Raw genomic sequence first — 121,896 nt, forward strand, 5'->3', positions numbered from 1 at the left:
CATGGTTCGAACTTAAGACCTCTGTCTTCAAAGCACGTTACAATCTGCCACGTGTGTCTTTTCATCTCCAGTCACCATTAATTTCAAGAGGTAGAAAACGACGTTACTCAAACAAGTTGTATAAATAATTTCCATGACCATAAACATTTGTTGCACTTGTTGAGAGAAATCCATACCCTCGTAATGTTATAAGTCAACGTCGACCTAGTTGATGTCCCAGGAACCCTTCTTTGCACGAAAATCACACAGTGTCCACAGGATTTACGACTGAACGCTTACTAAAGTAATAGAAATGTGCATTCCCATTTCCATTAATCGTTCACTCTTCGTATATTTTGAGGTCAGCTAATTCGAACGTACAACCCTAAGACAGCTACACACTGCCAAAAAAACTGCAGTGTCAACAATGTAATTACTGTATATTTATATATTTTATTTTTGGTAATGGAATATTTTTCCCTTCAGCTTCTTATATATGTTTGATTTGGTTTATTTTACTTCGCTTTTCTGCCACATTTGGCTAAACGCGACGATGAGGATGAGCGCTGAAATGATGAAATTGATGAAGGGACAGTCACAATGAACACCGAATGAACACAGTGTCAAGGCGGTGTTTAAGCAAGCTGTTTTAAGCACTCTACCACGGAGGCCGGAATCCTTTTTAGTTAGGAGAAATCGTTCCTTGACAGCGAACTAAGAACAGTTAATATGCGTCACGTCAGAGTCTTAACCATTTTTTTGCCTACATAAAACTTCCACACAGTTAAGATCGTTTACACTAAGGGCAACAGGGTTAAAGTCTATGCTTTAAGGAATGATTAAGCACACTATGATGACGGAAAATAATAATTCACATGACTATATTGATGCATTAAATCGGCGAAACATTAATTTTCGTTCAGGAAGAAATATTGAAAAATGCAGGGACACAATGACCAATTTATTTATTTATTTTACTTCACTTTTCTTCCACTTTTGAGTAATCACATAGATAAGAATGAAAGGTGTGTTAAGACGAAATTTGTGAAAGGCAATCACAAACGTAGGACACAGCCCAAACTTCACAGACCATTATACTGGCCTTGTGTCTAGACGCCAGATCCTCGTTAGTCTGCAAAATATACTCCATTGTCACAATGACGTAAGCATTCGTACAATAAATTTGTATATCATTCTCCCCCCCCCCCCTTCCCCCCAAGAAACGTGAGCTAAACTAGTGCGCATTCTGTGATATGTTCATTACTTCTCAGGAAACACTCGTGGCCTTCAACTAGTTTATCCTGAAAAAACTGCGGGTTAGGATGTTAACAGATATTTCAGGGACAATATCCAAACAATACTGTCTCAAACGCAGAATGCAAAACATTTCTATTTTCTCATTTCTACTACAACCCTGGCGAAAAAAAAGGCGGTTGGAGCGTGGTGCTGATCGTATCACCTCCAAAATGGCCGAGCTCGAGAATATGCGGTGCCCTACTACCACATCCCTTAAATGTGCCTTCATGGCACGTTGCTATACGCACGAGGAACTTTACCTAATCTTTACTACTACTAACTACTCATGCCAGGAATTTTGGTATTTTTTATACTTTTTTATTTGCCTATTGCAGCCATAACAGCCATAACAGCAATTAGTCGATGCAATAAACATACGCCAAACTTACAAAGAAACAGGTGTTGGCGTGCGCGCGCACGCACGCACACACACACACACACAGAGAGAGAGAGAGAGAGAGAGAGAGAGAGAGAGAGAGAGATTGAGGGGGGGGGGGTAGGAACACAAATATCTTCCACAAACTGCCCAGATCATGTCTGACAAGACTCCAACAGAAACCTTTCCGGAAACAAGCTTACAGTGCGCATAAGGTAGTGATGGCCTTGTCTGCAACTGCCTTCCCCCACTTTCTTATCCAATAAAGGAGTAATGAAGTGTTTCCAACTACCTTGCAATCTAACTAAGAGGAGGGAGATCTTTTTTAAAAGTTCGCCAGTGTACCCTCAATCATAAATAGCTTAAGTCGCCTACCTGAGTCATTTGTGCGGCTCACAAAAGCGAACTGAATTGAATTTCCGATCACAAATCGCGGTTCTAGCTTCAAGCAATAGGCGAGAAATATTGATCAGAAGAAATTATCTTCAGACGTGTTGTACAGTTGGGGCGGAAGCTTTTAACACAAAAAGCATGTTTACTTGATCGCATGCACGCAATAACATGCGTACAATAGAATAAGATAAGAAACGCTGTTGAAAAGGCAAATGAAATAATGGAAATAGCAAGAACAATGCAAATGTAGAAATGATTTGTGTTTGTGAGAGTGGGTACTGTTGTTACCAAATACACAAAAGAGATTTAAACGTGCGTTTTTAACAGGCGCGGCCATGACCCACACTTTATTGGCCCCCACACCCCAGCGGCTCCAGGGTAGCGGGGTAAGATTGAACGGCCGTACCCCATGTTGTATCAAGGGCGCCGGGGCGATATGAAGGCAGAACGTAGCCGGATCTTATTTACTGAATCCATCCTTTGGGGTAAACGTGTTCTTGTTCTTGCGCATATTTGTTGCTATGCAACTTCCACGTTGTAAAGTTCCGACTGAAACACTTTGGAGAAGTGTAAGAGGAAATATATATATATATTTAAAGTTTAATAATTAAATGTTAATTGTTTCGTTAGAAGCATATAGGAATGCCTGTATAATATGGGATCCTTTTTACTGGTGCTGTATGTTCCAAAAAGTTCTTACGTTAATTATACTGTATTATTAAACTTACAAAAAAATCGTCATACAGATAACTAACTAACTAACTCCCTAGCCTTCTTAAACCCGAAGGTTCATGGCTGCAGCAACACAGGCCTTCCATCTTTCCCTATCTTGAGCAAGTTCTATATACTCTTTTCCATCCCTACCGATTTCCCTTAGGTCCCTCCATCTTCGTCTTGGCCTTCCTACAGGTCTCTTACCATCAGGTTTCCCAACAAGAATCCTGTAAACTCCTCTTTCCTCTCCCATTCGTGCCACATGGCCTGCCCACCTAAGTCTTCTTGGTTTAATTATTCTAATATTCATACAGATACTACATATAAAATTGTTAGAAATAAATTAGTATAATACATTCTATTAGAAGAGAAATCCACGAGCAAATTTTATTGTACAAAATTATCAATGGATCAACTAAAAAGCAGGAAATTTTAAATTCATTGAAATTCAATGTGAACAAGAATATGTTACGCACTTACGCAAGAATAGGTTTGTATTTGCACTTGCTTCGCTTTTGCAGTAAATTGTACATTAGTCACGTCAACTGGTAAAGGTATTGTAATATATATAAGACGGTGTGAAACTGTGTAATCAATTTTCATTCTGTATAAGTACAGGGGGCGCTGTTTAGCTTATCGTACCCCTTGTTCACCAGAATGTCTGACGACGCAACCGAAGGCTTGGTTGGATCTTCGGCCCACGCCAGGGCATCTATCCTTTCGAAGAACCGCTATGATATTCCAAAAGTTGAATAATTACATGTGCTTAGAATTCCTTCAAGAGTATTCACGTGAATCTTCGTGTAGCTTGCTTTCGTTGTTGCCTATCTACGTAAGTATAACTAAACTACAGCGAATGAAAATCACACAAAGATCCACCCGAACCTTAATTTGAATTTGAGTTTTTGTTTTGAGTCAATTTTTTACACAGATAGGCTAACTGGGACTGGACCTACAGCTTCAGTCAATAGCCGGAACGCCAACCACAAATGAAAAGGCACTGCTACCCCCCCCCCACCACCTGTAGTATAAAATTAATAATAAATCCATATTAAAATAACAAAGAAGTTTATTATTATTATTATTATTAATCAGTGTTTTTTTTAGAAGAAATGTTTCGGTACTCACCAAGTTGGTTTGTTGTTATTTTTATTTGTATGTCCCAGAGCTGGTTTAGGACATACAACTTAGCTTAGCAACTGTGGCCTCCCTCTAGTTAGGAAATACGTACAAATAGCAACTTAAAAATTCAATATGCTGACCAAGGCAGTAATTTAATTTTATTATAAAACATAAACTAAACATAAAGTTTCAACCTTATAGCAAGGTCTTCTTCAGACTCTGCACCAAGTACAAATGTAACAAGGTACAAAAACAGGACGATTTATATACACAAACATTACTCAACTTTCTAATAGTATGGAGGGGAGTAATGTTTGTGTGTATATATCGTCCTGTTTTTGTATCTTGTTACATTTGTACTTGGTGCAGAGTCTGAAAAAGATCTTGCTATAAGGTTGAAACGTTACGTTTAGTTTGTTTTATAATAAAATTAAATTACTGCCTTGGTCAGCATATTGAATTTTTATATCATGGAAACAAAGCTTAATGGTGTTATAGCAACTTAAATATAATGCAATGTAGTATTGCAAGGGTGGTTATGGGACCGGATTTGGAGCAAATTGCACGTCCATCGAAGGTTCGATTCCAACCATCACCGCAAGAACAAATTTGTTTAGTTGAAACCGGACAAAGGGACAGACAATGGACAAAATTCAATTACTATTGCATGCTAATGAAGCAGAGGAAGAATTCGGCTCCAGTATCAATACTTTAGGCATTTTTTTTTTTTTAAAAAAAATGCTTAGTTACACATTTAGTTACAGTTACTTCTCCCAGAAAGTAACTCAGTTACATTTACTAATTTTAGATAGTAACTCACCTACCTCTGTGATGAAGTAAACGTAACGTGCCGCAAAGATGGAGGTTACAGTTTCGATTCCTCATGCATGTATATGTAGGCTATAATAACTGAAATAGAAAGAAATAATCAAATTGAAAATTGATTGAAGCCTCCGCTACAATTCAAAAGCTTTTGCAGGGGCAATCTTTTCTCTGAGATTTCAATACTAGTATGAACATATGATACACTAACATGCTCATACAGTCAGCAATCAATATAACCTGATGGCACTTTAATAGTGCACGGGACATATTGATATAGCCTACTCTTCTGGCAATTTGAAAAGGATTTATTGATTGTTACTCTCTATTAAGCACATCGTAAATTGCTTTGTGATTCTGTAATTGCACATATCAATCTATTTGTATTGGTTGTCCATTCGTGCCTGTAGCACAAACGCAAGAGAAACGGCATAATTCGGCAACAGATGGCAGCAGGAGACAGAACCAGTTTCGAAGAAGAAGAAACTTGCGAAGTTTCCCACGAAATTTGGAGCATCCTCGAGGCAATAACTTCACCTGGGGCGAGTTTAAAAATGTATCTATCGTCTGGGATCGTAATCTTTTATTTTCTTTTTGTTTTAAAAACGATTGCGTGTCGCAGTTCACACGAAGTCAAGCTTGTGTCAGCCTTTTGCACCAACTGAACGTTGCAGCTTGGCGTGAGAAATTGTCCTCATCTTGCGATCTCGTTTGAAAATCTTTTGACTAGAGTTGTTCTCAGGCACCGTTTAAATTCAATTAAATAGTTTCTTATAATAGACATTTCGTCCATTACAAAATTGTGATGCTTGCATTAAAAATGTTTTATATTAAGAAAACTATCAATCGGTGTGGCATTCGATCTTGTTTTGTGTTTAAACATTTTACTTCCTATGAGCTTCAACATTTAAATAAATTATATGCAGGTTTTTGGACGGGGTGTTGCTCTAGTGATAGAAGGGGCTGCTTAAGGGCCAGGCGATCGGCCGACCGCCCACGGCATCACCTTCGGGGCCGCCAAAAGGAAGCAGCCCCCTTGATTAGTGGCAAAACCTTATTTCTCATTACATAAGTGTGACTGTGTGTTTTATTTTATAAAGTACACTTTATGCACAGAAAGTCTAATCGGGACAGGACCTACAGTTACTACTGCATAACTATTGCTAAATTTGTTGCAATTTAAACCAAGAACTTATCGATATTTTGATGTAATTACATAAGCATTAAATAAACACATACCAACAATAAGCCTATTCTTTAACAGGAACATTTAAAGTATTTTAAAAATAAAGCTATTATTTTTCATAATTAAAACGGTAAATATATAACATGATCATGTTTCTTTATTGGAGAAAGATGGAAAATACGAGGACCAGGGTAGAAAGTTGGGGGGGGGGGGGGTGAAAAGTAGAGGGACGCCAAAAATCCACATCGCCCGGGAGAAAAAAAAATATTTTGAGCCTCCCCTGAGGGATAAGTTGAACAATTCTTGAAACTAGAAACAATCCATCAATTAAAAATAACTGCTATGAATTTTCCGTCGGTTCGACTTGTAACAAAATATGTTCACATTGACTATAATATATTTTTGTGTAAGAAAACAAGCAGAACAGCGTGGATAATGCTCATGAAAACCCACCATTACGTTAAAAATAAATTTATTTGAAAAAAAAATGACTGTACGAATATTATGTTGTAGTAGATTTATGACCTAAAATATCCAAAAATATGCCATAACACCAAGATACATTTTTATGAATTAATTTGTTTTCCTCTTGCGGCAAACTAGTTATGCAATAGTGAAAAACAAAAGAACAAGTGAAAATTACGAAATCTATGTAGTTTTTAGAGCTTTCAATTTAATTCAAAGCATATTTTCCAACGTATAGGATAGCTATACCGCGTTTGGTAGAACCTGTCCCGTTTCCCGCGCTAGGGAGCGCTCTACAGTTTCGGTGCCAATGAGAAACGAGGAAAAAATCGTCTGCTGGGCAGCGAGGAGCGAATGGAAGCCAGAAGAGAGGCGCTTACGTAGACGCTGTTGTGACGTTGCGTATTTTAATTGGCTGCCTGGCTTTGACTTTCCCCAGCACGGAGAAAAGGGAGCGACCAGCTAGCGCGGGAACCGGGACAGGTTGTAACAAACGCGGTATAGTGTCAGTCAACATTGTCTTCTACGCAGAAAATATTCCTTGAACTTTTATACTAAGGAGCAAATTTAATACACTTCGGAAAGACCTACCTGTATACAAAAAAGAAGTGAAAATATGCTGAATATGACCAAAAAGTGATTAAGTATGAATCCATAAGCACCCCAGTTTAATAAGTTTTTCATAACACGAACAGACACACATATATTTATATATAATTTTTTTGAGTTAGTTCAAAGTTCACTTTACATACAAATAGACTATAAATATAAAACCGATAATGATTTACATGCAAAGTTTTCCTCAAAAAATAATGTTGAGTTTTTTAAGCTCTAAAGTAAAATTTCCTCTAAGTCACGGACATTTTTAAGTGGCCTACGAGAAAGTTTCGGGAGGCCAGCGCCCCCTTGGGTCAGTCACCCTTAACGACGTTCCTGTAGAAATAGTTCTCAAGGCCAACCACCAACAGAATATTCTTGATTTTAGTTTTTCTTTGAAGTCACTTTATACACAGCTAAGCTAATCGGGACTGTGCCTACAGCTTTAATTGGAATTCGAACCACTCTGCCATGTGCTTCCAACTGGTATCGAACTCGGAACCCATGATTACAAGGCGGCGACGTTACCACTACGCCATCTACGCAGCTTCCCCATCGCACTTCATTCACTCATATCACATTTTTCTCTGAATTCTCTGTACCATTTATTTCAAGACGGACAACACAAATATCCCAGTCCGAGCCGGGATTCGAACCCGGGAACTCTGGCATTGCAGCGCGCTGTGATAACCACTCCGCCAAACAGGCGACTGTACAAATAACACACGACCAAAACTTCTAGTCAGTAATTCACTGGAAGTGATGCAGCAACAACAGCTTTTATGCCATTCAATTCGAAAGCTGCAAGCATGAACGCACGAAGCCCTTTTTTCCCCTATTTTCCCTTGCACTTGAGATTGAAACAAGACACTACTCTTGAACTAGTGCGGAAAAAGGCAGGGAAAAGGGCGTTTTTCTTCACACAGCTTCAAATTGGCCTCTCATTCACTCTTTCCAAACAACTTCTTTCTTCTTCTTCTTCGTTTTCAAATACACGAAAGTGCACTGACCTGTTCTCGAGAGGTGGAAGAAAGCGAATTAACCTTACAAACTTCGATAAAAAATTATGTTTCCTTAAACTTGTACTGTAAACATCTTGTTGTACCGTTATTCTCAGAGAGACAGTCTTTTTCTTTCTTTCATGGTTTATATGAAACTCTGGAGATAAGGAGTCTACAGTTAACGATCTCCACTACGTGACTTGACAGCTGAAACAGGCTTGCACAAGCTTGTTCATTTCCATGCATATAGTCAGTTCCGTCTGTACGCTTTTTACTACTATTCGTATGTCCGAGGGGGTTTATAAAATTTGGTCCTCTAGGCCAGTGTTCCGCAACCGGTGTGCCGCGGCACACTAGTGTGCCGTCACAAGGTGAAAGGTGTGACGCGAACTTTTACCTACTATTGTAATATTGTAAGAAATTAATTTTCGATTTTAAGTAAGAAGGTGCTTGTTTATTCTTGCCGATAACTGTTATATTTTCAAAGAAATTAAATGTAATTTATTTACTCAATATTGTTATAGTTTGCTCATCTTATATGTATTCTCGCCTGTAATATTGGGCCAGTTTGATGGGTTATAGGCGTCAAGCTTTGTGTTCACCGCAAAGAAAGCCGCGTAAGACTTTTAGCAAGCTTTTTAGCGGCCCGCTATTCAAGCGAGTTCTTTGTTTGTAACACTGCATCTTTCGTGTACGGCTGGCTGTTTTGTGCCTGTTTGTCGGCGCTTCTTAAACTTTATTGCTCTTTTCCTTCACCGAAGGACCCACATATTGTCAGACAACAATTACAGTATTTCAGTTCAGTTCTATCACAGTTGTGCTCTGTAGTGCGAATATTGAATTGCTACACCAGTCTTACTATTTTCTTTTTTCGATATGGATAAGTTCCTTGTACGGAGTGGTCCGTCCTCGAGTGCAAGTAGTGAAACCATCAAGCCCGAAAAAAAGAAACAGAAAGTAGTTCACCGGCAATATAGTGATAACTATTTATCTTACGGATTTTTTTGGTGTGGTGACAAAACGTGCCCAATCCCCGAGTGTGTTGTGTGTGGTGAAAAACTCAGTAATGCTGCTATGGTTCCCAGTAAATTGAAGCGTTTAGTATTCTTGCAGCAGAACAACATTGAAATTAAAATTTTTCGAAGTGGCTTTGGATACATTTTGGTTGTCAATAAGCAGTGACTCCGAGATGGCAGTTAATGTGTTATTACCATTTTCAACTACTTATTTGTGTGAACTGGGCTTCTCGACGTTGACTGCAATTAAAACATCAAAGAGAGAGAGAGACTCAAATCCATCGATGAAGAAATGAGGCTTGCTTTGTCAACTATTCCGCCACGAATCAGCCGTCTGTGTGCAGCTAAGCAGGCTCAAGTATCACATTGAAGGTATGAGTAGAGTTATTTACTTTAAAATTCGTATTAGAAATGTGTATTTTCTACAGTGAATTAAAGTTAATAAATTTTTAATAAATGCATAAGTCTATTCATGTTTTATAATAATAATAACAACAACAATGATAATAATAATAATTGATTACATAACGACGTAATATTTCGTAATTATATTAAGATTCATATGATTTTGAGGGGACAGACATTTTGTTGTGCCGTGTTGAGTCTAGGCCCATCTGGGGTGTGCCGTGAGTAAAAAAAGGTTGCGGAACACTGCTCTAGGCTACGCTTTGTTTGGGCCATGCCGACATAATTAGGGTGACCAGACATACTCTTTTTAAGAGTATTATAGAGGTTCATATACTCTATACTCTTTTCAATTTGCAAAAGTCCCCAAATATACTCTTTTCCTTGCTATTTAATTTCATTCATTATTTTACGCGTAAAAATGCCTTAAAATCCACAGAACGGAAAACTTCAACAAACTGAAGTATTTACTCCTTGACTCAAGAATTTCCTATGAACAATTTCAAGTGTCATTTTCATATTCCATGAACAAGCAAAACATATTTCAAATTCATTGGAATTTAATGATAATGATTAGGGCTGAGACGATACCACTTTGAACCGATACTCTTACCGATTCCCACCGATACCGATACTTGAAAATTGCAATAATTAAAATTTGTTCAAAATATTGATCAATATTGGTGTGTAAATATTCTCCTCCAATTATATGCATCAACATACCAAGAAATTTGCTTTAGAATATTCAAGTATTGCATCAGAATATTAAAATAGATATTATGTAGGCACAAAATATAGTTTTTTGTACAAAATTAGTGTAAAATAAAAAGCGAGCGAAGCGAGCAAGAACATTTTACGAAATGTATTTTTATTTGCATAAAATTTGAAATCTCTGTGCCCCCCTGCAGGTGCCCTTGGCCGTCAACGTTTGCCTCCTTGGCCCCCGTGGAATTAATTCCCGTCGAAGGGTGGGGGGAAGGGGACAATACCCCCCCTGTGGTTGCGCCACATCATAACCCTGTTTTCAGAGGTCACGTAACAGTGCTCGAATATACACAATTGTTTCTCCAAGAAAGGAATGTAAACATTTTGAATTACAAGTGTTAATAATACAGAGCATGCAATTAGTGGAAGTGAAGTAACGAAACTGTTAATAATAATAATAATGTTTACAGGGCACAAAAGAAAGGATGCCTAGGGGCCCAAATTTTATAAATCTCCACTGCAGTAAATTCTTGTGATGAGAGAAGCTAAAAAAAGCTACAGCAAAAGCTCAGCGCTGAATCCTTAAGAAAAATAAAATACCGGTACCCTTTATTTAACTTATCAATACATTGTTATAACCTATAATAACTCTATATGAGTTATACCATTGTTACGAATGCGAAGTATGTTAACAATGAGGAAGGTCAGAGATAAAAGAACAGTTAAGAATGTCAAGATGCTCCTTGCAAGACAAGAAATACAAGACTTGCTTACTTCGTCCAAGAACAAACACCACACAAACATTCATCGAGGCAAAATATCTCGTAGGCTGTTGAGAGCATTTGCTGAAATAACAAAGGAACTACTTTTGCAGCCTCCTACACGGAAGTGCTCGTTTTTGAGATCAAAGCAGTGACCTTCTTTTCCAGAAATCCCGAAGTTCTCTGAATGACTTGCTTTCTAATGTCTTTTTAAAATGACAGACTCTTTCTGAAATGCCTTTCAACTGTCCTCTATGACATAAACTAATAATTTTTGCAAGCTAGGTCGGGTCATTCACATAAAATTATTTACGTACTTGATTAGACAGCGTGTCCCATAATGGGTTTCAAGTACTTGGTATATTGCAACAGACGAAGGTGATAAGATAAGAACGGCTGTGGGAGTTTGCTACACTGAGCGCTTATCATTTGTTTCCCATCAGTCAGAGCGGCGTAGGTTTATTACAAGATGGCGACTCCCGTGCAGAATTCCTTGTGTGCCATTGAATTTGCAAGGTGTGGTTCTTTGTTCTTCTTGTGGGGCTATGTGCACCGCTATATGTCCTAGACTTGAGAAACAGGATTGTTGCAGCTGTTCAATCTCTACCAGGGTCGGCAGAAAAGGTGGGGGGGGGGGGGGCGAACCATGCCACCGCCCAGAGCGGTAAATTTTCAGGGCAGCAAAATTTGAAGAGAGGAAAAAAATAAGCCTATTGAAAACTTGAAAGATATAACTTGGAAGTCAATATATGCCAACCCACCGTCTTGAAGGAACATATATGTTCAATGAAAGATCTAGCCTATTTTCAAAGTGTCAGTATTCAAAATTACAGATTTAAAGTTGTATTATTTTTCCTTACGTCATTCTGGTTAATATTTATTTCAAAATTTAATGGATTTTTCTTTTATTGATGATAAAGAGTGCCAAGCTTTATCGTCGGACCAGAAATATAGGAACACAAAATAATGTTCTCTATTTATTTCAGAGTATGTAGAAATGGTAAAACTATTCAGATCCAATTTTGAAATGCATGTGTATGTGTTGATAATCATAAATGAATTACTCAATTATATTTTAATATTAATATCAATTAATTCTATTTCAGATTTTTTTGTCTTAAACAACAGCAATGATAGCCCAATAAATAATTTCTATTTGATTTATTAAGAATCTCCTTTTCTACCTCTTGGCTTAATGGGGACGATGAATTATGAACTGATCAAATGTGATAAACACAGCGACATACCCCATTCAAGATTAGAACCTAGAATTGATAGAGTTGTAACACGCAAGGTTAACCATTTAACCAGGATACTGCCAATGATTTATTTTGGGTAGATCCATTATACGAGGCACGAGACACATTATTGTAACAAGTTTATCGATGCAACTAAAAACAAGATTTATGGCAATGTCTACACAGTAATCACTACCTACTACTTAAGGTTGGCATTCCCCTCCCCCCACTCACAATAAAAACAGCCAATTACTCACGATGCCCATTGTTGCAATGTAAAAGTAAATAATGTTTCGCGTTATAAGCATTCCTGTGTGACTCAAAGAACAAAACACTTCATATCAATGACAGGTTCACAATTACAGTACATTACACGGCATGGTAACACTATCCTGACCTTGCCAGCGTTTCCTTTTATATTAACCTATTCACAGCTGAGATTATTTATGGTGTATATTTTCACTTCCAATTGCCACTCAAGAAATAAAGGAAGAAAAAAAAATAAGGAAGTGTTTCCTTTAGGACAGAGGACAAAAGCGAAACCTTTTACTGTAGGTAATTTCCACTCTTACTGCGGCCGGTCCTAGTTCTGCCAAGGGAAGTGGGGAGCGGGTATTACGCAGCAGAGCAACCAGGCAGTGGCGCCGAGAGAAACGACGCGGCGGGAAAAAGAACTATGTGAACCTCGATCTACTGGCTGCTACGTTTCTCATCGTTCTGGATTGGTCGCTTCCCACTTCCCTAGCAAGCATTAGGATCGGCCGCCGTAACAGTAGAAATGACCTTTAGCTTGTAATAAACAACTGCACTAGTCAAACGAGTGTTTTTATTTCTACAAAGCACATCTGAATTCGATGGCTTCAAATACGCCGATAACCAGGTATACAAGAAAAAAATTCGAAGTATCTTTTTATGTATTTCTCGTGCAGAAATTAGGAAAAACGTAGCCCATGATTTACTCAATAAGTATAGTTTTGTTCAAAAAAGATTTTTAAACTTTTGTAGGCGCATGCAGTAGCATGCTGTGCGTTGCCACGGTAACGGCATGACGAAACCATGTGACGTCACGCTCCCGGCGATACTAGCGCTGCATCGACAGGCGGAAGAAGCACGCTAGGAGACGACAAATGATTTCCACAGGATGTATAGGAACATTCCCATCTGTAAAACCTATATCTAATCTGTGATGGGAACATTATCGATTGGAGAAGGGCAGTGACGTGCACTGAGGAGTAGCTAGTCTAGCAGAGATAGATCAATCAATAACAAATCTCTAATTATTTTCAAATCACAATATTTATTGTTTTGTTGAAGCCACAGTTCATATGCAACACTTTTTCACGCGCTTCTCGTCCCTCGGTGTGTTCAGCGGCCTAGCTCGCTCTTTCTCCGCCTCACAGTTCCAGGTAGAAACGGGTTTTCGAAGGGAAAGGGAAGATTTCTGCCTCTACCTCCCTTGCCCCCTTGCCCCCGCTCCAATGGTTGAAAGCCCGTGCTTTCAGGTCCTCCAGTCTATCTCCTATAGGACAGATAGGGGATTGGATTCCCTTCGCTTCCTTTGTAAATCCTCTAAAGAACTAAGGGGACATTTTTCTGCAGTACTTCTGTTCTCTGTATTTAAACCAATTCTTACACGTTGTACAATATGTATGTATAATATGGGATATACTTTTATTATTTATGCAATTGGAACGTCTTATGTGCAGGTAAAAATGTTATGCTTTTTTTAAAATATGGAATATATAATGATTAAATAACAAATATTTGCTCACGCTCTCTCTTTCTCTCGTTTTAGTAGTGTTTTATTTAAATATACTCATCTCTTGTCCTCCAATAAAAAAAATGGATAAGCTAAACAATCAAAAATACGGATGTATTTATTTGGGCAAGTGAACGCGCGTTCTAATTCTTGTTGTTGGTTTGGTTTATTTTATTTTACTTCGCTTTTCTGCCACATTTGGTTATCGCGAAAATGAGGATGAGTGATGATATGATGAACGGACCTCAAAATCACAAAGAATAATTCAGGCCGGAATTCGTGACGAGCCAGCATTCTTGTCCTTATGTGTTGTACTCTGCCTGCAGTGGATAATGAAAAAATTAGAAATGAAAAATGTATCCCAGAACTCAAAAAGCCAAATGAATATCATTAAAGAAAGTAGAAAAAAGGTTTGTTTAAAGGTGTGTTTTGTTACCCATTGCTTTTTCTAGCTGTATAGATTTAATCGGAATAAGTAGCTAAGAGCTTGGAAAGTCGTGAGGGACAATCATAAACAGAGAATTCTAGGCTCCTGATTTCACAGTGCCCTGCAGATGCACTGGGAGGAAATTATTTGTATTTTGTTCTCTCTTCCATCGCTTTACCTAATTTCTACCAGAACAATGAACATTGAATAAATTAAATGGGTGAAGAGTGGTTGCAAAGAAACACTCATGCAAAGGCCAGGGCTCGAGTCCGGATCCTTCAGTAACGACATCGTGAGATAGGGAAATTAGGGAAATCAAGCAATGCAAAATTTTTGAAAAAACGTTAATCATATATAAAGATGATATTTAAAAAATTCAATTGAAAATTACTACTCAGGAAAAATGCAGTTTGCTTTACCGATACCCACGTATCCGAATGGTTAGCGCCTTTCTCACATGCTTGTTGTCGGCTGACCTCCGTGGGGGAGTGCAAGTGGTCCCGGATTTGTACCCGATGGAGGTATATAGTGGTTCGGATCCCACATTAAACTATAGGTCTAGTTCCGATTAGCCTTTCTGTGTATAAAATGGACTTAAAACGTCAAATCAACCAACCGTGGGGGAGTGGTTACCGCAGCGCGCTACAACACCAGGAGTTCCGGGTTGGAACCCCTACCTGGACATGGGTGTTCTTTGTGTTTGTCCCTTCATTAATTTTGTCGTATCATCTTCGCGATTAACCAAATGTATCAAAAAAGCGAATAAAATCAAATCATTCATTGCTTGATTGTTTGATTTGGTTTATTTTACTTCGCTTTCCACCATATTTGGCTAATCACGAAGACGATACGATAAAATTGATGAAGGGGCACACACACAAAGATCACCCATTGCCAAGCCGAGATTCAAACCCGGCATCTCTGGCTCAGTAGTCAAATCAAATGGTTTTTTAATTTCTAAAGTGGATGGAAGTTATGTGTACAATTTTTTGTAGTCATTCCTAACCTTTCAATTTTTCCTGTATTTGACGTTCTTCTTTTAGGAATACTGGGCCCTAAAAGGGGGAGGGGGGTTATGACCCGTTGGGCACGCCACTCATTGCTACCCCAAGTGTCGACGTCACCGCACGTCACTGGAGAAGGGGCACAGGTGGTTCAACATAAATATTTTCCCTCGGGCGAGATGGTTTTTGGTGCTCCCCAACTGCCCCTCATGCCACTCCCCCAACTTTCTACTCTTAACTACTCCAATAAAAAACTTGACTATGTTATTTATTTACAGTTATACTGACGAGAAATAATAGCCTTATTTTTAAAATGCTTTTAATGCTAAAAAAACATGCTTATTGTAGGTATGTGTTATTAAATATCTACATAATATTAACATAACATTAATATCTTAGCTTAAATGGCTACATGATGTTGAAATATACTTATTACGTTGTGCAGTAGTAACTTCATTTAATTCTTGTAAACAATAATCCAACTCTTTTTAGAACAAAGCACCCGGTGGAGGCACATAGTGGTTCGGTTTCCACTTTAAACTGTAGTCCCAGTCCCGATTAGCAATTCTGTGCATAAAGTGGACTTAAAATAAATTCAAACAAAAGTCACGCTTATGTAATCTTGGAGCTAACCATGGAGGGAACAAAGTTCAACCTTCATGTAAATAAGAAGAAAGGTCCAACAAATGATATAAATTTAAATCACGTACAGAAAATAGGACACACAATCTATCTTCTATATATATAAAAATGGATGTATGTGGGTATATGTGTGTGTTTGTTCCGGCATAACTCTCGAACGCCTGGAGTGATTTCAACCAAACTTGGTACACATATCACTTGCAATCTCGAAAGAAATACTGTGGGGGTAAGACACCCCTGGCACCGCTAAGGGTGGGTGTTGGGAGGGGGTGACATGTAAAACGACTGACATTAGTGGGGAATCCATAGCTGCTGAGATGAATAGTGACACTCCCAATGCCGTTCAACTCCAAGTTCATTTTACACTATAATTGGAATTCATTATTTTCCTGTCTAATAGAAGATTGGGATAACTAAATACCCTCGCAACGCCGGGCAATCAGCTAGTAAATGCTAAAGGAGAGCACTTTACATGTCACTGAATGTCAAATTGATATACATCATTCTTATACATTAACATGATAATGTTGCGGCCGACGAAGGGTTAAAGCCTCAAATGCAACGTTTCATTAACATTTGACGCTTCTCCTAGAATAAATTTACAATGTAGAATACAATGACATTAACTTGTAAAATAAATTCGTGTGGCTTTAAAGTTTTTTTATTTGCTTATAGGTCACAACAACCATTAATGTTAAAGGAGGAATATTTATAAATGTGGTAACTGATAATCTACATCAGGTTCAAAATTTTATACTGTCATTAGCGATGTTTCATCCAAAGAAGTGATTTCAAAGTTTTAGGAAAGAGTAAATATCATAATTAGAAATATATTTTAAGTTTCCTTGTGTAACTTTCTAAACATTCATATAGTTTGTAGTTATTTTTTTATTAACAACATTATGAAATAGTCATTTTCAAATAATACAATTGTAAATAAACACAACGTTGCGCGTTTGGCTTTTTAGATAGGATATGTTTTATAAAACTTAAAATCTACACTTGTTGAGTGAGAGGGAGATAGAGAGAACGAGACAATAAGGAATGAACGGAAGAGAGAAAGGAGAAAAAAGAGAGAAAAAGAGAGAGAGAAGGGGAAAAAGAGAGAGAAAGGGAAATAGAGAAAGAGACAAAGAGAGAAGAGAGAGGGAGAAAGAAAGAAAGAAAGCGAAATAGAGAGAGAAGGAGAGAGATAGACAGAGAGAGATAGAACGAGATATATTATATATAGAGAGAGATGGAGAGGGAAAGGGAAAGAGAGAGAAAGAGAAAGAGAGAGAAATAGAGAAAGAGAGAGAAATAGAGAAAGGGAAAGAGAGAAACAGGGAAAGAAAGAGAGAGAGAGAGAGGGAGATATAGAAAGAGAGATATATATATATAGAGAGAGAGAGAGAGAAAGAGAGAGGGAGAGGCAAAGGGAAAGAGAGAGAAAGAAAGAAAAAGAGAGAGAGAGAGAGAGAGAGATGAAAGGAACAAGCGAATGAATGAGAAAGAGGGGACGTGATAGAGAGAAATAAATCAAGGAAGAAGAAAGAGAAGGAAGGGAAGATAAGAGCGAAAACAGTAAATGTGAAAAAGTAGGATGTACGCAAGAAAGAATAAATTTTGAGACATGAATAAAGAAATAAAGAAAGAGCGAGGAACAAATAATATGGAGAGAGAACTGAAGAATTTCCAAGGGCTAGTTCAAGTGATCCCCTTGACTTTCTTTTCGGGAGAGAAAGCCTAACATATCTATAACGCGCAGAATAAATCTATTATAATTTTAAATATGCTAATAATTTCTCAAATGTGGATAAAAGTGTACTGAAGGATCCTTGTAAATCAAATTGCAAAGTTGTGAAAGCATCCAACCTACTGATCACTATAGTAACTTCTTTGAGGCTTAGAAAACTTAAAATTACGTTGTTGGAATACTATAAAAAAGAGTTTATGTTTTAAAGTACAGTGATTATTTGGATAAATGTAAAAAGTATTTTATCCAGTATGACATTGGTTGTAACATATCGTAATAATTTAGTATTTGAATCGAATTTCATTATACAAAAGTTTATATTTATTTTTCCGTAGTTTTCTACGAACACACACCACAATAAATGTAAGAAGGATTTTATCCAGTTTGACATTGGTTGTAACTTATCGTAATAATTTAGTATTTGAATCGAATTTCATTATACAAAAGTTTATATTTATTTTTCCGTAGTTTCCTACGAACACACACCACAATCGAATTTAACGTTAACATATGAGAGGTTATCAAAAAGTTCGAGGAATGAACTTTAAAAGAACACACACACACTACAAGGAAGTAGTTATTTGTGGTGAGAAAATGACGAGAAGAAGTTCTTTTTTACATGTTCAGACAAGGGTAACATTCAGGGGTGTCAACTTAAGATACATTTTGGGGAGGCAATGTAAATTTGAGGGGGGGGGGAGAAAGTGCCTTGTCCTCCCAAAGTCGGTAGCGACCAACGAAAATATCAGAAAAGAAGTTCGAATAGTTGTCGATTTGTGTGTGAATAGCAATTATGAATATGAATATAAGGAAGCTTTGGCCAGTGGTGGTGGTGCAGGGTGGAGGGAAGATTTTATTTGCTCCAAGGTCCATAAAATCATATTATTGGAGTAAATACCTTTCCCCCACATCACTTTATTAACGTACAACTTTCCAGGTAACAAACATCTCGTTTTATATTCTTTACGTAATAAGATTTAAGTAAGGGTCAGAAATTCCCCAGAGTCTGTTTGAACTGTTCCTGATTTCCCATGCCATGCTGTCCTTACCTTCGGCAATTTAAAACAAAACATTTTACTCAGGGTGCGAAATCATTTAAAACTGGTGGGGGAGAAAGATCTTAATCTACAACCCCCCTTCCCCACAAACATACATATAAATTATACGATATACATATTTATAATGTTATTAAAAGTTTAAAAAAAATACTAAATTAGTAATTAAAATAGTATTATTATTAATTACACACAAAGAAATACATTTGTTACTTTTATGTATATTAGATATTATAAAGTAGCAAACTAAGTCCTTTACTAACCGGTTAAAGATGTTATTAAATTATGAAATAGTTGAAGTGGTTTTATTATGTGTAAGTTTTTATTTAGTTCTTGCTTTATGTTAATATAAATCAATTAGATTTCATAGTAATTATTGTTTTGCATTCGTGTTTTACTTTTATTGTGCGTATTGATGTAGATTTGTTAATAATCTCTTGAGAGAAAAAAAGCATTGAACACTCACAACTACACTAATTTGTGTATGTTTTCGATATTATTCTCAGTACAGTATTGAAATTAAAAGTAATTGCTTATCTTTTGTTTCTTCTAACAAACACTCTACCTCCCCGGAAATTTTTGGTGGGGGGATATTTGAGGCCAAGATTGTTGGTGGGGGGAAATCCCCCCTGTCCCCTCAGGATTTCGAACCCTGATTTTACTAGCTTTTGTCCTACATATCCTAAATTAAAAAAAGGTGCATCTTCCTTCTCTATAACTGAAATTTCATTTTGAGTAGAAGTATTTTATTTTTTCTAATTTACGTGGCAGTTTCCTCATAGCTCTGTTATGTCTCAAATTAAAATTCATACTTTGTCTCTAATTTTTTGTTCCCTTATCCTAATCTATCTGCTTTTAACATGCGCATTACGATCATCCCACAACATGGTCCATATTGTAAAGTAAAGAGTATGACGCTTTTTGGACTGTGCTAGCAAATGTGTATTACACACCAACTCTATAGTATTTTTCTTGAGAATTGATCCTAGAATTATTTTTAAAATTAAGCTCATTACAACTGCTTGATAAAAACAGTGGTTGAAACCAACAAAAGTAAAAAAAAAAACAAAAAAAAAACTAACTCTTTGGCATTTACAAACCGTTACCGTAGCAACGCGTGCTTTCATCTGTCCCTGTGGATGGCAACACTAATCCATTCCTTCACTTCCAAGGTTGTCTTTACCTCACATTAAAATGTAAAGAGTTATCTCTAAAAAAACGCATCAAATTTTAAATTCTCTGTAATTATATTTGATATTTGCCGTGATGGTATTAATTTAAAGCAGTACTTATAGATACAAAAAACACATACTTAGTATATTTCTTCTTTTTACTCAATTGAATTCTCAATACACATATTGATAAATCTGTAACTAGAACAATATGAATTGCGGTTGCCCTCACATCACCCCATATACAGGGTTATTACAAATGATCTTCCCGATTTCAGACGCATGTAAATCACGTATAATTAAACTCAATATACAAAAAGGTTATAGCAATGTAAATAGTAACTCATAAAGTTTTATTTCATATCATTTCTGATACGTTTGGTAGAGACCGCGTGCATTCGGAACATCTCCAGCTGACTGCGCGAGTCTAGCCAGCGAGCCTACGAGCAGTGTACAGCGTGAGCAATAGAGTTAGCTATAGGCGCAGAGTAGAGATGACGTCAGCGGTTCACTTCTTGATTGGAGGCGTCGGGAGTTATGACTCGCTCCCAAGGCGCAAGCGCAGAACGGCCAGAGCTGTTACGGAAATAATCTCACTCTAGCACTGCTGCATAATAACTACGAGAGAAAATGGCTGCCGGCGAAGACAGGAAAACGTTTTGTGTGTTAGGTTTGCAAGTACACCAGTCTGATATTGGTGTGCAGCGAATTTGCCACCCATCAGTAAACGAGGAAACAGTGGAACGGGTCCATGCACGTTTATCAAAGGTGCTTACATTGAACACTTGTGAGGTCATGAGTTACTTTTTAAATTGATATAATATTTTTGCACCGGAGTTTCATTAAACGTGATTTACATGTGTCTGAAATCGGGAAGATCATTTGTAATAACCCTGTACTGTCTTCAACTTCAAAATCATTCCGCTTCATGTTTTCACTACTGAGAGCATTGTCCTACGATTTCTAACTTTAAGAGATCAGAAAGAAATGCTTGTAAAATATATTTTTTACTTTCTCCGAGTTCAGTAATTAATATTTGGAGTATTTAGTAGCAAGTTTGGTGACTTATGATTGTCCAGTACCTTAGTATCAAATGATCAGTTGTCATTTGTTGATCAATTCCGATCTGCTGGTGCCCACACCGCTACAATTTTGGAGCACATCGTATTTTCGTAATATTGCGATCTTACTAAAGTAGGAAATTTATACTTGTACATTGTAGTGGCCTCTTGACCGAATGGAAGTTTAATAATGGAAAATATTATGCAAGAAAACTTCTACAGGAAGGGCGGCTGAGATCCGTTTTGGTGCCTTCAGCCCCATTGTAGTATGTTGTACCTGTATTTAGCGTCGCTATTCTGCAACTCTTGGTTAATCGCGACGACGAGAATGAGTGATGCAATTGATGAAGGGGTACTCATATGCCCAGGCCGGGATTCTGACCCAGGACCCTAAGGTGTCGTAGCGCAGTGCATGGAGGTTGGAATTCACCGTTACGACTAACGTAATGATAGAAATGACGTTTATTAAATCGATCAGCCAATCAAGAACTTGGTCTTACGTTGCTAGTAAGGTTTAGATGGCAAGTAGTGGTTTTGCATTTACATGATGCTAACCAACGCAACTTTAACCTCATAAATTACATGGTTAGGGACGGAAATCATGTGAATAATTGGCAAAACTGTAGTTTCCCAGTACATATTTTCCCAGAATTCACAAAAGCCTGATTCTGCTTGATGCGGAAGATGAAATTACACGCGATAAACATTGTAATGTCGCTTCCACGATGACACACTAATGATGAGAATTGGAAAGTGCTATCCGAGTGCACCTCTGCGATTAACAACCATTCTTGCCAGTTTCCTTGCACACAATGCACTTCCTGCAGATTTCCTACACACACACGTGCTACAGATGCTACTGGGTGTCCCAGTTATAAGTAGCCGGGCTCAAAGGCATTTGTCTATGAGGCAAACGACGGCTACATTGCACCTGTAAATTGGAATGGTCCATTGTAACGTGAACAGTGGTGGGTACTCAAGGTTATTAGTATACACACTTCTTCTTTTCTTGATCCTTGGCATGTAATTGTTAGGAGCCGAGCTACTTTTAACTGGGACACCCTGTGTATATATATTTCTTCCATAGTAGGCCACTATGGGATGTAAGGAGTGACCTTCCCAGAAGACACCCAAAATTCCATCTTACTTCGCGTAGGTCTGTAATTGCAATGTTGCAGGTCAACTAGGCTCTGGACCTACAGTCTGTGCAATCTTCTGTACGGCTTAGATATACAGTAGGTATGTACTGAGTGCCTGCCAGCTCAGCTTTTAACCTATACTCCGTCCCAGCTAACTCTGGAGCAGGCAAACGAAAGCAAGTCTCTGCGCAAGTAGTGACCAATGAACACGCTCTGGCCAATAGGTTTCCCTCGCTTCTCTGACGCTTCTCGGCCTTGCTCCAGTTAGTTGGGACAGGGTATAGGTAGATTCTAGTCCTCAGGGACACGTATTGATTTTGGTTTGGCTGGGACCCGTATAATGTGACGGGTGCAAAAAGTCTGCAAAAAGTCTAAGTGCTGAAGTACCCAAAATTTTAATTTAATTTAATTTTATTTTATTTCATACTATGTTTCAGTCCATGTCCTGGCAACGAAAATTATCTACAAGCTTAAATGCTAAAGAAATGTCAAATGCAGAATGAAAATTATCCAATTGTGCAAGTAGTGATTTGCAGACATATCAATATAAGAGAGCTTCCTCCGTCACAGGCAAAAAATTACACTTCCTGTGAAAGAAGTGGAGGGATTTTCAAGTTAAGGCCGTACTAAAGGTGATTTTGCGGTAATTTTTCGATAACAGATGGCAGTACCGTTTGTCATGGCTTCCAAGTGCCATGTTGCCAGATCTACGCGCATAGCAAGATAAGTACATACAGGTTTGTCGATCAGGGTATTTACTGATGGAAGATGACGTCAGATTGATTAGTGGAAGTTAGACAAAATTCTTAGGTGTGCAGCAATGTTATTGTTTTTTATGAGATCAGTTAGATACTCTTAGCAGTAAAAGTTCAAAATATTCCAAAATATTAACAAAAATTAAAAACAATCGTCTGGTTAGTTCATGCTCAAAACAGAGCAAGTAAGATTAATACAATTACTTTTGCAGCAACTGCTGCGTTGACTTCGAGATAATAAGTGTTTTTCACCTATATTTTTTTACTTGTTCAATTTACTAAATTTTTCGTTGCAATAGAGTGAAGTCATCGGTTTACATAATACTTCAGCTTCATTTGTGGACAGATTTGTAGATTGAGGCCCCCCAACCATCCCCCCTAAATTAAATTCAAACGTGGTCTCCAACGTTCCAGCTCTCTCTCCTTAGGTGTGGTGGTGCTGGGTTCGATCCCCGGTGAGTGTTCCAAAATTTCACCTCCTACGTAACTCAATGAACAGTCCACTTGTCCCTTGACCATCAAAGGGCTGTTATGTTACAGAGGTCAGTTCAGTGTTGCCACATGAAGGAAAATTTCCCTCGGTACAGAGAAGTTCAGGTAATTTTTTAAGTAAAAAAGGAAAAAGATAAATTTTATGAAAAATGTAAAAAAATCTATGGAACTTTGAGGACACTTGTTCCACATGGTATATTCAAGCACTTAGAAGTTAGAAATACTTAAATACGTTTATTCTTTCTTTCGTTGAGTACGTTACCCCTTCTAACAAACCATAGCCTAATTAAAAAAAAATGATTTGGCTTGGATACGTATAATCAATACCCCTTCCATTAGCTAGTATAAACCTTATGTTAATTATTGGTGAAAAAATTCGTATTTTTATTTTCGCACAATGTACAATTCGATACCAATAATCTTCATTTTTGTTACTAATTCATTTTTATTCATATTTAATATTCAACCAAACCCAATATTTCCGTGATGTTTTCTGTGCGCCTAAAATAATAATTATTATAAGTTATAACAATGGGTTGATGTTGTAGCCTTGTGATTGCGAATTTCAATTTTCTAAGATGAATGGAAAAATTGAAATGGTCTCCCTTATCGCACAACGCTAGGACAACTTTGTGTTCTGACGTCACCGGGAAAAGCTTTTATTGTTATGCTAAATGCCTAAGTTGTTAGGTTGGGTTAGTTAGGTTTAGTTCTCTTTGCATAAATAATACAATTGTAGTGTATTTAAGAGAACCAAAATAACAGACCTAACCTAACAAACGTAAGCGTTCCTCGTCTGACGTCAGAACACAAGGTTGTTATAGCGTTGTGCGATAAGGGAGACCCAAAAATTGGACCAAATAGGGTAATTTTGCACCTGGGAAAGGGGAAATGATGTTCTCAGTTCATGTCGACACTGGTTAGCTCAGTTGAGCATGGTTTGCGATAGAATTTGAATCTTGGCGAAAGGTTGGATTTCTTGATTCAGATAAGAATCCCTATCGTCCTACTGTTTACAATTCATACACAGACTTCCTGTCTCTTATTCCTATAATACAAACCTTAACAACATTGCTTATTGGAGCTTCGATAAGATCGCAATCTTTCTACATCACTTCCCACATTTTGCCTGTTTTTCTTCTTCCCGTAGCCCTTGCACGCGAGCGTGAGAAACCGATGCTTTCATTGTTCCACAGTTGCGGACTTCAAGAGGAAGACATTTGATCCTACGTGTTGATGTAAACGACCTCTTGTACCTGCGATTAGGTGAGTGAGCAACCTAGACGCTTCCTCCGAACAAAAGAACATCGGCTGAGAATGGTGTTATACTAGGAAGCTTTGTCGCTGCCATGAGCTTCACATGACCCGGGGCAGTAGGCTAGTGGAGCGGGATATAAGAAGGCGCGGGACTTGCACTCGGTTCAGTCGCCATGTTAGTAGTGTTGCTCACGGTCGCTGTTACCGTAACGGGAGTTCACGCAACTAATGGTAAGTAACGAACAGTTACGTAATTTCACACTAGGTAACCTTCCTGTTGTCTGAAATTTCATAAGAGGTTATGTTATTACGACTTCTTGTTCTAGTAGCAGAACATATATTTTATTATTAAGCCCCTACCACACGGAACTGGATTTCTAGTAGCAATGCCCTAGTTGGCGCTGAACTGACTTTCTAGGTAGAAATCATGGCCGCCTGGCTGACTGCTTGACTGGTTTGGAGGAATAGGACATGTTCTAATTGCTACTAACTTTCCTCGACTGGATTCTGTGGAACAGAATACATACAGCACGAAAGGCACGTCGAGTTACACCGTCTATGGCAAGTGCACGGTGTTTACAATTGAAAAAGCTAAAATATTCTTCCATACGTGTACAGTAAACGTTGTAAAGTATGTATTTTATAAGCGCCATTTTTTCTACCTAAAACCATTTAAAACGAAGCAATATTCCTCTCGGTTGAATAGTTATCGTAAGAAAAGTGTGAAGTGATACGTTGTTTACATCTCACGCGACCGCCATTATGGGAACAAAAGACTATCGACAAGTACGGTGTAACAAGTGTCGTGTGAGGCGAAAACAAGCACATGGGTAGTCAGTCCAGCGTCAACTATAACATTCCTACTTGATATCCAGTTCTGTGTGATTCAGGCTTTATTTAAGAAAGTTTGTCAAAATTCGTTTTAAATGGATTAATTGAGACTGGACCTACAGGTAAAAGTGTAATGTGTCTCCACTGGTATCGAAACTAGAACCCCTTGATTACAAAATGAAACCGGTGGCTTAGTGGTAACGCCGTCGCCTTGTAATCAGTGGGTCCCGGGTTCGATACCCGGTGGAGGCACGTTGTTCGGATCCCACTTTAAACTGTAGGTCTAGTATAATCTGTGCATAAAAGTGTACTGAAAACGAAACGCATACCAAGCCATCGGGAGAGTTCAAGTTAGTGTTTAACCCCTATAACATTATCTGGGTAGGCCAATGTTGGGTTTCCGTATATTGTTTGTTCACTGTGTCCAGTGTCACTATTGGATACTATTCGCAAGCGATATTGACGAAACATTGTTGTACAATTGAGAGGAATGTTTATGCCAATCACATACGTTGTCGTACTTAGTGGTTCGGATCCCACTTTAAACTGTAGGTTCAGTCCCGATTAGCCTATATGTGCATAAAATGGACTTAAAGCAACAATTCAATCTTACATTGTGTGATAATCATTCGCCTGATTTTTCCCCTTCTTTTTCTGGATAGAGATCAGTCAATCCCAATACTGTGGTTAGGAGTCTGGTTTCCCGACAGAAGTACACCTCCGAATGCTGCGTTACTCATGTGTTTGGTTTCCTAGGTGGACTGTTATTTTGTGTGTTATAGGCAATGGCGGATACAAGCTGATTCACTATTGATATTCGATCGTGACTTTTGGCATGGGCGTAACTTCGGACCTAATTTTGGGGGGGCAGAATCGAACAGCCTAATTTTGAGGGGGAGAATTAAACTTTGGCCTAATTTTGAGGGGGTAGAGTCAAACGGCCTAATGTTGAGGGGCAGAATTTAACTGGACCTAATTTTGAGGGGGCAGAATCAAACTGGGCCTAATTTTCAGGGGGCAGAATCAAACTGGGCCTAATTTTGAGGGGCAGAATTAAACCTGGGCTTAAGTTTGGGGAAGAGATTCGAAAAGTTTTCGATCCAATAAAAACAGCGTCCAAGATTATTTGCTAAATAATGTGATATTTGCGAAATTACAAATATTACTCTTTATTACTTTGCTCTCAGGTACCCTAACTTGTAAATTTTATTAAACCTGAAAATTGTAGGGGGCAGCGCCCCCTTGCTCCCGCCAAGTTACGCCTATGAATTTTGGTGTACCCTGTACAGTGCTGTACTCAGTGATTCTTCATTTTCCACTTCTGTGTGGAAACCTGTGCTGTGCAAGTGTGCTGTGTAAAGACACTGACTACAGGATCTCCCAACTCATCTGGCTATATTTTCGAATGAAATGTTGATCTTTGGCAAACTGCAAATTGCTCAGCAGCGGAATTCCAACGTTTAACAAGAAATGATAGTGAGTAAAAAAAAACAACAATTTTATATAGCCTAAATAATTCGTATGGTGACACGTGTCTGTCGCACACTCCTAATGTCGGCTCATGGTGTAACCATATCATTAATTCATTTGATTTGTCTTACTTCGCTTCTCTGCCATTTCTGGTTAATTGCGAAGATGAGATTGAATAAATTGTTGAATATTGAAATTGATGAAGGGACACTCACAAAGTGATTGGCGCCTGGCCTGGATTCGTACCCCGGACCCGTCACGGAGGTTGGCGTGTAACTATATGCTTATAATAATAATTTAATTATTATTATTATTTCAATTTTTTGCATATTAATGATTCGTTCTTATATTTTACTTATCGTTAGGACCGTTAGACCTAGCAAATAGTAGTTAAAGGCAAAATAAATTAAATCCACTTGTTTAACAATGAGAGACAACAATCATTCTAAAGCGTTTTTCCGATTTTTCGGAAACTAATAAATATTGAGATCTAAAAGTTTCTGAAGTCATAAATCCTGTAATTATAAGTTCTACGCGACATATCTTCTTTTACCTTCCTGTCTGCCAGTCTATTAAAAATATAAATTGCGTCCTAAATTTTTTATCACCCCAAGAAATTGACATAAAGACATTGTTCTCGCCATGTATTTTCAAATGTGAGAGGTTTCTATACTATAGACGAGACGGATTTTTTAAAAAAATTGAGACCGGAACGAGATGGTGCACACATCGAGCTCTGACTTGATAATTTATAATTTATTGGACTTGAAACACCGTATCAATCAATTAACAATACATGAAAGAAAAGGAAGGAAGAAGGTACTGATCATGTCCTAAAATATATATCTCAAATGATCGATGTAAAAACAGGAGATACTAGACAGCATCAGCTTCCGACTTCAGTAGGAATACCACTTTTCTTCGGAGAGTGGGATCCTTCTTGTGCTAACCCCTTCAATTCAATTATAATTTTGTTGCGAAAAAAATCCCTGCACTTTTTCAAAAGTTCGCTTACTATGGTAAATGATAATTGTGCAATGTTAATCATAAGAGGTCTAAAATATACTGTGCGTTCGTACATATATATTTACAGCATATTTCTATCGGGGAGTATCGTTATCAATAATCAACTTGCTACTTTTCAACTATTGAAGAAAGGTGCCGTATTCTATCTCTCCCTTCCCCGTGTAAAACTAAGTAATTTTTCACTTTGAAAAGAAAGTTTTAAATTTTGATAGTGAACGAAAAATTAGAAATAAAAAACCATGTCAGGAGTGGGATTCGAACCCACGCCCGGAAGACCGGACTGCGACCTGAACGCAGCGCCTTAGACCGCTCGGCCATCCTGACATACGACGTACGTATCACATACTTCCTTAATATAGTACGTATCTAAAAATAAATTGCTTGCCTATGCCAGCGCCTTCCTCGGATTTTCCGTAAACTAACTGCATTCAACCTAGAATGACGACACAGCTGCGTCATCACAAGTTTGTTGTTCAGGAGGGGAATACGGTATCAAGGTTATGCGTATTGCACTTGAACTGAATTCAAAGCTACTTGGTACGAGGGCTGCTATATTTATTTCACCGGAAAATATTAATTTTTATTAGAATTATGCAAGTAACTATTTTTGGCTATAAGGTCTGAATCTGAAATATGTCGCCTTGCAATTCAAGGATGAAACTAGTAACCTAATCAGAAACAAATCACCTATGTTCCAAACTTGCCAGGGTGGTATTTCTACTTAAAAAGCTTAGAACATGCATTAGTAAGGATTTGTTGCTGCAATCATATTATGCATATTTTCATAGCCTTCTGATTTATGAAATTTTCTTGTGGGGAAACTCATCTGGTGCTGGGGATGTATTTATCTGGCAGAAAAAAGCTTTACGAAGCATGGCAGGAGTCTTTGATCAGTCTGTTTCCTGTAAAAATCTCTTTAAAGAACTAAAGATAATGACTGTGCCAAGCTCATATATATTTACCTGTCTAGTGTATACAAAAGAAAATGTACATAATTATAACGCAAGACACACTGTGCACAGACACAATACAAGATTCTGTTACAAGCTCGACACACCATCAATCAGATTAAGTAAAACACAAAATAGTTACAAGTATTTAGGAATTAAGTTATACAACATGTTACCAGAAGCTGCTCACAGTGTCTCTCTTAAAAAATTTAAAAGTGTCCTTCAACCCTGGTTAAAAGAAAAGGTCTTCTACAATCTAGAAGAATTCGAAATCCATCCCAAAAATGATTTAATATTCTAGAATGTATTGCATTGTTTATTTCCTGTTTTATGAATTATTGTTATGTATATTGCACTGCCATACTTATATTATTTCATCGTCACTAATATTATAATTGTCTTATGTCTATGTACTCTTACTTTATATATGCATATACTCTCATATTAGTATCTATAACATATTGTAGTTCCATGTAATCCCTCTCTCTATATATAATTATATATTTACATATATACAATAACAAATATGTAACCAATAACTGACGACATCTATTGCATTGTACAATGTCTAACGATGAATAAATATATTGTATTGTATTGTAAAAAAAGATTAAAAATTTAAAACCAACATATCTTTTCTTTGGTAAAGGATATAGCCGTCTGGAGTCCAGGAATGGTACAGTTTAATAGTTAAAAAATTAATTGTTACTATTTATTATTATAACAAATAAAAATTTTAATCCGAATAGTTTGGATATAAATATTAGCTTGATTATAGGCATGCATTACATTAACCATAATAATATTGTTTTTACATTTAACTTTATTACAGTTTTTAAAAACCTACTTTTGTGTGTGTGTTTGTGACATTAATATAACTTTTAAAATCTTTTCAACCAACGATGTGAGATTTGTTTATTTGATTACACAATTAGTGTAAAATGTTTACTAAACCAATGGGAGGGGTTTGGACCCGTTAAAAGTTATATTATGGTGGAAAATGTGCTGCCCCTTCCCCTCGGTAGAAATTGTCACCAGCTTCTTTGCGTTTTGTTTGCGTAAAACAGAGGAAATAAACATGGCGATGGACAATTTGCTTTGAAATACTAATGCATCCCACTCTACAGCTACTTGCAATATATCCATAGGCAAAAACCACACCAGAACTAACACTTAGGAAAGGAACTTTTTCTCAGAAGTCACGTGGTTGTCTTTACATTAGCTTCATTCTTTGAGTGGATCGAGAATATTCACTGCCTCGCTTATAAGCATAAGCATGCTTATAGCCTAAGTAAATACATATTCCAGCAGAATGCGTTGACGTGTTAAATAAGGTATAATCACATTAAAATAAAAGGTATAAAAATTGATTCTGTACGAATGCAGTCATTACCGTACATATAACCCTGGTACAGTGGGATCCATGAGTATTACCGTGCAAATTGTCCATGACTATTTTCATTAATTTTTATCTTATATCCTATGTGTTTTTAAGCCATGGATTTTTATGTTTGTTGGTGCAGAAGTTGTCAACTGCTTGTTTTGAGTTTCCTTTTAATTATTGAAGCTCTTATTGGATCAAATAAAGTGTTCGAACATGGTGATGGACAATTTGCACGACCACAGGCAGTTGCCTCCCTAATACTCTCACTTAGAAATTTATTGTAGAGGAATCATATCTACGATATTAAACAATATTATGCTCTTGAAGAAAATTTAAGTATTTTCAAGCCGACAAAAGTTTCAAGCAACTACGGAGGGAGAGGGAGTCAGGGAGTGCATTATCTCCTACATAATTGAACAATCCTACTTCGTTCTTTAGTAGATTTCTTGTTATTAACACTCCCATGTACTTTATTTGTTAGTTGTGTGTTTGCAGAATAAATTGCTCAGACATTGGAAGTGAATAAATTTTGTGTAGTTCTTTTCATGAATTGATTGATTTGGTGTTTTAAGTCCACTTTAAGCACAGTAAGGCTAATCGGGACTGGACCTACAGTTTAAAGTAGTATCCGAACCACTATGTCCCTCCACCGGTATCGAATCCGGAAGGCAAATTCTTGATTTACTTGTACACATACAGGGTGTCAAAAGGGGGGCTGTATTCCTTGTTAAAGTAAGTAGAATGTTCAATAAAAGCAATGAGATCTGATTTTTCCCCCTGTGAAAAATACAGAACACATTCTTACCTGGAATTCTCACTAATCTCTAAAATTATATCATGTGTTACTCTAGCAACATAACAAAGACACTTATTGATTTTGTGATTTATTAGGGTGTATGGGATTCCGTATAATCTCGTATCACGATTGGGAGGAAAAATTCCAGTCCAGATTCAGACTTCGGGAAATGATTTTGTAATTTTCAGTATCTAGAATAGTTGTGACAGTTTGAGTAGTCTTGTATTAAAGGTGCTTAAGGTGTTTGGATGTTTTTCTTGGATCTGTTGCAATGAACTTGAACTACTTAAATTTTTGTTTCCCAAGTCTACCTTTTGATAATAGTGATTCATGTTGCAGAAAGAGGGAGTAGATATTTGATTTTTGTTACTTACCGGTGCTTTTCTGCCACTTCTATCTAATCGCAACAATGAGTGAGGACGTGAAATTGATGAAGAGACACTCATAAGCAGTGCCGCAACCACAGGGGACACGGGGCATTGCCCCCCATCCCCCGACCTTGGACGGAAGTCCATTCTAGGGGAAGCAAACATTGAAGTAAAAAAAAGAAGACTAGGAGAATCTAAGAATAGCAGGACAATTGGGTAATCAGGATGGAATTAGTTTCTATCTGTTCCTTGCATTTTTCTTCCAGACGGCCAAGGCCACTCGCAAGGGGTAATTGCCCCTCCTCGATTTCAAATTTTATACAAATAAAAATACATTTCGTAAAATTTTCTTGCTCGCTTCGCTCGCAATCTCTCCTATTCTTACAGTCCAAGTTCAGAGGCATAGCTATGGGGTACCGGTGCTCCATCATGCAAGTACCACATACTCTGACGTGGATCAAGGCGAACATCCTCAAGCAATCCTGGAAGATCATGCCACAAAAACAGAAGGTACCTCGGTCCATTGAGTCTTCTTGGAAGAATGTGTGGACCAATGAGACGATCACCTAGTACCCCTAACCACACATTCAATGAGAAACGTTGCTGATGTGGTGCCTCATGAACAGCATGTGGGTTTAGTACACTCCAAACATGAGAATTAGGAAAATTAAAAATACCATCGCTTCGTCTGTAAATAAAATGTTACTTGCAAAACGAGGGTTGAGTACAACCTGTTGTTGCATCCACTGATAAGACATCACTCTAGGAACACAATCTGTATCACTGGGACACTGAACTCGTTGGAGGTGGTAAGGTTAGAGTGAATTGCGATGTAAAATTCTCCATACACTACTGCGGCTTACTGGCACTTGTGCGGCAATTCTCCTCGTTGAGGTTCCTGGAGAGTGTTCTACTGCTTCCAACTCCATGTCCTCAACTTTAGGCGTAATGCGTGCAGGTCTACCTGCTCTCCTACCATGTTCGAAGCTCCCATGTTCTTTGAGGCGCTGATGTACTCTAGTAAATGTGCGACTCTCGGGGTGCCTTCGGACAGGGTATTTTCCTTGGTACAAGCGTGCAGCCTCCCGTGCATTGCCTTTAGCCAAACCATACACAAAATGCATATCCGCATACTCTTCGTTGCTGTAAGGTTCCATTTTCACTACGCAGTCCAGCACAAGTGACGTGACTCCCACAGTACGATTAGACTGTGTACTGATTGTATCCATACGACGTCACCTCTCGGAAATGTTCTGTTTGATTGCAACGCCACCTCTCGTAAATGTCCTGTTTTGTAAACAAAGAGCAAACCTCGGAGTAAAGCACTAGGTGTTTACAAAATGCAATCAATAACGGCTTGTAACCACACATTCGCACACATTATTAGCATTTTACCAACTAGGACGACGTTTACAAACAATGAAGTCAGTGGCTGCTTGTAATAACACATTCGCGGTTATCTCGAAAACGGCTCGTTTGCAGACCCATGTTTACTGAGACTTTTTTGCTTCTGTTATCGTGTAATTTCACCTGTGTCAGTTTGCGCTATTACTTATAAGACACTCTGTATACCTAATTAGAAAGAAAGTGTGTGTAGAGAGCCATTAGTTTCTTACTGGCTAGTGTTGCAATACTGTGCGACTAAAAGCAAATACAAGAAAGTCATAAAACAGAATAAACTTAACCGATGTTAATTTAAACAAACTTTTAACCTGTGTGAATGACACTGGTAAATGCGTCGATTTTTCGGATAACTTATTACGTTACCGTGATCAGTGATGTGGAAAATGCTCTCACAAATTTTCTTATGAATATAATTATCGGTGAGAACGGTGTGCATAAAAGTAGGCCAGTTTCGTTTGATAAACATTCGTGAATCGACTGTTGATTCAGAAAAGTGACGCTTCGCTTTCAGGTTTAACTGCTTTGGCCAGGATGAAACGCCTAAAATTGAACGGTTCATGGGGACTTCCTTGATGAGTGCGGTAACCTTTTGCCTCGTTTAAAACCGTTGATAACCTCTATCGAAGCTTAAAAGAACGTGATTCTAAAACGGCTTTTCTACATATTAAAAGATTTCATTGGCTCGTTTGTAAGCGAAGAACGAAAGTTGTTTCGCATACAGAATAAGCTCATTTGCTTCAGGAACCTTTCGAAGACACAGGACTACAGTCTTATGTTGGTCAAACAACCCCTTTTTTGCGATAGTTAGTTTTCTCAATGACGAGTTGCTACGGGACGCTTAGCCTTTCAATTTCTTTTGTGCTAGTGTACAAATTAAACTTGTTGCTCTTGGGAAGGGGGGAGGAGGAGTATGCCCACTCAGTGCCGTACTTATGATTTCATTTCCCCGGGGGGGGGGGGTTAGGTAAGCAAATTTGTAAATGTTGCCAGTTAGTTCTGAGTACCTAGGACATACAATTTTGTGATAACATTTAGACGTAGTTTAGAAGCAGTATATTTACATTCTAACCACCACCTTTGTTTCTGAGGACTTGCTGTGTTTCATTCACATAAAAATGTGCGTACAGTAAAACCTTGTTAATCCGGACTTCGCTTAATCCGGACTGGCAAAAAGGCAAAAAAAAAGCAGAATGCAAGGTTTTAAATGTGGCTAGAAGTCAACAAGAGAACTTCCCAAAGAAAAGGCAGTCAACCACTGATGAAATTCTGTTTCCCGCAGACTTTGTACTGTACTGTATAGTGTCTTTAGGCCTATGTCCTTTAAATACACCATAATAAACGTGTTTTGTTGCTATAAACGGAGTTTTAATGCACTTTCTAGTGTTCTTTTAGGTTATTTCAGTTAATCCGGACTTTCTTAAACCGGTCAACTTATCCCCCCATTAGTCCGGATTAACGAGGTTTTACTGTATTCAGTTCTCAGCACGATCTTTGGTATCTTGTTACCCCGTTCGCTGTCTAAGAACACAAAGTACGTAGGTCTTTAAACACTCGATGAAGTGTGTTATATCAATGACCGTGGTTGTTAAGTTCTCGAGAAGACTTTTCGTACTTGTCAATATTTCTGTACGAATACATTTGGAAAGTTTTTCGCTGCATTAATTGCTTATTCTGGGTTTGTGGATCGTATGGGTGCCCCAAGGGTAACCGATGTAGGTCGCAAGGTTACTGTGCTCAGCCAAGACATATTTAATGGCTTCTTCCATCTCTCTGCACGGGCAGAAGACGAAACCACAACAGAGTGAAAGCAACAGCTGATCTGTAGTCACGCGAGATGCGGGAATTTACAGAATTCAGCTCTGAGTGCAATGACCTTCGTTGGACCTAATTATACTAAGATAGAACCATGTTGAAGTCTTAGGCTCTTGATAGCGTTCATTATCAGCGTTGCCATGGCATGAGAGATCTTTCGATTGCAATAGAAAGGGTTGAATTATTGAGAGAGATACAGACAGGGTGTTATTGGTTACTCCACTGCGCTCTGGTTGTTAATTTTTGGTGTTAGGGATGAAACTAAAAGGATGTCCCAAAAGAAACGCAGGATTTAATTTAAGAAAGAAAACAACAACAACATATATTTATTAGTTGGCAAAGTTATTACATTATTTCAAATAGTAAGTATTGCCATTAACTAACAAATGTTCTCCACGACGCATTTGACACACTCGAATTCTCTGGACAAAATTTCGCATAAATGCGACTCAACACCGTCGATAGCTCTTTCAATTTCTGTTTTCAATTCAGGAATCCTTCTTATTTTCCCAGCATAAACTTTGGACTATACCCTGTGCCAGTTAACTGTGGAGCAGGGTCGCACATAGGAGGAGGAGGGAAATCGAGTGGCGAAAGCGCAGTGTTGCCAACCGCACGGTCCTGACCATACATGTACGGACGTACGGTCCAGACCTTATTCCGTACGCTGAATGTACGGCATATTCTTTACAACGCAAAAAACCTTCCATTTCCAACTCTTTCTTCGTCGGCTAATCCATAGTTAGCGTTACTAGGTCTACAGATAGCTGGTACGTACAAGGTTTAAATGAATCCCCAGAGGAAAGAAATCGCATGGTGTGAGGTCGCACAGTTGTTTCATTGGGGCTCTTCTCCTACCGAAAATGTCAGGTAATTTGCCCACAGTCTCTGTACTTATATTGAATTTTAAGGAACTTGAATTCTGGTAATTTCTATCACCGCCGTAGAGTTAGGCAACACACACAACGCTGTGTCTTGTATTTAATGATCTTTTATTGCCGCTGACTGTACATATACATTGTTTTGTCAAGCTACGTCAAACAACGTACGTCACATTGAAGTCCGCGCTTCTACCATTGTTACCGACTTGCCATTGTCGTAAGTAATTCAAATAACGATGGCGCCCACAGCGTGACATCCACTTCGGCGCGGAAGAACATCTTCTGCATGAATAAAGAGGCCAAGAACACGTCGCCGTGTGCGACATCAATGCGCGACCTTTTGAAATGTCGCCCGGAGGTTCTGGAGAACATCTTCGGCAAGTTCAGCCTGCAGGAGGTGGTGCAGATGCGACTGGTTTGCAAAACCTTCCTCGCGATGACCAACAGAGTCCTCAACTCGATCTTCTTCAACCTGCAGAACCAGATCGAGGTGGAAATGCTGGACATCCAGAGAGAGTTCGACTTGTCCGTAGACAAACTGGACAAGAAGCATCGCCTGATCATGGCTCAGAACATCATGGAGAACTTGGCTTCCGAATGGAAGATGCTGAAGGCCATCGTTTGGCGTCATCTGATCTCCAACACCTGCGGGTTCTTCGCGTGGCAAATCTTGGAAGAGTTTCAACATATCATGCAGGCTGTTAAGAACCAGTGGAACATCTTCTGCATTCTGAGCGGAAGTAGCGTGGACAAACTGTTTCAGCTGGACATGCAGTTCACGGATTTCTTCGAAAACAATGTCGAGCCATTTTATCAGGAAATGACCGTGTATGGAGCGGAGATTGTCGACGTTCTGAACTGCATACTGGACGTAAATTATCATCTCACCGTCATCTACGATCTAGTTAGTTGTCATATGTCGGGGTCTTACTGCCTGCCAAACTGTCACATGATGCGCAACCCTCCTTTGATTAAGAATCCGAACCAGCCAACCCCGGAGGAGCTGAAGTCTTTTCGGAGGTACCTAAGACACGTGGTGAGGTGGAACAACAGGTATCTTTTAAGAAGCAGGATGTTCACCAAGATTTCTGAAATCCGAAGAGAAGGACAGTGCTTACTGAAGCATGCGAACTATCCCAATCTGAATGAGTGGGTGGAGAGGGGGAGTTTCCACGGGCGTGCCAAGAGGGAGGTGTTCTTCAGGCGACGAGACAGTGACGGGATTCAGGTGAATCAGGGACTGGAGTACACGGTAGAGCTACGCTGCCCGAGGTGCCATGCCCCATTAGACATGGAGGTGGCTGTGGATGACAAACTCAAGTCGGGGAGTCTCGTTATCTCCTACACAAATGTGAAGGAGCAATATTCCTCCTTGGACATCTCAGGCTCCGCGTACTTCTTCCAAATGACAACTCGTGTGAACTTTCCGACAACGGCAGCGGCTGAGTTGACTTTCACCCACCGAGTCCATGTGAAGCACGAGGACCTACCTCACATCCCCTCCTTGTGACGACACAAAAGCCACCGAAAGCAGTAGGACCATTATTAGCCCTTTCTGTAATTCGCATCCCAACATATCTGTAGATTATATCAATAAATCGGAGTTGTAACTGTACATTACACTGAAATTTAAAATATGATATTCAAGCCCTTAGAGTTCAATTGGGTTTTCCATGATATGATACAAATTCCGCTGATGTTCCCAGAAGGAAATTTTCCCAGGAAAGGGGAATTTTGGAGCCGAAAATTACAGGATACGGAAAAGGGAAGAAACATTAAAAAAATGTGCAAGAAACAGGGAAATTAGACGTCATGCTTTAATGCACTACACAGTTGCCTACATTTGTTTCAGGGTTTGCTTCTGTCTTTCCTCTTCTAGTCGAGTATAAGGACCTGAAATGAAATATCGTCTTTCATTTCAATCTGAACTCAGCTGATTTAAATGAAAAGTGAAAGAACTTCCAAGTTATCAGTGACGCTACCCCATAAAATTATTCGCACATCGCCTAAGTTGTTACTAAATTTGCTTTACATCCTCTAAAATCGTTTAATGATAACACCATTAAGCCTTGTTTCCATGATAACCAAAAATCCAATATGCTGACCAAGGCAGGATTTATTTTATTATAAAACATAAACTAAACGTTACGTTTAGAGTCTTAAGAGAGAGATAAATGTGATATTTAAACACACGAGAGAAACAGGACATGACATAGAGTGGGATGAGGCTAAGCAGATAGGAAGGGAGAAGAGAATACTAGTGGAAAAATGGAAGGAGGCCAAGGAAATAGAGAAGAAAGGGGAAGAAGACACAATGAACTGGAACTGGAATAAAAATTAAAAAATATTATTATATTAATATGTAATAACGTTCGTACAACAAAAGGGAGTGATTTTCATTCGCGAAACAATACCAAATGGATGAATATTCATGAAGTGAACATTGTTTGATTCTGCCTATCATTCTTCGTCTGTACAAATAAAATAAGCTCACTGAAATAGCATTACTGTAGCACCAAGATATCTGTGCCCTAGGAAATATATAAGAACTGCGTGCTTCCAAGTGATTTAAACACGCGACACTAGCGCCACTGCAGCCAGGACAGAGGTATACATATGGCGGTAGATCAGTAACAGAATTGCTTTCGACGTGTTTCAAATCACTTTGTTACGTGAAGTTCTGCTGTGCAGACAGTGGCGGATTAGCGATTTTCTCCAGGGGGCGAATTAACGCTGGTGACATCATATCGCCATTGTTTTATGCAACACACACAACGCCTTGCAGGGAGAGAGTATTTCAGAATTCCATTTTTATCGCCGGTGAGTGTACATTAATTAATCACCTAACCATCTAATAACTTTAGGCGCTGGAAAAAGATGCATACTTGCTTTAGTGAAGTATTTACTGTATTTTTATTTATTCCAGGAACAATTGGGGGCTCGTCCCTCCGGTCCACCCGAGCCCTGAGGCCCTTCGTCCCGTGCATTGAAGATGGGAGGTTCTACAGAAACCCTGAGAGACTGAAGGAAAAAATCTGGAGCAACAGCGAATGCTCCAAATACTATCTGTGTCTCGGTAAGTAACTGAATACTCTAGAAACAAAATATTCTTTATTTCTTTCCTCATTGCATCTTGGCTTAAGCTTCCATGATATGGGATAAATTAAGTTAAATTTGTCTCTATTCCAATCTTGTGTTGGGCGTTTCACAGAACTAGACGCATTGACGTCACAGTGCAAGTGGCTGGACGAAAGGGGAGCCAAGGGGAAATACAGAGTCTTTCAAATGAAACGCTCTAACAGAAATTCTTAATTATTTTTTTTTTCATCCCACGGGCAAAACAACTACAGTTATCGAAAGAGCATACTTCAATAATTTATAACAAGATTTTTTTGGTCCATTTTTCGATTTGACGCCATCAGGAAAAGACGTTGTAATGGCGGATCATAAGTTGTCTGTTGAACAGAGAAAAAATGTCATCACCTGGTTTATTGAATCCAAGTCAGCAATCACAGTTCAACGAAAGTTCCAACATGGAACTTGTGCATGGGTAACAGATCCAAAATCAATTAGGTGATATGTGAATCAGTTTAACGAGACAGGCACTGTGCAGGGTCACCCTAAACCAAGGTTGTTAAAGGTCCAGGGATCCATAAATTGTAATGGGTTCTATTGGGTTCCGTTGCAGGACCGGAACCATTTTCCTCGCACAATTTAAATTCGGTACAAGTTGCGTATTGTTACATTTAAAAAAAGGTCCCTGGGGCCGTATTTAAATTGATCCAGGAAAAAGGTTCTTGGACCGAATTGAAATACTTTGCAGATAAAAAGGTTCTTTACGGTCCAGAACCCATTTACGCTTGCTGATTTTCTTCCTGGACCGGAATTGAATATATTTAACATCCTTGGACCTTTAACAACCCTGCCCTAAACATCGTGTGCAACCAACTGTCAGAACACCTGCTCGTTGCAGAAGTGCGTCAAGCTGTCGTCAACAGGCCAAGAAAGAAATCTTTGTAGGGATAATCAGTTGAGACTGGCATATCTTTGACAGCAGTGTGGCCAATTCTTTGACAAGATTTACACGTTTCCCTACAAAATCCAGGTACGCCAGGCATTGACAAATTTTCCAACTTCTTCGAACAGCAACCCGATGTGCTGGACAACCTTTGGTGTAGTGCCGAAGCTTATTTTACTTGACACTTTTTAAAGCAAGAAGCCTTCGAACAAGCACCAAGGATACTAGACAAACTGAGACTGAAGATGGAACAATGTGCTGCAACAATCAACCGTGGAACTCTGAATCCAGTTTTTGATAATGTGATTCCAACACGGGAAGTGTTGAACAGACATGGTGGATACTTGGAAGTTGTTATGTGAATAGGGTTGCCAGACAAATGGTTGTCCCGAGAACATTTTCCGGGATACCGGGACATTTCTTTAAAAAAGGGGACAATCAATTTTGTACCACGCTCTTTCGGCAACTGTAGTTGTTTTGCGTGAGGGAATGAATTATTTATAATTTTCTGTTATCAGAATGTACCATTCGAAAGACTACGTGTTAAAAAATCAGCTTAAGGTGTCAGCACGGCATGAATTCTCTATATAAACTGGTTTAAGAATTGAACAATTTGTAGCCGAACTTGACAGCAACTTAATGTTGGCAATGGGAAAGTAATTCTGTAAAATGAAAATATACTAAAATGGCAAAAATATTTTCTATTAGCTTTCATTTTTACTGTGGCATCGACTGACTAATAACCATCATTACGCAGCCAAGATGATTTTACCCGTTTGAATGAAGGAAAATACATATACATACATATAATTGCACAATAAAAGTGGATAGTAACCCTATAGAGCTACAACCCAATATTGGGCCAAGGCTTACCTACCGACTGCTGGCCTCCCTCCCACGCGGACCGTAAAAGTGGATACTGCTGAGATAATACCAGTGAATATTCATTACACACAGTAAATGTATCATATTGACACTGGAAAACCACAAAAGGAAGCGCCATAGAGTTTCGAGAATGCATTGCGTTCCAGAATAGTTGACAGATCTTCAAAATGAGTAACGTATAACTTCCTGGTGGGATCCAGTTTGACCAAAATACAGGATGATTCAAAAGTCCCTTAACACCCCCTATAAAATGTAAATGACTTAGGCTATATACAAATGGTTATAGTAGAAACAGATTATTTCTAGAGGGAACAATATTGGTGTTCCCAAATTAATAAATCTACTGGTTTTGGATAGCCTGGATCCGATATCCGAATCCTGGGTTCGATATTCGAATCCTGGGTTATATGCCCGAATCCAGGGTTCCGGAATATCCAGGATCCTATATCCAAATCGTATCAGAACCTCCTGGGTCCGATATCCGAATCTTGGGTTCGATGTCCAAATCCTGAGTTTGGTATCCGCACCATGGATACTGGATGTGGATCAGATATCCAAATTCCGACTCTTCAAAGATACTAACATTGGAATCCGCAAACAATGGGAAATGAAGCGATTTGAATCTTATTGCTACGAAATGGCTGGAGTGGTGCGTTTTGATGTAGAAGTAACCACTTTGTTATGGTCAGTGATGAAAAAATAGGGGGAAAGCCTTTTCTATCCGCATAATGTGCGGCTGAGGTTCCCACGATTTCACCTGGTCGCGTGGATGTCGCAATGGCTGTGGCAATGTAAACAATTGGAGCTATGGGAACGCGGAATTAGTATCTCCTAAGACGAGTTTAACGAAATTTTCGAGATAGCATGCTACATAAAGCCTCGAGATGAAGTGTCCGCCTCGCTGTGTTGCACAAACACGAACATTGTAGCAAGTCCACTCAACTTACGACGACGCCCTTACTTATTGCCAACCTACAGTTTTATTGACATGGTGTTTCCTTGCGTGAAACAGGAACAATTCAGGCAAAATTCCTAGTGTCATTTCAACAGCCTGGCGTACTGTGATTTTCAGTGTTGACTTCTGCAGAACTGATTAAGGGACTCTTATGTATATCGAGTTGCACAACCTTTCTCCGTAGTTTACAGTATGCAAAGGTTTCTGACGTAAAAATAAGCTAACGAGATTTCAACGTCCAGAACGTCAATATGCAAGGAAAATGAAATAAATGAAAAAAGTATGATTATTTGTTATCTACACCGTGATGAATAATATAGAAATAACAGAGTAGAATTTTTTTGTAGAAATGTAGTACATAGTACAATCTCCTGTGAGTGCCAAGTCTTAATGTATATTTTTTTGTATTTTTGCTAAAATATTGCTTTTGGACTCTTCCTCGAACCCTACCTGGCGTACGCAGAGGGGGGAACCTGAAGGGGCTGCAGCCCCCTCCGAAATGTTTAGAATATCAACATTTTCAAATGAAAGCAGTGATAACTCGGGGAAAAACCAGAGTGGCAAACCTCCTTAAAATATCCCCGTTGCCATGTTAAGAGAGGAAAATTCTAAAAATATGAAATATCGTATTGTGTATGCAACCCCCTCCCAGAAAGCATCCCCAGCATTACAATTCCAGCCCCTCCCGAAGAAAAATCCTGCGTTACCCAGTGTGTAGAAGTGAATGATTGATTTGTTGTTTTAAGTCCACTTTATGCACAATAAGGCTAATTGGGACTGGACCTACAGTTTAACGTGGGATCCGAACCACTATGTGCCTCAACCGGGTACCGAACCCATGCTGTAGAAGGAAGGTTCTTCAACCACCATATATTGTACTGGTTAGGTATATTATTTTGCAAAATACTGTATGTATTGTAAGAATGTGTGAATTTTTTGTAGGTCAAAACCTTTGTTTGATACTCGACAAACAAATAGGGAACTTTTAATTAATGAAATATGTATTCAATCACAAGTTTGTTTCAGGCAATTTTTGTATGGAAAATGTCATTGCATATTTCAACTTCATCGTTTGAAAAATGCATATCTTTGTAATAATTCAAATTTTACAATGGTTAACGTTGTCGTCTTGTAATCAAGGGATCCCGGTTTCGATACCTGGTGGAGACACATGGCACAGTGGTTCCGATCCTACTTTAAACTGTAGGTCCAGTCCCAATTAGCCTTCCTATTTATAAAGTGGACTTAAAACAACAAATCAATCAACAATGGTTAACACTAAGGTTCCTTAATGACTGTGGTAGGAAAGCACCCATTTGAGATATCCCTGTATCTGGTAACCCACGCAGTGCGAGGTCTATAGAAGCATTATTGTCCCCCACTGGTGTTTAGGCATGTTTTAGTAGAATATACCACCCTGCAAAGCAGCCTCTTAACTGCAAATTCCAATAGGCGTACCTGGAATATTTTCTGCCTTGAGAATTATATGCCATTATCATACCTCTAAAGAAAAAAACAATTTTGAATCCTTGATTTCTATTGGTTTCATATTTTGCTGTTTTGTGCACTCTTATTTGAAGAGTAATATTGGTAAACGCTGTAAGTGCCACAATAATTCAAATACAGTTTTCCACGTTAAACTGTAAAATGTGCCATGCTTTATAATGTGGTAAACGTGAAGTGTGGCTGGTAGCCATCTAAGTAGTTCAAAGGGCGTGTAAAGAGGTCACTAGTGTGCACGTTCTTACGGGCTGATGTGCGGAACGATGCGACTTCCCAACACTTTTGCTTTTGGCACTTACAACGTTTACCACTTTTAGTCCTCATTTATAAAGTCTCTATTAGTTAATAAAACATAATTTATTCATTCAAGCAACATTTTAGTTACCAGTGGCGGCGATTGGGTTCCAAAAGACGGGGACAAAGTGCAAAACGTGGGAGGGGGAGACAAGAACAGTTTACTTTCCCTTGGTACACCCAACGGCGAAAGAAACAGTAGGCGAATTGTCCCCAACCATTTTCATTCGGTCTGTATTACACAATGTACTGACAATAAATTGAAATAATGGCGTCAGTAAGCAGAGAAGAATGCATGCTTCAAACCAACATGGTTTCATTCCTTAAAACAACACAGGATGTAGAATAAAAAGTAATTAAAATAGCGGTGGGCAATTTGCTTACCATTGTCTTTGCCGTTTACTGTACATAAGGCGCAAGTATGATGCACACGACACGCAATTACATCTCCGCATTTCGATACTGCCCAACACGGTTTTCGTCCAGGTAGCTCTTGCTTGACTAATCTTTAAGTTCTCCTTTCACATGGCACTAAGGCTATTTCCAAAAAAAATATCTTGGACATCTCAAAAGCCTTTCGCAAAATAAACCATGCTCTTCTTATTCACAATTTACGAACCAGATTTAACATACGTGGCAAATTTCTCTCCTTAATCCAGGATTACCCACACTCAGAGACACAGTGTGTCATCCTTTCAGGCGCCTCTTCTGATTTTCTTCCTGTCTTGTCTGGGGTGCTACAACCCTCAAAGACTTTCCTCACTTCCTCTCAATATACTCATGTTTGCTGACGACTGTAAACTTTTCAAACAAATCTCAACCACACAAGGTGCTACGATACTCCAGAATGCACTTTCAGAACTAGTTATGTGGTATAATCAGTTGAATCTACCACTTAAATCACAGAAATGTTTCTCCCTCACAGTCTCTTTAAAACGGAAGAAAATACACTCACATTATGTTCTTAAAAACATTCATATTACTGCAGTTGCGATCCAAAAAGATCTAGGTGTTATCGTAGATGAAAAACTGAACTCTAATGAACACATCACAGCTACAACTAAAAGTGCAATGCGCCTTTACAGATTCATTCATCCATCTTCCCTTAGCCTATTTTTCAAATCATTCATTTCTCCGATTCTTGAATACTGCTTTCCAGTCTAGGCCATGGCTTCCAATACTAATCTTTCTAACAGTTCGTCATAGAATTACTTCTCTGCGGCATCTTCAGAAACCTGACATCCTGACAACTTTGAACATTCAGTTAGTGCAGACCCGACATGAAAATTTTCTACAAAATCGTCAATGGAAAATTAAGATCCGAATTTTTACTTACAGAATCAATTTCAGAGTGCCCTCTCGATCGACCCGAAACGCTCAACTGTTCCACAACTCTACCACTAGGCTTTCTCTTATATAACGCTCTATGTTCTACAGGCTGCCCAGTTCTATATAATAAGCTACCCACAAACATTGACATTTTCTCCCAGAAAGTACACTCCGATCGTCACTAAGAATGTATCTGTAGATCTTTTGTTTGTTTCCCTGTTTATGTCTTGTCATGTTTATATTTACCTTTCTTGTTTTTAACTATAACCATCTTGACTTGTTTGTGTTAATTTATTACAGTTTTTAGTGTAAAATGCCCATTACAAGTGCTGTAACTGAAATTTGAAATAAATAAATAAAATAAAACTGGAATATACATAGCCTATATATAACAAAAAGTTGAAACTAAACACAATGGCAAAACAATCCTCTGAGGCAGTGGCGGCGATTACGGGGGGCACTTTTCCCCCGCACTATACTAAACTTTATATACAACGGGAAATATACTGCCTTTGCCCCCCTGGTTTTGGAACCCAATCTCCGCCACTGCTCTAATGACATGCTTAGCTGTTTTCTCTCTGGGTGACACGTTGTCAGTGCATATAGAGTCCCATCGCTGCTGCTTTCTGACTTTCGAAACCGGAGTCATATACATCTTATATTCAAGTAGCTCCCCAATTGTACTCACGATGCTGGGTCAACATTTTGGTGCCTCCCACCGAGAATGGTAACCATTTTTTTAAAGAAAGAAAACTCTTAAGCGACAGTTTCCACTGTCATTCTCTTTCACATGTTGATTTGACTTAATTCTCTACTTCATTCAGAACGAATACAAACATCCATGTCTCACTACCCAGGAATCGAATCCAGGATCCCAAGCGTCGTATCGCACTAACCTGCCACACATAAATTGACTTCTGGCTACGAAGGTACACACATAGCGTTTGTTTTTTCTGGCAGTACGTAACGGTACGCCGTACCGGCATCTTTTTTATTAGTGAAAATTAAAACTAATAACGTTTTATTTTAACGAAACAAATGTGTGTGAGTTTGTGTGTGTGTATGTAACTACATGAACGTAGAATCATTTATGAACAAAGCACAATATTTTGAGTATTTCTTTCATGGGCTCTCCGCAGAAAAAATTGTATAAGGGGTGTCAAATTCTAAACGCTGCATCCTTTAAGTTATCCGTACCAGCTAACTGTAGACCAGGCGAAGGAGAACAAGTCTCTGCGCAAGTAGTGACGCGAGACGGCTCCACCAATGAACAGTGAGAGAAACGGGATTGTGTAATGGGCGACGGGAGTTTTCCCGATTTCGTCCTTCGTTATGCAGCGTTGCAAACTTTTGAAAAGGATGGCAAACAGACAGTATTTTTGTCTCCAGGTCCGTACGATTGGTTTAAGAATTTCTTAGGAAAATATTGGCGATAAAACTTCAAGAGCAAATTTTGACAAGCCGTGCATTTAGCGTACGGACTAAGGTCTGGTCCGTACATGTACGGTCAGGACCGTACGGTTGGCAACGCTGCGCTTTCACCACTCGATTTTCCCCCTTATCCTCTGCCGATATGTGCGGCCCTGCTCTACAGTTAGCTGGGACAGGGTATTAGCATCGTGTATACATGGCATCATAACATGTTTCAAGGGAGATATATAAAAAAAGAAAGATGAAAGAAGCTGTAGAGAATGAGAGAAGGGAAAATAATAATAAACAGGGAGATAGGGGAGAAAGAGAGAGAGAGAGAGAGAGAGAGAGAGAGATTAGATACAGAGGTGCCAAGGAAAGAGATAGAGATGCGAGAGAGAAAGAATATAGAAGAGAGAGAGCGAGAGAGAGAGAGAGAGAGAGAGAGAGAAGGAAATAGAGAGGTGACGAAAATAAGAAAGAAATATAGAAGCGAGAGAAACAAGAAAAGTAAAGCGAAGTGTGTGTGAGAGAGAGAAAGAAAAAAACATAAAGGAAGATATAAAGAATTTTCTTTTAAGGAAAATTAACCAGAAATAGAGAGGAAGCTCTTGATACTCCCTGCGAATCCATGAGTTCTTATGAAATCTCCAGAAATCCAGGGCGCTGATGCAAAATGACAATGCCCCGCCACTTCTGACGTTATAACATTTTACATATTTTTCCACAACGTAACCAATCAGATCTACGTCATAAAAGAATACCAATGCTCAAGCCAGGATTAGAATCAAGAACCACAGGCGATTAGGTTGTTAGTGGAGAACTCAGTACGGAAGTCCAATGAGGATGATCGCGAATATTAGTGAATGTTAATGAATCAATGTGCACTAAAACATTAAAATGTTTATTTTGTAGGTTTAATTTAACAAATACAACCATGTTCTAAGTCTCTTTGTTCTGTTCTTGTTGCAGATGATGAAGTTTTTGAGTTCAAATGTTCCACTGGATTGCTGTTCGATGTCAATAGGCAGATCTGTGACTTCAAGCTAAAAGTAGACAATTGTGATGTTGATTTGGGTAAGTTTGCTTTTTTAAATTATTAAACTTTGATTTCAACTGTTAGAAGCTTTAATCGTCCTGTTCTCTTACCTCAAGATTTCTTCCTCTTGCCTACTTTACATAAATGTAAAAAGAAAATGTTCCAGCGGAAGTAAATTTGTAGATTTTAACTTCAGCCAAAAGACAGTGAGTATAGTCCAGATCAGAGAACATTGTTGGCAAGCTGCGTACAAACAAAATGTCATATGGACTGTCAGTAAACATTAAAGAAAACAGTCCTTCGGTATATGTAAAGGATTTTTTGGGGGAAAAACGTTTCTATGCAAATGCAAGAAGTTTGATTTCATGAGTCTTTCTAAAACAAATTGAGGAGATAGAATAGGGTGTATAAATAATACGAAGCAAATTGTCCAACGTCATGTTCAGTCACTTTTTTTGACGTACGTAATGCAAGGTTCAAATTCGAAGGAATTTATAACATCTGCACTACAATCAATACAAATCCATTCCTTAAAATCGCGTAACATGCAACAGAAATTGAATAAAGTAACGATGGGCAATTCCCTGGTAATATTTATGTCCTCTACTGTACAATGCGCTCGTTATTTACTTCAGATTCACTGCTATTTTGTCTATTCTTAACTGCCTAACGCACAACACAGTACTGGAATGCTGGACGTTGAAGGAAGAAATCTGTAAGATCCAGCAAAACGCTTAATTTCATTTTGATAGACTTACAAAACAACAACGCGTGGACGATTAAGAAATTTCCTTCAGCACAAAGGCTTTGTTCCTCGTTATCTGATAGAAGTCGCTGGGACCGCATTTAAGCAAGCAGCTGTTGCAAAGTGAAGTTTCGTTCTTTGAAACAAGTTCCAATTTTCCATCATGAGACAGTCCCTTTTGAATGAATGACGGGAATGTCGCACAGATATGCATTATCTGTACAGAAGGAAAAGGAAGCAGTTTGTTTCCTCGTTGGAATAGAAAAAAGGAGATTTTTTTTGCAAAGAAAGAAGAAAACATTATGGTTGAACCTGAACCAGAGTGAAAGTCGGAACGCTGTCTTCTTTAATAGCTTAAATTACAACATAATTTCAGGAAGATCTTCAGCCTCATTCTCAGCGCGTTTACTCTCCATTGAACAGTTAAAATGAAATGGATGCACAACTATTTTACTGACTTTTTGTATTATGGCCGCGTCGATGGCTTTTTCTTTGTACGTTGCAGCACACAGTTAAGCATGCTATTTTTTTTAGACAGGGTCGTGGCGTGTATTTAAGTAAGGCCTGCTTTAGACGAAAGCATTTTCCTTAGCATTTTTCTTTATATTTATGGCATGACCAAAATGCTACCGTATAAAGTGAAAAATTTTATGGCATTTCAGATGCCATGGCATATTTCATGGCATTTTTCAAGAATAGGAACGATCCTATTTCCGTAGCATTTTTCGTAGCATAACCAATCAGAAGCGACCTCTAGGTCACGAGTGCAGCTGTAATGGCGGCCGCGTGAGATGTAAACAATGCATCACTTCACATTTTTAAAAGCCGATAACTATTCAACCGAGAGGAATAACGTTTCCTATAAAACGGTATTAGGTACAAATCAATGGCGCTGCTTAAATATATGCTTTATAACGTATACAATACACGTATGGAACAAAATTTTAGTTGTTTCAATTATGATCACTGTGGACTTACCATAGATGGTGTAACTCGACGTAACTTTTGTGCTGTATATACATTGTAATCGCAAAAGCTAACCGAATGTTACACGAAATGCTTCCGTACTATCTGCTAAAAGATTTTTGGAAGCATTTACATAGCATTTATGCTAGCAAAAATGTTAATGGAAATGCTACGGTCAAAAGCGGGCATAATGCTCACAAATAAAAAGTACGTATAATATATCCCGTGCGTAATCCTACAGGACGATAATTAACGTATGCAAATCCTTGTAGTAATCAGCGTGCCTAGTATTCAATAATGCCAGCAGATGCCGTGGTAAGATACATGTGAGAAACGCACTTGCCGCTCCGGCCAGATACGACAGCGGCCATTGCTCCATACTAACTAGCGCAACGTCGCAATATGTGGCAGTAACTACAACTAGCAATGTAAGCAAACGAGCGGCCAGGGACAGCATAAGCAACTTGGAAATACATGCTAACAGTGCCAAACCTGACCTACCTAACCTATCCACGTATGCATACAATAGCTTAAATAAGCAAAATACAACTTACCAAACCTATTTACATGCTTATTTATGCTATTATGTGCCTCACGTGGATAGGTTAGGCAGGCTAGGTTTGGTGCTGTTAGCATGTATTTCCTAAGGTGCTAATGCTGTCCCTAGCCTCTCGTGTAAGCATCTGAAAGAATGATTGCGATCTGAGTGTGTTCAATATTTCGGCCATGACTTCATCCACGAGAATGTCATTAACAACTGTAAATGATTGTAATTGCGTGATTAAGACTTGTTGATGGTAAAATCGTTTAGTGCACGAAATGTTCGAGAAGTTTAAGCACATTTCTGTTTAAAATTTGATGATAGGAGTGTAAAGTTATTTATGAAAGTGACTGTATTAAAGAACCCGGTAAATCACCACTAAACTGGGAAATTGTGTATAGTGTATCACTTGCCATTCTGCTCATGTGACTCGAAGTCACATGCTACATGCTACGGCTTTGCAATCTATTATTCTATTTTGAGGTAAATATGGTTAATGATCTGTACTATTGGACTATTTTTTAATTCATATTTTTTAAACTGGTTACGGTAGTTGAAGTTCTTGATCAGTAGTGGTTATGTTATGCTATTACTAGGATTGCTTACGGTATAGTTTCGAGAAGGTCACGTCACGCCACTGCACTATTATGTTTGTTTTTTTCTATCACACATTTCCAGTGTTTGGGAGGTACTTTTAAAATTAACTGAGTTACAGATTTAGTCATAAAAGGTAAAAAGGTAAAGTGTTCCCCTGTGCATAGCACCACGCCATGAAGGCGTATAGGGGGTGTGGGGGTAACGCCCCACACTTTCTTGATCCGGTCGTGAGTGGGGGTGATGTGATCAGCATCACGCCCCTGACCGCCTTTACCCCCCAGGGTTTTCCCCAGGTACCCATGTTATTCGACGCTGGGTGGGCGCCGAGGCCGCTTCCATCGTTAGAAAAGTTCCCGGATTTGAACCGGCCGGGGATCGAACCCGGGACTTAGTCATATCAACCGTAAAGTAACTCAGTTACAGTTACAGATTGTCTTGGAGTTTATTTTGTTATAAAAAATCGGATACAAATTGGATCACTTAAATTTTTTAAGTGATATAGAGAAATAAAAGTACCTCGACAAAATTGGGAAGTTCCCAGATCTTTTGGATACAGATATAAGGGACAATACTAATATTTTCGAAGGCAATGTTGATCTTCATGGTTTCGTTTTTTGAAAAAACTTCCGCAGATTGAAATGAAGCTTACATTAATTATAAACATTGAAATAATTCGATTACAACAGTAAAAGAAATAATAATTCCTAAGGTTATAATTTTTATTATACACTAATAACATAACCTAATTAAATACATTTTATTCGAAATGTATTATTTTCATACTATTCGATCGACAAGCCGAGTGAATATCCAACACAACTATTTTCCATTAATTCTTTTACATTTCATAGATACTACTGAAATGTACAGTTATAGGTTATAGTATTTTGTTACTAACTTTTGCAAGTGGCGTTCAAGAAAGGACTTTAGAAGTTAGAAAAAATTACACACAAAGTTTATATTGTGTGACCTCGTCTAAAATTATAATTTTTCGAATTCTGAAAACTGTGGAACCGTTTATTATTTGGATTAAATGGTAGAATATGAAAATATAACCTGGTTTCTGTATTTTTCACTATTTTTTCGATTTAATGTGTATTTTGCATTGATTACTCTGTTCGAATACTAACCAAGTGAACTTTATTTCTGTTATTAACAATAAAACAACAAACTTTCTGCTTTTTTGCAACTTCAAATGAACAATGTCAATTTCCGGGGGGGGGGGGGGCAACTGACTCGTTCGGCACCCTCTCCCGATGATCATGGAGAGAGAGCTTATCAACAACCAAAAGGCAAATGCGTTATAATATGATTATAAATAGTTCCAACTTTTAAATTTAGTCAACACATGTGCTTTAGACAATTATAATTTTCGAAACACGTAAAATATTTTCATTTGATTTGATGAAGTTCCGGCTGCAGAGCCTACTCCCTCATGTTTGTGTCCAATATTTTCGCTTTACTGCCTGAATTCACTGATTTTTTCGTATGGGGTCTGTCTGAAAACGATGCATAGACACCCGAGAACAATTATTTGTTCCCTATCTCATGTTGAAACCAAAATTCACACAAATATTGTCGCTTTTTACGAAGACACTGCCTTTACACCATTGAATTCAATGTTATTATTTTCAAAACCGAAAGTGCAGTCCCCGCCAGCGCCAAGGAAGCACAGAAATGTAAACATCCGGTGAATAGCGCCCATATAATTAGCTGTACAGCTACAAATAAAAAGCTTATGAATAACACATAGCACCTGAACTACCAAATAGGGAAGGAACTATTTCTAAATATACACGTGGTTTTGTTTACATTAACTTCGTTCTTACAGTGGATGGAGAATAGTTTGAGAGACTCGAAAAAAACAAAACTCTTGCCTCCAATCAGTTTTAGTAATTAAAAACGATTTCTTTCGTTCTATATTTTATATATGTAATGGAAATTTGAGCTATGCTATGTATAGAAATTATTTATTTTTAAATCTCTTTATTTCAGAGGTGAGGGCCCCGCGCCCCCTCCTAGAGAACGCTGACTGCGACAACCCGGGACACTTGGGCTGTGCCGACGGCTCCTGCATCCCTCGGGAGTTCTTCTGCGATGGGAGCGTTGACTGCCCTGATGAGTCCGATGAAGGATGGTGCGGTAAGTGGCGAGAAATGAACTTAGAAAAGGAAACGAATAGAGAAAAAGGACAATCTCTATTTGGCAAAATTATCTGGCAAACCAGTTGTGAATCAAATATTTCCAGTTCAGCATTTGAGTAGGAAATTTAGTTTCAGATCGGATATGTTTCTGATAGAACATAGCGAATGAAGATGTTCTACGAAGTTCTGCTGGTATGCAGATACTAAACGCACGGTCATGAAATTTGGCAGGTGGCAGAAGTTCGCGCTGTTGCCACGTCTGAACACAACCCCGTGTGTTCGGAGGTTTAAGAGAATGAAAGATCTCGTTGTAGAGTTGGTCTTTGTAATCCATGCGATACAAGTTGAAAGTATTTGCTCGAAAGGTCAGGGATGACACAAAAGTTCCCCGAAGCGATGTGGGTCTGACGCTCTAACTAGGCAACGCAGGCTGGTTGACGTTGCCACACAGTGCGTGGGAACCAGCGACTTTTGTCCCACTCTCGCATTGCTTTTCCCACATGTGGCACCAGCGCAAAATCCTGCCCAGCCGCCTGTTTTCATGGTCGTGCGTTTGGTAATGTTATCGAATATTAACTAGAACTTAAGGCCATACTAAATCCAATTTTGCGGGAACATTTCCATAACAGATGGCAGCACCGGTGGCAACCGAGGGCAATGTTGCCAGATCTCCGCGTAAATATAACCAAGATATATACGTAACAGGTTGGTCGATTAGGGTACTCGATGTGAGATGACGCCATATTGGTTAAAGATGAGTTAGTGGATTTTTTTAAAAAAATAGTAGTAAATCATGAGATTTTAGTTATATGTTCGTATTAGCAATATATCATCAGTGGAGGGTAGTAATAGTCGAAATCTAATCTATTTAATATATAAAAATGGATGTATGTGTGTTTGTTCCGGCATAACTCTCGAACGCCTGCAGCGATTTCAACCAAACTTGGGTAATCAACGCCGGGTAATCAGCTAGTATTAATAAAAAATCCGTTGTTTTATATTAAGTATTTACTTTAAAATTTAGATCTCAGAGAAGAAAATACAATTATAAGTGTAGTTAATTCAAACACGAAAACGGGCCAAGTGAGGACAGTAATTGAAATAATTGAAAACATTTTGTGAATTCGTTGACTGTACACTTCATTTTGTATGACAGTACTTTCTACCTTTAATCGGAGATTTTAGATTCTGTCCCGACTATCTCCGCTGCAGCTAGGCTGCACATATCGGTAGGGAATCGAACGGGCAGAGCGAAGCAGTATACGATGCTGCGAAGACTGGTAACTGCAATCGCTCTCCCCTCCACGCAATCCCTTCCCCTCTCACGTGTTCATTGGTGGAGCTGTCTCGCGTCACTACTTGCGCAGAGACTTGTTTTCGCTCGCTTGCTGCAGCGAAGTTCTTTTCTTCTGTATGGAGCAACAGTTCAAAATATTCTTGGGTAAAACGCAACGCACCGTGCTTTCATTGTTGAAACGCCATTTTCAAAATATTATTTTCCGCACGCTGTATTAGTAAAATGAAGTTAAAGATTAAACGGATTTTCATTTTTTTAAAATTAGAAATATTGTGCTTAAAATTGAAGACTAAAATTGGTAAACGCTGTAAGTGCCACAATAATTCACACAGAGTTTTCCATGTTAAACTGTGAAATGTGCCACGCTTTATAATGTGGTAAACGTGAAATGTGGCTGGTAGCCCTTTAAGTAGTTCAACGGGCATTTAAAGGGGTCACTAGTGTGCACGTTCTTACGGGCTGATGTGCTTAACGATGCGATTTCCCAACACTTTCGCTTTTGGCACTTACAACGTTTACCACTTTTAGTCCTCAATTAGTAATGTTAATTTTTCCACAAGGCCGTAAATTTCAGTTTCTTAATGTATTTTCTTGCAGAATTCCAATTTATACAAAAAAGTGTTAAATTTTCTCAGGATGACGATAAAACCAAATAATCTTTTAGTTTATAATATTTTAGGGTATATTAAGAATTTCATAAGTTCTTATTCGCAATATTGGAAGAGAACTAGAGATGGAAATTAAAGCTCAAATTACTATACTTACTATCACATTTTCGTGTTTAACGTTTAAAGATATCCATATAGATAAAGTTAATATAATACAAGCTTCATGTCTCTATCGCTTTTTGTACAAAAATTAAGAACGTTCAAAATCTCGGTTCCGTGACTTTTCTGACACCCTATATATCTCGGAAATGTGATGTGAGATACAAAATATTGAGTCTTTCTCTGAATTCCTCGCATAGAAATTACTAAAGATTACGTTATTTCATCCAGGATTCAGAAAAGAAGTTGAAATTTTTCCCTAGTGTTATCTTCACTAGGCCAAACTTTGCTCTGATTGGCTGTTCCACAGAATCCAGTCAAGGTCTCCCTGATGGAGCAGTGGTAGTAGCGTCGTTGCCTTGTAATCAAGGGGTCTCGGGTTCGATGCCCGGAGGAGGCACATGGTGGTTCGGAGCCCACGGATAAACTGTAGGTCCAGTCCCGATTAGCCTTACTGTGCGTAAAGTGGATTTAAAACACCAAATCAATCAATCACAGAATCCAGTCGAGGAAAGCCAGTTGCAATTAGAACAAGACCTATTCCTCAAAACTAGTCAAACAGCCAGCGAGGCATCCATCACTTCCAGTTCCGTGAGATTCGGCTTTTATTTCCTAACGAGACAGAGAAAGCAAATGGTTCAATTCTCCAGCGAGTGAACGGGTGAGCGAGGTAATACGTGAAAACAACACAACTGAGCTGTAAAAGTGACGAGAAGGAAACATAATAATTGCTATATCAGCGTATAAGTTATCGGGTTAGCAACAATATAGAAACGATCAAGCTCATTGTTTCACTGAATATAACAGTTAAAAGGAATTAGAGCTGCGTACACAAGTTTTAGTGATAGACGTGTGAAAAACACTGAGAATAGAAAAAGTGACAAAAAAATGGAAAACGTCAAGGATCTTGCGTCGCAACTCTTTAGAATTCTCATCTCGGTCAAGACGAGGCTGCAAATTCTTAGTCGGGAATTCCCCATTCGAAGGAATCATCTTTCAACACTTTTCTTTAAGGTAATGAGAAATATAAATAAGGTAGAAACTTGCTTATCAAAATTTTTACGTGACGATGACTACTCATATGGCGTATGTCAGATACAAACAAAACCATTCTTAACGGTCTGGACGTTCAAGGACTCTGCATACAGCTCTCCATTCCTCTTTCGACTTGTGTCTTATCACTGTTAAGATGCTTCGCTTTCATTCACGCTGACAGCCAAACAAGAGTTTTCTTTTCCGTCAGGACAAGAAAAAGTTATAGAGACAGGCAGACGACACGCTGCAGGTTTTAGCTTTCGATGTATTGCTGCACGGGTTTCACAAAATAGAGCCCATTGCCGAAAGTTCAGTGACGACAAGTCGTTCAGTTGACAGCAAAAAGGAGTTTAATGACAAGGAAGAAATATCGATTACAACAGGTAGAAATTTCCTCAATAAAGACTCATTCTATCTGTGACGCTATACTAGGGTCGGTTGAAGTTGCCAACAATATTTAAGCTGGAAGCGGCGACTGGCAGCTGAAACTCGAAGTAAATAAAGAACCCGTTCTAGAAATCACAAATTATTTATTTTCGTCGTACTTCTCTCGTAATATTGCGGGAGTTTACGAGCAAAAATCAGAGAAAAATCACGAGGCAAAGGCCCTATAAATAATCACATGCATATATCAAGTTAAATTTAACGTTTTCCCTCTTGTGCAGTACTGCTGCAGTATCTAACAACAACATTAAAATTAAGGTTCATGCTCACTCTGTATACTTAAAACCCTAAAGATTCATTATACACATTTATACTGTTTGGATCACCATTCATATATTGAGGCGTCGCGATTAATCCAATCGGTCATCAACGTGATGTTTAGTTCGTCACCTTTAAAGGATCCACAATTACACGCTATTCACTACTTAGTATGTGTTTCTTAAAGTTTACATGTGGTTGAGAAAGGCAAGGATTGCAACAGATGCTACACCGAATATCAATTTTAACAACCAACGTGCAATTTATTACATATAATCATCAACAGAAAACTTTCGTAACATTTGCAAAGATTAACAATCAAGCCAGATTTTGGCAGAATGCGATAAACGCTTTATTCGTAATCGTAAGACAATAATTACTCATTAGTCACACACGTCCTGCGTGTATTCTTTCACAAACCTTCATAAGTTAATTATATCAAATCTCAGACTAGAAAAAAACATATAACAATGATAATTACTGTACTTGCGCTTGCACTTCGCGCGTATATATGATTTTCTTCAATACTACAACTTTCACTAGCAACTGATTGTGAACTTGGATACCATTACTACACTATGTGGAAGAAAGTCATTGGACACCCCGGTTTCAACTCTGAAATGAACTCCTCATCGAAAAGAGAGTACAGACGGGTATATATATACGGCAGCAGGAGGCTTATGAGATCATTCGCTGATAAAATGATGGAAAGGAAATAGCTCAGCATGTTTGAAAGAGGGATCATAGTAGGCCGCTCCATAGGAGGCATGAGTATACGTAGCATAGCTGATGCCCGACAGGTCCCTAAATCAAGTGTAGCCTTTGTCATCAAGAAGTGGAAGGAAAAGAGACACTGCAGCAATGCACCACAAAGTGGAAAACCCACGAAATTGGACGACCGGGACAGGAGAGTGCTGAAGAGGGAGATTCGGATAAACGGGACCCGTCCGATGCATTCGATTGCAGAAGAGTTTCAAAGTGCGACCAATTTGACTGTTTCGACCAAGACACTTCGCAAGGAGGCCCATGCACTCGGTTATCATGGTCGAGCCGCTGCCCACAAACACCTGATAACAAAAGCAAGAAACGGCAGAGAGTACGCTGGTGTAAAGAGCGGAGAAACTGGACGGTGGAGCAATGGCAGAAGGTCCTATGGAGAGATGAATCACGCTTCAGACTGTTTCGATCAGATGGGAGAGTGTGGGTATGGCGATTACCCGGAGAACGTCTGTTACCCGAGTGTGTAGTGCCCACAGTGAAATATGGTGGTGGCGGCATCACGTTCTGGGGTTGTTTCAGCTGGCATAGCGTGGGTTCACTGGTACCGGTGTATGGCCACTTGACGTCTGCGTCCTACCGAGATATTCTTGACAACTCCATGCTCCCCACGTTGCGGCGTTTCTATGGAAACGAAGAATGTGTGTTCCAGGACGACAATGCGACTTGTCATGTTTCCAGGGCTACCATGGAGTGGTATGGCAGAAAATAATGTCACCCGACTAGATTGGCCTGCTCAGAGCCCTGACCTCAACCCTATCGAACATCTATGGGACGAACTGGAGCTCCAACTGAGGTCGAGATCGCCTCGCCCTTCTACACTTCCAGGGTTGGTGACTGCACTGCAGGAGGAACGGTGGAATATCCCACTCGGTGTACTACACGACCTTGTGGCCAGTTTACCATGACGTGTAGTTGCTGTCATCGCTGCCAAAGGCGGACCGACCTCCTGTTGATTGCAAGAAAACTGATGGTATCCGCTGACCTGTGGTGTCCAATGACTTTCTTCCACATAGTGTACTACCAAATCGTTAATCATTCTATACTCTCCCTAACAGAGCATGTCTACATTATACCTAGTTTTAACAAGAACCATCAAATAGAACAATTTATCCTTTCATACCGATTTAAGCGTTGGTAATGCTATTGTATGGAAAATAAGGGCGGAGACATTCTACGAAATTTAAGTCAAACAGGTTTAGGGGAAACGTGTTCCGTTATTTTCATTCTTTTTCTATTAATCGTAGTTTTCTCTTTTGCGATAACAAGGTTCAATTATCGCACAATATCAATACTGGGTAAAAATTTACTATAGTTCAGATACCTATAATTTCTTCGTTTCGTCATTTTTTGACAGTCGTACTTACCTATCTGCTTCGCGGAACATTCCTTAAGATGTATTGACGTTTTTTTGATCAAAGTAATTGCAATTTTTCACATTACGAGTACTTCTTTACCGTAGTCTTTTCGCTTGCCTCACACACAATATGGCGCGTACACCTTCCTACATAATCGCGCGTCGTGCTTGTGTTTTGTCGATTTTCATTCGTTATGCAGTGTTTCAACCTTCGGAACCCAAGAAATACCTGTGAACAAAGCTCATCTGAAGTATTTTTTTAAAAAAAACTTTTTAGAATTTTTTTACGAAGGAAATTGTAATGTTTCGTGGCGCTATCCGTGAATGCTTTTTGAGGCTATCCGTTCCGGAATCGGTGGGAAATTTAAAGTAAAAAATTATTTTAGTTTCAAATTTTTGAGTCCAAATTTCCCACCCATTTTGGGCTCCGCCCCTGGGGTAATTGACCTACCGCCCCCAACCGCTACCGCGGCCCCGCCTCCGCGGCCCCGCCTCCGCTCCGCTCCGGCTACCCGGCTTTCTCTATAGAGTCCCTGTTAAAGGCATGTTCGAAATTGGCCGGAGTCACCTGCCCCCAAAATTTACCTGAATTTCACCACGCATCCACGACACGTCATATTAGGCAAAGATAGTTACAATATAATCATGGACATTTCAGCAGGTTAGATTAAGTAAATATACTTAAAAATACCTCAGCAATAGATAACATATATTCTCTTTTTTTCCTTTGCGTTATACATATTTTCATCAAAACTTCTCTTCGAATCTGCAAGAGTTCTGCACTTAAATGTACTCCATTTTACCGGCTTCTAAAAAAAAATCATGGACTCTTCTTTCCATTTGAAAATTTCTCTTGAACAGGTACTCCGATAAGTAGATTGTGAAATGATACTTCTTCCGTCCAAAAATTGGAATGCTATGCCGAACATCACACCACACTCTCTCTCTATGTTTTGAGAGTGAACTGGAATTTCCTCGCTCATCATTCGTCGTAAATTCTCCTGACGAACAGACCGTAAAACCACAAACAATCAAAAGTCCTTAGTCCGAAGCAATACAACTCAGCCAGCTCAAGCAGCAGAAGGAAGGACAGAAAGAGCCCAACATATACTCTCAGGAAAAACTCACATGGGAGTCAAGGGCCAGACTCGATACTCCACATCATTGAAACGCCAACAAAACTTCGGACTTCGGAAGGTGTCAGTCGTCATGTAGACGCCACAACAGAAGGTGTTTTGAATTTTAGCACTTGCAGAATTGAAATCTGTACATGGACATGTTACAGGAATACACTGTACATCAACTTCCAGAAGGAACAATCTTCCTGCAAGATGGAGCCCCAAGCCATTTTTCCAGGCAAGTCCGATGTTTATTCGATGACCACTTCAGTGAAAGATGGATTGGGAGAGGATCTCGGTTCATGACATGGCCACAACGGTCACCGGACCTTACTGTCCTCGACTTTTTCGTGTGGGGTTTTGCTAAGAACAAAGTATATGTTACAAAGATTTGAGGTCTGCCAGACTTACGCGACGCACTCAATCGACAATGTGACGCCACAAATACTAGGGAACTTATAGGTTGAGGTAGAATTTCATTTAGACATTTGCCGCGCCACACGGTGCACATGTTGAAGTCCACTAGATATGTAACAAAACTTTCTGAGTTTATGTACGTATGTAAGAAATTTTAGAAATAAATCATGGTAAATAAAGTATTTTATTATAGTCCTAAGCGGAACATCCGGTATGATAATTATGCACATCCGGGATGTTCAATTATAGTAGGCCTACACTTCACTGGCAGTTAACGTATCGTAAGAACTGCATTTTGAAAACTCTCCATAATGCAGAGACTCTGTAAATGATGTTCCAGTAGTCATTAAGCTCCGAGAAAGAACAGCGTCTGGATCTAGTAACAAAGTCAATAAGATGGCTACTGTAGAATCGCCTGAAGCAGCAGAGACATTGAACCTGGCAATCTTGCAGTCTGGATCATCGTAAACTTGACATTTTCTAGGTCAACGAACACGGGAGAGAAAAAATCATCTGTGGAACGTTCTGTATCATTTAGTCTTTCCTTTCATTTTCACTTCTGCTGTTTATGCGTCCTCTTTTTACAATGAACTTGTTCTAAAGTAAAGAAAAAGTAGTTTCGCAAGGGTGATGCATTTAGAAGGTTGAAGAGAAAGGGAGATTTTTGCATGCAAGAAACGTGGTAGAATTCATTTTGAAGCATTTCTTCTCACATTAACCCTCCCAGTTGCGACGTGAGAATGAATGATGAATTGATTAAACTAAACAAATGAAAAAATACGCACTACAAACCTTCTTGCCTAACCTAGGAACCCTAGCTTCTTGGCGTCCTGCACTAAACAATTCTGCCAGGGTAGGTATAGAGTTTGACTTTCAGGCATGGCCGTATTTAGAGGATTTTTTTAGGGTTCACCCCCCCCCCCCCCGAAACTTCTGTCATGTTGAATTAATTGAAGTTCAGAAACCAAATTTGTAACACATTTTCAAAAATGTATTCGCAGTTTTACAAACATACAATCCTGGAATGATCAAACATTTTGAATTCTGAAATTTGAGCGAAATTGATTTAATTCTCAGAATCGCAGCCCACCCGCGACCCCTTCATTTTCACTTCTGCTGTCCTATTTCCAGTGCTGTTCCTGGATCAAATTCCTTGTGATTGTCCTAAAATTCCCGTCCCAACTTTTAAATTCCCCCTTTATAAGAGTTCAAACCTAGGATATTCAGCTTCGTAGCGCGTTACATTCACTACCCTTCACCCAGCGGATCGATATGGTAGATACATTTAACCCATATGCTGTCCTATAAAACACATACTTGTATAGTGCATAGTGGTTGTATATACGTAATGCTGTTTGGTAAGCATAGTAACAATATGAGCATCGGAAAGTGGGATCGAACTGGTTCATAGAAACCCCCTCCTCCCCGAATTGACATCGTTTATTTCAAGTTACAAAAAGCATAAAGTTTGTTAGTTTTATTGTTAATAACGGAAATAAAGTCCAGTTAGTTACTATTCCAACAGAATAACAGAAAAACGGCGTTAGATCGAAAAATTGAGGTTACAATACAGGCACCATGTTATGTTTTACCATTTAATCCAAAGAATAACTGGCTCCACAGTTTTCAAAATTCCAAAAATTACGTTTTATGTGAATGGTAAAACAACATAAACTTTATGACTAAATTTTCTCCCTAAGTTCTAAAGCTTTTTCTTGAGGTATCTAAAACTTAATAAGGAAATATAATAACTGCACATTTCAGAATACACTGCATGAAACGTAAACTAACTAAATAAAAACAGTTGTGCTGCATATTAACTCTTCTGATGGTTAGAGTAGAAATAAATGTCTCCTCAAGGATATAAGGACAGTAATAATAATAATAGTACGTTTGGAATTAATTCGTTTATGAAATTTAAATTATTATTATTTCTATTATTCAAATTTCTTGTAACGCCAATGGGAACAATTATGAGTGATCCCCCCCCCCCCGAATTTTTTTCTGCCTACGGCCATGCTTTCAGGGGATAGATTTGTTTCGAGGTTCTACATTGACCTGATTCAAATGATATGTTACAATTGCAACACTATACCCCATAAGTCTCTAGCCATGCCTACAAAACGTCACAAGTTTGTTCGACTCTCCTTGGGGTTGGGGGAGAACGATACTTAAAATTTCAGCACTCTTTTTCTCTTTAAAGAACACATCTTATTTCCATCTATACTCTGTCACAGCTATCTCTGTAGCAAGGTCGCGCATAGCGGCAGAGGAGGGGGATCGAGTGGGCAGAGCGAAGCAGTACACGCAACGGACTCCTACCTAGAAGAGGCCGGGAGGCGAACAAGTGTTATACATGGGACGAGTGCCTTCACATCGAAACAAAGTCTGGCACCTTCATACAGCCGTATCTGGACGAGGATGGAGGTATTTTCCGTCGCTTTCTCGCCGGTTGGACTTCCGTGACAACTTCATAGCATTTTATTGACTTGATGGATAGTTTTTATATACACTTCGAGCCGCGACACTGACAAGCGAGTGGGTTGGCTCGGAATAGCCTCAGGACGGAATGTGCGTCACGATTCTACTGAAAAATGCAAATCTTAGTGTTCTTAACACGGCATATCACCTATAATGGTGTGCTGAACCCGAAACAACACATCTCATCCAGAAGTTACAGTTGGAAGTGAGGATTCAGTTGGGTACCAACCTCGCTGAGAATTAATTCTAGGCTGCTTGGAAAAAAGCACGGAAGTCAGTGTGATGAGAATAAATAGTTAATTTTTATTCTGTATGGGAATGCCCTGCCGGGGGACCCCTGGTGGACGGAGCCTTGGGAGTGCCCGAGTTGTCAGGATGGATGAGAACAAGCCTCTTAAATAATACATTTTTTGAGCTTTTCCTTTTCTGTTGCAGAGGGAAACTTTTATCTTTGATCATTTGAACTATTCTGATATCGTTAATACGTTGTATATTCATTGAAATATGTTTACAATATTACAACCGCCTGTCTCATAATGCAATTGCCTGCTCTTTTACAGATCCAGACCATGATCCAAATGCTGCTGCTCCATGTGATCCTGCAACGTGCAAACTTCCAGATTGCTTCTGCTCTCGAGACGGAACTTTGACTCCTGCAAACCTGGAACCAAATCAGGCAAGTATATAGGGTGTTCAACTTGCTATGAAGCAATTGACACTAATAAAATATCTTTCTTATTGTGCTGGTTTTAGCTTGTTGTAATATTAAAGCAAAGCATTCACTATGTAACAATAATCCAGAACAACGAGTTCAACAATATATTCATATTTTGTGTCCAATATTGTAATTCAACACGGGAAAAAATGTAATCTTAAAATTCTAATACAAATTTTGTAAATTGAAAAACGCAATTTGGATTTATATATGTGCTTGTTTATTCTCCATCCTAGATTCCACAAATGATAGTTTTGACATTTGACGATGCTATCAACCCAGAGAACTGGGACCTATATACAAAAAAACTTTTTACCCCAGAGAGGAAGAATTCAAATGGCTGTCCAATTCGTGCAACATTCTTTGTATCACACGAGTACACAAATTATCAGCATGTGCAGAAGTTATGGAATGATGGCCATGAGATAGCTGTACACTCCATTACGTAAGTACATATTTGTATATGTTTCTTTAAAATGAACATTTAAGAAAAAATCAAAATAATAGATGACATATTTACAAAAAATCACTAGTGCAAGAGCTTGTCACCGATGAAAGTGATTCAAATAAACACATTTCACACTTTAATTGACAATAGTGGCAGATTTGAATTCTGAAAGTTGCTGAAGAATTGAGTAGTGAACAAGTACTTCACAATTACTATGTTTCTGTTTTTGTAATAGATTTGCGAACTTTGTTTTAGCACACCTGCTGTATTAAAACATAGTGCTTCTGTTACATAGCATTTGCTTAGGGGAAATCTGCTTGTAAGAGCCACTCTTCAAGATCTCTCTCTCTCACACACACACACACACACACACTCTCTCTCTCTCTCTCTCTCTCTCTCTCTCTCTCTCTCTCTCTCTCTCTCACACACACACACACAAATTAAAGCTGAGAGAAACAAATTGTATATAAAGTGAAAAACTGAAGTATATGTATATTTTTATTATTTTAAGACCAATCATTTGGGGCAAATATTATTTATATATGTGTGGAAAATTTGGAGGTGGGTACGTGTTCTCTAGCTTTTGCTTGATTGATTGATTGATTTAGTTTATTTTACTTCGCTTTTGTGCCACTTTTGGCTAATTGCGAAGATGGGAATGAGTTATGATATGATGCAATTGATGAATGGACACTCACAAACACCCATGCCCAGGCCTGGGTTCAAAACTGGAACCCCTGGTGCCATATCGTGATTTGATAACCACTCCGCCATGGGAGTCGACCCTCTAGCTTCTGCTACCCCTCTCTGAAATGTAGTGTCACACTTAATATACCCTTAAAATCTGTACAAAGGCTACATATTTCAGCTGGAAGAGCATTTATTTTTCTATCTTTTATTGTTTGCTGAGGCTGCAAGGTTTGGACACTGAACAAGGAAGGTTTACATCCCTTTTTCTCTGGTGCCATCACCATATGTGCCAAATGTTTAATTGATTTAGTGCAACTATTCCATGCATGCTCTGGGCCTCCCCGATGGTGCAGTGGTAGCATCGCCGGCTTGTAATCAAGGGGTCCCGGGTTCAATACCTGGTGGAAGGACATAGTGGTTCGGATTCCACTTTAAACTGTAGGTCCAGTTCCGATTAGCCTTACTGTGCACAAAGTGGACTTAAAACACCAACTCAAACAAAATCCATACATGCCCAAAGCTGTTGGAACAATTACTACAGGGAGGGACATGAAAATGTGAGCCTTGCAGTCAAAGGTGCCTGCAGGGAAGGGGGGCATTAAAGAGATCTGGGGTAAAGCACCACTCCAAGTTTTCCCCACTTGAAACACTACTAACCCCCCGAGAAAAAATCCTGTGGGCTGCCTTGCTCATGGTTATACGTAGCCAGGGTGCTGTAACCATGTTGGACTAACACTCTCTCTCTCTCTCTTTCGAAGGTCAATAGTTTTTTGCTTTTACACAAAAAATAATAATGTAAAAGTATAAAATATTATACGTTATACATGATACTTTTCATAATTTATTTTATACTTTTATACTACAAAATTTGGAACACGGATTTTCTTGAACCCTGAAAGTTTATTTCTTTCTGATAAATTAAGTCTCACCTTTTAAGCAGTTGGATATTCTCCATGATCATAAACAGTACAAGAAGCAGACTTACACACTACTTTCTTATCAGACTCATCTAATCCGGTTCACTCTTTGGTAGTGTTTCCGTGGCGTATGTATGTGGGTTTCATTTCCTATCTGTGGCCCTTTTAATACTGTGATTAGTTGTTTCTGCCCACGCCACATGTGTCTCCAGTCAGCTTTTGAACTTGTGTGAAATCAGTAATATTTGCCATTTCTGAACATCTGACAACATTTAAAGAAAGCTGTACACATGTGCAATAATATTCTTACTTTATTTATTAAGGTCGTGCTTGCTGAATAATTTCTCTCGCTTATTTGGCATATGAAGAATTTGTTCATTCACTGTCATCAGCACTGTTAGTGTCACTCATGCTAATAGTAACAGTCAACTTTACAGAACCACTGACATTAAAAAACTGAACATGTTCTTGTCAAGACAGTGCTGCCAAGCGAGGGGCAAAGAGGGGAGCCGGGAGAGAGTTGACCTTGAAGCTCCCAATTTCATGTCCCACAGTATAAACAAAGTAGTCAAGGGTAGTTTAAGGTCTTGTTTTACAAAATGTAATAAATATACTCAATTCCAACAACAATATCATTTCATGCTAGATCAAGTACAATGATTGCAAAGTAAATTTCCGGAGACAAAATTATGATAATTGTGATAATATCTTGTCTGTAGAAAAATACAGTAATCAGTTTTTTTCTCTTGTCTTCCTTTTCCAGGCACCGGGGACCTGAAGACTGGTGGAGTAAAAATGCAACTATTGAGGATTGGTTTGATGAAATGGTTGGACAGGCTAACATAGTCAATCGTTTTGGTGGAGTACGGATGGAAGATATTAGAGGTATGTTAAAAAGCAATAACATAATTTTATCTACTGAATTCTCATATTATGATAATCTGTTAAACGAACAGATGCAAGTGAAAGTCGGTTAATATTATTATCGGTTAGTATGCTTCTATAGTTTGATGACTAACACATCATTTTTATGAACTGGATGGCACACATGAACATATTAAGCAGAGGCTGAATGCTGCGCATGCGTCAATTGTGGGAAAAAGGACAGCTTGCTCTGCAACGACATTAATGAGCATTTCTACATTCTAATTTCTTCATATAGGAGAAGTATTTATTTTACACGAGAGCGCTCAACTAAGCTTATATTATATTTCTTGGATCTGAAGTGATGCATGTGTTAATTGTGGGAAAATAATTATTACTTTCTTTCACTTCAGATCCAAGAAATGTAATATAAGCTTAGTTGAGCGCTCTCGTGTAAAATAAATATTTCTCCTATATGAAGAAATTAGAATGTAGAAATGCTCATAAATGTCATCGCAGAGCAAGCTGTTCTTTTTCTCACAATTGATGCATGCGCAGCATGTACTGCATGCGTTCACGAGACGCCTCTGATATTAAGGCAATTAAAATAAACAATTACTGTAATCAAGGATGTTCATTCCTCTTCTTGCCATGGATTTTACAAACGCAATATAATTATCCTCTATTTAATGTAATAGAATTTACAAACATGTCAATAATGCAAAATAAATCTTAGTTTATCATAGTAGGCACATTTTTTCAGATAAAAAAATGTAAAACCAAAATTTTAAAATAAAATTCCTCCTTTAAATATTAAATTTGAAAATTGCTATGTTGTCATTTGTTCCAACTCCTTTTGTGTTGCCACATGGACAAACAGGTGTGTTATATGTACGTAAGAAGCATTCTGACACTTTTGGCTCATTTCGATGAGGGTGAAAGGTGATTAGACATGAGCATTGCGAGCATGGCTGAACCCATTGGTCGACCCCCTCTCCCTGGAAATTGGTATTATTATTATTATTTGAATATACTTACCATTCAGCAGAATATCACAAATAAAAAAGGAGTAAGCTCAAAGAATTGATCGCAAGTCATACCTGGATCAATTTTGATTTTTTGAATTTTCTTAAAGGTTTGAGAGTTCCTTTCTTAAGAGTTGGTTGGAACAGGCAGTTTCTTATGATGAGAGAATTTGGATTCGTGTATGATTCATCAATGGCAGCACCATATTCAGACCCTCCACTATGGCCGTACACTTTGGACCACAAGATTCCTCACACTTGCACTGGAAACAACCAAAGATGCCCATCAAGATCCTATCCTGGAATCTGGGAAATGGTCATGAACCAGCTATCAGTAGAGGTGAGTTTGCAGAATATGTACTATGCATCATTGGTAGAGAGGCAATTTTCAAAACCTCGCTCCCAGTATTTACTCTCAGTTATGTATTGTGACAAGTGAGTATGTTTCAATAATTTCTTGCTTCTTGCTACGCTGATGTGTATGTATAAATATAATATCTCTTTAGAATTGGATTGATTTGGTGTTTTAAGTCCACTTTAAGCACACTAAGGCTAATTGGGACTGGACCTGCAGTTTAAAGTGGGATCCAAACCACTATGCGCCTCCACCGGGAATTGAACCCGGAACCCCTTCATTACAAGGTGACAACGCTACCACTGCACCATCAGGGAGGCCAATATCTTTTTAGAATATTATACTCGTATAATGTTTAAAGCACCTTACTCAGGGTTTCCAATCATTTCCAAAACCAACTGGCTTTTCCAAGTCTCCAGAATTTCCAAATCAGTGGAAACCTTCTTCCTGTATCCACTTACACTACAATTCTTCTTCTCATTCCAGTTTCGACCTCTTGGACACTTCCCTCTCACTGTGTTCTGAATAGTTCCTCTCCAATGTCAATCGTGACCCTGTCAAATCATTTGATATCTGTACCACTAGTATGTAATTGGTTGTACATTGAATAATTAATTACATAATGAATGATAAGAATAATAGTGTTCATAATACACATTGTGACTCAGTTGTTAGCATATGCAGATGATGTAGATTTATTAGGGGATGATATAAATACAATTAAGAATAATGCTAAAATATTTTTCAAAACTGCTAAAGAGATCGGTTTGGAAGTTAACAGAGAGAAAACTAAATATATGCTTACAGGCCGAAACCAAGTGTTAGGTAATAATCAAAATCTAATTATCGATAACATCTCGTTTGAACCAATTTCCAAATTCAAATACTTAGGAGTAATATTAAGAAGTGAAAATGATATTAAAGAGGAAATAAAAAGTAGGCTAAATTCAGGAAATGCATGTTACTTCTCTCTTCATAAACTTTTGTCTTATCCTTTAATATCTAAGAAACTAAAATTTAAAATATACAAAACAGTAATTTTGCCTGTAGTATTATATGGGTGTGAAACCTGGTCCCTTACATTGAAAGAGGAACATAAATTGAGAATATTTGAAAATAAGATCCTTAGGAAAATATTTGGACCTAAAAGGGATGAGGAGACAGGTGAGTGGAGAAGGTTACATAATTTAGAACTGCATAATTTGTATTCATGTCCAGATATTATTAGAATAATTAAATCAAGAAGACTTAGGTGGACAGGCCATGTGGCACGAATGGGAGAGGAAAGAGGAGTTTACAGGATTCTTGTTGGGAAACCTTATGGTAAGAGACCTGTAGGAAGGCCAAGGCGAAGATGGAGGGACAACGTTGAGATAGACCTAAAGGAAATCGGTAGGGATGGAAAAGAGTATATAGATCTTGCTCAAGATAGGGACAGATGGAAGGCCTGTGTTGCTGCAGCCATGAACCTTCGGGTTTAAGAAAGCTAGAGAGTTTGTTAGTTATAATACACATTGTATATTTGTATGAAGTAAGGGCATACTGAGATGGGAGTTTTGCACATCTTTTCCTTCTTAGTAAAATACTTTGAAAAATAATGTTAATATTCAAGCATGAAAATTTGTGTTTCTTCGTCCACAACTTTTATACCTCTCTTTCAGCATATGCACGTGTGTATGTACCCCCCCCCCCCTCCACACACACACACCTATTGGGAGCACCAATAGGGTAGGAGTTTCGAATCGGGACTTGACCTACATTTTAAAGTGGGATCCGAACCACTATGTGCCTTCACCGCTTGGCTGGATTGGCAAGGAATTATAGGCAGGGCTGGATTAAGGTGGGTACTATTGATGCTGCAGCATTAGGCCCATTCCTGAAATAGGGCCCAGATGAAAACAGACGAGAATTTTCCGAAAGCTGAACAGTTTTCTTTTGCTATACTAACCTGAAAATAAATCTTAGAATGAAATTTGGATCCCCAGTTTCGGATGCCTAGACACAGCATTACTTATTATACAGTTAGTATTATTCTTTGTGCTGTGACGTAATTATAACGTCATTGTGTTTATTTATCACCGAAGATTTCAAGCATCAGGCCCAATTTCATCTTAATCCTGCCCTGTTTATAGGCTACACTGGAGTAAACTAACAGACATAGAAATAAAGGTACTCGTTCTCTTGATATTCCTATGGTTCGTATGTTAATTCCATTGGAGAGTTCCTTTTTGATGTTAAGGCTAGGCTGGACCTTTGAACAATGACAGATAGTCACTTTAAAATTTAAAATTTTCCTCTCCTTTCCAAAAACTGCTTTGATATTCCAAAATCTGCAAAATTACATATACTTAGAATTTCTTCTAGAGCATTCACGTGAATCTTCATGTGGATTGGTCTCACTGTTCCCTAGATATTTGCAATATGGCTATGTAAAGCTATTAAACAATTGTCAGTATCTGGACAACAGTGAAAGCAAACCACACAAAGATTCTAGAAGGAATTCTAAGCACATGTAATTTTGCAGATTTTGGAATATCATAACGATTACTCGAAAGGAGAGGAAATTTTGAAAACAGCTGTCCTGGTGTCACCCAAAGGACCAGCCAAAACTTGAATCAAGCTAGCTCAGGTACCCTTTGAAATACTGTTAGCCTCTCCTATTTGTCATTTAATGAATTTGCCAATGAACTGGCTTTCTAGACAGATTTCTCTCTCAGGATTTTTCTCATGAATTTGTGAAGAAGTTTATTTACGCTAGTTGAATTTGAATTGTAAATTATTAATATTAATATTCCATGAAATTAACACATATATTTAGCTGATTTTTGTAAACACTAAACCTCATGGCACAACCACCCTTCAAGGTCCAAGGCGTATCAACCAGCCTTTTCATTGAATGGCATTGAGTTTCATCACAACTGCTTCTGGTTGTAATAATAATAATGACTAGGGCCCGGGACTTTATGCCCTATAAAACTGTAAAATATGTATGTAATTATGTTATATAAATTGGAAAATATGTCATGAAAAATCACAAATATGTCAGAAAAATGCAGAAATATTCCCAGTAAAGCCAAAAATATGCACAACAGTACTCTCGAATTTCTCCCATACCCTCGATAGAGTAGAGTAAGGGCTGTAATGTACCTAATGTTATTTTTACTTTTGACTGATTTTTGTGAAATGCGAAAAAGACAAAGAAATGAGAACGAAACTTCTTTACTTCCCGTGCAACAATGAGAGAGAATATTTTGCCTCAATAATGTTTGGATGGCTATCAACTGTCGGCGGGATAAAAAAATGGGGTATTATATAGTTCTGCACTAAGAAAAGACGGCACCTTTCTTCCTCCGTAATTTTCATATCCTGCCATCGACAATATGAACTATCCGTTGTGATAAAGCTACGAAGGAAAAAAAATATGAAATAACTGATTATGTGCAAGAGAATTACGAAATTATACAGAAATATGTCTTATTACAACAAAATTGAAGAAATATGTTGTAAAAATGCGAAATTGGTGAAATATGTCAAAATATGCTTTGTCAAGTTTGTCTATTTAGGCTGATTTTCATCAGATATGTAAAGATCTTACCCCAATAATACTGTAGATCCGAAGCCAATTGAAAAATATGTTATAACATAAAGTCCCGGGCCCTAATAATGACCCATGATGCAACAGCTCATGAGGTCCAGGGCCTATCTACCGACTGCTGGCTTCACTCCCACCAGAGGTGGAGATGATCCAACCAGTGAAGTGTGGTCAGCATGACGAACCCCAGTCGCTGTTGTAGGCTTTTGTGACTGGGTTACACTACTTATTCATAGCTCCCTAATTCCCTCATTTCAAGTAGTTCTCCAATTGTCCTCAAGATGCTCGTTAAACACCAAATTTTAGGAATTAAATCTGGGACTGCTTGCACCAAAGGTGGAAGTGATAAGCATTAGGCTATGCAGGAGCCCCAATGATACAAGATGCAAATTTCATTGAAACAAAGGAGAGATTAATTGAAGGAGGACAAGCTTAACATTCAGGCATGTTAACTAGTGTTTTCCAATTATATGTACATCTTTTCAACACTATATATATATATATATATATAGAGAGAGAGAGAGAGAGAGAGAGAGAGAGAGAGAGAGAGAGTGAGAGAGTGAGAGTGTGTGCCATAGTCAGACTGTGTAGCTGAGTCTTGCCTGCTTGTCCAATCCTGCTCTGTATGTAAATATGTAACTGCTATCACTGTGTGTGTTGTTCTTATGTTTTATTTAATTAATAAACATTATTATTGTTCAGGGCTACACGTGTGCTATGGTCGACAGTTGCCCGCCACACTTGTCTGGCGATGAGATCTACAAGATGCTAATCCATAACTTCAAGAGACACTACAACAGCAATCGAGCACCTTTAGGTCTATATTTCCACACTACCTGGTTTAAAAGATTAGAAAATGTCAATGCTTTTGTAGTAAGTACCACCACCTTAAAATCATTATAAATATATGTATGTTGTGTATTTTTGATACTTTACTTTGCTTTTATGAAAGCATTGGTTAATTTGTGCAATGAAGATGAGTGGTGATTTGATGAAATTGATTAAGGAACACTCAGGTTGTGTACATTTGTACAATACCCCCATGCCAAACCTTTAATTTCAAATAATGATATACTTGATTAAGATAATATTTCTTTAAAATTGTTGTTACATTATTATTATTATTGAATGATGCAGTCATCTCTTAATTGTGAATATTATTGTTGTAATACAGTAGACTTGCGATTAGCCGAGCCCCGATTAACCGAGGCTCCGGGTTAACCGAGGGAGTGGTTGGAAAACATCGCGCTTCATAACGCACCCCCTGTTTGTTTACTAGTAAGTTGGAGTCAAGTCACCGTCCGCGATGCACGTGTTCGTTACATTGTCGGTGTATCCGATTGTTACGGTGGTGTTTAAATCTGTGTACAGGCCTATTCTAAGCCAGTAACATAGTATGAGTGGCAAACGGAAAAGGTGTGTCCAAAAAAACTATGAAAGACTTTTTGAAAAAGTAATCTTCTCATTTATGTTGTAAAAAAAAAAAAGTGAAGTGCTCCCCTGTGCTTAGCACCACGCCATGAAGGCGTATAGGGGGTGTGGGGGTAACGCTCCACACTTTCTTGATCCGGTCATGAGTGGGGATGATGTGATCATCATCTCATTTATGTTGCACTAGTAATAAATAATTACTATACAGTTTTAAGTGTTGTTTCATCATTTATGACCTATTAGCACATTATCTCCATTTTATCCGAGTTTTTCCGTATCCGAGGTAGTCTCAGTCCCAAATAGCTCGGATAATCGCAAGTCTACTGTAATTGAAACATTTCAGTAGAGTGTTATTCCAGCACTTCATTTTACTTGATTCTGTTTCCACAATATGCTGTGATATGACATCCATTGGTGTGGTAGATAGATAGTTTTCCCTAGGCAAAACAATCATTCTTACACATGAATTTCTACATGCTTAGATACGAGGGGAGACTGAAAAGTTTTGAGCCTCATGTGGAAGGAGTGATGCTAAGTAGTTAACATTTTGGAGGATGTATGGTTTGAGTTTTAGGACACTGGGTGAACTTCTATGAAATTCACATGTTTTCTTCTATGTTTTTGTCAGGTTGAAAATGAATAAGTGTCAGAGATGGAGTGACTGCACAGGCTGCTTTGGTCTAGTGTGGCTTCACCGCACTTCCCTATCCACCTTATTGCTCCAACCTGCTCCCGTCAGATTTTCATCTTTTCCCTGCTCTGAAAAATTGATGACTAAAACTGGTAAACGTTGTAAGTGCCAAAAGCGAAAGTGTTGGGAAATCGCATCGTTCCGCACATCAGCCCGTAAGAATGTGCACACTAGTGACCTCTTTACATGCCCTTTGAACTACTTGGAGGGCTAGAAGCCACATTTCACGTTTACCACATTATAAAGCATGGCACATTGCACAGTTTAACGTGGAAAATGGTGTTTGAATTATTGTGGCACTTACAGCGTTTACCAATTTTAGTCTTCAATTCACTTCGAGGACATCACTTCCAAACGGACGAAGGCGGTCATTCAGTAGTGTGAGACTCAGGACAAATCATTCTAACAGATGACTGTAAACAAATTGCAGCACAGAATGCATAAGTGCATTGATCTGGGGGGGGGGGGGGATTGTAGAGATTATGAGTTTATGTAGATAAATCATAATGAGAAACTGTAGCTCAAACACCCCTTCCCTGTGAGGCTCAAAACTTTTCACTCTCCCCTCGTAGATACATATACAAAGGCTGTCGCAGAGAAGGTGAGACAGATTTTTTCCTGGCTTGCCAACACTGCCTATGGTTTCAGCACTAGTCGCGTCGTGTAGGATGACTCATTCTGTTTCAGTAGCAAGTTGTCACATGTTGCGAAACCACATTAGTGAGCAGCTGTGTTGATTTACGTGGAACGTGTTTCATTTACCTCTCCAAGTTTTTGTGTATAACATTGCTTTTTACTATGAGTATTCAAGATGAACAGCGACATGCCATAAAATTTTGTTGGCGTTTAAGGAAAAGTGCTGCGGAAACATATGCAATGTTTCAACAGGCAAATGCTGATCAAGGCATACTGAGTAGAGCCACAGTGTACCGATGGCACAAGTTGTTCGAAGATGGGCGCGAATCAGGCACTTTGCTTCCGCATCCTGGACAAAGACCGTCCGTGATTAACGAGATGCTAGTGAATACTGTTGCAGCAATTATTCATGATGATAGGCATATGTCTGTGCGAGCGCTAAGTGCACATTTGGGCATATTGAAGGACACCGTCCACCGAATTTTGCGTGATCATTTGAAAATGAAGAAGGTTTGCTCCGCATGGGTAATGCATTTTGCACCATGATAACACATGCCCCCATACAGCGTGGGCATTTCAGGATTACGCGACGAAGAGAAAAATAGAAATTTTCCTGCATCTAGCATACAGCCCGGACCTTGCACCCTGCGACTTTTGGCTATTTCCACTTTTAAAGGCCGCTTTACGTGGTCGTCATTTCATGACGAACAAAGAAGTGATCACCGCAGTGCAAGTTTTCTTCAGTTCGCTACCTGACGACGAATTTTCAAAGACATTCACAAAGTGGCAGGAACGTATGGACGCTTGCTTAGCTGTCAATGGTGCCTATTTTGAAAAAGATGTACGTCTGCTCGATATGGCTGATTCCGAATAAAGATTTTGTGGTTTGTAATTTTTTTGTTTCATTTTAATGATTCTTGGATGGGTCCATGTAAATGCTTGTCTTTTAACTGCTACGCAGTCATGACTATTTGACCTATTGCACTCATTTTGGTCTCAATCGGCAGCTAATGAACCAAATTTTCACCCTAGTACAGCCAATGGAGGTCGCTGTTTTCCTATACAGGAATTAGTCTCACCTTCTCTGCAACAGCCTTTGTATATATTGAAATACAACGATGCTTTCTTTGATATTAAAATTGATGTACATGGTCTAAGAAAATGCTTTCATATTATTTCAGAAATTCCTGGATGAAATGGTTAAGATGCCTGATGTATGGTTTGTAACCAATTGGCAGGCAATACAATGGATGAAAGAACCTGTTACAACTAATCAACTTAATTCATTTGAACCTTGGAACTGCAAAGCACAGGTAAGTTCCATCTATCTCTATATTGTACAGGTTCCAGCAGGGAAACATTACTTTTTAAAAGTGGCTGTAGTGGAGCAGTAATATGCTCATTGTAGTTGAACACATGATGTCATTTTAGCCGCTATGGAGAAGTGGAACATGCAACACCAGTGGCAACTCATGTTTTTTTTGGGGTGTAGGAAGAAATTATGGTAAACCGAGGAAGGTTTGAAAAATTGTGTATGATGGCTCAACAAAGGAAATGGATTCAGCAAGAAACTTGAAACAGTTTTAGAGAATTCTTTGCTTACCCCCAACATTCTACCGATTTCCTGCCATAAAATTTCCTCATGAACAAAATCTGGCAGGATATAGAAAAGATAGGGGATGGATCATGGTATGGTTGTAAAAAGCTTGTCGCTGTGTAAGCATACTCCCTTTTATTTGAACATTTCCGCTGGTGAAGTAAAAATAAGATTTGGACGTAATTGTACTTTTATTTTCTGAAAACATATTCCTTTGAATTAGATTTCCCTCTCCCGGAGACTCACGTTTGCATATTATGCTAGATTTTACCATTGTACCAAAAGCAGGGTGCTAGGTGCCAACAAAGATCAAACTGTGCTAGGTTTAGTACCATTTTGCTTTGGTTTGCACCACTCATTGAGGAAACCCTCGATGCTTCCTTGCTGGATCTTCCGCGTGCCCCTTTTCCACTTCTCACCAATCTGCTTGTAGTGATATCAGCGAGGTTTCTCAGACAGGGCAGCAAGGCCTGTGTGTTCATTGTCTTTTGGCTGCACCTGGAGTGAGCGACAGCAGTCAACGCTTGACAGTAGCTAAGTTCGTCAATTGTACATACATTGAGGTCATAATTTTATAACATGCATTATTATTAAACTCCTAAAAAGTAGAGAACTGGAAGCAAGTATAAATGAACTGTATGAAGTTCCTCACTTCCTACATGGAGGAATCGCCCCTGAGCAACACCACACTTTCATATTTGGGACTTTTTTTTTTAAAGTTTTGACTTGGGTTACTTAAATGCTGCAAGAGTTCTGTGTGCATTTTAATGAGGGTTCTTGTGGAAAAGTGCCTAGTAAGAATACGATATTGATATGAATAGAAAATTTCATGTCAACCAGTAATAATAATAATAACCTCTGGTGCAACAGCCTGTGAGGGCCAGGGCATGCATGGTCTGTTAGGAAAGTAATGAGACTGATTTTCTGTAAACGATGAATTTATTATTTTTACAAATCAAGGTTATCCCCTTCAAAATAGTTCCCTTGGGCAGCTACACAGCGATGGAGGTGTTGTTTCCACTGTTCGTAGCAGTGCTGGAAGGCTTCTGCTGGAATATATTTTAGCTCGTCGGTTACGCTCTTCTGGATATTATCCAAAGTATCAAAATGGCGTCCTTTCAAGTGGTTTTTGAGCAAGGGGAATAAAAAAATCACAGGGACTGAGATCCGGCGAATAAAAGGGCTGAGGAACCACAGGAATGCTTTTTTTTGCCAAATTCATTGATGGAGACTGCCGTGTGACATGCTGCATTGTCGTTATGCAGCATCCAAGTGCGTGCAATGTCTGGTCACCCTTTCCTGGGTCTTGCAAGGACTTCATTCGGTACACACGTTCAAATTTAACTCACTACTGATCATTCTCACCGTCAATCAACGATCTGACCTCACAAGAGACCTCACTCTTTCCACATTGTCATCCGTTTTTGAGGTTGAAGGTCTTCCCACCCAAGGTTCGTCTTCCACTTGTTCTCGGCCTTCTAAAAAGGACTTCTGCCATCTGAACACTTGTGCCCTAGATAGTGCATGTTCTCCATAAGCCCTTTGTAACTTTTCATAAGTCACAGTGGCGGATTCGCCAAGCTTAACACAAAATTTGATGGCACAACGTTGTTGAAACTTTTGCCAGTCCATTTTCGTAACGCACCTCACAAACACAACTTCACGTCAGACGCTCTCAACAATCGTGTAGCAACTGTAGCAAGTTGAAACTTGTACTGAGTCAACGGCAAACATTCACCTACCTGCCGTGTGAAGGTGGGGGCAGCAGCGTTGCCGGTTCGTGCACAGTGTTGCCAGTCTCATTACTTTCCTAACAGACCACATACTTACAGACTGCCACCCTCATCTGCCGAGGTGGGAGATCATCTAACCAGTGGGTCAGCACGACAAACCCCCAGTCATCGTTAAGTGGTTAAGTGGTAGAGCAGCCACAGGCTGAACTTCACCCATGAATAAGGAATTTCTAATTCTAACTCTAATTGTTGTAGGTTTCCATCATGACCAAATTACGCTAGTCATTCGTAACTCCCCAATTTCCACACGATGGTGGGTAGACACTGGTCCCATACACAGGCAGAAATCTCAAGAGAAAAGTTGTTATGCTTCTCCCTGTATGACACTGAAAAACAAACCACTAGGTTGTGTGTAAATTATGAGAACACAAGAGAATATTGAGAATTTTAGGCAGGCACTGGAGAACAGTCCTTGTCTTTGTACATCAAAGCATGGTGCTGCAATAGGAATTTTGGGAGTAATTTAGTATCAGGCATGTAGCCAGGAGGAGGGTTCCGGGGGATGAAACCCTACTCGAAATCCTACAAATATATAATTGAAGTAGTGTATAGTGGTAATTAATGTTACTTCCATTAAACATGTTGCACAATAACTTGTAATATACTGAGAAATTCAGAAATTCATCTTAAGGGTTTCTACCCCCCCACTTTTTTGCTCCACTAACAAAACACGTTCTAGCATTTTTCCAATGCCTTTCCTGGCCAGACGCCGGGCAGGTTCAGCGTAAAGGACTCTATATTCCTTGCTGTCTATCTGGAGGGAAAGCTTGGATCTCTACAGCACGCGCGCAAATGCTCTCTCGTACGCCAGTGTACGGAGCAGAGGGCTACGGTGATTGATTCATGTGACCCTTCCTGCCTTCTGAAGCAGACGACAGCTGTAGAATTCCTACCTGGTTCTTCGCTCTCATGGCACAATACGCAATATTGACTGACGTAACTTTACCAAACTCAAATATACCACTTCATTGGCCACTGCATTGTATAATTTATCGCACGAACAGCGATGTGCATTAAAAACTAAAATATCAACACAGTTTTTGTCAAATAAGTTGGTGAAGTCCTTGTGGTAGAAGTTCAGCCTGTGGCTGCTCTATCACTTAACCCACAAAACTATTATTTTTTATTATTTTTTCGTTAGTATCTGTCAATGGAAATGTTTAGCATTCATTTGAAAACTCTTAACATCGAATGCTCTCTGGATAAAATTATTTTAAAATGTTTATCAACATTCTCAAGATGTAATAAACAGTGGTCTGAATTACTAATCGGCACTGTTAAGTCAGTTGAGTGTACTATAGTTGAATCATCTACCCACCTCTGTGTCAGAGTGTTTTGCACAGCGTGCCAAGATGATAGAGGCCCCTGATTTGAATCCCGGGATGAGCACGGGTGTTCTTTGTGAGTGTCTCTTCATCAAGTTCATCAATATCATCACTCATATTCATATTCGTGATTAACCAAAAGTGGTACAAAAGCGAAGTAAAATAAACCAAATCAATCAGTAGTTGGATCATCCACAACAATGACGTTTGTGATTCAGGTAGGTTTTTAAATGACTTGCGTCATGCAGAAAGGCATAACAAAAAGGTATAAAACACCAGAGTTGAAAACATTTGTGGCTTAGTGAGGCATCTAATTTTCTAGCTAAAACATGCATGGATGATGTTTTATTGAAAACCCAGCTGACTTCAGGCAAATAAACCTGTGGCGAATAATACCATAAGTAAATTATTAAGCAAGAAAGGGCTGACCCTTCCTTCGGACTTGGCGTTCCCACCCAAAATGCCCATGCTACACCACTGCTGATTAATATCTACATAATGAACTATGTTTACAAACTGTTATCAGAGCCTGATATGAAGCATTACAAATTACCATTTATAATTTATTGTTGTGTTGAAAAGCATTGATAAATTGTTGAGTTCCACAGCTAAACAGACCAATGGTTCAACTATGAACCAATATTTAGTATGGCAGTTCATATATTGTTCCTTGACAGAAATCTTCTTACAGCCTACAGCTTGTGGTGTTCATTGTATTTGATCAGTATTGCAGTCCATGATATTGATTGTGAATTGAAACTTAGTAGAAAAAATATGCGAAAATTGTGTCTCAACCAGGTGTCTTTGTTGGTCTGTATAGCTAGTTCAGGGGAAGTCCCAAGTAACCACAACTGTTGGTCCAACTGCAGTTTTTACATGGGAAAGGTTGGTCTTACGTTGGGCCAACGGTTGTTGCCAGGGGCGGCACCAGGGGGGTGTGAAGGGGTGCTTGAACACCCCTTCATTTTCTCCCGCACCCGCTTCAACACCCCCTATTCAAAACCTATGTTGAAAACATTAACTCTTACAGTGTAGTCACATTGAGCGCCTGAGTGTTAGGTACTGTAGTGAAACCGCTGTTATTGTATACAACAGCTAAGCACTGAAAGGGAAGCGGCACATATATTCCTGTACTGTCGGCAGTCTCTTTAAAGATCAGATGCCGTTGTATTTTCTTTCGTCAGTATTGTTGTTAACAATTGTTTCTTCTTTTGTTTTAAGTGGCCTGTTTGTATTTATCGATATATGCCTACAGCTCAGTGAGTTCTTTTTGTTATTTGCAAAAAATCTAAATTAAAATGTTATAAAAGAGAGAATGCGGTGCCCTATTAAATTAATATTGTTTTCAGTTTGGAATAATTTGGATCTAAAGATTTTCTTGCGAGCGAAGCGAGCAATATCATTCTTCTCTGTAATGCATTGTAAATTACCAGAGAGAGAAGTACGACCAACTATGCACTTCAGACTGTTACTGCTAAGCAGTTTGGTCTTAAATGAATGAACAATTGTTAGAATGAAAAGGAGCATGCACATTTGATAGATTATTATCATTTTTGCTATTGGTTTGTTAGAAAGCGGAAGAATTGATTATGTAATGCATGTAAATAATATGTTATATATGTATATGCATTAAAGAAACTTTGAATTCGTGTACGATTTAGTGTTAACATGTTGCATATGAATTTTCTTATTTCTTACGTCGGTCCATGTTGCATATGTGTAAAACATATGTTGTACATGAAAGTTATACATGTCATATGTATAAAATGAATTATATTCATCATGCATTTTCTTTCTTTCAAAAATACAGTTTGTGTGCTTGTTTTCAATTATTAGCTAATATGAAATTGAACGTGTTGAAAAAATATTTTAAATCGTTTTGCAACACAAATGCTTTAGCACTGACTTCTCCTTTTTGTGTGATATACAATGATGATAACGTTTTTGATACTGCTACTACTAATAATAATAATGATGTAATTATTATTATTATTATTATTACGTTTATCCTGGTACTTGCCCCCCGACATAAATTTTGGTTACACCTGTGGTAAAACATGCATGCATATTTCATGCTTTCTTTATTTTCAACATCACACTCCCAAAATTTAATTCCGCACCCCTTCATGATTAATCCTCGTGCCACCACTGGTTGTTGCCAACGCTTGCCCAACCATGCAAGAGTCAAAATCAATTTTAAAAACTACTCTCTCCTGTTAAGACAACTTTCAATAGTATGCTGTAAATTCTAGAGTGTAAAAACAAGTGACATGTAATAGTGTTTCTTTTTCAATATTTCTGTCACAGCACATACTGGACACATATATTTTGTTAATGAAAGTAAAAGCTACTCATAACTTGCAGACACTCACGAGTCCTTTGTCAGCTGCCATGGCTGATAATGATGTCATTTTCATTATTATTATTATCATTATTATTATTATTATTGGCATATCTCTGTGCTGGGAATTGCTTATTGTTTGCCTCTTTGGCTATAGCAGAACAAAAACATTCTTATAGTGGTTCAAGATCTATATAATTAAAATTGACAGTTTTATGTGCAGACTAAGTTCCATGAAAAGTGGAAAACTAAGTGAACTCTAGAAAGTTTTTGTGCTACCACTTGAAGGTATCTTGAAAACAATGATACCATATGGCTTTCATTACATTGGCCCAACGTAAAAACCACATGTTGGGGAAACATTGTAAACTCGGCTAAAATTATCATTGTCCCAATAGTATGTTCTTACAACATTTGGTTACTTGCGTAGTTCCCTCCATTGCAGGGAGATGGCATTAGTGATCACATACCCAAGGGTGTCCAACAGATGGAATGGACACAGAGAGTACTCACACAGTGATCTAAGTTGTGTACATTGTGGGGAGATCAGAGATTACTTTGGTAGTTTAGTGTAGAGCATTGGGCAATATCTCAGGTTTTGATCCCTGGTTGAGACAATATTCATATAACTTTTCAGTAAGTAATAATATATTCTCCGTGTGATATATGCTAATTCATGTATGTGAAGTGGTCCAATTTTGAATTTATTCATGTATTTATTTTCAGTTTGAACCCCAAGAGAAAGCTTGCAACATTCCCAAGGCATGTAAATTACACAGCAGAGTTCTGCGAAATGATCGTTACCTCTACACATGTTATGAATGTCCACAGCAGTATCCTTGGATAAGAAATGAATTTGGTCTTGACATTTAAGTCAATTATTATTTTTTGAACATTCTAAGCCAGTGTATAAAGCTCACCAAGACAGAAGCTTGTACAGTCATGGACCCTTCTGGGTTGTAACGGTCCCATTGAGTCAATGGGTTTATTACAACACAGAAGTGTCTGTGACTGTACATAGACATCAACTGTTAGAGCAAACATTCCAGTATTAAATTTTATCTCTTGATGATAATTTCTATTTCAAGTATAAAATTTTGTAGAATAAGTACCTTCCAAATTTTTGAAAGAATATACAGACCACACACATTATGTATATAGCTGTTATAATATGAGAATTATAATGTATTGTTAATCATTGTATGACTATTATTTTAATATACGATAATAGTGACATTCTGTGATATTTTTTTCTGCAGATTATTTAATCACTGGAATTATAGAATATAGGAAAGTAATTATTATGTCAGAGAACTTTGTATCTATCTTCTTTTCTTTTCTATTTGTTACAAAAGTGATGATTTTGTAAAACTATAAACTTACTCAAAATGTGAATTAAGAAAACAGTTCATGTGTGCTGCACTTCCTCTATCAATGATCTTTTAAACATAACTAGAGATGCATAGGGACTAAGGCTGAGCTGATACCACTTTGAACCAATACTGATACCAATACTCTCACCTTTCCCACTGATACCGATACTTAAAAGTTGTAATAATCAAAAATTGTTGAAAATATTGATTAATAATTTGTGTGCAAATTTTCCATTCTAATTACATGCATTAAAATATTCAAGAATTACATCAGGTTATTAAATTACATGTCATGATATTACAAAATTCAGTTCTTTTCACACAAAACTGGTGCAGAATAAAAAGAAACTTCGAATTTTGCATAATTTTCAGGATAATTAAGACTTCGCGAAAGTGTCACACGGCATTTTTGCGGAGTCCTACTATAATACCAAAATGCCGGAAAAGTAGCGGCCGGTATCGATAAATAAATCTCAACTAATACTTTCTAATACCAATACATCAGCATACATATCGGCTCACCCCTAATATAGACATCAATCAAAATTAATAATTCAGAAAATATTTCTTTTCATTTCATATGGAATTTTGTGTGTTTAATTGTAACAACTCTTTTCATGACTTTCAAGCATTTTAACATTGCTTATGTTAGCAATAATGCAATTATTTAACTTGAAGCAAGTAGCTTCTCTTTGTGTCAATGCTTCTTTGCATTGTAAATGAATATGTAATAACTTTTTGAATAGTACTACACTGAGAAATATTTACTCAACAATAGTTTCCTGAAACTAAACTAATTACAATATACATATTATGATTATGATAGCAATTTGATTTATTAGTTTTCCCCAGCATGAAATTTTAATTGATTTTTCCACACATAGACATGAGAAGCTACAATGATCATAAAGGTTTATTAACATATACACATATTAGTGTAACAATGCCATTTATTGGCATGAAATAAAAACGATATAAAATATTCCAAAGAATATTCGAAATGAATATATTAAAACTATTGTATTAAAGCAGTACAAACATAAATGTCTCTTATTTGTTTGTGTATGTATGTGCGTAAGACTTAAATAAATACTTTGCACTCACTACTGCAGCACTATTTGTGTAAACGAACTTCATTGCTTTAGAACAAATTAACATAGCTAATGTTTAAGTACAAAACCGTAAATTCATATATGTATTTACTTAATTGAATTTCTTCAGATATACTTTACTATATATAATGATGTCATGGATTTAATTTTTCTTTTGCTCTTTATTTTTAGTAACAATGACATTTTGACATCAATATGTGAAGCAAGTGATTGTATAAATGCATTAGTATACAAATTTTATACACGAAATTAAAAATAAGTAATGGCACATTTGAAATTTTTAAATAAATCAACTATAGTTATGTCTCACTTCCAGAGTTATGTAATATTTATTTCTGAAGGAGAATATTATATGACATATAGGGTCAAAGGCAGATAAGCCATCAATATAGAGTTATTATATTAGTGCCTGGAATAGTAGTACTTCTCTGTATAATTAAGAATTATGTTTGTTATTATAATTTATTAATAATAATAAGTTGTTCCTTCTACTAAGGTTTACTAAACTTGAAAATTAAGAAAGTTTGGATTCTGATTTTTAAGTAATCAGCAAACGGTAAACCATTCAGTGTATTTCTATTGCTTTAATGGTATTTTGGTATGTGATTGAAAATTAGCTGAACATTTGACATAAAATAAGTGAATATATTTTGATCTCTGTATGGATTGAATCTGTAATGTTTTAAATAAAAGAAAATATTGTGGTCAGAATGGTGCTTCATTTTTCCCCTTTGTGCAGTATTTATTGAATTTTATCCTAATTAAGCAGTCACTCATATAAAACACTTACTTGTTTGGCTAGTAACCTTATATTTTCAACAACTCTTGATTTACCACACTTACTGTTGCATTCGTGTTAGACAGGATTCCACTCGATTTACCAACTGAGGAAAACTAGGGTCCAAGATGCAAGATTTGATAGCATCTTCAAGAGGAAAATCAGGAGGGAGAGCCTCTGAAACAGAATATAAACAATAATTTAAACATTTTTTTTATTTGTGGCAATCAGTTGCATGCTTTGTTACTTTCATTGCAAATTTGACAAAAGCTCATCTCTCTTTCAGTGCCAAGTATTTGTCATCATCAGGGAAAAGAATTATATATAAATACATATTTTCATGATACTAAAATCAATGTTGTTTGCGAATTGTGGTAAGCTTCAAAAATCTTATTTTTATTTTCCATATAAACCCCTTCTCTGGTTATTTATCATGAAGGGGAAAAATACACACAGCTAAAGCATAGACTTCATATCAAATGTTACTGATTTTTTTGTACAATCAAGCAATGGAATAAACATTCTATAAAACAAACTACAAAGCTTACAGCGACTGCATTAATAGCTACGGATATGGCGGAAGGGAAAGAAAAATTCAGAAGTATAAAGCAGGGCAGTGTGTGGACCAAACCTGCAGCTAGAGGGGGGGCAGTTGTCCCCCTGAAAGGCTACTTTGCCCCCCCTGTGAAAAATACAGAACACTAATCTTTACATTTATACCATGCGTTACTCTAGCAACACAACAAAGACACTTATTGATTTTGTGATTTATTAGGGCGTATGGGATTCTGTATAATGTCCTATTAGGATTGGGGGGAAGGGAATTCCCTTCCAGATTCAGAGTTCAGAAAATGATTTCGCAATTTTCAGTATCTAGAACAATTGTGACGTTTTGAGTAGTCTTGTATTAAAGGTGCCTAATGTGTTCGGATGTGTTGCTATGAACTTGTAACTGCTTAATTTTTTGTTTCCCAAGTATACCTTTTGTTAATAGTGATTCATGTGGTAGAGAGAGGGAGTGGATATTTGTTTTTTTGTTGCAACAATGAGTGATGACGTGAAATTGATGAAGAGACACTCATAAGCAGTGCTGTCAGGTGTCAAAACATGTATTTCAACTAGTATAATATAATACAATTCAAACAATATTTTGCAAAACGGTTAACGTAACCAGTAGGCAAACATTGTCTGTAGTCACAAGAGTCTCCCCTTTGAAGGAAATAGAGTCTGTGGTGGACTAAGGAACCCATGTTTCAATGTTTTAGCAAGTACAAGAAGATGTATTACAAATTTTTACACAATTCATCAAAGTGTAGATAATTTGTAACCATTATTATTTAATTAATTCGATTTTTCTTGCATAGCACAACACAATGGTGTTGGATTCTCATTAGATTCCTTTGTGCATAAAAATCTTACATACTGGAAACTAGAGGGAATCATTATGAAGCATGATTTATAAAAGGCTCCCTTAATTAGTTCTGCAGAGAGGCCCAAAGTTGTTGGTACATATTAATTGTCTATTAACATTATCGACCTGTAAATATCAAGTAGATACAGTCCCTATTAGCCTATTTATGTTAAACTTTATATTCTCTGGCAATGTGGTTATTATCGAAATATTGCTATTTGATGTTGCTAGAAGTTTTTTTTTTTGTTCATTGTAGTTTCAAGCTATAATCCCTTTTCTGTTACGTATCTCTTTTGGGGCAGGGGGCAAGTGCCTCTGTGCACCCTGCTATAGCTGCCAATGCGACACAATATATTAAAAATTTGCCCCTCTAAGATTGACTTGGCCCCCCTACAAAGAATTCCTGGCTACGGGCCTGGTGTGGACTGAGTGAGAACTGTTATTATTATTATTTTACATTTATTATTATCTTAATTTCACTTGATTTTGTTGCTTTGGTCAGTTGGTTATGAAAAATAAACAACTGTTAGATCTGTATGTGATAATCAGATCAGCTCCTTTGATTGGTGTATTCAAATGTTATTATCCCAGTTGTTCACTATTAAAAGAGGAGAGAGAGAGAGAGGGGAGGGGGGAGTTTATACTAACTATTTTGCAAATCTACAAAAATGTTCATATAATATATTGGTATTTCTATCTTGTGAGTGATTTTGTTAGGCAATCAAATGAAATCCAATAACATCTTGTCATCAACGGAAATTTCACCAAGGTATACCAAATTTGTAAAAATTCATATTTTATTTTATTTTTCACGAAATACTAGTCTCATTATCATTGAGCTACCAATATGTTCAGCATCGTTAAGTAAGCAAGAATCGGTGAGAAATATAGCACAGGGTGCGAAATCCTGGGGTGGGGGGGGGGACGGGGAGGATTTCTGACCCACCAAAACTAAGCAATTACTTTTAATTTCAAATATACTGTACTAAGAATAACATCGAAAACATACACAAATTAGTGTAGTTGTGAGTGTTCAATGCTTTTTCTCTCTCAAGAGATCATTAACAAATCTACATCAATACGCACAACAAAAGTGAAACAAGAATGCAAAATAATAATAACTATGAAATCCAATTGATTTATATTAACATAAAGCAAGAACTAAATAAAAACTTACACATAATAAAACATTCAACTATTTCATAATTTAGTAACATCTTTAACCAGTTAGTAAAGTAGTTTGCTACTTTATAATATCTAATATATATGTAAATAAAAATGACAATTTTATTTTGTAATTAATAATAATAATAATATATTTTTAATTTAGTAATTTATTTGTACTTTTAATAACATTATAAATATGTATATTGTATATGGGAGAAGGGAGGGGTTTGTAGATTAATATATTTCTCCCCCCACCAGTCTAAAATGATTTCGCACCCTGATATAAGGGGGTGATAACACTTCTTCTGGATGCGAGCCTGAGGTGCACACCCATAGAGCCAGACCACCAGCCACCACTAGTAGGAACTTGATATCAGGATAGATGCACATATCGAGCACCTGTAAGGTATGCACCAAACTTGGAGAGATTCTTTATGTACAGATATGCATCTTTTTGCTGTATATGCTATTGTTCTTGTACTATAAATGTTCAAAACCCTGAAGGGAATTATAGAATTAGCCTGTAAATAAATAAATTTATATGTATGTATGTATATACACACATAGATATAGCTAGATATCAGGAGCATATATTCTAGGCTAGACAGACTATCCGCAAAGCCTCAGACTAAAAATACAGAAGAATAACCATTTAGGAATAATAAATAAAATTGTTCATTACAATAAGAATGTGATAGTGTTTCTGGAGTCAGCAACATGATTTCTTAGAAGTCTGAAACCTGGCTACCATTGGCATGGCTATGTTGCTTCCTTGAAGACATGAGAACAAGCAAAATGGCTGATTCTAAATACTTATACATGGCATTTCTCCCTTTCTTCATGGCCTAGTCCAGATCTTGAACTCAGCATACACAACAAAATAAGCTAAAGCATGAAGAATGTACACATGCCTCAACATATGATTCACACCTAGAACTTTTGGTTTTATAACATATTTATGTTGAACACTCAGCCAAATGATATAAACTTAGGCCCATCAATATGACTGTGGGGAAATATGGTACTATGTAATCTTATAATTTTCATAATGAAAATACAATTACCTGCAGCACCTGCTATTCCTTCCTGCTTCAGGATGTGACTAGCTAATTCCGGTATGGTGGCTTTCAGGTCTGGTTGGATATCTGCGATGTCCTGCTGTAGAGAGCTTTCTGGTTGGCTAGATGCACCTTTGTGAGTGGAAAGTAACAATAAAATTAACAACATTAACAGGTGGGCTGAAAAGTTCGTAGGCTAACATAGTAAAAAATATTTTTTTGACAAAATTCGATTTTATTATTCAATATAGTTGCCTTCGAGGGCGATACAACGATTATAGCAGTCATACAATTTTTCGATGCCATTTTTATAGTACGATTTCTCTTTAGCCTCAAAATAGGCCTCAGTTTCGGCGATTACCTCTTCATCAGTGCTAAATTTCTTTCCAGCGAGCATTCTTTTAAGGTCTGCAAACAGGAAAAAGTCACTGGGGGCCAGATCTGGAGAATATGGTGGATGGGGAAGCAATTCGTAGTCTAATTCATATAATTTTGCCATCGTTTTCATTGATTTGTGACACGGTGCATTGTCTTGATGAAACAGCACGCGCGGCACCCATTTTGCACACAGCTTTCGCATGTTCAAATATTCATGCACAATATGTCCAACACGTTCCTTTGATATTTTTAAAGTCTCAGCTATATCGATCAACTTCACTTTACGATCATTTAAAATTATTTTGTGGACTTTTTTGATGTTTTCGTCGGTATCAGCCTCTTTGGGGCGTCCACTGCGTGCATCGTCTTCGATGCTCATTTCAAAACAAACATACTGTAAAACGTGAGAGAGAGGGAGAGTTGATCAGCACCATTACTGATAAAATTTGTGCAATAGTACACCCAGCACAGAAAAAGGTACTATGGGGGTGACACCTATAAATCATATATTTTGCAGTTTTTTACATTGCTAACGTACTATTTTGGAATGTGGAACATTTCCTAAGGTGAAATAATGCATTTCTAACTAAGATAATGTATATTTATTACATTTACGAGTACTTACTGTCAGTGGCGTCGCTAGGCCATCTGCTTTGGGGGGGGGGGGTTGCAACCAGATACATGACTTACTAGTATTGTAAATATTTTTAATGTTTGAAAATAGCAAAGTGATTAATAAGACAATAATATATAACAAGCATAAGGAATTAAAACTAACATAGACTTAGTGCATTAATTTTTATGAAAACAGATGGATATTCTTGTCCTGTTTTTCTAATGCTGGTGAACTATGTGTTTATGTATCAGCTGTACTCTGCGGTTCGAATTTCTTGCAAAATTATCAATAACACAATCCACACACAATTCATGACACTCTTCCTTTTCTATGGCCAGTATTGCAAGTGAGGAAAGTCTGTCTTGGCCCATACTATTACGCAAAAATGTATTGATTCTCTTCAAACAGCAAAACTCCTCTCACACGATGCTGATGTCACAGGAATTGTCACTGCAATTTGCAACATTCTGCATAAGTTCGGAAACATGTCTTTGGGAATGGCGTTCATTAAATGTACTATGGATGTGATGGTGTATGTCAAGTTCTTCAGGTAATTTTTTGTATCTATAGGTATGTTCCTGCATTAACAATTGTTCAAATATGTTTTCTCGAAATACTGTATGTAATAATAGCTAAAAGTTGGGGGGGGGGGCTTATCGAGGGATTGGGGGGGCTGAAGCCCCCCAAAAAGGGCCTAGCGACGCCACTGCTTACTGTTATTTGTTATTTTGATTCTGTAACACACATTATGGCGAAAGTGTACTGGTTCTTCGCGCGTTGTGTGTGTTTTGTCGATGTATGCAGTGTTGCAACCTTGTTCACTGGAAAATACCTAATTTCATGCCCGGATTTGAAATTATGCTAATACCTCGCAAACCATTGACGTTAGCCCCAAAAACCATTTTCCGTAAGGTTAGGTTAGATTAGGCAAGATTGTTTTATTAAAAACAATAAAAATACTCGACACGTCATGTTCTAGTGAAAACAAGGCGAGTTTGAAACACTGACTACGGGTTTTAGGTCATCTAAGACACGGAACATTATGCTCTAGTGAAGAAAGCAAATGGCGGCAGCAGAAACAGCGTGTCGGAAAGAGATTTTCGCAGAAAACAACATGCATTCGCATTAAAATGGATCAAAACTACATTCGAACTTCCACAACGCTACAGAAAATGATTTCCGTAAGTACTTTCTCCTGTAAATCTGAAGAAATCCGTCACCCCTATACTATACTGTTAGCCGGAAAAATAATTCACAAAACACCTAAGCATTGTGCAAACAAGCTAATAAAAACAACTGACAGAAATAGACGTACGCTTAGCAACGTGGTAACGGGAGAGCGATGTTACCCCTACAGCGTTTGCTTCGCAACTGAGGCAGTTGACACTCATCGAAGCACTCACCCCCAAAGACGCCACTGTGAAGGACTTTTCATTCAATGGAAGCGTCACACTGTAAATTGTTCGCGACAACCGTTCATAATGCGCAGCTCTTCGTGGATGTATCCCATTAAAATCGTGTGCAATGGAAAGCGAACATCTCTCCCTAGACATCACTTTGATCTCGATGCATTACCGATGCGGTAAACAAATTTTAAGGCATTTTTCTAACACCTCGAAAAGGAGAAAATTGGTACAAGAATTCAGTCATAACTTTTTACTGGTTAAAGATACGTCAAAAAAACCTTCACCATTGCATTTCTCGAGAAATTCTAGCCTGATTTGATATATCATATCACCCCCTTCCCATTTAAAATTCTGAAGTTGAATTCAAGATGGCCGCCGACCACGCGGGTGACTTTTTGAGCCACTCTGCACATGGCATACTAACGTCATTTGTTGAATTAACCTTTAACTACTTGGGAACAGCAAATAGGCCATATTGGGTTCAGGTACCTTATATATTTATTTATTTATTCATTTGCCTCCAACAGAGAGAATCTCCAATTACAGGAAAGCTTACATATATTATATTCAAATAATAAACATATAACAGTGTAGAGTACAAACACACACAAACGCATTTATACACACAAGATAATAAGTAAAGTACTGCAGGAAAGGTACATATATCCATCCATATACACATATATTCATTGTTCAGAATATAACCTTCACATAGTATTTAAGATAAATTCAGAATAATGGAAAATAGATATCTATATATATATAGTAAATTATCATTATTACAATTATATTTAACAGTCTACATTCCAATAAGTGCAGTAACTAAATAGATGAAATCGAATATGATCTACATGCAAAGTTTTCCAAAGAAAATAGTTTGGAGGGTTTGTTTATTCTTCCAAATTTTAAAGTAAAATTCCGCTAAGCCAAAAATTTGGGGGCCAGCGTTCCCAGGCTTCTCCTTAACAACATCCATGTAGAAATGGCTCCCAAGGTCAGCGACTAACAGAAAACTTTTGATTTGAGTTTTTGTTTGAAGTCCACTTTATGCACAAATAGGCTAATCGGGACTATTATCTGTACCAGCTAACTGTAGACCAGGCGAACGAGAACAAGTCTCTGTGCAAGTAGTGACGCGAGACGGCTCCACCAATGAACAGTGAGAGAAACGGGATTGCGTAATGGGCGACGGGAGTTTTCCCAATTTCTTCCTTCGCTATGCAGCGTTGCAAACTTTTGAAAAGGATAAAACCGAACGCACATGTCAAACGGACCGTATTTTTGTCTCCAGGTCCGTACGATTGGTTTAAGAATTTCTTAGGGAAATATTAGGGATAAAACTGCAAGAGCAAATTTTGACAAGCCGTGCATTTAGAGTATGGACTAAGGTCTGGTCCGTACATGTACGGTCAGGACCGTACGGTTGGCAACGCTGCGCTTTCACGACTCGATCTTCCTCCTCTACCGATATGCGCGGCCCTGCTCTACAGTTAGCTGGGACAGGGTATAGATATATAACTTAAAGTAGGAACCACTAGATGCCTGCACCAGATATCAAATCCGGCCTCATGGATTACAAAGCGACAACGTTACCACTTCGTCATCGGGGAAGCCCAGTAGAAAATATGCCCAGTATGGAATATGTTATACATTTACCTGAGTCGGTGCTTTCGTGGATGATGAAATACTGCCTCAACGCAACAGCACAATCACGACAATTGTCATTATCGGATGCCTCTTCAGTTGCTGCGAATTTCACACGGAACTTGCGGAAATTAGACTGAAAGAAGAAAGATTACAAAAATCGTTACGATGGACCTATTTTTATATCCTTTTCAAAGTTCAAGTGGGATAGAATTCATTAGCACAATAATAACCGTAGGGGCGGGGGTTCCCCTTATAACAGGTCCAGTGTATAACTTTCAAAATAACTTCGAGCTTTTATTCCATTTTTAATCAATAAGAACAACGCATTCAATATTGTTCAGTATGTCCTCATAATAAGCTGGGCACATGTTGACGTAGGCGCCGACTCCATGGGGCTTGGGGGGGGGGGGCATCGAGCCCCCCCCCCAATGTTAACGATCTGGGGCAGAGCCCCCTTAATAATTTTGCTTAAGAGGATCTAATGTATTATTTTGCTTCTCTTGTAAAGTTTACTCTGAATTGTGCCACATGAACTTAACTTTAAATACACATTTGAAATGTTCTAGACCATCAATTTGGGGGGCTGGGACCGCTAAACCATCAACTTTGAGGGGAGGGCTATGACCAGAGACAGCAAAACACATGACTTATTACTATATACTAAGTATGTAATTATGAGTATTGTTAACATTTGTACTAAAAAGAGTTTCAAAAGACGATGTGCATGAACTAGGGTAGTGGATGGGACGTTTGGGCTACAAATGGCTCTAACATGACATTCACTACGAGATCATTGATATATTAGGGAGATCTGTTTTGCGCTCCGTGGTAGCAGATATTAAAAGTCGGGAATATTTTGCTATTATGGTTGACGAAACTTGTGACATGTCCATCCGTGGACAATTAATATTCTGCATTAGAACTGTGAATAAAAATTTTGATATTTTTCAGGAATTCATGGGCTTTTATGAGATTCCGAACACTGAGTATTTCACACGGAAATATTACAAACAAACAAACACTGAGGCCAAAACTTTAAAAAGGGAGAGAGCGAGTCGTTCATTAATTTATTTCAGTGATCAGAGCCCCCCCGCAATAATTTTGACAAGTCGGCGCCCCTGCATGTTCATGATGTCACAATAGTTCATGTAATGTCAATGATCAGGTATTTGGAAGTACGAACATTTACTTGTTTCATGAACAACTTTACGTATGAGAATATTTGTTTAAAAAATAATGACTATTTACCAGGTCCCTGTCCTAGCACATACGGTGGTCGACTTGAACACGAAGTTCCCGGGTTCGGGTCCAGACCTGTGCGTTCGTTCAGCAATTTCATCTAATCATCACTCATCCTCAGTGGGGGGGGGGGGGGGCAAGGTGCCAAAATTGGAGGACCAAGGAGACGGAGAGAATACTTTTCCTTGGTAAGGTAGATAAAGTTTAGGCAAAGGGGCAAAAGAGGCATCCCCACGCCTCCGTAATCGCCGCCACTGCTCATTTTTATCGTTGCAATTAGCCATAGTGGCAGAGAAGCTGCTTTAATCAACAAATAACGAGGCTGAGCCGATATCACTTTCAACCGATGCCGTCACTCTTACAGATTACAACCGATAGCGATTGCAATAATTGAAATTTGTTCAAAATATTGATCAATGCATGTATGTAAATATTCTTATCCAATTATTTGCATACATTTCCCAAGAAATTTGCTTTAGAATATTCAAGAATTAGATGAGAATATTAAAATTAATGTTATGTAATAAAAAACCGGCCAAGTGTCGGGCGGCATTTCTGCGGACCCCGTGAAAGACCAAAATGACGGGAAAGTATCGGCTGGTATCGTTGTAGAGCGACCACAAGGAAAAACCGTGGACGAAAAGTCCCCGCGCAGCTTTTCCTTCTTCCGTTCAGCTCGGGCCATAAGGAAGCACTCTCCCCCTCCCCTCCACGCGGGAGTACGGTGCACAGGAGTCGCGGGTCTGCGCAGGTTGTTTTGCTTCTGGTTCTACTATAGATGAATTCCAACCGCTACTTTCCGATACCGATACATCGGCTCAGCCCTAAAGAAAAACACAACAATACAAACAATATATGAATAAAAACATCCCTGGATGAGATGAAATCTTACTCTTGTTGTTGGGGTTAATTAGACGGTGGATCCCCGACATGTCAGTTGATTCATCTTCTGATTACAAGGCGATGGCATCACTACGATATCAGGAAGGCTCGTAGTACAGCATGCAGCCATTGTTATTGTAAAGACACAATTTGAATTAATTTTTTATTTCATTACATTTCTGAAGGCACTCCCTAATTTGTTTAACATGATTAGACCACTGATGAAAGATATAAAGAGACCAGACCATTCATATTCCTGCTTTACCCACGACTTGAATTAAGGAGCTCAGGACATCAGCATACAGATGTGGGTCTAAATGCCGGCTGACGCGCTCCCACCCCTCGGCACGCTGGCCGTCGCTTCGCGCAGAAGTCAACCGTGTGAAGCACTGTATTATCCCAAGAACACTAATATTCAAAATATTTCAATAAACGTCACTCAGACTAAGAAATTTCGAAATATTCATTATCATTAGAGCCCGGAAGTTCAGGCATTTATTTTCGTTAAAATAGGCAGGCAAAAAGGCATTTATAATGTGGTAAATAGGCACTAAAAATGAAAAAAAAGGGCAAAATAAACCGAAAAAAAGGTACATTTAGAAGTCGCTTACTCTTATCTATAATTTCTGGCAAAATGTTAAAATCTAAATTGGGAAGAGCATTTCAATTTTCTCCGTCTTGATTGCACATAACTACAAGGTGCTTTTTAAGTTCTAAACATTCATTGATAGTCGTCTGTCAGAGAGAATGTTTTTCATAAAAGAAAATGATCTTTCTATTTCGACAGAAGTTATTGGAGCATACATATAACAAGCTAATGTAGCTGGACTCATTTTGGTAACAGCATTTTCACCTTTTAGAATATCACAAATTGTTTTCAATTGTTTCAAGTCCTCATTTGCACTCACTACCCGTTAGCACTTTTCCGCAACAGCTCACCCCTTTTCTCCTGGCACTTCCATCATCTGCTGCATAGATTCCTCGAAGATTTTCATGGATGCTATAATTGTAATTGTCTCTGGCAATGCACTATAATGTGCAAAAATAAACTTGAATAGCACAGGAGTTTTTTCACTTCACGAATTGAAGCCGCTTCATTTTCTGGAAGAGCATCGATCACCTCACTGATTTTTTGAAGGTTGTTAGCATAATATATAGCTGCTGATAATCCAGGTTCCCTATCTCGTCAAGACTGGTTGCTGAGGTAAACTAAGCTCAATCGCAACTTCCTGAAATTTTCGGGTTCGAGAGGGAGATTTCAGAAATATTTTCTTTGTGTTCGAAATCAACCTGTCTACTTCAGCAGTCAATCATGCACAAGAAATGTTAACCGAAAGGCAATATCCTGACTCAGCATGAAATACTTTTTTCTCACACTTTTCTCCTTCAGCAATGTTGAAACATGCGTGAGTTCAATATTACTTAAATAAGGCGAAAATTATTCAATAAATGCCAACAACGTTTTTTGGGAGAAAAATAATTTATATACACATTTTTTTTTAAAAAAATGTCAAATTTCATTGATAAAGGCAAAAAAAGGCATTATAATTAAAAATAGGCAGTGGGGTCCCAAATAGGCAAAATAGGCAAAATGAAAAGGCTTCCAAAACATTCGAAACAACATAAGAAACGTATATCCGGAAAAAATTTATCAATATATGCAGTAGATAAAAAGAGGCATTTTGCCAAACTTCCGGGCTCTAATTATCATATATCAAGCATCTCGTAACGAAAAAATGTTGTTCAAGCAGGTTAAGAGCTAAAGTGCATTGAAATTAAGCATATCAACAAGTTTCCCATGAAATTCTAGCTCTGATATGCCACATGGTCATATTTCATGAATAAAAGGACATCACATTCAGCTATCTGTATCTGTAGTAGACGGGTGTTCTGCAAGTATAGACCACCCCAAGTTCACTATATATATATAAACAGGGTTTTATCATAACACCTAAAGCCTTACCTTAGCTTTGCTAAGAATCATTAGACTGGAACCTTTTACTAAAGCACGATTCCCAGTGCCCGAGGATAGACTGACCCTTTCCAAGGCCACTTCATTCTGAACAACCAACAACAGCAGTGCCTGAAATAAGAACAATAATTTGGCTTCAGTAACTTACATAATTGATCATGGGCGTAACGTGCGACCTAACTTTGGGGGGAGGGACAAAATTGAACTTGGGGCTTGACTTTTGAAGAAGGGACAGAACCAAACTTGGGACTTAACTTTGGGAGGGCAGAATCAAACTTAGGACATGACTTTGGGGGGGGGGGATCAAACTTGGGATTTAACTTTGGGGGCGGGGCAGAATCAAACTAGAGACTTGACTTTGAGGTGGGGGCAGAATCAAACTTAAGACTTAACTTGAGGGAACAGAATCAAACTTGGGACTTAACTTTGAGGGTCAGAATAAACTTGGGACTTAGCTTCAAACTTGGCATTTAACTTGGGGAGGGGCAGAATTAATAAGTTTTCCATCCCATAAAAATAGCGTTCAGAACTTTTCTTTCTGCATAGCTTACATTTGCACATTCATACAAAGAATACATTACAATACTTTGCTACTCAGGTTACAAGAGGTTAACAAAAGTATCGTTAACTTGTAAGTTTAGTAGCCTTAAAAGTTTTGGGGGGCAAGCGCCCCCCTTGCCCCGCCAAGTTACGCCGATGTAATTTATTAATTGATTTGGCTTATGTTACTTCGCATTTCTGCCACTTTGGCTAATCGCGAAGATGAGTGATGATACGATTTAGGACATTTGTGAAAGTCATGTAGTCAACACCACGCTCCAGTCGCTCCTACATCCTTTTCAGGTTTGCTCACAAGTATCCAGTTTAAGGGGCTCAGTGTACCTCTGAGCAGCGTTGAATCCAGCAGAATTCCTCCGGGAGGGACATCAAACTTCACGGGGGTATAAAACAATGACTGCCACACGGGAGACCCGGGTTCGATTCCCGGAGTTGGTGATCTGAGATCGGAATTTTTCCGGGCTTGTTCCCGCATAAAGCGGCCCAAATTAATCAAATCAATGGGTACTTCGAGGCAACCCCGGGGGGGGGGGGGGTAGAAGCGGCCGAAGCGTGGTGCTGATCACATCACCTCCAAACTTGCAGAGATCGAGAATGTGTGGAGCCCTACCCCCCACATCCCGTAAATGTGTCTTCATGGCACGGTGGGATATAATATGTACGGGGAACTTTACATTACAATCCGGAACTGTCCATCATTGTACAGTCATAGGAAAAAATACTTCCCCCATACAGCCTTAACCAAGGGGTCTGGATTCGATACCTGGTTGAGGCACATAGTGGTTCGGATCCCACTTTAAACTGTAGATCCAGTCCCGATTAGCCTCATTGTGCACAAAGTGGACTTAAAACACCAACTCAAACCATATAGCCTTAACGCCAATAATCTTATGGGTGAACTATTTCTTTACACGATTGTACTTACCTTTCTTGAAAATGATGTTTTAAATCGAAAAGTTGAAAGAATGGGTGTTCATTGGCTTAAAGTGCACTCACTTTGTTATTTTATTGTCTCCGTCGTATTTTAGTTAAATTATGAAACGCATTTTCTTTACCTTTGAGTCAAATTTCATGAGCATTTCTCCTCGACTGAAGTCAAACAGGCGCCACATCCCATCGTCCCAGCGTGCGTACTTCTCCAGCCTCCACGTCTTCACTGAAGCATCTCCTGCTGGAAATAAATGAAAGCATTAGATTTACTTTCAACACTATAAAATATTAATGTGGTTTTCACCGTGAATTTTTCAACAATTTGGCAGGAGAGCAAGTAGGAGAATCATCAGCTTTGTAGGCATAGTATCAAGGCGAGACGAAACCTGGCAGTGTTAGTCTCGTTAGAAGTTGTAAATATGCATCTCTAGTTCTCGGTCTCGTCTCGATTTATAAACATCCGTCTCGTTCCGATAGTCGACCTCTGTGGCGGAGTGGTTAGCACACTGCGCTGCAATGCCAGAGGTCCCGGGTTCGACTCCCGGCTCGGACGTGGATGTTTGTGATTGTCTGTCCTGAAAAGTCCTGAACTAGAAATTTGAGTGAAAATGATATGAATGAATGAAGTGTGATGGGGGAAGCTTCCAATTAGGGGCTTTCTATGAAGAAAAAAAAGATGGCGTAGTGGTAACGTCGTCGTCTTGTAATCAAGGGGTCCCGGGTTCGATACCCAGTGAAGGCACATTGCACTGTAGTCCCAATTAGCCTATCTGTGCATATTCTTCGAAGAGCAAGTCTCGATCTTGCCTCGAAAAATATGGTATAAACAAAATATTCAGCGTCTCAGAGCACAAACTTTCTCAGCGTACAGAGGTCAATAAGGAAAACTAATTTTGTTGATAACATGTTTCTCTTTGGCGCCTCGTTACGGCGCTATGAACACTCCAAAAGCAGAATTAAATCCTGTATGTATGCAACCATGCAGAACATGCGTGCAGTTGCCCCTTATACAGTATGGCCCCAAAAACGGGCCTCATCTTTCGATAGGCTTCATGTCTTCATTTCTTGTCGGAATTAAATGCAACTTCAGTTATAACTAGTTTATTGTGTTTAGAAAATCAAATTAAAACGTGAATGTCTTTGGCCTTTTCCTCTTCATTCTAGTGCATGACCTCCATTTAGCTCCGTGCATTTCTTGAGGCGCAGCACAAAGTTATCCAAGACGTCCTTACAAAGAGACCGAGGAATGGCTCTTATCTCCTCCCTGATCGTTTCCTTGAGTCTAGTGATGGTCCTGGGTCTCCCTGCGTACACTCGGTCCTTGAGATACCTCCAAAGGAAGAAATCTGGGGGGTTAGGTCTGGGCCAGTGGCGGCTGCTTAATACGTGCTACCGTGCTATAGCACGTTATTCAATTTACTAAAATGAAAAGAAAGAAAGGGACACATTTCATAGATTGAAGAAGTTTAATAAAACACTGCAGTGAAATGAAACTTCTCACGTTAAGAGGCTCAAAAATTTGCAGCGCGCTATAATATTTTCCGCACGCTGTTAAGCTACAACGAATACCGTGCTATTGGCTTCATAGCACGTTTTCACCACCTCGCGGCGCGCCGAATCTGGCCGAATGCCCCTCGGTTCTACGGGGGAGGTATGGTCGGAGCCAATTAGCTCGCGAAATCCGTCTGCTAGCGTGCTACACAGATCCACAGCACGGTAAGTGTTGTCATCTCAGTATAAGAAGAAAGTTTGCGGATAGCTTTACAGAATCAGACACGATTTTTTTTCGCGCGGTTCATGGACATGCGCGTGGCATATGGAGCAGTCATTGTAAAGGACAGTTGTGCTCTGTTGTTCCAAGCAGTGGCGTTCGAGAGGTTGCGGCTAGGAAATTGATGGGGGCTACATCCCATCTCCAAATTTTGAGTTTTGGATGAAAGCAGCAAAGAACTCGGAAACAAAAAAAAACAGTGTTAAATGCAAACACCCCTTAAAATGATCTCCGATTACCATTTTTGTCTTTGAATAACTTAAGATGATTGTTTAAATCGGTGATTGCAAAATCTTTTATACTTTATTCCGGCCGTACGTAGAAAGCAGCTATGTAATACAGACATTTACAATTCCAGACCCCTCGGAAAAAAAACCCTGCGTACGCTAGCAGCTCCAAGTGAGTGTGTAAATTTGTATGTGTTGGCGGGGGGGGGGGGGTTATTGTAAATGCAAGAAACAACATCTACCTGTATCACGCATCTGTGAAAAGTCACGAGCCGCCGCTGCTCTGGGCTATGAGGTGCCCACTCAAAATCAGTCTTTGAACTGATCACACGGCCTCCAAAGTTCTCTTTCAGCCAATCTCGGGACAGGTTTGAGGTGTGAGAGCTTGCTCCATCTTGCTGGAACCAGAACTTTCTCATAAGCGACGGATAGAGGGTCTGTATCTCACTCTTGAAGGTTTTGAGGACCTCAATATGCTTTTTTTGCTGAACTGACTCTCTCACGTTCTCGACCAGCTCGACTTTACTCTTCCTGGGACGTCCTGAGTGTCTGGGACGGTTTTCACTTGCTGCATTGCGGTTATCCACAGTCCCATACTTCTCAAAGTGGTCCACCCAGGTCTGTATTCTGCTTTTGGAGGGGACCTTCTCACATTCGAACTGATGCATGAAAGTCTCCTGGATTTTCTTGGACGAGCCTATCTTGTAGTAATGTTTCACGCAGCATATTTTTTGCTCGAGCTTCCATTGAGGTCTAGTCGTGTTCACAGGCATTGCTTCTGCTATGTCCTGCAAAATAAGGGGGATTTGTGAATGGATGTAGGAGATATCACAAAAAGTGCGCGTGGGGCCCGTTTTTATTGAGTAGATTGACTTTGGAATTTCTATAAACAAAGCATGTGGTTTGTTCATAAATAATTAGGTATATCTCGACATATCTCGAAGGGCGTGGTCTTGTGGCTCGTCCACAATTTGGCACTAAAAGTTAAGAGACGACTTGCCATAAAGGCTGTGTGCGAATTAACGAAGAGGGGGAGGGGGGAGGGGGGGATGCCTCGCAAAAAAATTATCCCCGTCAAAATAAAATTATTTTTATCACTGCCAGGGATGGTTTTATCGCCCTCAAACAAAATTGAATTGAAAGCTTATAATATACCATTTTTTAACTACTTAACAAACATAATTACTCAATCATTCTTGTCAATTAATGGTCCACAGTCATCAAAGACTTCCCTGCCGAAAAGTATGCAATCTTGTGGATTAAAGGACAACGTTCTCTGACCAATCTGACCGAGACGAGATAACAGCAGGCTTTCTTCCACTTTGGTTTTCATGGCATCTATTGAAGTGTTCAAAAGAAACTTGTGGGTGGGTTAGATGGACGTTACGCTTGAACTTGGTAATAAAAATTTGGTCAAGTTTTCGGTGTTATTAATTCGATAGCTGTTTTTGTTTGAGTTTAGGTTTTGTGAAAATATAAATATAGTAAAGCCCGTTTTACACAAAAGCATTAGCTTAACATTTATGCCATGACCAAAAAGCTACCGTGTAAAGTGAGAAATGTTATGGTTGGCATTTCAGATGCCATGACATATTTCATGGCATTTCTCAAGGATAGAACCCGTCCTATCTCCGTAGCATAACCAATCAGAAGCGACCTCTTGGTCACGAGTGAGGCTGTAATGGCGGCCGCGTGAGATGTAAACAATGCATCATTTCACATTTTTAAAAGCTGATAACTATTCAACCGAGAGGAATAACGTTTCGTATGAAACGTTATTAGGTATAAAACAATGGCGCTGCTCAAATGCATAATTTACAACGTTTACTGTACACGTATGAAATAATATTTAAGTTGTTTCAAATGTTAACTGAGGCCGTGTCCGAAAGGTGCAAGACCGTACTTGAAGCGAGCATCCTCCGAGTATGGTCTTGGAGTGCGGTCATCAAGTCGTGGACTGGAAGTGTTGTCTTTCGAATTGCACTTCGACTGCAGCGCCAAATACGATCAGTAGATAAAACTTACTCGTTGTTTTCCTCGCCATTTAAACATTTGTTTTTCACGATATAAATCACATAGCATTATCAAATGCTCGTACACATACATTTCCCACACATTAGAAGAACTATAACCAACAACTTGCTGGCCCATAACGTATATCTACCGGTGCTGCTCGCTTTCTACCTCCGTGATTTTAAACAAATGAACAACGAGTGCGGAAACTACGTGACTTAGTCACCAACCATCTGTACTGCGAGCGGTGTACTTGCGTACTTCTGTTCTTGGCGCTTTCGAACTGTACTAGGTGACGTCATTTCCGCCAAGACCATACTTCAAGTCTGTACTTTGTACCGTTCGGACAGTCTAAGTCCTCCAGTCTTTGTTGGTGGATTATTTTTCCATTGATTTTCAGAATTTCCCTTACAACTCTTTAAGTTCACTGTAAACACGGAAATCTATGGAATTTGAAGTTGTCCAACCTTCATGTCGGCTAAAAAACCTTCCACTCACTGATATACACTGTGTGTAATACACATAAATTCCCTGGGAATTTGACATAGGTTTCAACAAATGAGAAATGCAAAATTTCAGAAGGTTTCCTAATTTTGAATACAGATGCATTGTCTTGGATTCTCGCGTTAAAATTATATACGTGGGGGAGGTGAAGACTGGAGATATATTTTGAAGAAAATAATAGGTGATGTCATTTGATTGAAGAAGTCGTGAAGTTTCTATGTGTGTACTCATTAGGGTTGAATGAGAGAGAGAGAGAGATGATTGATTTGTTTTTTTCTTAAGTCCACTTTATGCACAGTAAGCCTAATCGGGACTGGACCTACAATTTAATGTGGGATCCGAACCACTATGTGCCTCCACCGGGAATCGAACCCGAGATCCCTTGATTACAAGGCGACGACGCTACCACTGCGCCATCGGGGAGGCCGGAGAGAGAGATGAACATGATCCTTAGCAACGTATCTACTACACTACTGTTTGTCTTTCTCCTTATAACATAGGAACTCTGCCCCTCATTCCAATGAAATGGGCGTAACAGCATTGGCGAGGAAATTCCCCCCTAGGATTTCGCATCCCACGATGAATACAGCAAAACAAATAATTTCTACATTTCTGTTTGAGTGAAATATCTCTCTGCTGACCTCTTTTCACCATATAAGTTCGTGATACGCGTATGATACATCAGTTATAGCAATGAATCTACATTGCAATAAATTTCGAGGCATACAGCCTGAACACTGTTCAATGCAAACACTACATTACGGCAGATGTTAATGATAAAACAAGAATCAACCCTAACCTCAATTAAATACGTTTTTATAATCGACTAAATTATGGACGACATTTTTCCCTAGTACATGTTTAGTGAATCGTAGACATGCAACTTCGTAGCTATATAATCTTTAAAAAAAGTAAAAAAAAATATGTTAGAAATTTTGATTATCTCTGTTGATAATTACTTGACGTTTTATGAACGTTTATTTATTGTTCATAATTTATATTGCACTACATTGCAAGAGGCTTTCTACATAAAAGGAGATTTAAGTGTACATAAATCTCGAACTGCTAAGGAATGAAGTCACACCCATTGTTTGTCTATAACTCTTTAATATCTGTATGGGAAATAAACTTAAACTATAATACTCCCTGTCTCAGAACATAACTGGACATTATTCAACACTGGGTTCTTGCAAGATAATCTCTTATACAATGTGACACAGATTTGTTAAATTTCTCAAGTTATCTGATCTGATAATAATAGGACTGGGTGTAAGTTAATGAACGTAGAAAATGCCATAATTAGAGAAAGTATTGCATACAGTTTATGAAACTAGGAAGTATGTGCAGAGATTCAACGTGTGTACTTAACATACATTTCCTTCAGAGAGGAAAGACATCACCAACTGAATGATATATATTTTGCTACACTTGAGTTTTGACTGCAGCAAAAGACAAATTTTGCAACATTTGATTAATTGTTTTACTTCTACTTTTAATTGAACGGATGTTTCGTGTGCTTGTATTTTACTCAATACATTGAATGACTATTACTTTTTAAAACCTAATTGTCATTTTCAACATTTACAACTAAGTTTTACAAATCATAAGAATAATGGGCTAACCTTTAGTTATATCTGATACATTCTGACTAAAGTTAAAGTTATCCATTTTCACAGATCTTGATCAATAAATTTGACTGGTTTCGACGACACTCAATTTTACCAGAGTGCAACTAATCGTCCATTAGGGAAGCGCAAAGAAGGTGGAGATTTCCTTTTGTACATAAATAGCATTTAAAAAATAAATATTGTACCATTTGTATATCACTTAAACTAAAAAAAAAACGTAAACTATTTTTCTAATTTATAACATAATGTTCATTTTTCTTCTCAATGTTATTTCAGTGGTGGACGAACTGGCATGTACAGAGATCCAAGATAGATACATAAAGGTCGGTCGATCGGAGGTAACGAGCTTATATGGACCAGTGATAGATGACGTCACTTGGAAGCAGGAACGGAGACATATATTTTTTTAAAAATGCTACTTAGTTGCGAAGTGTGGCGACGTGGCTTCGCGTCTTGCGTGGGTGAATGGAAAACAACCATCGAATTGATTTTTACATTTGAGCCAGAGTTTATTGGGGTTGTGTTCAATTCCATTGGGGCAAAAATTATGCAACACACGACAGACACTTGTCACACTATGTCGTATGCTGCAGCATTTGTCATTGTGCAATCACGTCGCACGAGCGTTAAATTCGCTCCAATTACGAAGCCGTGCTAACGCAGAGTTGAATTTAGTCAATGGAAGCGTTGAAAGAGTACGTGTAGATTGTACGTACCTAGGTAGTATCAACTGCTCACGAAACTGACCTGGTTACGAGATTAACGCAGTGTCAGAATAATCACGTTTCACAAATGAAGTCATATTGTTGCAAGCTGTGGCGACGATTACGGGGGGGGGGGGGCAATTTTCCCACCCCCACTATTTTACCACTTTTGCTCCCGCACTATGCTAAACCTTATCTATACCGCGTTTGTTATAACCTGTCACGTTTTCCTCGCAAGCGATCGCTCGACAGTTTCTGTGCCAATGAGAAACGAGGAAGAAGCCGTCTGCGGGCAGCGAGGAGCGAATGGAAGCCAGCGCTTACGCAGACACTGTTGCCAGGATGTGGTCTAACCCCCAAGTGTTTTTTTTTGTGTCTGAATGAAGCTTGTTTTATAATCATTGTGCTGATTGGTGTGGTGTTGAATTTGTGCATTCCCGCGTATCTTATGAGCAACCTGACCTCGGCTTCCCCCAATGCAGGATCACTCTGTCTACAACGGCAACGCTGAAATGCGTTTCTGCTAGAAATACCAACGACCGGCAAGCGCGGGAAACGTGACAGGATGTACTAAACGCCGTCTACCCCTCCCCCGTTTTGGAACCCAATCGCCGCCACTGATTTGCACGATATATTATAATATCGAAGTTCAAGAAAAAAGGAAGTGGACGATCACCACACTGAACTTCTTTACTAGACCTCTCAATGGACTAGTGGTAACGTGGTCGCCTTTTAATTAAGGGGCCCCGGGCCCGAAACCCGGTGGAGGTACATTGCACAGTGGTTCGGATCTCACTTTGTACTGTAGCTCCAGTCCCGATTATCTTATCTGTGCATAAAGTGGACTTAAAAGAACAATTCAAAACTTATTTACTATTTCTGAAAAGTAAACTGATATTCGATATGAAGCATGATTATAATTACGAAAGGGAATGGAGAACGTGACAGACTTATGTGAAGTCGAGACGAAACCGAGACTTAGTGGTCGAGATTCTAGGTCTCGTTCGAGACTTTAGTATTATATTTGAAATACAGTCAACTTTGCTTTTAATTAGATTCTATGGATTTAGATCATTAGATCACTATGCTCGAAGTTGATTGTAACCAAAATTGCCTTCCCTTGTCCTGAATTGAGGTTAGCAGAGAGAGAGAGAGAGAGAGAGAGAGAGAGAGAGATAGAGGAAATGAAAGACCAATGGTTTGATTAACATCCTGGGTGGTGCATATTGTATCTACCAACTTCAAATGATAACGGATATACAGTGAGTGCTTGTAGTAACTTTATATGGTTATGGATAAAAATATACACATGGGTGTATAATATGGACAATACAGACGTCAGTGCACCTTGGCGCGAAAGCTTTTATGATGTGCGTCTCAATATATCCTGTGAAATAGCGCGTATTTCACGGAGACTGACGGTTCACAACATTACCCGTGGCGTGCCTGTTTGGATGAAAGCTTCCACGGCCAACACTGCCAGACTCCCAACTCTCCATGGATGTAGGCAGGCCCGTACCCAGGATTTTCTTGAGGGAGGGGCCAGATCCGTGTTTCATATATATACAGGGTGTTTCGTAAGTTCGTTTACAACGCTTGGGAGGTGATTGTACGAGTGAAAATAAGGTGGAAAGTTCATGTAACGAAATTCCGGAAACGGCTTTGTTGCCGAGTTATTGACGTTTGAAAACGTGGGAAAATGATTTTCCGAAGTGAATAATGGCAAAACGGGTGGAGAGAAGTCGTCGGTGTTGGGCGGTCCGCTAAGAAATTGGGTACGCTCTTGTCAAAAAATCACGCGGCAATGTTGTGCAATGTCGGCGCAAGGGATACCCCAAAGGACACGAACGAAGATGTTGACGGGAGTGGGGTGGGTGTGCGTTCTGCGTGAGCTGGTATCGACGAAAATTGGCATGTGTTGAATGGCACCAAAAAACAAAGAAAATTTCCTGAGCGAAGATACAAGATACAAGACACTCGACAAGATAAATCCTTTGTTGTAATGTAAACTTTTGTGGTGCCATATTAAGCCACAATCTTCAACACACGGACACGACACAACACAACTTCCGAGGAAGGTTTAGCGAAAAAAAAACAACTGTAGCGTGCGACTGACCCGTTCATCGGGAAAGACAAGCGCTGATAAGGTACAGAGTTTAGGCAAGGCCACGAGTACTTTTTAAGAGATTTTTTTTTCATAAATTATGCATACTCTAGGTATCCCAGTCAACAAGGTAATGTTGCCACAACGTTAGCCCCTAACATACCTAACGTTGTTACAACGTTGAATGTATGTTGATACAACGTTGTGAAAACGTTGTGTCAACGTTTAAGGGTCATTTTTTTCAACGTTGCTGCAACGTTGGTTGACAACGTTGTCACAACATATACTGAACATTATGTAGCAATGTTAGGTATGTCAGGGGTTAACGTTGCCACAACTTTTTTGCAACATTACCTTGCTGCCTGTGTAATTTATGAATATAACAATGCATATTTAAAATATGGTTATTTCACATGGTAAGCTATTAGCAATCTTGCCTGCCAAGCCATTTTTGTATATAATATATATGCGTAACAGGAAAACCTCATGTTTGTAACGTCACAGTTTCTCTTTACATATTATAAAAACTTTTCCTGCTCCACCAAAATAGGCAATTGTTAGTCTGGAGATTGTTATGAATTAACCAATCTCTAACTTCACCTGATAATCAGTTTCTTTTTGCAGTTTGTTTTTTTCCCGGTCATCCGTTTAGAGGGTTATGTCCCTCTCTTCGGCACGTGCTAGATACTTTAGATATATAATAATAGTAATAGATAGGCTAAGTGCACTTTTTCTATTTTTGGGATTATGAAATGAACATTAACAGTCTTGAAATGTCCTTGGATTTTTATTGCTATATTATATTACACCCTACTTTCGTTCTTATGTTAGTAAATAAATACCCTTTCTTGTAGTTTGATTATTAGTTGCAATATGAAGGGTATAAATGTGGTCGTAATTGTGGTGGGTGATGAATGGTGTACAGTGCATAATCGGGATGTCTGGGCCCGATGGTCAGAGTATACAGAGTTAAAAGATGTTGTAATGGAGTATACAATCTGTATGGGTAACAGTCGTGTATTGCATCTTCACGGATTGTGTGAACCAACGGTGGGTGTTCTTTGTCCATCTTGTTATTTATATATTCTTTTCGCAATGCCTCTAGGTGAAGTGTTATATGTGGAAAACTTATTCGTGTGTATAAGAGTCGAGTTGGACTTGGTAGTTTGATTCTGTATGCCAGTCGACATGCATGTCTCTCTATGATTTGTAGTCGTTCATAGAACGAGTCCTCTGCTGAGAGCCATGCTGTATGTCCATACGTAAGTACGGGCCGAAGAAAGGCCATATAGGTATTTAGGAGGATGTTTGCTCGAAGTCCCCAATTCGTGCCGACAAGTCTCTTCATCAGCTGTAGTCTGTTTTTGGCTTTCTTTTTGATGTTCTGCAAGTGTGGTGTCCATGTTAGTTTTGTGTCAAATATGACACCAAGATATTTGACGCTGTTGGTAGGAATTATGCGTGTGCCACGGATCTTAAGATCTAACATACTTGGATTTCTTTGTACCCTTGAACGACATCCAGTAAGAAGAAATATTATGGCTTGAGTTTTTGTACTATTGATGGTGAGTCTCCAAGTGTCGCACCATCGTTGAAATACATTAATAGCTGGTTGCATAATGCGATTTATTGCTTGAATTGTAGAACCACAAGCCAGTAGAGCTGTATCATCTGCGTATTGGTATGTTGACACCTGAGAGAATGTTGGCATATCTGCGACATAAAGTAAGTAGAGCAATGGAGATAATACCGATCCTTGCGGTACTCCGGCGTTCAGGAAGATAGGGTGAGACAGATTGTTATTTATTGTTAGATATGCCATTCGGTTGGTAAGAAAGTTGTAAATTAATCGAATGTAACAGAAAGGAAGGCAAAACTTATGCAGTTTATATATGAGGCCGGTGTGCCACACTTTATCGAATGCCTTTTCAAGATCGAATAGTATTAAACAAGAGGGTTTAGATGTATTGTACTGGTTGTAGATTCGATTTGAGAGTCTTAGTAGGTTATCCAAGACGCTAAAGTGTGGCCTAAATCCGGCTTGGTGTATCGGGAGATAATTATTTGACAATAAGTGAGAATGTAATCGGCGGACTAAAATTTTTTCAAGGATTTTGCTGAGTGTTGACGTTAGTTGTATAGGTCTATAGCATTTTGGGTCTGTACGATCTTTATCAGGCTTCGGAAACATGAGAACCTTCGACACTTTCCATTCGACAGGGTAATATCCAGTGCGAAGGATTAAGTTGTATATCACGGCGAGAAATGACAACATTGCTAGTGGAGCTTTCTTTATCAAGACATATGTGATGGAATCAAACCATGGGGCAGTGTTTCTTTTGTTGCGGACTGCGTTTGTTATATCATCTGTGTTAATTAAAGTAGTAAGAGGGTGATTTGCGTTGATAGTATGATGAGGACTGGGTTGCAGTTGTCTATTTTCAGGATGTACCTTCCTTGTTATTTGAGATTCTAATCTGCTATTAGGGGCAAGCGGAAGCGGAGGAGTAAATGTGTCTTGGAGAATCTGTGCAAATTCATTTGCCTTTTCGTAATCATTTGTAAGAGCTTGTTGTTGTGAAAGAAGAGGATACGTAGTACTTGTATGTTTTCCTGTAAGCATATGAAATCGTTTCCAGAATTTACTAGGATGGCTTTCAGCATCAAGGTGATTGCAAGTGTCGATCCACTGACGCTGTTTGTGTGCTTTTATGTAGTTATGGACAGTTCTTATCCATTGGCGGTGAACTCGCAGACATTCAGGGTTCCTTGCTTGTACGTATTCCCGATAGGCACGACGTGATGCAGTCACTAGATGAAGGTATTTAGGTGGTAGTTTAGGTTTAAAACTGTTCACAGTTATCTGTGGTATATGTGTGCTTGCTGCTTGTTTGACTTCTGACGTGATGTTTTCTACAGCCTTATCTAATTCGTTAGAGTTCGTTGGAGGGGTGAGATTTTGAAAGACAGTGGAGAGATCTTCTCGATAACCTTTCCAATTTGCTCTGTTATAATCGTAGATCCGCTTTGGAGGAACCTGTTTGTGTTGAGTATAGTGGTGCACTGGCAGAGTTATTTTAATTGGTGCATGATCACTTCCTATCATTGCAAGGACTTCTATGTTAATTTTGTCAGCTAAGGAAGGTGACACAAAAACTACATCGGGGGTTGTGTTGCTCTCAGGACGAGTTGCAGATGGTAAATCTTGAAATATACCTGTAGTATTGTTATCGATGGTAGTATGGAAGGCTGTTCGTTCTGCATTTGTTCGACTATGTATATTAATATCAGCTAGTATGAAGTAATGACGGTATGTAGAAGCGATATAAAGAAAGAAGTCTGTAGGTAGAGGGCTAGTAGGTCGTATATATACAGTAGCCAATGTCACATTTATGCTTTTGAGATAAAGTGTGGCAATAGAATATTCTTGGTATGGAAATTGAGGTGGTAATATATTTGTTCTATAGGGAAATTTTGGCTTGATCCCTAGGGCTACTCCACCACATAATCGTTGCGCCGTTGTAGGACCAGGTGTATGTAGCAAGGAATACCTGGGTATGTAAAGGGGTGTGGCTTTGGGGATACGGGTTTCATTCAGTGCAAAGAAATGAATGTCTTCTTCCAGGAGAAGTTCCTGGAATATAGCTTTATGTTTCGGTAGAGAACGGATGTTCATAAATAGGAAATTATATTGTATATAGCCCGCCATAATTATATAAATAACAGTTAGGTTTCTAAACTTCAGTTTCCAGTGGTACAATTTGAAAATGTACATGTGGACCAGAATATGTAGCGAACAGGTGGACACGAAAAAGAGTCTTAGCTGTCTGTACTATCTGTTGTAATATATGTTGGCGTAGAAATGGGTGGATATTTTGTAGGGTTAATGTTTGAAATCTAAGTAGATCTTCAACAGTTACTGGTTGTTTCAGAGAGTTCTGTGGTGGAGTTGTAGAGTCCATAGTTCTTAATGGTACAGTTAGGTCAGGGCGTGAGGCTTCGGGGTTTGGGCGTGCAGCACAGCGGTAGCTATATGAGGGATGAGCCTGTTTGCACGTGTTACACTTGGGTGGTGCATTTAGATTCGTGCAATCTTTAGTTGCGTGTTGGCCAGAGCAATAGCCACAGATAGGTGTTTCGGGGCAATTTGCCGTAGTGTGGGAGTTGTATTTCTGGCAGCGTTCGCATCGTAATGGAAGGGGTGCTTTTGAATGTGAAGGTTCAACCCTGTGTCTTTGGCGATATATATAAGCCCCTTCATGAAGTAAGCGATCGATCGTGTTGGAACAATCTGTTATGACTCGCATCAGGCAAGTTGGACCATTATTGTTCTGTATTCGAACGCATTTTATGACTTCATGGCCTTCCAAACGCAGTTCTTCTAATACTTCTTGATCAGCGAGTTCTGGATCTACGCCTCTGATAACCACTGACATGTGTGGTGGTTTGTTTGGAGGTGGTGGTTGTTTGGTGGTTTTGGGTGTCAGTTGGGAAAGAGCAGCCTGTGGTCCAAAAATTTCAAACGAAACTTTGTTTCTCAGAGTGGAGAGAAATTGTGGATCTTTTGATTTTATAATGATGCCATTTCTGGTGAATATAATTTGTTCTACTTGTGCTCGGGGGAGGTATTTTTGCAACTGTTGAAGAAGTAGCTTAGAAGTTCTATACTTGGGGTCGTAGTGTTGCAGTAGGAAGTTGTAGACAGTGGAATTTACTTCAGTGCGACCATCGGTTTGTGCAGTATCTCTGGAATTGAACTTTGATATGCGTGCTTGTTCTTGATATTTTTGTTTCTTTTGTAGTTGAAGAGGAGATCGAGAGCGATCCCTGGATGTTTTTGAATCGGCTGAATTGCTTCTTGAGTTGCCTCGGTCTTGTTTTTGGATTATCCTGTCTCTAGAGTTTGCACCCCCAACTTGTTGGGAGAGCCCTTTATGCATGGTGAGCAAAGGGAGGCAACCTAGTAATCCTTTTCAAAGACGAAACAATTAGGAGACAGAGTTATTTCAGGTGTTGCAAAAATAAGCAAAGTACAAGGTGCTGCAAACGAGAATTGTAGCACAGTTTGCTTCAAAATAAAGAGAGTACAAGTGCTGCAAACATGGATTGTAGCACAGTTTGCTTCTAAATAAGCAGAGTACAAGTGCTGCAAAGGAGGATTGTAGCACAGTTTGCTTCTAAATAAGCAGAGTTCTTACCAGTGTTTGCAAACGTGATTAGCAAACAGTTGCTCCAAAGTAAGCAGTAATGGTTGTATGTCCCTTCACAGCAAGGCATTCTGCCGAAGGCACCTCGAACACACCAAACCACTGTATAGGATTCAGTTTCCTACAGCCGTCCGTTCCAAACGTGCTGAAACCAAACCCACAGTGAATGTGTCAAGGGGGACCAACCGAGAGAGATGTTTTTGCAGTACTTAACTCCTGATCATATAGTCTGGGATAAAAATATTTATCGTGGGAGTTTCACTTGTATTCAACACATTTCATTTTCTGATCTTCCATACAACTTCAATATTCACACATCTTTCGAAGGATAATAAAACACATTTTATCACTAATTACAATCGAAAGATTCCTTATTTGTGTTACTAAAAGTTATGTTTGTTTGGCATTTGAGTCGCACTGCCATCTAGTGTACGCTGTAGGAAATATAAGGTTTGGTGGTCAGTGTACACACAAATTCAGATTAAAAAAAACACTGCGATCTGACCCTTGTGGCGCTCATGGTGGTGATCATCCAAACTAAAGCGTATTCAGTGGAATGTTTTTTGCAACGTTGATGCAACGTTATCACAACGTTGTTCCCCTACATACAACATTCATCATAAATACAACGTTGTGGCAACGTTATCACAACGTTGTTCCCCTACATACAACATTCATCATAAATACAACATTCATACAACGTTGTGGCAATGTTAGTGTGTTGACTGGGATGTCTGTGCACATACTATATCATAGTAATAAAGGAAACCAAATGCTTTGTAGTTCACACACATTTTACTAAAATAAAACAGAAAAATACAGAAATATGTGTGGCCCACATAATGATGTATTAAAAATCCAGTTTATCATAATTTTGTTATGAAATTTAGTAAACATGTAAAAACAGTTTATAATGATACTTAACACATTTAATTTTCAATGAAAGGTACAATTCCAATTCTGCAAATAACAACACATTCTCATTAACAGATTTTAATTAGTATTTGATTCAAATTTGCCTTATGCAAGTGGTACTTTTAAATCATTCATGTGCGCCAGCTTACTGTTTAAGAAGGTCCACTTTAAGCTCAGAAAGGCTAATCATGGCTAGATCAACAGTTTAAAGTGAAATCTGGGCCACTATGCAATTTGGCTCCATTGGAGATCAAACCCGGACTTTCGATTACAAAGTGATATGTTACCACTATGTCAGTGAAGAGGCTTAGTGTTTGCTGATACATTTGCAAAATTGATGGATAATATTTTTTGATAATGTAAAAAACTAACACCAGATTTCACACATTTCTTTTATTGACACAAACTCAGGTCTCAACTTTTTTTTTTTTTCAGATGTTATGGCAGGTTAACACACCTTTTTGAAGGGGGCCTCCATGATGGTGTAGTGGTTATGTCATCAACTTGTAGTCAAAGAGTTCCAGGTGTGATATACAGTGAACGTACATAGTGGTTTGGATTCCACTTTAAACTGTGGATCTAGCCATGATTAGCCTTTCTGAGTTTAAAGTGGACACATAATTTCATTTTAACCACAGAAATTTATATTAATTATTATAAATATGTTGAAGGAACATGATAATTTCAGACTGAAATAGTGTTTTTTGAGAGGCATCACTATCATGGAGGAAAATATGTCCTCTTTGCCCCCTGGAAAAAAATACCTTGCTTTCCCCTGCCTGGAAAAAATCCTGTGGACATCCATGAACACATGTACTCCTGTACACCCTGTTCATGCACGACTGGATGGCAGTTTGGAAATAATACTTCATTATGGTATTCTATTATATTTAAAACAATATGCATACTGTTTTACAATAATGTTATTTTAGAAATACTCTTGCATTATCAATTTCTATATGCTGTAATAAATTTTACTGAATATACAAAATGCTAATGCATGCAAAATAAACTTTATGACTAAAATTTCTGCATAACTTTTAAAGCTTTTCCTTGAACATGTGTAAAAGTTAATGACAGAATAGAATAACTACACATTCCAATACACTAACTATATCTAATGTAAAAATACAATGTGTGTGCTGGATATTCACTCATGTAGTAGAAAAGTGGGGCACGTAGAAGTGTCTGACTGAGAAAATGATAATATATTTCAAATAAAATAGGATTTTATTGGTTTATAATGTTATAATTAAAAATGATAATCATAAAAATGATGATAATAATAATAATTATTATTTCTACTATCCAAGTTATATCACTGGCCTGACCACCCTCCAAAAATTTCTGGAGATGTCCATGCATGTGAACTGACATACAAGATATCAATCTAATTTGGACGACAGTTATCTGATACACTGTGACACAACTAAATATGCACAGGACGGATGTCCAAATATTTGGGTGGGTTATATCCAGATATACAGTTGAGAGACACCCAGATAATTTGATTGATAAATATGTATCTGCAGTGACCATGTACGGATAATTCAAATGGCAGATACTCAGAAAAAATATACTAAGATATCTACATATCTTGATCTTTTATTCACCATAAACATGTGGCACTAGTTGTTGTTCATTGTTTTTTGCTTCTCTAGCATCAGTGAGGATCAAAGCCTTCTTTGAGATTTAAATTTAGGGTACTTGGCTACCCAGTATGCTAGGCTAACCTCAGATTATATTGTTTGCATTTGAATTAGTGTTTTAAGTCCACTTTATGCACAGTAAGGCTAATCGGGACTGGACCTACAGTTTAAAGTGGGATACGAACCACCATGTGCCTCCACAGAGTATCGAACCCCTTGATTACAAGGTGAAGATGCAATTGGGGAGGCCCAGATTATATTGTCTTTCATAATTAAATTATGTAAAAACCATAAAATATTTATCATCTTGTTATTAACATCTGAAAGTTAACAATGCATCAGAACAATTAATTCTGTTGCTAAGAGCCAATAATTAAGAACATGGATGTAACACTAAATTTCAATATATGATTCATAGTACCTTTCAGATCTGACAGAAGAAGAAACATGTGCCAAAGAGAGGTACGATGAATCAAAACTAGTTTTAAGGAATATTAATAACAGGTCTGAGACAAGATATTAAACCATTGATAGGGAAGTAGAATTTGTGAGATAAAAGTTTCATATATTAAAAATAATGAAGAAACTCATATATTTATGTATTGACCTTGGGGCAATCTTGGGGGTAAAGGCAGCTGGAGTGTGGTACTGATCACATCACCTACAAAATGGCCAACATTGAGAATGTGTGGAGCCCTACCCATGGTGCTATATGCACAGGGTACTTTCCTTACCTATGCATTTCTTCTTTTTGTTTAGAATATAATTGTAATTGTAAATTAGGCAGGATACATTCAAGAGGCATAATCTTATCTAATTATTTAGTTTTTATTTGAAGGAGTAAAAATATTTGGACCAAGAAATAGTCAGTCATATGATGAACAAGCTATTATCTATTTAGAAAAGTAACTAGTTTTATTAAAAACTATAAATTTTAAGGCTGCTTGACATCCCAAATACAAAATAAGATATTTTTAGCAATAAGCAAAAATTGTTTTGTCAGAATATTGTTAACAAAATAAATGAAGCAAAATATAATTTGCAGAATAAAATTTGTTCTTCTTTTATGTGGGCCTGGGACTATAACTTTTCTATGCTATGAGGATTGAAAATTTGCTTTGTGGTAAGGGGATTTTATTACATGTAATGAAAAACTGAGATTTCAGATAAATCCTTATTCAGATGTAATAATATTTCCTGAAAGGAAATGACAAAAAGAAAGTTTGAAGGAAATAGGCATAACAGGTGCCATTACAATGGACTAGAATTCAGATAAATGTACTGCTAGTCATATTTGATTGCAGGCATTGAAAAATTATGTGTGTGTGTGTGTTTATAGATATGATATTATATATTGGATCATACGCAACCACAGAAAGGTTTCTAGGAGGAAAGTTCACTATATTTAAGTGCATGTGTCTAGGAATTTCAAGAGCATGTAAGCAGTAAAAATTTTCAATAACTTTTCCATCCTTTTTAGAAACAGATTATTTTTTTATTAATTTAAACCAACGTCAATTTTATAGTCTGCAACGGATCAACTGCATACTATTTGCATCTATTTTTTAGATGGATTTATTTTTTCAATTTCTGTAGGAAACTGAACCTCGGTACACATGATTATAGGTAATGTTGTTATATGGTCATTGGGAGAGAAAAATGTAGTTTTCTATGTCCTCAGATAAAAATTCGTTAATTTTGAGATGTCTTACAATTCAATATAATTTTGTACACTTGATATAACAAAGTAACAAGTATTTTCAGTTCAATATGTTAAACAAATGCAGTAAAATGGAAGTTTATCTTAGAGGATGATCTAAGAATTCTTGGAGTGAAGGATGGAGGAGACAGGCAAGACACAAATGCATGAGTTAATTACTTTGTGCAGAAGACAGGGTCTAATAAAGGTAGCTTAGAGTAAGGTAAGTAAAAACCAACCAACTTGATAAAGCATATTTTGACATATTTTACCAATTTTGCATTTTTACAACTTATTTCTTCAATTTTCTCATAATAAGACATATTTCTGTATAATTTCGTAATTGTCTTGCATATACTCTGTTATTTTATAATATTTCTTCATAAATTTAGCACAACTGATAGTTCATATTATCAATGCCAGGATAAGGAAATTACGAACGAAGAATTTAAAAGCATATGCAGTCTTTTCTTACCAACTAAAAATAGAACAATAATATCTCCTCTTTTTTTATCCCGCCGACAATTATATAGCCATGCAAACATTATTGAGGGAAAATGTTCTCTCATTGTTGTGTGGGGTTCTGGCTTCATTTAATACCCCACCCCACCCTAGTCGATCTTCCCTGGACGATACTGAATCCTGTATTATGAGAAATTCGAAAGTACTGTTGTGCATATTTTTGGATTTACTGGGAATATTTCTACCTTTTTCTGACATATTTTTCAATTTTTATGACATAATTACATACATATTTTACAGCTTTATAGGACATAAAGTTCCAGGCCCTACTGACGTCAAGACATGAGATGCTATCTCCATAGCCACATCTTTATAGCATGTTGAAATGGGTAGGGGATATTAACATTTTTCTTTTTATTGCTTGCAATAAGTTGAAGCATCATTAGAATTGTAAAACATGTAGGCCTAAGCTCTACTATGACCACAAAATGAGGACAACGGATATCTGGATTTCAAATTATCTGATATCCATTTCAGATCCAATAGATAATCTGGATATCTGAATATCCAGGTTTTTTGGAGATCTGGGTAATCCAGAGTACGGATATTCAGACAATTCAGATATCCAAATAGTACAAATTTGATGAAGGATTTGTAGAAAATCCATACAGTGAAATACGAACATGACAAATAAAGGAATGTGAAACAGATAAATGATAAAAATGTCGAGATAATACATGCATTCAGATATCAGGACATCCGATTATTGAATATCCAGACAATTTGGATAATCTGGATATCTAAATAATCTGGATAATTTGGATATCCAGATAATCCATATATCTGATACCTGGATAAAATTTTATCCAGATTTGGCCATCCATACTTTGAGCCAATACCCATACCAATGCTGATATCCTTATTGATTCTAACCGATAAAATTCAGGGTCCTCTAACACACACTATTTATGTTCACCATTCATAACAGTTTCAATTTATTTACATGTTTATAGCATTGTCAGTGATTACAGCACAGTCTTCTCTCATTGCTCCATTGGCATCTGAATATTTTAAACTTGTTTCTTTTATAACACCATTAAGCCTTGTTTCCATGATTATGAAAAACTAAATATGCTGACCAAGGCAGTAATTTATTTTATTAAAAACATAAACTAACGTAACGTTTCAACCTTCTAGCAAGGTCTTCTTCAGACTCTGTATCAAGTACAAAAGTAACCAGATACAACAAAAGGGCAATATATATACACACAAACATTACTCCCTCCAGACTATTTAGAAAGTTGTTTGGAACTTTCTAGCAGATGACTTTCACTTCCCAACTTTACTTTCACCTAAAAGGCTAAACACAATTACTTCCATAGAATGTGGTTGGACTTTTTAATCTCACGCTTTTTTCCCTTCATTTTTCTTCCTTCTCCTCTCCTCTTTTTCTCTTGTCCTTTCCACTCTTTCCAACATCTTCTTCCATTCTTTGTTTAACTTCAGTCCCCCATTCCAGTTCATTGTGTCTTCTTCACCTTTCTTCTCTATTTCCTTGGCTTCTTTCCATTTTCTAACTAGCATTCTCTTCTCCCTTCCTATCTGCTTAGCCTCATCCCACTCTATGTCATGTCCTGTTTCTCTCGTGTGTTTAAATATTGCATTTCTCTCTCTCTTAAGTCGTACATCATCCCTATGTTGTTTTAACCTGTCTTTCAGCCTTTTTTCGTTTCTCCTATGTACACACTCTGACATTCTTTACATTTTACTTCGTAGATAATCCCTTCCTCTTCCTCTTCTCTGTTTTCCTTTTTCTTGTTAGCATTCCTCGCTATTCCTAAGATGCTTCTCCCTCCCTTCCTGTAAGTTTTAATTCCCGCTTTCCTAAGCACTTTGCATATCTTTTCTGTGGTCTTCCCCATACTCCTTATTCCAAACCTTCTCTCCTCTTTTTCTTTCTCTTCCAATTCTCCCCTGCCCGTTTTCTTACTTTTTCTGTTTATGTCCAGTCTATCCTGCTTCTCATAGCCATTCTTTTCCAGCTGTTTCCATAGGCTATTTATTTTGCCTTATTTTTCACATTCTTTCATGCATATTTTCTTGATTCTGTCCTCCATATTCTTTATAAAAATTATTTTTGTCACCTCACTTACATCACTTCTGTTGTGGCAGAATACTCCTGCTGCACACTTCTTCTGATGCCAAGCGGTTTCAATTTCTTGTCCTCTTTTCCTTATATCTAGATAGCTTAACTTGTCTTCTTCTTCTTCCAATAATATCCCTCTTTCTTCATCTTGAATTTCTTTGGCAAAAATGTCAAGCTGCCTCTTGAAACGTTACGTTAGTTTATGTTTTTAATAAAATAAATTACTGCTTTGGTCAGCATATTTAGTTTTTCACTTGTTTCTTCTCACTTGACCTGCTCCTTCCTATGGCGTGCTCCTCATTTCTCACTCCTGCTGATCTAACATTTTTTGGAGGTTCCTCGCTTTCTTGTACTTCGAGAACATGCTGGACTGTTTCACCGGCAGCCTGATTTCATAACAGTAGCTTGGTGCTTGCATTATGAGCTTCCTGTTGCAATAATGGACAACACCTTTTAACTAGCTCAAAAACAGCATCATTGTTTAATCAGAGTGGTGCTTTGCATTGTCAGCCAGTTAGAAGGAGAGAGGCATGTCATGTATGAACATATATTGTTGGGGAGGGAAAAGAAACAAAAAATATGGCAAACTACAAATGAAAACAGTAGATTTTGCTTGATATTGCTTTACTTAGATCAATTAAGGTATTGAGGGAGGGAATAGCCTACACCATTCACTTCCCTTGGTCCACTTCTGATTCTAATATCAATACTTGAACAGCGTAATAATTATACCCAGTCCCAGCTAATTGTAGAGCAGGGTTGAGCATAGCAGCAGAGGAGGAGGAAGGAAATTGAGTGGTGAAAGTGCAGCATTGTCAACCATGCGGTCCTGACTGTACATGTACGGATGTACGGTCCAGACCTTGGTCCGTACGCTAAATGTACGGCTTACAAAATTTACACTTGCTGTTTTATCCCTAATATTTCCCTAAGAAATTCTTAAACCAAGTATATGGACCTGGGGACAAAAGTACGGTTCATTTGCCATGTGCACTTTCAAAAGTTTGCAATGCTTCCAGACTGAAGCAGGGAAATTGGGTAACTCCAGTCGCACATTACACAATCCCACTTCTCTCACTGTTCATTGGTGGAGCCATCTCGCATCACTACTTGCGCAGAGATTTGTTCTCGTTCGCCGGGTCTACAGTTAGCTGGTACACGGTATAAAAGTTGTGCTCAGAATATTTATAAATGATAAATCTATGTATTCCATGGTGCAATTAACACAAAATATTATTATTTCTAATGTAATTGCATGTATCAGTGACACAGTGGATGTGTTCAAAACTCTTGTACCAAATGAACAAAGGCTACTATTGTGGGATAGGATATTTTTTTTAAAGTTTGTTATAGGTTCAAATTGTGGACCCGAATCACCATGTGCCTCCACCGGGTACAAAACCAAGGACCTCTTGATTACAAGATGACAGTGTTATTACCACTATGTCATGGGAGAGGAAGGATTTTTCACAAGACTGCAAAAGTTCATTCTTATGTTATCCAATATTTGTAAATATGCGTGTGTAGTGAAAGTTTGAGTTTAAGAAGAGCAGTCGATTTTGTTTAAATTTGGCTTTCCTTTACGAGTCGATTTCCACACCAGTATGTACCACACAGGTACAGTATGGGCAATCATTTGTAGCAGCAGTCAAGTTGCAGCGAAAAGAGGGCTTACATTAGTTTGCTTAGTATGTAAGAAGTAGTAAGCTTCTTTGGGACTTGATTTACACCTTTTTTTATTGGAAAAATGCAAACTGGAATTGTTTCCTCTTGAATTAAGGAGCAACTTTAACTGAAACTGATTTATTTTTTTAAGGAACCTTCCCAGATAAATTCTATGCAAATATGGGTGGAGTTTGAGCTTTTGTTTTGGGGGGAGGGGCTGCTCTTTGAGTAGCATATGATGTACCTGAGGGTTATTGAATATCCCCTAGTTCGGAGGCCTTCCCCCGGAAATTAAAAAACAACAACTTAAAAACACTTAGTTTTAGGCCCTTTAGATTTGAAAATGTTAAATTTCCTCGCTTAAGTAAACAAATATTAATTAGTATATTGGTTGTAGTTTTAAAAGAAGCAAAACAGTACGATTATTGCATTTTGCATCTCATTAAATTTTTATTGATACAATACTCGTATTACTTTAAAAAAGTTACGGTACAATAGTAAGCTTCAGAAATATTAGATAAATTAAATTGAAAAGTTCTTTTGATGCCCCAGCAGTAACTGTTGACTCCACACAAAGTTATTTTACGTTTTCTTTCTTCAAACTGTACACATCAATGAAATCGTCTAAGACCCGCTACTGCGGCGCAATTACCGCACATGCCATCATGCCAAACGTCAAGATTTGTGGTATGGCTTCATAACAAAAATGTAGTTACGTAGGCCCCCCTGGCCCCTCCAGAACTCCGCCTATGTATGCAAGATATAGTAAGAGGCAGAACCAGGATACGAATTAGCAGGGTGGGGTGCCAGACTTCCGCCCTCTCACACACTGAAGTTGCCAGGTTTGAATCCTGGCCTGGGTATGGTTGTTATTTGTGCGTCCTTTCATCAATTTCATCTTCCATCATCTCATCATCACAATGGATCAAAAGTGGTGAAAAGGCAATGTAAAATAATGAAAACATAATTCAAGGGTATTATTGATGTGTAATGCATCAGTATCTCCCATTTGCACATCTTTCTTGATTATTGGGAGCGACAGATCATCCCTGTAAAGGTAAAAAAGGTAAAGTGTTCCCCTGTGCTTAGCACCACGCCATGAAGGCGTATAGGGGGTGTAGGGGTAACGCCCCACACTTTCTTGATCCGGTCATGAGTGGGAGTGATGTGATCAGCATCACGCCCCTGACCGCCTTTACCCCCAGGGTTTCCCCCAGGTACCCATGTTATTCGACGCTGGGTGGGCGCCGGGGCCGCTTCCACCGTTAGAAAAGTTCCCGGATTTGAACCGGCCGGGGATCGAACCGCGGCCACTGTGGCACAATTAATGGTGTCTGGGATTAATAATGTACATTCTTGTCCCTTCAACAAAGAAGTGAGTTACTTTGAAAATATGTTTCGTGTTTACACTTCTATGCAGCAATGGACAGAATTTACCCACACCAGAAACTGAAATTCCTCATCAGAAGCCTTGCAGACCTTATGTACTCACCAATGTTGTAAACTTTTAGGATTATAGATTTATTTAGTGTGTTTCAATTTTTTTCTTGTTGAATTTTAAATAAATGATTTCATTTTTTTTGTTTACATTTTACTAGTAATACTCTTTACATATTATATATTGAACAAGTTTATTTGTTATTGTGGTTGTAAATTCATTGCAATGCATTTAATAATCTTTTCTCTCCATCTTTTTATTGTCATTTCAGGAGGTTATCAAGTGATGAGTTGCCTATAGAGTTTTAGTTTTATCTTAGTTATTACGTAGTTACAGTGTTATTGATCCATTTCCTTGCTTTAAAGTGGCAACACATTCTGGTTTGGTTTTATATAACCAGAGTTACTCCTCTTGATACTTGAAACAACGTAACCAAGGAAAAACGTGGATTGCCTATAAAGAAACTCTCTTAATTCATTTAAACTTATGACTATCAGGAACAAAGAAAGTTGATAAGCAATTTCAAAATGCACAATTATTATACATTTTTCATTAACTCGACAATATATAAATCTAATAGCTACTAAGGAAATGGATTAATAACATTTAATGTATAAATTATGTAAATAATAAAAAATATATGAAGTTTGCTTGTTGAAAATATTGAATATTTCTTCCACCCTCCCCCCCTAAACTTTGTCCCTGTCATAAATTTTGTGTTAGATTTGAAATGTGGAGGGTTTCATGCACTAACATAACTATGTTATTCTACTTGAGTAATGATGGGTGATGTATGATAAAGTAACATAATATTATGTGTATTATGAGGCAGCACCATACATGCTCATAAAGTCCAGGTAAGACTTCTAAGAAGTTCATATCCTGGAAACATCAGAAATTGTTAATAGCACCTTCCCTACTTAGGTTTACAGCTTTGCTGTATT

General features: G+C 38.3%; 2 protein-coding genes and 1 non-coding gene across 6 annotated transcripts; 1 reads left to right on the top strand and 2 right to left on the bottom strand.

The window, feature by feature from the left end:
- Positions 1–4,739: 4,739 nt before the first annotated feature.
- On the bottom strand, positions 4,740–103,061 carry LOC145982060 (uncharacterized). 4 transcript variants are annotated; one of them, XM_083115650.1, is made up of 7 exons: positions 102,958–103,061; positions 96,946–97,061; positions 95,324–95,443; positions 91,249–91,372; positions 87,199–87,324; positions 83,622–83,733; positions 4,740–4,789 (listed from the first exon to the last, which is right to left on the bottom strand). In XM_083115650.1, the coding sequence occupies exons 1-7, from the start codon at positions 103,001–103,003 to the stop codon at positions 4,762–4,764; spliced, it is 672 nt and encodes a 223-aa protein (XP_082971776.1). In that variant the 5' UTR covers positions 103,004–103,061; the 3' UTR covers positions 4,740–4,761. The 4 variants fall into 4 exon arrangements, with proteins under 4 accessions (XP_082971776.1, XP_082971774.1, XP_082971775.1 ...); XM_083115648.1 differs by lacking the exon at positions 4,740–4,789 and adding an exon at positions 67,331–67,441; XM_083115649.1 differs by lacking the exon at positions 4,740–4,789 and adding an exon at positions 67,331–67,441 and having other exon boundaries at positions 96,946–97,058; positions 102,958–103,040.
- Positions 24,711–83,478, top strand: ChLD3 (Chitin and LDLR binding deacetylase 3). The gene is made up of 11 exons (XM_083115647.1): positions 24,711–24,805; positions 38,423–38,572; positions 46,863–46,967; positions 51,774–51,920; positions 62,434–62,549; positions 62,825–63,033; positions 65,407–65,528; positions 66,643–66,872; positions 71,182–71,352; positions 74,419–74,550; positions 81,020–83,478. Exons 1-11 carry the CDS (start codon positions 24,748–24,750, stop codon positions 81,164–81,166), a joined length of 1,587 nt encoding a protein of 528 aa, XP_082971773.1. The 5' UTR covers positions 24,711–24,747; the 3' UTR covers positions 81,167–83,478.
- On the bottom strand, positions 28,142–28,225 carry TRNAL-CAG (transfer RNA leucine (anticodon CAG)). Its single transcript has one exon. It is a non-coding gene; the product is annotated as a tRNA-Leu (tRNA).
- Positions 103,062–121,896: the final 18,835 nt, after the last annotated feature.

This window comes from Lepisma saccharinum, chromosome 30 (genome assembly GCF_977018435.1).
Source record: "Lepisma saccharinum chromosome 30, izLepSacc3.1, whole genome shotgun sequence".
NCBI classification, from domain to species: domain Eukaryota; kingdom Metazoa; phylum Arthropoda; class Insecta; order Zygentoma; family Lepismatidae; genus Lepisma; species Lepisma saccharinum.

What these genes read in the sequence shown, in the direction of transcription:
- ChLD3 (XM_083115647.1), top strand. Translation starts at nt 24,748, where the DNA reads ATGTTAGTAGTGTTGCTCACGGTCGCTGTTACCGTAACGGGAGTTCAC. An exon ending in GTCCGATGAAGGATGGTGCG is followed by an intron (nt 51,921 to 62,433) that starts GTAAGTGGCGAG and finishes GCTCTTTTACAG; the next exon opens with ATCCAGACCATGATCCAAAT. An exon ending in ATAGCTGTACACTCCATTAC is followed by an intron (nt 63,034 to 65,406) that starts GTAAGTACATAT and finishes TTCCTTTTCCAG; the next exon opens with GCACCGGGGACCTGAAGACT.
- LOC145982060 (XM_083115648.1), bottom strand. Translation starts at nt 103,003, where the DNA reads ATGGATAACTTTAACTTTAGTCAGAATGTATCAGATATAACTAAAG. An exon ending in AGGAATAGCAGGTGCTGCAG is followed by an intron (nt 83,734 to 87,198) that starts GTAATTGTATTT and finishes ATTCTGTTTCAG; the next exon opens with AGGCTCTCCCTCCTGATTTT. An exon ending in TGTCTAACACGAATGCAACA is followed by an intron (nt 67,442 to 83,621) that starts GTAAGTGTGGTA and finishes ATGATTTGACAG; the next exon opens with GGTCACGATTGACATTGGAG.